The sequence below is a fragment of the Ochotona princeps genome, chromosome 2 (genome assembly GCF_030435755.1).
Source record: "Ochotona princeps isolate mOchPri1 chromosome 2, mOchPri1.hap1, whole genome shotgun sequence".
In the NCBI taxonomy this organism is placed as follows: Eukaryota; Metazoa; Chordata; class Mammalia; order Lagomorpha; family Ochotonidae; genus Ochotona; species Ochotona princeps.
In genome coordinates, this window is record NC_080833.1 from 102,092,491 (window position 1) to 102,233,555 (window position 141,065).

The 141,065-nt window shown below is 47.9% G+C and overlaps 5 protein-coding genes and 1 non-coding gene across 6 annotated transcripts; 4 read left to right on the forward strand and 2 right to left on the reverse strand.

Moving 5' to 3' along the window:
• The first annotated feature begins 17,006 nt into the window (after positions 1 to 17,006).
• PHGDH (phosphoglycerate dehydrogenase) lies at positions 17,007 to 44,505 on the forward strand. The gene is made up of 12 exons (XM_004581856.4): positions 17,007 to 17,251; positions 23,576 to 23,727; positions 25,069 to 25,134; positions 28,881 to 28,935; positions 29,031 to 29,129; positions 36,665 to 36,797; positions 37,243 to 37,391; positions 39,256 to 39,408; positions 40,992 to 41,124; positions 42,498 to 42,628; positions 43,367 to 43,601; positions 44,254 to 44,505. Exons 1-12 carry the CDS (start codon positions 17,114 to 17,116, stop codon positions 44,406 to 44,408), a joined length of 1,599 nt encoding a protein of 532 aa, XP_004581913.2. The 5' UTR covers positions 17,007 to 17,113; the 3' UTR covers positions 44,409 to 44,505.
• Positions 44,506 to 51,489: 6,984 nt separating this feature from the next.
• HMGCS2 (3-hydroxy-3-methylglutaryl-CoA synthase 2) lies at positions 51,490 to 71,788 on the reverse strand. The gene is made up of 10 exons (XM_004581854.3): positions 71,625 to 71,788; positions 66,671 to 67,125; positions 61,599 to 61,724; positions 60,907 to 61,071; positions 59,026 to 59,191; positions 57,279 to 57,449; positions 56,151 to 56,257; positions 55,147 to 55,272; positions 53,847 to 53,958; positions 51,490 to 51,816 (listed from the first exon to the last, which is right to left on the reverse strand). Exons 1-9 carry the CDS (start codon positions 71,726 to 71,728, stop codon positions 53,852 to 53,854), a joined length of 1,527 nt encoding a protein of 508 aa, XP_004581911.2. The 5' UTR covers positions 71,729 to 71,788; the 3' UTR covers positions 51,490 to 51,816; positions 53,847 to 53,851.
• A 9,027-nt stretch (positions 71,789 to 80,815) lies between these two features.
• On the forward strand, positions 80,816 to 80,881 carry LOC118758747 (small nucleolar RNA SNORD104). The gene has a single exon (XR_004995829.2). It is a non-coding gene; the product is annotated as a small nucleolar RNA SNORD104 (small nucleolar RNA).
• Positions 80,882 to 96,811: 15,930 nt separating this feature from the next.
• ASMTL (acetylserotonin O-methyltransferase like) lies at positions 96,812 to 100,785 on the forward strand. Its single transcript, XM_004582127.2, has 13 exons — positions 96,812 to 97,094; positions 97,373 to 97,504; positions 97,814 to 97,861; positions 97,967 to 98,031; positions 98,195 to 98,256; positions 98,363 to 98,471; positions 98,671 to 98,953; positions 99,297 to 99,459; positions 99,542 to 99,723; positions 99,946 to 100,048; positions 100,136 to 100,213; positions 100,293 to 100,415; positions 100,533 to 100,785. Exons 1-13 carry the CDS (start codon positions 97,002 to 97,004, stop codon positions 100,781 to 100,783), a joined length of 1,692 nt encoding a protein of 563 aa, XP_004582184.2. The 5' UTR covers positions 96,812 to 97,001; the 3' UTR covers positions 100,784 to 100,785.
• Positions 100,786 to 101,218: 433 nt separating this feature from the next.
• Positions 101,219 to 107,728, forward strand: LOC101521052 (serine/threonine-protein phosphatase 2A regulatory subunit B'' subunit beta). Its single transcript, XM_058660123.1, has 14 exons — positions 101,219 to 101,564; positions 101,801 to 101,947; positions 102,965 to 103,138; positions 103,471 to 103,574; positions 103,824 to 103,926; positions 104,056 to 104,130; positions 104,296 to 104,382; positions 104,828 to 104,969; positions 105,071 to 105,119; positions 105,200 to 105,304; positions 105,602 to 105,777; positions 106,515 to 106,630; positions 107,142 to 107,239; positions 107,571 to 107,728. Exons 1-14 carry the CDS (start codon positions 101,382 to 101,384, stop codon positions 107,665 to 107,667), a joined length of 1,656 nt encoding a protein of 551 aa, XP_058516106.1. The 5' UTR covers positions 101,219 to 101,381; the 3' UTR covers positions 107,668 to 107,728.
• A 2,902-nt stretch (positions 107,729 to 110,630) lies between these two features.
• On the reverse strand, positions 110,631 to 122,969 carry REG4 (regenerating family member 4). Its single transcript, XM_058660911.1, has 6 exons — positions 122,859 to 122,969; positions 122,543 to 122,714; positions 118,033 to 118,121; positions 116,741 to 116,878; positions 114,562 to 114,667; positions 110,631 to 110,836 (listed from the first exon to the last, which is right to left on the reverse strand). Exons 2-6 carry the CDS (start codon positions 122,607 to 122,609, stop codon positions 110,769 to 110,771), a joined length of 468 nt encoding a protein of 155 aa, XP_058516894.1. The 5' UTR covers positions 122,610 to 122,714; positions 122,859 to 122,969; the 3' UTR covers positions 110,631 to 110,768.
• Between the last annotated feature and the right edge of the window lie 18,096 nt (positions 122,970 to 141,065).

Consider the following 141,065-nt stretch of genomic DNA (forward strand, 5'->3'; position numbering starts at 1 on the left):
ATTAAATGATATTAATAGTGGACTAGACATTATAGGATGTGTGATACCTAATGAATACATGAAAAGCCATGACATATCCAGGAAACTGCAATGAGATTGGTATTTCATGGGGTGGGGTGTAAGAGCGTTGTGAGGGTAATAACACAAAAGAAAGGACATTGGCTGGGCCAGGGAGAACTGTCAGTCATAGGATTGCACACGTCATCAAGAAAGCAATAGGGCAGCATGGAAGGCTAGAGGGATAAGGGGGTGGGATTTTGTTTGGAAGAGAATAGGCCTTAGGTATTGGGAGATTGATAGCAATTCTGTTATAAGATGCTGAGTTTCCTTGGAGTCTCCCTAAACTGTCCTGCTTCCTTACTGATCATGCCTACATGATCAGTAAGTTTTTAGGTATTGGGAGATTGATAGCAATTCTGTTATAAGATGCTGAGTTTCCTTGGGGTCTTCCTAAACTGTCCTGCTTCCTTACTGATCATGCCTACATGATCAGTACAGTGTTTTCTGGCCATTTCAGGGTTGATTACCTTTGTAACAAGAGTAAGATAAAGGGGTGGAGACAGAGTAAAAGCTGTTATTCTGTCTCTAGCAAACATGTGACCAGGTGTCTGGCTGCTTTGAACAGAGAAATGGTAACCTAGGCAGCACTTCTAATCTGCTTGGGCAATCAAAGGACTGTCACAGATCCATCTGGCAACCGCATGTGGGGTGGCAGGAGATTCACGGCAGGATCAGAAACATTGGTCTGTGGACAGCTCCAGCATGGAATGCTGTGGACAGTGAGAAGTTTGGTGTAGACACAGCGGAGAACAAAGAGAGCTCACAAACTGGAGATTTCCCGAGTCCCTGAGATAAATGAGAACCCATGAATAATTACCCAGAGAGTAGAAAAACTGGATTGTTGAAATTTGGGGACATTAGTAATGCTCTACTTCTCCACGGATACTCTCCCTCAGGGTAACGGAGAGAACTTGGCGAGCAGCCTGATAACTCACACCCACGCTGCTGCTGGAGCTGGAAGGACTGAGAGCATTCATACCACCCTACATCCAAGAGCAGCCACCAGTGTGTGCAGTGCTCCCCAGGAAATGATCTAAAAATGGATTTGCCACATCTCTGGCCAGAATTTCTACAACTCCATGCTTCTTTCAGGTCCCTGTCACAGATGCTGCCAGCTTATCATCAACCTGCTCATTCCCAGGACACAGACAGCATGTCCCAGCCCTTTCTTGGAGTTAGATGTTGTCGCCTGATTGAATTCCAACCAGCAGAATGTAAATAGAATTTTTCAAGTTTAAATGCATTACTGTAGTTCATTCAAAAAGCAAAAGAGAGAGAGAGGAGAGTAACGAAGACAGAGATTCTCCATCTTCCAGTTCACTCCCACAAATGTCCACAACAGCCAGGATTGGGCCAGGCTGGGGCCAGGATCCTGGAACTCAGTTTGGGTCTCTCCCATGTATGACAGGGACCCACGTACCTGAGCTGCCTCCCAGGGTCCTCATTATCTGGAAAATGGAATCACAAGCAGAGTTAGGACTCAAACTCTCAACAGAGAGGAGAGACACGGAGAAAGATCTTCCATCCACTGGTTCAGTTCCCAAATGGCTGCAAAAGCTTGATCCAAAGCCAGGAGTCAAGAGCCTCCTCCAGGTCTCCCTTCAGAGTGCAGAGTCCTAAGGCTTAGAGCCATCCTCTAGTGCTTTCCCAAGCCACAGAGAGCTGAAAGGGAAGCGGAGCATCTGTGACACGAATCAGTGCCCATATAGGATCCCAGTGCTTGCAAGATGAAGATTTAGCCACTAAGCCATTGCATGAGGCCCACAAGATTAACTTTTTAAAGTTTTACAGTAATAAACTTTATCTAAAATTTGCAGCTTAAAAAATCTATGGCAGGGGCCTAGCGCCATAGTCTAGTGGCTGGCGTCCTTGCATAGCATGTGCTAGGGTCCTGTATGGGCACCAGTTCATGTCTCGGCCACTCCACCTCCCTTCCAGCTCCCTGCCTGTGCCTGGGAGAGCAGTCAAAGGTGGCCCAAAGCCTTGAGACCCTGCACCTGCGTGGGAGACCTGGAAGAAACTCCTGGCTCCTGACTTCTGGTAGGTGCAGCATCAGCCATTGTGGCCACTTAGGGAGTGAACTGGCAGACAGACAATCTCTCTATGTATCTCCTTCTCTCTGTAAATCTGACATCCGAGTTTCCAAAAACTTTTTTTGGAAAAAAGTAATCTATGGCATGCAGGTCACACAGCTGATTTCAAATGTAGAGTAGGTGTTTGGTGAAGCTATTGAAGTCCCACTTGGGAAGCCCCCGTATCATATCTATGTGCTTGGGCTCGAGTCTCAGCTACTTCACTTTTGGTCTAGTTTTCTTCCAATGGGCATTCCAGGGGTAGCAGATGACGGCTCAGATTCTTGTATCTTTGCCATTCATGTGAGAGACCCAGATGGAGCTCCGAGCCTCTGGCTTCAGCCTGGCCCAGCTCCAGCTGTTGCAGGCATTTGAGAGTAAAACCAGCAAATACAAGAACTTTCTGTATATAAATCTGTCTCTGCATGTGTGTCTTTTAAGCAAAGAGGGAAGTTTTTTAAAATATAGTAGGTAAATTATAATAGACTTACATTTTCATAATTTTTTAAAAGATTTATTTTATTTTTTTTTATTGGAGAGGCAGATCACAGAGAGGATGAGAAACAGAGAGGAAGATCTTCTGTCCAATGATTCACTCCCCAAGTGACTGCAATGACCGGTGCTGCACCAATCCAAAGCCAGGATTCTTCCAGGTCTCCCACGCGGGTGCATCCAGGGTCCTGTTATGGGGCACAGGTGTTTCTACTGATGTCTCAAACACTCAGCCTCCACTAGTAGATATTTTAAAGCAAATCTCAGATCTGATTCTAAATGTATTATGATTGAAATATTCAAAAAGGAGTTGATGTGTGGTCTAGTAGTTAAGACAGTAATTAAGTAGTCTGTGTGCCTGAATTCAAGTCCTCATTCTGCTCCTGCTAATGCACACCTTGAGTGGCAGCAAATGACAGCTGAAGTGATCGGGTCTCTGACATCAATGGGGGAGACTAGGTTGACTTTCTGCTCTTGGCCTTGGCTAGGCCACACTCTAACAGCTGTAGACATTTGGAGGGTGAACCAGCAATGGAAGTCTCTCTCTCTCTCTCTCTCTCTCTCTCTCTCTCTCTCTAGATGTATATGTCATCTAATTCCATCTCTTAAATAAGTTTAAAAGAAATATTCAACCAATATTTATTAAATATTTATTATTATGTATCAAAAGAGAAGCATAAGAAAAATCAGACATGGCCCAATTTCAAAGCCACACACATCTAGTGAGAACCCAGTAATCTCTGTATTGTCAAATGATACACAATGGTTACAGTTCACAACCCTGACAAGTGCATGCGTTGATGCTGGTGGTGAGTAATTTGAACCCTCAATCATTGCTGGTAATAACAACGTGGCACAGCAACATTGGTAAACAGCATGACAGGGTCTCACAAAGGTGGACTTCCACTTACTATAGGACCTAGTCATCCCAATCCCACATATTAACACAAGAGAAGGTGTGTATCAAAATTACCCACAAAATGAAATACTAGCTAAGGCAATGAACCTAGATTATTGCAACGATCCCCACAGATTATTCTGAATAAGAGGAGCATAGCACAGACAAGCTGTGTTCCATTCCTCTGAAACTCAAAAGCAGGCAAACTTTTCTCTATTAATAGGCTAAGGTATCAGATACAAAAAAAAGGTAACAGAAAAATTTTAGGGTGTTATGAATCTATATTTTAATTTTTATGGTAGTTATACTCTTGCACACAATTACCAGAGTTCATCAAACTCTGCCATTACTTTGGGTCAAGTTTATTTTAAGAAACCCACCCCCAGTTGTAGGCAATTGCATAGGTTGCCTTGTACCTAGGGAAGTGTTACAGTGCTGGGAGAAAAGCAACCAGTTGCTGATGGGTGTTCTGGGTCTGGTTAATGCTAACTTTGTGTTAACTATACCAACTTGCCAGCATATAGCCTATTCTATTTTCTTTTTTGTTTTAAGATATGTGGCAAATGTTGCAGGAAGCAGGCTGCAGATTGCCCCAGAGAAGGGGATCTGGGTTTATGTCAGAGGAGGGACCTCTGAGGGCATGTTTGTCAGTGGAGGAATGACTTCTGATGGCTTCCATAGATGGGGCTACTGCACTGTAGGTGAGGAAGGTGAGACCAGGAGTATAGAGGGAAGAAACTAGATGACATGACTGGGTCAGACCAAGGTACCCACCCAATGTGGGAGACCAGGGCTGGCCCAAGTAGCTTCACCCGTCACTTGTTAGCACACACGGAAGTGGAGTAGTGAGTGGGTGGAGGATGATAAACTTTTTGAAGATTTTGTAGCTGAAGACCTCTGTCCTTCACAGAGCTTTCTTGTTCATTCTTGAGACTAAAAGGAGATGAAATGGTAAGAAGGTTTATGTCAGGAATCTTCTTAGAGATGCTCTTTTTGGCTTGAATTCCACATTCTTTGACCCTGATGATCACCAACAGAAGTCTTCTCCTGACCCAGTCCTGCCTCACGCTCTGGTGGCAGGAAGCGGCACCTTCTCTGGGACTATTAACTGTGACTGAATCTTTAAAGGTGTGACAAGGGACTGCACCACAAGCCACAGATCCCTTTTTTTGGTTGCAACTTCCATGTTCTTACAAGATAAGAACAAGAGAAATCTGAACTTCCTGGTTCTTGCCCTACTTACTGTCGTAGCTTGTGTGAATGACTGCATCAGTGACACGGCGATCTCTGCCACTGGTCTGGGTGGTACGAGAATCACTTCTGTGCCCTGGACTCTGGCTACAGGGGCCTTCCTGGAGTGTCACAGAAACTCCATGCTTACTCCCCAGCCTCCACCCCATCCTCCATCCACCCGGATCTGCACTCACTCCGTTTCCTTTGCCTGGAACATTCTTTCCCTACCATCCATTCTTGCTCCTGGAAGGTTCAAAGGGCCTAATTAACATCTGTGATTTCTTCATGATCAGGAAGATTATTCACCACTTCCAAGGAACCTCATATCTCTCCTTCCTCCTCCTATAGGCTCTCCAGGTCTCCCTTAGCCTTAGTGTCATCTTCTTGGAAATCTCCATACGATGAGGTCCAAGTAGAGGAGAAAGCAAACCCTTGGCTGCAGTGCCCAAAAAGATGAGACAAAGGTCCAAGCACCCAGGGAGACAAAAGGAGCAGAACTGGAGAATGCTAGAGGCCAGGGATGCTGGTGTGGTTGCTAGACTGCTTGTTACTGTCTGAACTTATTTCTCAATGGATCCAAAAGTTCATTAGCCCTCTGATCTCCCAGACTGCCTCTGAGAAACTCACCCTGCTTATTCTTTTACTCTGGATCTGTGACATTCTGGGCTGGTCCTGTTCTCAGGATAACACATGAGGGTAACACATGCACACGCCTCTGTGGTTGTCTTAGCAGAGAATGATAATAAAAGCTCCCTCCTCCCCCTACAGTTTCTGTAATACATGTATGCAGGGTTATAATGATACCTCACTTCTCTGTGACTATTTGATGCGTGCTTGTCACATCAGTTCCACAGATGCAAAGTTCCCCCATTTCCTCCTGGCCTACCCTTGTTATTCAGTTATATAGCATCGATGGAAAGAATGAGGAATGGAGATGGTGTGCCCTTCCCTAAGTGCACCAAAGCACTATTTCTCCTATCACTTAAGTAACACCTATAGATTTTGCCAATAGGTTATAAAGACTCCTCTAAACAGCTCTGAAGTGGCTGGGAGATAGATAATGTTGCCCAGCCCACCTCTGGCTTCAGGTATCCTCAATCAGCCACTGGCTCCAGGACACCTGTGGGATCTGAGGGAAGGCAGAGAGAGCGCTTGTCCTGCCCATCAGCCTGTAGGCCTAGCTAGCTGGGACTATTCAGGGTTTGCTTTTTGTTAACTTGTTTTCTTTTATTTTCAATGAATTTGAAAGGCAGTGAAGCAAATATAAAGTCAGAGAGGAGAGAGATCTGCTTAACACTGGTCCACTTCCCAAATGCTTACAGATTAGTCCACAGACAGGAGCCCCAACCTCCCTCCAGATTTCTCTGCCGATAACTGAAATGCAAGATCTTGAGCTGTCTCCCAGGATGCACATTAATGGGAAGCTGGATTGCAAGTGAAGTAGTTGGTAAGGGAACCCAGGCACTCTATTATAAGCATCCCAAACAGTGACCTAAATACTGTGTCAAGTACCTGCCCTTGTACACCAGTTTCAGTTGTTGTTTTAAAATTCTTATCTACTTTTTTTGGTGGTGGTGGGGAGGGGGAGACAGAGAGAGAAAAAGAAAAAGACACAGAGAGAGGCTCCATTCTACTGATTCACGACTCAAATGCCCAAGATGGCCAGGGCTGGGTCAGGCCTGAAGCAAAGCTAAGAATCTTTTCCAGGTCCCCCAGACCAATGGCAGAGATCCAAGTGCTTGATCCATCATCTGTCGCCTCGCAGGATCTATTAGCATGAAGCTAGAACCAAGAGTGCCAGAGAGTGGCTGGTATTACAACAGAGCTGGCTAAGCAACTACTTGCAACACACCATCCTGTGTAAGCGCTCATTTGAGTTCTGGCTACTCCACTTCCAACCCAACTTTCTGCTATAGTACCTGGAAAGCAGTGAAAAACGGCTGAAGTTTTTGGGCTCCTGCCACCCACACAGAAGACCCAGAAGCTCTTGGTTTCTGCCTTCATCATGGCTCAGATCCAGCCATTGCAGCTGTTCGGGGAGTGAACAAGCAGAGGATGGAATCAATCTCTCTCTTCTCTCTCTCTCTCTCCCTCCCTTTAAAATAAATAAGGTAAAATAAAAGAAAAATAGAGTGCACAACGACTTGAAACCAGGTACTAGGATATGAGATATTGGCATCTCACTTGCTACACCAAATGTCTGTCTTTGCTTTTGTTTTTCATTAATATAAATCCTTTGGTTTAATTAGAAGGAATGTGAAAAGGTCCCATTCACTTTTTTAAAACTTTCTGTCTTCTAAAATCTCTTTGAATTTGTGCAGCTGTTTAATCTCTCTGCTCTTGATGACATGTGGTCATGTTGCTGGCCTCTGAGTACCTTCATTTCCTATTGCTAATTCTGGAATAAATTTTTGGTGGCTTGAAACACTTCATGCCCACACTCTTCCACTCCCAGAGTCCAGTGGTCTCACTGGACCGCAGTCAGGTGCCAGTAGGGCTGGTTCCTTCTAGAATTTCGGGTTGAAAACTGTTTCCTTGCCCTTTCCTATTCCCAAAGCCATTTGTATCCCTCTCCGGCTTTGTGGTTCCTTCCTCCATTTTCACAGCAGCCCTTCCCATCTCATCATATGGCCTTCTCTGACTCTGATTTCCCCGGAAGGATTCCTGATTTCCATCAGATACACGTAGATAATCCAGGAGGATTTCTGTGTCTCAAAACCCCTAATATAATCACCTGCAAGGTTTCTTTGGCCCATGTGGTTCCATTCACAAACCTTAGATGTCTTTAGGGGCCCTTATTCTACCTGCACACAAAGACTCATATGGATCAGTAAATACCCATGTGTTGGATAACTTCCCTGGCAATAAAAACACCTAGTTTCTAACTTTCACCAATACTGAAATATTCAAGACTTTTGTATTGTGTTTTCTTTTAATTCTAAATTGGACATAATACTTTGAAGATAAAAGGGCCTTAGATTTTACTTTGAAAATTTCAAAAGACAGTACAATTAGAAGCTCACCAGACACTTAAAGAAATACTAAAACTCAGCTTCTTTTGAATATATATATATTCTTTTTAATATATGTATGTGTGTATAATATATTACTTATTTGTTTGAAAGGTAAATGAAATAGGGAAAGGGAGAAAGCAATTTCTTCCATCTTCTCAACACTCCACAAATTGCCATAATGCCCAGGTAGGCCAAAGTCAGGATCCAAGAACTCCAACCTATTCTCCTACCTGTGGTAGCAGTCATTAAGTGCAAGAACCATCTTCCACTGCATTCCCAGATGCGTTAACAGATATATGGATTGGAAATGGAGCAACTGGGGCCTAAACTGATACTCTAATACAGGATGTTGATGTCAGAAGTGGCATCTTAACCACTATGCCACAATATCACCCCCTAATTGCCATGTAACTAAACTGGAATGAATATCATACGCCTGTAAAATGAGCATAGTGATTCCTACCTCTCTGGTTATTGCAAAAGATTCATTAAATTATACTCTCTAGCAGTTCAAAATTGCCAACTATTATAGACCCTTGACATTTTGTTACCATGTTCACTTTTTGGGCAACATGAGCCTCCAAGCAGAGGATCCTGGGATTGAGGAGGTTTATGAATGGGCTGCAGGAGGTGTATGTGTACATGACCTAGGAGGTGATAAGGTTTCTCTTATCAGTGCTGTCGTGACTTTCCTGGGTCCGTGCTGCATGATAGAATGCCTGAGCACCACTCCCAGGTCAGCTAGTGGAAAAACGGATCCTCTTAGCTGTTACTAACTGGCACCTAGCATCTGGAAATAAAACAATGACGCAAATGGTAAAGAAGGGGGCCGGCATTGTGGTGTTGTTGATAAAGCCAACACTTGTGATACCAGCATTTCATAAAGGCTCTAGTTTCTGTCCCAGCTGCTCCATTTCTCATCCAGCTGCCTGCAAATGCCCTGGGGAAAGCAATGGGAGATGGCCCAAGTGCTTGTTGGACCCCTAATACCCATGTGGGAGACCCAGAAGAAGCTCCTGGTTTTGCCCTGTCTCAGCACTGGTGGTTGAAGCCATCTGAAGAATAAACCAGTGATGGAGGATCTCTCTCTCTCTCTCTCTCTCTCTCTCTCTCTCTCTCTCTCTCTGTCTCTTCTGTCTCTCTCTCCTCTGTGTAAACACTGGCTTTCAAATAAATAAATCTTAAAAAACAAGACATGGTAAAGAAAGAATGTTGCAGGATCATTTTCATTCAGATTAAGATGAAAGGGGATGACGCCTCCCAGCCCACATCAGAGCATACCTCACTGCCACGTGAAGTGTGAAGTCTTCCTTTCTTCCTCTTGAAATACCTGTGGCCCAGGCTAAAGCTTACTGGGGATCATCTGTTTGAACTTGCAAACCAGCCCTTCCCATTAATGGAAAAAAATTTTCCAGGATTTTTTCTTTTTCTTTTTCTTCCTTCCTTCCTTCCTTTCTTCCTTCCTTCCTTCCTTCTTTCCTTCCTTTTTTCTCCAGAGACCCTCTTCAGGCAATGGCCTTGTCAGGCTGAGATACTTTCTCAGGTGGCTGCCTTCATCCATTATTCATTGATTTTTATCAGGGCTCACTATCAGAGAGCTGCCTTTACAAGTTCTGGGTGTAAACTACCAGGTCACTTCATGTGCCAACCAAGGGGATCACCTAGTAATCATTGCCATCTTCTAGTCATTGTCAGCATCATCATGATGATAAACAAAACAAAACAAAAAAACCCTGTAAAATGGAGCTTTTTCTTGGTGCATTCATACAGACATTTTTATAGATTTAGCTAATATTATTCACTTCTTTATAACTAAGCCTGCAATTGTTTCTATTCCTAATTACAATGCCATCCAAACTATTTTTCTTTTTACCACAGATGGGAAGTTAGCTATAGGTGTTGTTAGCCTGTCCTCCAATCTCTATTCCCTGCCTATTCACACCTTGACTTTTTCTTTGGAGACTCATTTTTATCACTCTTTTAGTAAATACTTTATTATCATTATTTTATTTGAGAAGCAAAGACGGAAGGAGACAGAGAGGACTTTATCTATTGGTTCACTCCCCAAATGCTTTCAATGGCTGGGGGTTAAGCTACGGCCAAAGCCAGAACCCCAGACTGTAGTCCAGGTCTCCTACTCAAGTGGTAGGAACCCAGTAACTTGAGCCATCACAGCTGCCTCCCAGAAAAAAAAAAAAAATTCCTCCCTGGTCTGATCCCTGCAGGACACGTCCTTTCTTTCTCTGCATCTTACAGTGTTTGGCCTTCTGTCACTTCCTGGAAAGCTCCATCCTCCTTACCTGGAGACCTTGTTCTTCCTGTTCTTCCTCGGAGAGTTCGGAGAGTTCGTCACTGGCTGTTCTCCACCTTTGGATCTCTGCTTAGGTGTTGTTGCCTTTTCCCACAGGTCTCCCTGCCCATCAAGTACAGACCACATGCTGAGCATACAGTGGCCCAACCACTAGACTGCAGGTTTCCCAAAGGTAGGGGCCACATGTGATTTGTTTGTTATCATTACACCAAAGCCTCATTGTACCTAGCACACACTGAATGCTGCAGAAGCATTGACAGGCAGGTTCACTGACCGTGCCACACACTTGCTCTGCTTTTTCCCTCTGCCTAGATTCTCTGTGCTTAGTTTTTTGCATAGTTGACTTTATATTTCATCTTAATCCAAATAGTTTCTCAGGAATGCCTTTCCTGGTTTAAATAAAATACAAGCAAACAAACACCCCTTCCTATCTGCTTCTTCTTATCATTCAGTTTTAGTTCTTTCATGAACCTTATCATACCCCGAGACTACCCAGTTCATTTTTAAGATTTATTAATTTATTTGACAATCAGAGTTTATGGGTAAGGGAGGGGTGACGAAGAGAGAGAGAGAGAGAGAGAGAGAGACCTTCCCTCCTCTGGTTCACTTATGAAATTGCCACAATTGCCACAGCTGGGCCATACTAACGGAGTTCAGAACTCCATTTGGGGCTCCTATATGGGAGGCAGGTCCCCAAGTATCTACAACGTTTTGTACTGCCTTCCCAGGTACATTAATTGGGACCTAGATCAGAAGTAGCCAGGACTCTTATTGATGTTTCAATATGGGAGGCCAGTGTTGGAAGTGGCAGTTTATCCCACTGTGCCACAGCATTGGGTGCTTATCTTGTTCCATTTTTCATTAGTACTTCCTTTAATTTCTATATACAACCAGAATGTAAGCTCCGTTGAAAACATAACATTCTTAGAAACCTCAGCAGTGCCTGGCCTTTGACAAAGAGTTAATAAATGTGCATGGGTTGATTAGAAGAACGAAACTCAAGGAATACACTCACTTGTAGTTTCTGTGTTCAATCTTCAAAACAATATTAGGAGGTAAGCAAGTAGGTAATATCATACTGTTAGCTTCAGAATACGGAGAAGATAACTAAGTCTTAGAGAGGCAATGCAATTTTCCTGGTCATGTTATTCATAATTTGGGAAAGTGTATTCAATTCCAGATTGTTTCCAGAAAAGCTTCCCCATTGGTGGTCTCTTAACTAGTTAAGAAACAACTGGACAATTCTTGTGCCACCCACTTGAAGTAAAGGTGTGACCAAGATTTCAGTGTGCTTGGATGGTCTCACAGATATTCTGGCTTTATGAATGATCACTTATTTTCTGTATCTTAAAGTACTTGCTTTATTTCCCATAATGCAAGTTTGGAAATCACAGGAGGGCACTAAGCAGAAAAATAGGGTTATCCTCCACACACACCCTCACTATAACCTGGACCCTGATGAGATCAGGCTGGGGATACCTGAACCAGGTTGGACTCAACGCTTGGGACTCTGGCCATGGCCACCACTGTCATGCAGTGAATGAGTCCTGGGCTTTGGGTGGCCAGCAGGTGGAGTCTGGCGCCACTTGCTGCACTGGCCACCAGGAAACGAGTTCTAGGGTTTTTGGGGTATATAACATCCCTAGGAACATCCATGGATAAGGCCAATGTACATGTAGATAAGGAATGAATCCTGTGTGACTCCCAGCAATGGGGTCATTGAATTTGCAGGCAAGCGTGGGGACTGAGACCTGGTGGTTTGGAGTGGGGAGTGTGTAAGATCTGTTTGGGTCAGACTGATTCACCAGTCCACATGGGAATACTGAGATGGACTGTCGGCGCAAAACATAGCTGACTGCCACATGCCAGCCCACATGGGGCTTGTCTAGCAGAGCTAGATCCAAGTACCTGACTGTCAGAACAGGGAATGGGTCACATTAGGCAAGGTCATGACACTGACCAGCACATGAAAGAACCAGGTCTGGGGGTAGATTCTGTGGGAAATAAGTGGGCCCAATGCTGTGGAAATACAAGTCCTGTTGGTTAGCTTAAGAGTTGAGGTGGTGATGGGCTGAGCTAGGAGTGACCATGGAATCCACTGACACTCATGGGTGCTGGGGCTGGAAACAGGCTGGGCAGGTCCAGGCTACAGCACCCACACGTGCATCCTGAAACAGTGTGAGGCAGGCCAGGCCACAACATCCTCCAGCTCACACAAAGGCCAAAATGGAGTAGCAGGCTATGCCGGGCAAGGGTCTAGCACCTGCTGGAGCATGTGATATCTGGGTCAGGGAGTGGACCAAGTGGGGGAACCTGGGAAACTCCCCTATTCGGGTAACAGTTCCCGCTGGTGAGCACAAGTTCCAGGCCTGGGTATTGGGCAGCCTGAGTAGGGTAACTCCAGTTGTTAGCTAATGTGTGGGTTGGTTTTGGAGGGGGACAGACTTGACAGGACTGAGCCAGCCTTACCTCACCAGCAAGAGCAGAAACCAGGCTGGAGCACAGTTAAGCTCAGGTAGGCTGTCACATCTGCCAGATTGCATGAGCCTGGGATGGGAGCAGATGGAGCAGAGCCAGATTTCAGCACATACCAGCAGGTGGTGGAACTTGGGGCAGACTGGGTGAGGCCAGGAGACAGCATCCAAAGGCAAAGGTCATGACAGGTGAGGGATTAGACCAAGTTAGGTCAGAGCAACCATTGCCACGTGCAAGATCTACAGCTGGGAACAGACCTGGTTGGGGAGCTAAGGGGATGACCTGGCTGGGTTGTGGTTCCCACTGGTAAGCATGGAACTGGAATGAGAACTGCGTTCTGGCCTGTACACAGCTGCCTCCTACCTTGGCTGAGTGCGCCGGACTGAGCTATACCCCAGCACCCACTGGTGCTCGTGAGGACCAGGTGTAGGATAGGCCAGGCTAGGTTTTTGCTCATGCTGAGCCAGGTGTCAGCAGTATCTGCATGTGGCTCAGTCTAAACTGTGCTGTAATATCCATCAATAATAATCGGAAAAGGTTGAAGGCTGGTCAGGAAAGGCTATTATTCCTGCCAGGTCAAGAGGTGAACTGAATAGAGCTGGCCCATGGGTTCTTTGAATTGCTGCTTAGGTAGCTCCATGTTGAGCCCACTGTGCTTGTGGGATGTGAATCAATCCTAAAGATTCCCAACAACAGAGTAACTTTTCCTTTGAAGGCAAGCTAGGGTAATGAGACCTGTTAGGTTAGAGGAGAGGGACCAGATGATCTCTATGGATAAGACTGATACACCAAACTTTTTAAAATCCTGTGTAGAACCTGTAATCACTGAACAATGCTGACCACCGAACACTAGCTCATGCAAAAGCTAAGGCTTGGGGCTTGTCTAGCAGGATCATATCCTATTACCTGACATGACGATGGATCAGGAGACGGGTCACATTAGGCAGGTCCATGACATCACCTAGCACACAAGAGAACCATATCCGGGGGCAGATTCTGTGGGGGATGTATGGGCCAAACCCCGTGGAAATACTAGCCCCACTGGTTAGCTCACAAGTTGGGGTGGTGATGGACTAAGCTAGTTGTGGCCAAGGAGCCTGCCATCACTCACAGGTAAAGGAACCTGCAACAGTCTGGACTGGCCAAGGCACCCAAATGTGCATTCTGAATAGTGTATGGGGTGGGCCGGGCTACAACGTTCACCAGCTCATACAAGGCCAAATGGAAGGCTAGACTATGCCAGGCACTGGCCTAAAACCCATTGGCATTATGAGAACTGGGTCTGGGAGTGGGTCAAGTATGGGAACTTGGGAAACTCCCCTGGTGAGTCATAGCTTCTGCTGGTGAACACATGGTCCAGACCTGGGGGTCAGACAAGCTGGGCAAAGTAGCTCCAATGGCTGGCTAATGTGTCAATTGGTAATGGAACGGGGTGGACCAGGCAGGGCTGAGCAAACCTTAGCCTACAAACAAAATTAGAAATCAGGTCGGAGCACAGGTCATGCCGAGCTAGGCTTTTGAACCTACTGGTCTGCGTGAGCCAGGGATGCTAAGCCACAGTGTGTAAGGCAAGGGCCGAGACAAGTGAGGGGCTATGCCAAGCTGAGTCAGGGCAACCACTGGCATGTGTGCAATCTATGGATGGGAACAGGTCTGGTTGGCAAGTTAAGAAGACATCCTAGCTTGGTTGAGGTTCCCACCAAGGAGCGCGTGGGCTAGAATGGGGGCTGTGTTCTGATCAGGATATGGTTATAGTCTCCCTTTACACAAGTGTGGACTGGGACTGGACGCACCAAGGCGGGCCAGACTCCAACACCTTCTGGTGTTATGGAGGCCCAGGGTAAATGTGGGATGGACTAGGTGAGGTCTCAACCCCCACTGAGCTGTGTGTGAGCTGTATGTGGGTATGGACAAGCCGTGGCTGGGCTGAAACATCCAACAGTAAGAACCAGAGTGGGTCGAAGACCAGTCAGGAAAGGCCACTTTTTCTACTAGGATAGGAGGTGAACTGAGTATGGCTGGCTCATGGACCCCCTGGTATGTGCAAATTATGACACTGGGAGAGGTTCTGATGGAGGAGTCTGGGCAATTGCTCTGGCAGGACACAGTCACTGCAGGAAAGCACAAGAAGCATGGTAGGAAATAGCCCAGAACAGGCCAGAGAAAGTTACCCACTGGCATAATTTGGCATAGGTCGGGGGCAGACCAGGCTGAATCAGTTCACTCAGCTGCTGGTGAATCCGAGCACCAGAACAGAGTGTGGGTCGAGCCAGGTTTGGTTGCAACAAAAACCAGTGCACATTATGAAATGCCAAGGTGAGGTTACCTGTACCGGATCAGGCACAGCGCCCAACCAGCACACGTGAGAACCAGGAAGGGAGGGGATGGAGACGGAAGGGGGAATATGGGAGGGCTCCCCTGCTGTACGGCCACTCCCACTGGAGAGCGTGAGTTGGGATGGGTGCAGACCAGACTAGACAAGGCTACAACACCTGTGGACCTCATGTGAGCTAGATCAGGGAAAAGCCAGGCTGGGCTAACTGTTCTTCCTGGTGCAAGCATAACATAGAGTGGGTGAGGGTTGGTTGGGCTTAGCTGCAGCATCAACAGGCAGAAGTTGGCACTGGGGGCTAATTCTATCAAGTTAATCCGCAGAACCACCTGGAGAGTGCATAATCCAGGAGTGGGAGTGGGAGTGGCCTAGAAGGGAAATAGTGGGCTCCCCCCTCTTGGTTTATCACTTCTACTGAAGAGCATGAAAACCAGGACTGGGGCAGACCTGGCTGGACAGAAGGACACCCAACAGCATGTATGCAGGCTGGATAGTGGAGCTGGTTGGGTTGAACTAGGCTTCAATGTCCATTGACATGTAGGAGAGCTGAATGGGATGTGGGACAGACTGGACAAGTCCGCGGTACATACTGGCAAGCATGGGAACCAGGATAGGGGGCAGGCTGGTGGGGGTTATTGTGGCTCACTCTGCAATAACTAGGCTGCAGCTCCCACTGGTTTATGTGAGGGCCAAGTGTGTGCTGGGCAGAACCAGGCTGGACTGCAACACCCATTGGTTGCAGTGGAAGACAGGGCTGGAAACAGAACTGACCCAGCAATTTTAACTACCAGCTGATTGAGGCAATGGACTGTGCCAGGCCCCTGTACCAGCAAGCACACACAAGAATCTGGTCTGGATTCACCTCAGACAAAGTTTCTTTAGGGATCCCCTCAATAGAACTCCCGGACTCAGATCCCTAACCATGAAAAGACAGAGGACAGAACAAATCAATCAACTACCCTAACCAAATGTTGACAGTGAAAAACAGGGCAAATGGAGACTCTAAGACAGACTACGTCAACCAGTGGAGTCTGCAGTGATTTCTTCGTGCTTGGAATGGTGAGATTGGCAGCAATTCATAACTGTTGAACTATCAAAACCACTTGAGCAAGACTCTCTGACCTGGGATGGGTGGGAGGGAGACTGGGTGGGGCTTCTCCCTTTACCTCCCCTTTACCCCAGATATAGAAAAAAAATGTGTGGAAATGATAGTCTTACCCACTTTCTTGTAGCCCTTAAACCTTTATGCCCTAATTAACTATGTAAAGTTTGTAAAAAAAAAAAAAAAAAAACACTTCACACACACAAAAAAGAAGTCGAGCCAATCCAAATGTTTGATTCCCTAGTTCTCCATGCATCCTTCATTTAGAACAAATCAAACTGTGTGACGTCTCAAGTAGTTTCATCTTGCAACTCTTTGATCTCCCATGTCTCTGTGCTGGTGACTCCCACCTCGGGTCCTCAGAGGTTCACACCCCAGCAACGTCTAATCCAACACTGGTTTCTGGGTCTCCCCTGTTTTAGGAGTTTGTACTGGCAGTATTTTCAAGGTTTGGTTTTGGTAGATTGTTTAAGTATGTGTGTGTCTTGCTGTTTAGTTACAATGCCGTCCTCTTCATTGTGTACTGCCGGGAGAGACGTAAAGAGTGTCCCTCGGCGCCTAGCTGTAATCACATCGGATAGAAGACCTTCCTTCCTCTTTCTCCTCCTTTCTGTATATCTGATTTTCCAATATAAATAAATAAATAAGAAATGAATTCCTTGTTAAGAAATGAATGAAGTTGCCGTCTACGGCCATACCACCCTGATCTAGGAATGAATGAGTCCTTCGCGGGGAAGAGAAGTGACGATGAAACTTAACTTCTCTCGCCTCAAGAACGTATGTTTCTCCGTTCACTTCAGATATGAATCAGCCAGTCAGCGTAAACCGTGCTTGTGTTCGCTCACCAGGTGCCAGAAAGCGACCTGGCTGCGCTTGGGAAATACATCTCCGGCGGGATAAGCAAGTTGGGCGAGGACCTGGCAGACTGGAAACTGCGAGGTGGAGGAGGCGGAGAGTTTGTGCGCGCTTCGCGCCAATCGAAAGGAGCGACGGGGCAGATGGGGGAGATAGGAGAGGGCGGAGCGGGAGGTCTTGGATCCTGCCCAGTTCTGCGAGCGCTCCAGCCGCCGCCACAGCTCCTCTGCTTTCGGAGAGCCGCAGAGTCCGAAGCCTTAACTCCAGCGATGGCCTTTGCCAATCTGCGGAAAGTGCTTATCAGTGACAGCCTGGACCCTTGCTGTCGCAAGATCCTGCAAGATGGAGGTCTACAGGTGGTAGAGAAGCAGAATCTGAGCAAAGAGGAGCTAATAGCCGAGCTGCAGGTGAGGAGAGCGGGACAAAAAAACAGGGCTCCTGGGGATATCATCCACCGAAGCGGGATGGTGGCGTCGGGCCAGCGTGCCCCCTTCTGCGGCCCCGGGATCTGCCAGACCTGGGAACTCCAGCGACTGCGTGGGCGGGAGCACGCGGTGCGAGAGGGCGCAAAGAATGCGGCTAGATGTAAAGGCAGCAAGCAAGCTGCAAGATGCAAACTTTTTGCTTACTTTGCAACTGCGTGTTTCAGAACCGTTCATCTGCGGCACGCACTGCAGAGTGCAGGCTGTTCCAGTTGGCTCAGCAAGCTGCCTGCTGGAAGCCAGCTTGGCACCTCGCGCCCTCCCCACACCGAGGCCCCAGCAGCCAGGCGCTGCCTCCCTTCCTGACCCCCAAGACAGCCTGCGAACGAACTGGACCGGCGACTCTTGCCGGGATCCGGAGTGCTAACATGCCTGGCCGACTCGCGAGGGGGAATGAAAGGGGTCCTGGTGGGGCCCTAGCCTGTTGCGTGGCTGCTGGAGAAACAGCAGAGCGCAGAGCCTTTTGTCTGACGCAAGATCGCACGGAGCTTTCACCGCCCCTCGGCTGCTCCCAGCGTTCAGAGGAGGGGCGAAGGGGGTGGGGTGGGCGAGGCGAGTTGCTCCCGCCAAAGCTGTGCCTGAGGTCTGGCGATGGCCTTAAGCTCGGCCTCATAGCTGTCCAGGAGTAACCAGACAGGACTGGTGTCGGAGCCCAGACACCCCCAGGAAATAGATACACTTAGCAATCTTAAAATGGGTTATAGTGATACTTCCCTAGGTCCTGCAAGGTTGGGCGACTTGTTCAGTCTTAGGGCATCTGTGAACTCTTACTTCATTTCCTGCACTTCCTACCTTTACAATCTGTCCTGCTGCTAGGTCACCCCCTATTCCCCAAAGTGCACACCCTGCGCCATGCTGCCTGCTGCCAACCTTCCCTTGAGCCTGCCGGCTGCTACAATTGTACCAGCTGTGCCTCAGTTGTGTGGTCCTGAGGGCTGCCTGCGCCCTCGACTGTCTGTGGCCCTCCTGCCCCATCCCACTAACGCCCATCCCCCCACCACACACACACACACACCATGGTGTCGTATCCAGTGTCTAGACCCTGTCCTGTACCCAGAGAAATATCTAACTGGCTCCAGCCTTTAGGAAACTTGTAGCCTGTTGGGGAACACCACACACACATGGGAGATGCTGACAGGGCCAGCAGGCAGAGCCCAGGCCCTGTTTCTCAAGGGCTCCTCTTTTCCTGTGTGAATGCAATTGGTGGCCTTGGCTCTGAGCAGTGACCAGGAAGGCAGCGGGCATGGCTTTCAGATCAACTTGCTGGCTCTCCAACCTGGAGGGTAGTGGGGGTTGCTCAGTCAGGGCTTTGCATCTGGCACAAAGGAAAAGGGTGACCTTTGAGGCCTGGGAGGGCCCCTGCAGAATGGTGGGGGCAGACCTGAGGGAAATGGGAGGCCTCACTTCATAGTGGGATTGCTTGGGGGATGGGAAGGCAGTTGGCTGGAAGGTAGCATGTCAGGGGTTCTGACATGACACCTGTGAGGGCACTGCTTGGCTGCTAGGCAGTTTGGGAGGGTTCAGCTTTCTTGTCGTTTTTAAATGAGACACTCAGTTCAGAATACCAATTCATGTCCTCGGGCAGCTGCTCCAGGGCCTTGTTCCCACGCTGTGCCTCTCATTCTCTTGCAGAGATGCTGCCAGTGCCTCCCTCCCCCACTTCCATCTCTTTGGCATTGCAGAACACTCTAACACTCTCGCTGGGACTGGTCCTCCTGCCTCCGTTCTGGGCAGGCACACTTTGCTCTTTTTCACTCCTTGGGCCTGAGAGATAATCATTCCCTCCAACTTCCAGACTTGTGTTTTGGAATTGGAAGCATGCACAGCTCATTAGTGGGGAACCAAGTCAACAGTTTAATGGGTCGTAATCAGCATTTTAAGAATCAACATAGGAAATACCAGAGTAATGCTGATTTAAAATATGTGTGTAGGTTTATCTGTGGGATGTGAGTATGCAATCACAACTTAAGATTGTGTTTCTTTCTTTAGATCTCAGTCAAAGGAGTTTGGAAAACAGTGGCTTAGGAAAAAAAGCATCTTGCTTGGAACTCACATTTTAAATCAGCCTAACATGCAGGAAGTCATTTAAAGACTCTTATGTATCAGTAGCATTTAAACCTGGACCATGACTCCCACTAACAAATTAATTTTCGATCATAATTCAGCATGCTGATAGAATACATATGTGTACATGTGCTTATAAACATACATCTTATGAAGCAATACATCATACAATGCAGTCTGATAGTTTCTTCTGTTTTATTAAATGGCAATGCTGGTCAGGACTACTCAATTAGACATCAGTACTGTGTTTAATTTATTGAAGCACATTTATATCTACTCTTTCCTTTTTCTCCTAACATTTGTCGTTTGAAACCAGCACTTCATTAGGCCTTCATTAGATGATGGTGATGAAAACAGCAGCTTCACAAATTGTGCCATAACACCAGCCCTGCATTGTCTATAACTTAACCCTGGAGGTTTGAGAAAGATTAGGGAGGAATAAATGTCTCCATGCAAGACTTCAGCATTCCAAAGCGTTTTAAATTAGCAGGTTCCTGCAGCATTCATATGAGAATATAGTTGACAAACAAACAAAAAAATAACCACCAAGTTAGGATTGCACAAAATGTACAAAATCAGATCCAGTTGCATTTGCTGCAGCCTGGCAAGTGTTCATTGACTTGTCCCCCATTGAAGTTAGAATAGGAACAACTTAGAATGGTCTGCGACACCAAGCCTGACCTGAGAAAGGAAGCATGTGGGGGCTTGAGGCGCAGGCATGGGCATGGATTTCCATGGTTGAGTCAGCATGGTGTGTCTGGAACGGCCGTAAATCAAGCGGATCAGAATTGTGTGCTGCCCTGCTCTGAGGCAGCTGAGGGTGTAAGGACGGGGAGTGGGAGGAGACCACAGCACGCAAGCAGGGACGCATGCTGAGTGCCTGTTCCAGCACAGTGCAGTAAGCAGCAGTGTTGAGAGATTCTTGTCCAGGACTCTGGAGAAGAACTACTCAGAGGCTGTTAGAGGATGTGGGCACTTGGGTAGGACATGATTTGCATAAGTAGAATAGCAGACTAGGTAGCTCGGGCAGTCGCTGAGGGATGAGTCCTGGCCTGGGCGGGGGTGGTGTCTTGCAGTGTCTGAGGAGGTTCAGGGCCTCAGCAGGAGCTAGGTGGCCATACAGATTCACAACGCATACAGTGCTGAATCAGTGAATACAGGCAGGTGGTGTTGAGGTTGTAAGACGTCTTGGAAGCGAGTTAACACTGATAAGTCTGTGACGCCCACTTCTGAGGTAAGACCAGATTTCCTGAGTGGGAGACTCCATGGTCAGATCCCGCTGCTGAGAGAAGCAGAGACACTCCTGCCCCTGGCAATGCAGACGGATGATCTGAGGAGAAATGAGAGACTACAGGCCACATCTCCATGTAGGCGAGCCATCTAGAGGTGTGACTGTGTGCTTGTGACTGCAAAACTGCCTACACAGTCCTTGGTCTGCAGCCTCCAGCACATTCGGAAGGCTCAGAGATCATGGTGGCCCAAGCGAATGTTGAGTGGAGTCTCTGGAGCAGAGCTGGGCCTGAGATGGGGGCTGTGGAACTTGGTAAGGGAGACAGGGTGATAGGATTGTGACTCGTTGGGAGGTCACTGCTCTCCTTCCTCCTTACTCTCCTCTTGTCTGTTGAGCTGTGAACCTTGGTCTTGGACTCATAAAGGAGATTGATTTGTTTTCTCAGTGGATTTCCAGTTACCTAGAAGGTCATTGTTTACAAAGGAATCAAACTAAAAATGTGCTAATGTGTTACCCAGTTGACTTCCAAAAACATGGAGAATGTACATTCCTATTTTCCTACATTATCACCAACACTGAATATTATTAACTTTCTCTTTGCCAATATGATGTTCAAGATGCCTGTTTTACAATTTGAAAGACAGAGAGAAAGGGAGTTCCCATTCACTGACATTTTCCAAATGCCCACGATGTGGGTGGGAGAATGAGGAACCCAATCCAAGCCTCTTACTTAGGCCATTGCCTGCCGCCTCCTAGGACATTAGCAGGAAGCTAGAGCTGGAATCAGTAGCAGAGCCAGGGCTAGAACCCAGGCACTTCAGTATGACATGTGAGTATCCCGAATAGTGTCTTCTCTGTTAGATCAGATGCTCACCCCAAGAGAGTTGTACCTTGAAAAGCTAATAGATTTGGGCTGGGTAGCAGCATCCTTTTCTGAGGAGTCAGTGTGGTAGACTCAAATGTAGGACAGATGGCAGTGTTCCCTTTCTGCCTGGGCGTTAACTGATATCCAACTAGGTTGCAGTCGGGGACCAGGGCACCCTCCAGATGCTGTTGGGTACAGGCCTCAGTATCAGGCCAGATACCCCAGAGGTGGCATCTGGTTAAGACTTCTTATCCCACTGTGTTCTTGAGAGCTGCCCACTGTAAGATCACAGCACTCAACTCCAATAGTGAATATTGATGTTTCCAACACTGAGCTGTTTGAGGGTTGGGATTGTGTCTCACTCACCCCGTTAGTCTAGCATTATGCCAGGTACATACATTGCAGACACTCAACCGATGGGAAGAAATTGAGGGCACAGGCAGCCTTAACTTTGGGCTTGAGTTTTGTATTCACTATATGAGGTTGGACCAGGTGCTTGACTCTGGCTTAAGAGCATTTCTGCGCGTTGCTCTCTGTCAGCAGATGCCACCACCTCAAGCAGTGGATGTGCATGAAACATAAACATCTCCAGAAAAGTAATCCTGCAACTGCTGGAATTTTGCAACCTTTCTTGTGTCTAGAAGCCGTCAGGACCTTTATCTTCAGGGGCTGGCATTGTGGCATACTGTCTCCACTGGAGACACTGGCATCCCATTTGGGTGCTGGTTTCTGTCTGGAGTATACCCTTTCCAGTCCAGTTGCTTGTTAATAGCCTGGGAAAGCAGCAGGAGATGGCCCAAGTGCTTGGGCCCCTGCCATGCGTATGGGAGATCTGGATAAAGTTTCTGGTTCCAGACTTTAGTCTATTCCAGTCCCAGCTGCTGCAACCATCTGGGAAGTGAACCAGCAAATAGAAGGTCTCTTCCTTTCTCTCTGTAAGCTCTGACTTACAAATAAGTAATCTTTTTAAAAGATGTTTCCCTTTCCTTAGCTGTGTTTCATTGACTTCGTTTGTTCATTCAGCCAACCAGAATTTACTGAGTATCTTCCATGTGTCAGGCAGAGGGGTGGGCCAAGTGGAAGCAGATGCTGCCTCTGCCCTCCCTGAGCTCCGTGTTTGACAGAGGAAATGGTGCTCTGACTCAGGAGGGCCAAGTGCTGCACCCGTCTTTCCTCATTTCCCCCTCCCAAGCTTGAGGCCAAGGCTCAAATTGAGAGCTGGTGAGGGACAGAGCTCGTATTGGAACCCAGGCCTGATCGATGGCAAAACCTTTCAGAGTGTGCACAAGCGACACTGAGCACTTTGCTCTGAATCTCTAGTCAGCCACTAGGTAGAAATGCTCATGTTGAACACAGCAGTGCACAAGGGTGATGTTGTTTACAGAGACTGCTAGAAAATTGTCCCTGGGACTAGTGTGGCAGCATATCGGGCTAATCTGGTGCCTGAAATGTTGGCATTCCATATGGGCATTGATTGGAGTCCAGACTGCTCCATTTCCAGTTCTGCTCCCTGCTAATGATCTGAAAAAACAGTGGAAGATGGCTCAAGTACTTGGGACCCTGTACTCACATGGGAGACCCAGAAGACACTCCTGACTCCTGGCTTTGGACTAGCCCATCTCTGACTGTTGCTGGCATTTGGGGGAGTCAATCAGCAGATGGAAGCTCTCTTTCTTTGTCTCTAACTGACTTTCAAGTAAAACATAAATCTGTAAAAGAAAATGGCCCTGGTTTCCAGCATATGTCCAAACACATGGCCAGCATGCCCCAGCGGGGCAGGCCTACAGCTGGTCCTGGGCGTGCTTCAGGTTTCAGATGTGGTGGTGCCATCTGGAGAGAGATGAGCTGGATACCCAGAAACCAAAGACTGGACCTCTCCTTGCTGGGCAAAATGCTTGTTGTTTTAGGACCACACTCTGCCCAGTGCTAAGTAGAAGTTGGCACAAAATTTAATCCACATTACCCTGTGGAAAGCAGTGAGCTGCCAGTGCCATAAGGGCAGCCATTGCTGGCCTTCCCTGGGTCTGGGAGGGAGTAAGCAATTGTGTGGCTGAACTTCAGGGAGTCACGCAAAATACTTCTGCTTTAGGACTGTGAAGGCCTCATCGTCCGCTCTGCCACCAAGGTGACTGCAGAGGTCATCAACGCAGCTGAAAAGCTCCAGGTGGTAGGCAGAGCTGGCACCGGGGTGGACAACGTGGATCTGGAGGCTGCCACTAGGAAAGGAGTGCTGGTCATGAAGTAAGTCGTGGAGGCTGCGGGGATGGGGCGAGTTGTGGTGGATAGGGGTGAATTGGATGCCAGAGGAGCCCCAGTGAGTCCCAGGAGCTGCAAGGTCCAGGTTCCTAGTCCAGACAGATGGTGCTTTATGGCTTAGTGGTCCTCAGAGAGGCCAAAACTTTCTGTATAGTCCCAATGTTTGCAGCCTGGTTTGGGCAAGAGCAGAGGGTCAATGACTTTATCTCTCTTCTTGGCTCCGGCTGTCCTGCCCCGACCCCCTCCACGGTTCTGTTTGTGGCAGTTCCCTGGTTAGCTCCATGTAACACAGCCTCAAGTGCAGTGGTTCGACATTACCTTCCTCACTTTTCCAAACCCTGATGGAACCAAGACCCTAGTTTCTCTTGGTGCACTCTGGGGTCAGGAGGAGAAGGATCCTATTGCGGCAAAGATCATGGTCAGCATGCCGGTCCTGCAGGTATCTGTTCTGGCACCGGATGGTGTGCAAGGCCATCTCCAGTCCTCTTCTCTGACCTCAGGTCTTTTTCCCTTCACTGGAGGGTGGAGTTAATGACCAGTCACCTGACAGAGGTTATGATCTGACAGCAGAGATGTTAAACGATAACTGTCTTCTGCTTACCCTGCACCTATAGGGAGCCAAGTGGTGTTGTGGAAAGACAACCTCTGGGGACTTCTTTAATCTTATGCAGGGTCTTTTGCCTTTTCCTCTGATGACCTTTATTTCCAGAGTTGGAATGACCTTGGAGACATAGAAGGAGGGTGGATATATGTGTTTCATTCTCCCAAAAATGCACACGCAAGTCTTTTGAGAAGAGAAAAACAGTTTTGTGGGACTCCATATCCACTTTCATTTTTGTAAAATCGACAGAGGCAACATTGCCCCATGCATGAGCAAGTTAGGTCCAGAATTCGTTCAGTTCGGAACTTGCGGGGGTGGGACAAGTTGAATGAGTGAAGACAAAAATATTAGCTTTGTTCTTGATAAAAAGCAAGCTTGGAAGGGGGAGGACGCATGATGAAGGTCTGTGGCCCGGGGCTGTCCTCTGGGTCCCACAGACTGGCTCAGCCGTAGGCTGACAGGATGGAGCATTGGAAAGTGTGCATTTGCAGAGAGAGACTATGGAGGTCCTGCTGCATGGAATGATGAAGCCAGGCGGGGGGATTCCTTGCAGGAATCCCACAGAGGATTCAGGATAAGGACCTGGGGTTGAGATCTTGTCCTCAGAACCTATACAAGCTCAAGGGGCAGCAGAGGACACAGTCTGCCCTCCAAGCTTTCTCTGGGGATAGGTGTGTGAATCTGGTCTGGGTCCACTAATGTTCCCTCTTTTCTTGCATCACTAGCACCCCCAATGGGAACAGCCTCAGCGCCGCAGAACTGACCTGTGGCATGATCATGTGCCTGGCCAGGTAAGTGCCCAACTTAGCTCAGCTAAGCTCGTCGAGTGTGTCGAGCCTTTCTACTTGCCAAGCCAAGTGACCCAGGGAAGCGTTAGAACATTTGAATCAGGCTACGTGCCCAAGATAAGCGTCGCCAAGGCCACCTGTCCTTCACTGGTTCCCAGAACACGAAGACCTGCTTGCTACTCGGGTCCTTAGTGACTTTGTGTGGAGGATGGTGGATGCATGGTCACTGCTCACAGCCCAGGAGCAGGCTCTTTGACAAAGTGAGTGTGTGCAGCATTTCCTTCCCTCTGCCTCCCCTTAGTTTTCACTCTTTATACACCATCTTCTCCAACCTCCAAGCCTCATCAAGCTCTCCATCCTCAGCTGCCTGCAGTATCCTTCCCATCTTCTTTGTCCTGGTACCCCTGGCTTGCTTCCTAGAGTTAAGGTCAAATGTCCTTCATGGATTCCTGTGATTGCCAGGGCTTTCCTTTGTAACCATCTGCACCAATCTATATTGGCCCAGAATCCCTGAGCCTTCTTACAGATTCATAACATGATAGAACTTGTGGTCAAGTCACTTGCTCTTAACCTCCTCTTGGTCTCTTGAGTAGAGGGGACAGTGTGACAATTACATGGGCAGCACACATCACGTACACAGTCTCACCATGCTGGGTTGTCCTGAACAGAGGTGTAAACACCTCTTTGGCCAACAGAAAGAGCAAGCTCTGCAGGAATCTGGGTTAGGTCTTCCTGAAGCTCCTCAGATCCTTAAGCAAACTAATCCAAGCAGACAAAACTTCTTACTGCTCTTCTTCGAGCTGGAATTTCTGGGACTAAGAAATTTACCTTTTTTCATCCTAACACTTGTCTTCTTTACTGTGGAGTTAACCATAGCTCTGATTGCTCCCCAAGAGTTTGACCTGCAGTTTCGCTGATACTGAGTATTCCTTGAGTATTCATTCATTCATGGAGTAGTCTCTGATTCTCAGTGGTCAATGTGGGGAAGGGAGGGGACAGCTTACACAGCGGGCTCTCTAGATCTCCTAGAACATCTGACTGATTGTCTCACTCTGTGGATAAATCCACAAGCCTGCTGTCCTGATTTCATTTGTGCTATTAAATTCAGGATTACTTTACTTTTTTGAATTTTTAATTCATTTTTTACAATACCTATTTTTTGAAAGGTAGAGTTACAAAGAGAGGGTTAGATAATAACACATGGAGATCTTCTGTCTGCTGGTTTACTCTCCAAATGGCTAGATCAAGCTGAAAGCCACAAGTCAAGAACTTTATCTGGGTCTCCTACAAAGGTGGCAAGGATCCAAGCACTTGACCCATCATCTACTTTGTTCCTATATGCATTAACAGGAAGCTGGGTCAGAAGCACGATGGCTATGAGATACCACTCTGATGTGAGAAAGGCAACGTAACTTGCTATACCACCACACTGGTCCCGATTCTGTTGACTTGAGAAGCAGAGAGAGAGCTTTCATTTACCAGTTCATTACCCAAATGCCCACAACAACCAGAGCTGAGGCAACCAAAGGCAAAAACAAGGAATTCAATCCAAGCCTCTGATATGGGTGGCAGGGACCCAGCTCCTTGAACCATCACCACCGCCTCCCAGGGTATGCATTAGCAGGAAGATGAAATTGGGAGTGGAGCCAGGTCTACAGTCAAACCAATGTGGATGTGAATGTTCCAAGCAGTGGCTTAACCACTACACCAAAGGCCTCTTCTCTTCTACTACTACTATTACTATTATTACAGGAGAAATGGAAAGATCTCAGTGCAGCTTTCTAACAATTTCACTCACTTTTCCTGGCAATGAAAGCAAAGACTAGAGCGCCAAAAATAACCTTTCTCCTGGTCGAGAACCAACTCTGTGTAAAGGGCTATGATTTCTGAAGGGTGCTTCCCACTTCCAGACACTCAGGCATGCCCTCACTCAGCTAAGATGGCTCAAAACTCAGAGAGGGCACCCTTTGTGGGGGAGCATCATTCAACCATCTTAACTTAATGAACATGAGCCCCAGCAGGGTCTTTGCCTGCAGAAGGTACTGGGTGAGGGGCACACCTCCAGGACCCCCATCATGCAGTTTTTCTGAGAACTCAGTAAGTATTTATTGCCGCCTGTGCCCAATGGAAGAGGTGTTGCTTCTACAGCGCTCCCCATCTCTTCCTCCTTTGTGTCTGGGAGTCCTTGGATGACCATGTACTGAATTTTTACTTTTAACACTGCCCTGACTGCCACTTCCTCTGTTACCCAGAAAACACACAGACTCAATCTTCTCTATGAACCCTCTCACACTGTGGGTGTGTCATGTGTGTGGTTGGGGGAAAGGGTTTGTAGGACTTCAAGCATTGGGAACAGGTACTAGGGACAATGTGGAAGTATCTGGACTAGGGCACCCATGTATCTCTTTCTTAGCAGTACAAGCCTTTGCAGGTTGTGATTTTGACTGAGATGGGAACTTCTGATGCCTTCGGAGATTCCCAATATCCCATTTGGGTTTCCTGCAAACCCAGGCAATGATGGTAGCTTAAATGAGAAACCTACCAAGCATCACTCTCAAGGTTTTTTTCTTTTTTTTTAATTTATTTATTTGTTTGAAAGTCGGTTATAGAAAGACAGAAAGAGACAGAGGAATCTTCTAGCTGCTGTTGTTTTTAAAGTTTTTTTTTTTATTATTGAAAAGGCAGATTACAGAGAGAAGGTGAGAGAGAAAGATCTTCTGTCTGCTAGTTCACTTCCCAAAGTGGCCACAACAACCATAGTTGAGCCAATCCAAAGCCAGAAACTAGGAGCTTCTTCCAGATCTCCCACATGAGTGCAAGGACCCAAGACCTTGGGTCCATCCTCTACTGCTTTCCTGGGCCACAAGCAGGAAGGTGAATGAGAAGTGAAACAGCTGGAACATGAACTGGCACCCATATAGAACCCTGGTGCATGCAAGGTGAGAATTTAGCCACTGAGGCATCAGTAGCCACAGTAGCTTGAGCTGGGCCATTCAAATCTCCCATGTGGGTGGCAGTGACCCAAGTACTTGTGTCAATTTCTGTTGCCTTCCCAGGTCCACTAGCAGGGAGCTGGAATTGAAAGTGGAGCAACCAGAACTCCACTGGCACTCATGTGGGCTGCTAGGATGGCAGGAGTCTGCTTAACTCACTACACAATGCCAGCTTCAATATCACTCTTAAAAAAAAAAAACAACTTTATTTATTATTTTTATTGGAAAGTCAGATTTACAGAGTGGACAAGAGGAGAGAAAGATCTTCCACCCACTGGTTCACTCTCCAAGTAGCCACAACAGTCAGAGCTGAGCCTATCCGAAGCCAGGAGCTTTTTCCAGGTCTCCCATGCAAGTGCAGGATCCCAAGACTTTGGGCATTCTCCACTGCTTTCCCAGGCCCCAAGCAGGGAGCTGGAAGGGAAGTGGAGCAGCCGGGACACAAACCAGTGTCAATATGGGATCCCAGGCATGCAAAGTGAAGACTTTAGCCACTAGGTTACCTCGCAGGGCCCTCAATATCACTCTCAAACTCCTGGTTGGTGCTCTCCCAAGTTGTGTCTTGCCAGGAGCTTCCCTCTTTCAACGTCCTTTTGCCCCAGGGTTGTTTCTGGGCCTGAGCTTTAGCTTGGTTCTGTCTTAGTTCCCAGGGAGTTGCTGTCACAGGCAGGAGCTCGGCATGACTGACCTTACGCCTCTTCGCTGAGTTGGTAGAGGGCCTGAGTGGGCCTGCTGATACTATGTCTGTCTTTGCAGGCAGATTCCCCAGGCGACAGCTTCCATGAAGGGCGGCAAATGGGAGCGGAAGAAGGTGAGCGGCCAGCCTTTCATCCTGACCCAGCTCACCTGACAGTCCACTATTCCTGTTCACATCAGCTTCCTTGCCTTTTGCCTGTTTGGTTGCAGTTCATGGGAACAGAGCTGAATGGGAAGACGCTGGGGATTCTAGGCCTGGGAAGGATCGGACGGGAGGTGGCCACTCGGATGCAAGCCTTTGGGATGAAGGTAAGAGATCATGGGATGCCTTGAAAGTGGGGCTTTCCATAGGAATTGTAGGGGATGCATCTTGACTTGGGAGAGGCCAAAGATTTTGTTGGGGAGTGAGAAATCTGACCTTCCTTCAGAACTGCCAGGTAAAATAGTGGCAAAGCCAGAGAGGGACGGAACTCTAACCTGCAGGTTTGGACACCTGAGCTGCTGGGAGGAAGGGTGTATCCAGCTTAGGGTAAGCCAGTATCCCTGTATTGCAGGGAGCCAGACGGGTTCTATATCCTGACCTTCCCATCCTCCCTTGCCTCCAGGGCTGCTTAGTGTGCTGTGGCTGTTTTGTGATGGTTCAGAAAACAGGCGCTGAACCGTTGCCAGTCCATCCATCCTGCTGCCTTCCATGTCACAGGGAAGAATGGGGGTGCTTCAATACACACTGGTAGGATTGTAGAGCCTGTGGTGGCTGGAAGGCTTGCTTGTGTTCCAAGGAGTCTTGCCCGTCTGCCTCAGGCACTGCATTTTTCTACTCAAGGAAAATCCCAGTAGGCTTCTGGCAGAGGAATGGGTGTGAAACATAGCAGTGCTTCCTCCTGGGTCAATCCAGGGAATGTGGCACAGCCTAAAGAGGACTGCCCAGATAAGCGCTGGGGACAGGCAGTTAGGAGTGCCAATGGGCCACCCATGTTCACCATGGGTGCTGAGGGACCTACCAGGCTGGAGAGTTCAAGCTGCAGCCTGGAAGTTTTTAGTTAAACATTAAGGAAACTTGTTTTGACAATCAGCTGACTCCCAGGCCCAGAGACATCCACACAGAGACACCATGGAGTTTCCCTTTCTCTCTCCCTTGCTCTTTCTCATTCTTTCTATTCCTCACTCCCTTCTTAGAGGTGGAAATGGCCTTGTAGGTGAACCCTCCAATCTATATTGATGTTGGGAAACTGCAAGTCTGTGCTTGAGGACTCACAGCAATTTGGTGGTAGCCTAGAATCCTAGGTGGCCACTCCACTGCCCACCTTGACCTTTAGCCCCACCTCTCCAGTCACCCCACACCATGTTTTCTTTTTTTTTTTTCTAAAGATTTATTCATTTTATTACAGCCAGATATACACAGAGGAGGAGAGACAGAGAGGAAGATCTTCCGTCCGATGATTCACTCCCCAAGTGAGACGCAACGGGCCAATGCGAGCCGATCCGAAGCCGGGAACCTGGAACCTCTTCCCGGTCTCCCACACGGGTGCAGGGTCCCAATGCATTGGGCCGTCCTCGACTGCTTTCCCAGGCCACAAGCAGGGAGCTGGATGGGAAGTGGAGCTGCCGGGATTAGAACCGGTGCCCATATGGGATCCCGGGGCTTTCAAGGCGAGGACTTAAGCCGCTAGGCCACGCCGCCGGGCCCCACACCATGTTTTCTAAGTCAGCCAGACTGCTTTCCCAAGCCTCAGCAGCAAGCAGGGGAGGTGTGTTTTTCTGGATCCCTGCATGTGGCAGGGCAGGACCTACTGATCATGAAAACCAATGCCAGCCTTGCCTTGTGTGCAGGGGTGGCTGGATGCCATTGGGCGCCAAGCTCACTTGCTCCTCCTTCCTCTCTAAGAATTAAGGAGAAAGTTCAGTGCATGGAAAATTTTGATTTCAAACAGGGGCCAGTTGTTGGGCAAAGCAAGAGTTCAGCCAACTGGGTGAGTGTATCATTGATGAGTGGCTTGAGGCTGGTGGCCAGGCCAGCACAACTCCACAAGTCCCTCACCCTCTCCCCAAGATAACAGCAGGAGGAAGTGGTGGAGTCCACCTCAGTCTCTGGGTCTGATGGCCTCCAGCCTGGTGCCCTTTGCCTGCACTGCTCTGCCATCTGCAGCCATGGCCCATAGTGAGTTAAGTAGACCCTGTGCCATGTCACTGGGTTCAGCAGTCCAGGCCCAAATGCTCTGCAAGAATGGCAGCACCCACTTCAGCTGACACCTGCAGTTAATATTGCCTGAGAGCAGTGATCGGTTGGCTCTTGCTGGAGCCTCAGCCTCTGGAATCGTGCCTTAGGGGAGACAGGTGGAAGTGAGAAGAGTGCACAGGTGGACAGCACATGATGGAGCTTCTGACCCTGTGTTTCTACTAGGTGTCTGTTTTAAGAATTCGTTGCAGCAGACAGGAGCGTCCTGATGCTAAGCTGAAATACTGGGCTGTGGGTTGGGCATAGTCTTAAGATTCTCCCACCTTGCTCTCCTGTCGAGCCTTCCGGTGCTCCTGGAGCTGGCATGGTCAACTCTCTGTGGCTGCCGTCAGTGATACCAGTGAGGAACAGCCCCTTCCTCTGCTCAGTTTGCTTCAGGAGTCTGTCCCAGGGCTGGGCTGTAGCAGGGGAAGCCCCCCTGCTTTTCCTGGAGGCATCTCCTGGGATAATCTTTGGACAGGGTACATGTGGAGGCGCTCCAGGTTCTGTCCACAGGATATCTGACCCCTTCCAGGACACATGGGGCCTTGGGGGAGTCATGTGACTCCTGAACCCTATGTCCTCTTGTTTGTGTCCTTCAGCCTGGACTCTGGGTGCACGGAACCCCAACCCCTGGCTGCGCGCAGCTCTGTTCCTTGCTATTGTGCTTATCTCCGATGCAAAGTCAAACTTTTTTTCTCAGTAAAGTTTGATCTCTGCTGTCATCAGCAGATAAATGAACTGCTATCTCCTTGGCAGAAAAAAGGCTGAGAGAGGACCACTCTGACCACCACCTGGAAGATGCCTGAAACTGGATGCCACATCTCCCCTCTCTGCTCTTGGAACAATGTTTATCCATCCTTCTCCCCCAGCCAGTCTCCCTCCAACTCCAGGCACATGCCAGCTTGTTGATCCCTCCCTTTGCTTAGCCCTGAGGCATTCCTTGGCTCCAGATCACGTTGCAGGTCATGGGGTTCCTATGCTGGCTCCGTAGGGCTCAGCTTTGAGAGCCCCATGACTGTTGTCCTCTGTCCCCACCATGCCCAGAAAGAGAATGCAGCAGGGTTGAAGATGAGCAGTCATGGTTGTAAACAGCCTCAGAGCCGGTGGACAAAACTCACAAGGACATGGGAGTTTCCTTCTTCCTGAATCCTCATAAGGCTTTATAGCAAAGGAATGATAGTGTCTGGAAAACACTCTCTGAGCCCAGAAGCCCCTGCTGTCCTGAGCTGGGGGACCTCATGGGGTGCAGAGGGAAACAGTATCTCTCCCCCAAACCCCACTGCACCTACTGAATGTGAAACCAACCCAAGGGTACTTGAAAGGAAATTTGAATTAGAAGAGAGTTAATGTTGACCTAAAAGGTTTTGAAATCCATGCATAGGTTTTTCATGCATTTTTCAGAAAGTGTTTGAAAAATCACTCATCAAAGTCTTCTTTTCTATTTCTTCTTAAGATTTATTTATTTTTATTAGAAAGGCAGATCATATTTACAGAGAGAAAGCTCTTCCTTCTGCTGGTTCACTCTTCAAATGGCTGCAATAATCCAAAGCCAGGAGCCAGAAGCCAGAAGCTTCTTCTGGGTTTCCCAAGTGAGTGCAGGATCCCAAGATTTTGGACCATCCTCAACTGCTTTCCCCAGCCATAAGCAGGGAGCCAGATAGGAAGTGGAGCAGCTGGAACACGAACCAGCATCCATATGGGATCCCAGAACTTTCAAGATGAGGATTTAGTCCTTAAACCATCACACTAGGCCCATGATTTTTTTTTAATGTTTGTATTTATTTATAAGGATAAGAAAAAGAGAAAGAAAGAGACAGAAACGAGAGTAAGAGCTTCCACTCACCGATTCTCTCTGCCAAATACCTGAAAAAGCCAGAACTGTGCCAGGCCATAGCCACAGGAACTTGGAACTCCATCCAGGTCTCCCAACGTACTAGCGCAGGAACCCAAGCACATGAACCACTATCCAGGGCCCCTGGGTGCACCAGCAAGAAACTCTGGCAAATCTGGCATCAGATGTGAGTGTCCTAAGCAATGGCTTACCTCACGAGATCACAGCATCCAATGCTTATTTTCTAAAATAATCATATTTCTCTAGTTTCAAAGGCGATGCCTAGAGATTATTGTAGAGAGCTTAAAACAGACGGGAAAGGATAAGGAAGAGAAAGAATCTCACCAACTGAGAGCAGCAGTCACTACCCCTTGTGCTCTTCGCTTGTTTGTTTCTGTTGACTCTGGGGACAACTCTGAGACCCCTCCTCATGTTAGGGGATGTTGCTCTTCAAAATCGTTGTGAATGAGTGAATGTCAGAGGAGAGGATGAAGTTACCCCAACCTCTTTCGTACAGGGTTGAGGACCTGGGTTTGGAGGAGCCTGGCACAAGCTTTGGCATGCCATTGGCAGCAACGGAGGCAGGATTCTGGTCTCACAGTGCACCCCTTGGACCTCACAGGCCCATCTGTCTCTGCCAGCTGTCCTATCCACTTTTTTTTTTAATTTTTAATTCATTAATTACATTGTATTATGTGACACAGTTTCATAGGTACTTGGATTCTCCCCACCCCTCCCCAAACCCTCCCACCATGGTGGATTCTTCCACCTTGTTGCATAACCACAGTTCAAGTTCAGTTGAAATTCCCCCATTGCAAGCGTATACCAAACATAGAGTCCAGCATCTTATTGTCCAGTCAAGTTCAACGGCTTCTTAGGTATACCCTCTCTGGTCTGAAGACAGAGCCAGCAGAGTATCATATCCACTTTTGATTTTTAAAAATTCTTGTTTGAAAAAGAAGCAGGGACAGGCACACAGTCAAAAGGAGATCTTCCATCCTCTGGATCTTTCTCTCTAATCACTCACAAAGACCCTAATCACTCACAAAAGCTGGGCCAGACTGAAGTCATGAGCCAGGAATTCCATCCGGGTCTCTCACATGAGTGGAGCGGGTTCGGGCACTTGTTGCCTTGCAAGGTCTGCATTAGCAGGAAGCTGGTATTGAATGTGGAGCTGGGACCTGAGCCCAAGTGTGTTGATGTGGGATGCGGCCAACCAGAGCCATGTCTTAATCAGCACCCCACACAAGCCTCTGTCCTGCCTTCTTGGGCACACAGGTGCCATTGAGATACTTACGACTCCTTCACCTCTTTTCTCCAGCCAGTGTGGCTGTCGTAGAGAGAACCCTGGAAAGGCTTCCTGGGTAGGCCAGGAAGACGACGGGTAGGTCTTTGCCATTGGATGAGCAAGAATCTACTTTAGCCTGATGCAGACTTGCCTGGCTGTGGAAGCTGGCATGGTAACCTGGCAAACATGGCTCTTGCTGAGACCTGTATATGGCTGGCACCCAGATTATCTGCCGCTGGGGGGGTCTGCTTTCATGCTTCTGCCTCTGTTTCCTCAGGAGGAACTCAGGTCCCATTCTACCTCTGAAGGCCCAGATTCAGGGCACTGGCTAGACCAGGTTCGTGTGAATATGCTGCTCTGTCTGGTCAGTCGTGGTGCCCCTGGGGGAAGAAGTCATTGTGCTGACTGTTCCCTCACCCTACCTCTTTCTTTAAATGTCTGTTTTATCTATTATCCATTATTAATTTGTATTTGGAGATTTAATTTGGAAGTCAGTGCTACTAAGAGGAGGGGGAAGATAAAGATCTTCCATGTGCTGGTTCACGCCCCTTGTGGGCCAGGCTGAAGCTTCATCCCACTCTCCCATGTGGGCACCAAGGCCCAGGTACTTGAGCCATTTCTGTCACTCTTCCCAGACCTTCAGCAAGGAGCCGAATTGGAACTGGAGCAGCCAGGGTTCAAAACAATGCCTATATGGGATACTGTCATTGTAGGTGGTGACTTAACTCACTACTCCACAGTGCTGGTCCCTGCCCCACCTCTTCTGTCGCCCAGGCTTCAGCCACTTTGCAAAGAGAAGGCACAAGCTTGGCAGACTCATGAATCAGAAGGTCTGATTTGTGTCCCATCCCATCCCTTCTACTTGATCTCTCTACCTCTGTTTCCTCTCCTCTGAAATGGGGGAATGGGCCCGGCATGATAGCGTAGCGGTTAAGGTCCTCCCCTTGAATGTGCCGGGATCCCATATGGGCTCCAGTTCTAATCCCAGCAGCTCCACTTCCCATCCAGCTCCCTGCTTGTGACCTGGGAAAAGCAGTCGAGGACGGCCCAAAGCCTTGGGACCCTGCAACCATGTGAGAGACCCGAAAGAAGTTCCTGGCTCCTGGCTTTGGATCGGCGCAGCACTGGCTGTTGCGACCACTTGGGGAGTGAATCATCAGACAGAAGATCTTTCTCTCTGTCTCTCCTCCTCTCTGTACATCTGCCTTTCCAATGAAATAAATAAATCTTAAAAAAAAAAAAGAAATAGGGGAATAATTGTACTTAACTGTTAATCATGTGGAAGCTCCTGACACATGGCAGATGCTAGTTATAGGTTTGTCATTATTGGCTGTGACCCTACGTCCTTTCTTCCTTCTTCCAGTGGCCCCTCATTCCCTACTGATTTCTGTTGACCTTTGGCCAGTTTCCAGGGGTTGGTGTTGTTGACACTCCTAGAGTTCCTTGCCTGTCGCATCTCCTTTCTCCTGTGAGCCAATCTTTCCTTCTCAGCAGCCTAGAGCAAGGTCCTCCTTCATTTCAGGTTCCTTGTGTCTCACTTTTCTCTCCTAGGTGTCCTTGGTCCCTATTCCAGTCAAACTTGCCATATTTTGTTTTGTCTACTTAGCTAATTATTTGAAAGGCAAAGTGACAGCAATTGAGGGAGAAATAAGGGGAGAGCGAGAGGAGGGGGTGGGGGAGAGAGAGAGAGAGAGAAAAAAAAAAGAAAAAATGCAAGATCTTTTATTCCCAGGCCACTCCCCAGATGCCTACAACAGCCAGGACTGGGACCAGGCCAAAAACCAGGAATTCCAACCTTGTTTCCCATGTGTGTGGCAGGAGCCCAAGTACTTGGGCCATTATCCACTGTCTTCCAAGGTACATTAGCAAGGAGCTGGATTGGATATGGAGCAGCTGGATGCAAACCAGTGCTTGGACAAAGGATGTAGGGTTCCAAGTGCCAGCTGAACCCACTGTAGCACATGGTCCACCCCTAGGCTGGCATGTTGAAGAGACCTACCTTTAGCTCTTTGTCCTTCTATGATCTTAGCCTTCATGAGCAGGTCTTGTTCCTGCTCTCCACCACTGCTGACCCCCCTCCCAGTCTTCTTCCTGCCTCCTTTTGATGCCCTTGTCTGTCTCTGGACCTCAAGGCAATTGAGGCACCTCAAGGCAATCTCCTCCCTGTCTGATTGTGCCTGTGATGCTGCCATGCCTCCCATAGGATGGTGCCCCATCACCAAGGGCTCCTGCTTTCTCAAGGCTTCCAAGCTCCACCTTGTGGGGCAGGAGGACACAATCTGCTGTTGCATCTGCTTGGGGTTAATGCCAAGAGGCAGACACATCTCCCTGACAAGCCTGGTTGTGCCCCTCCTGGCTGTGTGAGTCCTGTGCATTCACCTGGAGCTTCAAGTCAGGCTTAGCATGGTGCTTGGGTCATGGCCAATTCTTGATAAGTAGTTGCCACTGCTAACGACAATAACAACAATGAATAATAATTACTTTTCCTTTCTCTTTTTGCTGGACAGACTATAGGATATGACCCCATCATTTCTCCAGATGTCTCAGCCTCCTTCGGTGTTCAGCAGCTGTCCCTTGAAGAGATCTGGCCTCTGTGTGACTTCATCACGGTGCACACCCCTCTCTTGCCCTCTACCATAGGTTGGTGTGTCAACAGCCTTGTGGACTAACTACAGAAGCCACAGACCACATAATGAGAGGCTGAGCCTGCTGCAGACGCTGGGTCTAACCCTGGTCTTGCAGGATTTCTCAGATGGAGAGGGGGAGGCAGCCAGAAGTTTATAGATGTCATGGACCCCTTTGGGTACTTCCTGGAGCCCTCACAGGGCATTGTGGTTCCCAGACCCAGTTGGAGCATAATATGCCAAGGATACATAGGATACTTTAAATTAAGTCTCACCTAGACCCAGAGCTGGGGCTACTGTCCTGGAGCATCTGTAAGGGAAGAGGGAGAGAATAAGGGAGCTGCTACAAGAAGCAGCAAGAAGGAGGCTGTGAGAAAGGAGCTGGTTCAAGGGGAGGGTAGACCTGGGGTCTGGTCATCATCAGAGCAGGAAGATGATTTAGATGCTCTGCTCTCTTCCAGGCTTGCTGAATGACAGCACCTTTGCCCGGTGCAAGAAAGGGGTGCGGGTGGTGAACTGCGCCCGGGGAGGGATCATAGATGAAGGCGCTCTGCTCCGGGCCCTGCAGTCTGGTCAATGTGCTGGTGCAGCACTGGACGTGTTCACGGAGGTAAGTGTACCGGCTTGGTGCCAACACAAGCTCAGCACATTACCAAGGCCTCCTTCGGGTGTCACAGTAAAGGGGGCAGTGAGTCCTTGGAGGAGCTCTCACAGAGCTTGACATGGAGGCAGCCATGCTGCCATGCTGCCATCTGCAAAACTCAGGTTGGTTTTCCTTCGTCTTTTAATTTATTTTCATGGCAGTGAGAGATCTTCCATCTGCTGGTTCACACCACAGATGGCCACGATATTCAGGGCTGGACTGGGCCAAGGTAAGATCCTGGAACTTAGACTGAGTCTTTCATGTGGGTGGCAGTTAAACCATCATCTGCTGCCCCATAGGTTGTCCTTTAGCAGTAAGCTGAAGTCAAAAGCAGAGCTGGGAATCAAACTCGGGCATTCCAAATGGGGCACAGGCTTATTTCTTTCTAATGTTTATTTCTTTTATTTTTCATCTACTTGAAGGGCAGAGAAAGAGAGCTTCTATCTACTGGTTCACTCTGCAAATGTCCACAACAACCAGAACTGGGACAGACCTAAGCCAGGAGCCTTGAACTCCATCGGGATCTCCCAAATGGGTGGTAGGGGCCCAAGCTCTCAGACTGTCTTCTGTTGCCTCATAGAATGCATTAGCAGAAAGCTGAGACTTGAACTGGCACTCTGATATGGGATGCGGGCATCCCAGACAGTGGCTTAACCAGGCTACTCTGCAGTGCCTTCTCCAACCTCAGGGTGTTGATGTGACTTAATACCTGTGTCAGGTTTCCCAGACATCTGTCATATTCATAAAGTGAGGGAAGAAAGCAGCTGATCAGCTTTAAGCTTGAGGATTTAGGGAATGGAGAGAGAAGCGCTTAACGTATTGTCTTTGACGTTTAACTGGCATTGCCAAACCATACCTGCCAGTGTGCATCGGCATCACTCCTTTTCCCTCCCTCATTCAACGAAAGGACACAAGCCTGGGGATAAAGGACTGTGTGCCCTCTGGTCCCTGTGCACCACTCTTTTTCCCAGGGCAGGGGCTCAGACTCACCCCAGATCCTATGGGGAGGAGTGTGTATATGCATGTCCACTTGAATCCTATTAGCCACTCTCCCTCAAAAGTTTGCCTCCTAACCCTACTACCCCCAGGGCTTGCCCTCATTGTATAGGGTGAAGGAGTGGACTCTGGGTTAGGAGCTTGGGCTGTGCAGGTGACTAGCTGTGTGACCTGGGCACATCACTGGGCCCTCCAAGCTACAAGAGTGCTCACTGCTCCCAGGCAGAGAGCACAGGGAGTACAGCACAGCACTCGTCAGGGTCCTGTCCTCCCAGTAAGTAGTCACAGGTCAGGACCCACAGGGTCATGTGGGTTGTGAGGTTGTAGGGCCAACAGGGAGAGACCTGGGGAGACAGCAGAGAGAGGACACTCAAGTCCCTTTCCCAAAAACAATGTTCCATTTAGCAAGCAGAACAGGGGCAGGGACAGGGCGGAGGCATGGGGAGGAGCTGCTGTGCAGAGTAGGAGCTGCTAGGGTATGGGTGAGGTAGTCCTTACAGTATTATCATGTAGATGGCATTGACACATCTCATGGATAAGGAAATCAATGCGGAGAGGGATTGATGTGTGTGAGAGAGCATATGTGTGATGTGTGTGATGGTCCCAGGTGTTAGAGGGGGAACTGTAGGGAGGTCCACCATCTCTGTCCACTCTGTGTGACCCAGTATTCGTGAGGAAGCAGCTTACTGAGTCTGGTGACCACCTTGACTCAGTTCAAGTAGCAGGTGGCATGGCTCCTGCCTCCTTCCCATCTAGTCTCCCCTCATCCCTGGCAGTCCCAAGGCGGTGTGGTCAGTTCACAGCAGCTGACCTGTATGCGTTCCTGTCTGAGCAGGAACCACCACGAGACCGAGCCTTGGTGGACCATGAGAACGTCATCAGCTGCCCGCACCTGGGTGCTAGCACCCAAGAGGCCCAGAGCCGCTGTGGGGAGGAAATCGCCATCCAGTTTGTGGACATGGTGAAGGGAAAGTCTCTAGCGGGGGTGGTAAGTATCGCAGTGTGGGGCAGAGGGAGGAGAGGGACAAGGCCATCTTGATAGAGAGGATGTTGACCATGACAGTGAATGGATACAGCCCTGGAAGCTAAAGCCAGCAGAGTCAGCCTCCGGGGAGGGGGTGGGCGGCCCTGCTGCACATACTAGAGAAAGGCTGCTTTGTTCTGCTGGAGCCTTGGGCCTGGAGCAGTGTTGCCAGGGTGACCGCTAGACCTGGCCTGAGATGGCCCATGCCCAAAGCCCCTGCAGGCAGGGTGCACCCAGTGAACTCAGTGAACTCCTTTCATCACACCCAGGGCTTTTCTTTTTCTTTTTTCTTTTTTTTTTTTTTTTTTAAGATTAAAAGATGAATAATTTATTTGGGAGCAAAAAGTTCTGAAATCCGTGCAAGTTTTCATGTTGTGTATTTTCTATGTTCTTTGAATATGTCTCATATGTGTGTGTTTCAAAGTCCACAAATGTTTTTCTTCTTTAATTTAATTTTAGCTTTGACAGATTCAAAATTCTTTGTAGAGATACAATTCTAAGAACCTAACGATATTCCCTTCCTCCATCCATCCCACTTTGATTCTTTCTCCCTTTCTGTTTATTCTTAGTTTTTGAGATAACATTGGTTTTTACAAATTTATTTTTCTGTGTTTAATGCTCCATTAGGTAGCTATCAACATACAGCAAACAGAAAATGCTAATAATAACAAATAGCAGAGAAAACATGAATAAATAATCAAAAGCCTACTAGTCCTTGGGAGTATAAACAAAGGCTGTAAAGCGTAATCAAATCCCAGAGCACCACTCTTGTACCAAAGATTACATTTTTTGTACTCTGGGTATTATTATCACAGATTAGGGAAAAAGACAGTTGTCTTTCTGGAACTGGCTCATTTCATTAAGCATGAAACTTTCTAGCTGTATTTAGTTGTAAAACACAAAATTTTATTTTTTATGGAGTAGAATTTCATAGTGTCTGTATACCACATTTTCAGTATTGTAAGATCTATTGGTATACCACATTTTCTTTATCCAGTCGTCCATTAATGGGTATCTGGGTTGAGGGAATCTAGCTTTCTACACTGTGGTATTTGCTTGCGGTGTTCTGCTGTGATGTGAACATGATTCTGTTCAATTCTAAAGTCATCAAAATAGGAGATGAGAAATGAAGTCAGGCTAGGAATGCTGTCTCAGCAAGACCCACCACCCTCAGTGCAAATCACCTGGTGTCAAAACCCAGCTTCACTGCGCTGCACAAACCTTAAGCCAGCAGAGGTCAACCCAAGTCTTCTGGAGGGCGAGGCTGACACAGGTCCGCCATGGAGGAAGTGTGCATATTCCCCTCCCCCTCTACTAATTTTGAGTGGCCTTGGCCTTCTGTGTCCATTTTGGGTTCTACAGCTCCCCTGCAGGAACAAGTCTTGGTCTTTTTGTGGCTGAGGGGAATTGTTGCCACCAGGCACTCAGAACAAGGCAGGCCCTTTGCATGTGGTGCAGGAGGAACTGGCTCTTGGTTACTGAGTTGGGCAGAGGAGCCCCTGGTCCATCTCTTCCTGACCTCAGTGCTGCTCCCCCATTCTCCACAGGTAAATGCACAGGCCCTTACCAGCGCCTTCTCTCCACACACCAAGCCTTGGATTGGCCTGGCAGAAGCTCTGGGGACCCTAATGCGTGCCTGGGCTGGATCCCCAAAAGGGACCATCCAGGTGATAACACAGGGTGAGTATGGATTTTTCAACTGGCCCTCTGCATGCGGTCATAGCCCGGGTCACAGGAAAGGGGGAGTGGGTCAGACTTTCTCGGGGGCTTGCTGCAGGGCACAGAGCTGGTAAGAGCCTTGGAGGAGACTGGACCCTGTTGCAGTGTGGGGATGGAGAACAGGGGGACAAAATATGTCCAGGAAAAAGCATGGAATTCTCCTAAACATATTTCAGTGCAAGATAGACCTCTACAAGCGGTGCAAGAGGTGGTAGGATAGATGGAGGGAGACCCAAATTAAGTACCACGGAATTTCATTCTGATCTTGACCTTGCTGAACACCTGCTGTTTTTCTTTCCCTTTTCTGAACCTTGGGATCCCTCCCATGGCAAGTGAGAGCCAGAGGATGGCTGTACCCGATGTAGCCATGGGGCTGTTTTGTGCTCTGTGACTTGCTAAGAGCGTCAGCCTGCAGTCCTGGGATGTCTGCTTGACCATGGAGGTGGATGTCCAGCCATGAGGCTGCTATGCAGATGTGGTTGGTGACTAAGGAAAACCATGGTTCCCTTAACCCTGCAGTGCATCCTCCCCGGCTGACTGCTGGACAGCTGCATGCTAGAGGGACTAAGACTATGGGAAGTACACTGTTGACCATTGACACTGACAGGGAAGGGCAGATCCTGGGGATCCCTACCTGCTGGGGGACCAGATCCAGGAGAGAAAAAAGCAGAGGACTGGGCAGCAGTATTGCAGCTGCTCCTTTAAGTGTCCTGCAGGGTCTGAGCACCAAGGACAGTGCAGGAGGAAATTTTCTTAGCAGCCCCTAGGAGAAGAGCAGACAGGCCAAGTCATAGGTGGTGGGCAGCAGAGCTGGGCTGAGCTTGTTGAATTTCTCAGGCTGCTTAAATAGCCTGGATGTCTCCCATGATTGCCCCTGAGCCCCCTGGGGAGTGGGGGGAGTGGGACAGCCCAGGGCTTGCTGGAACCTGAAGTCGAGAGCGAGGGGTAGTGGCCTCCATCTTATTTTTTACTTTTTGTTAATTTTTTTAAAAAAGATTATTTATTGAAATGGCAGAGCAACAGGGAGAGAAGTAGTGGGAGAGAAAGAGAACTTCCATCTGCTGGTTTATTTCCCCTAATGACTGCATTAACCAGCTGTAGATCAGGCTGAAGCCAGGAGCCAGGAACTCCATCCTGGTCTCCCATGTGGTTAACAGAGACCCAAACATTGGGGGCCATCTTCCTTTGCCTTCTCAAGAAGTTAAAGTAAAGTAGCCGGGACTCCAACCAACACTTCCAAAGGGGATGCAAGTGGCGGCTTAACCTGCTGTACTCCCTTCTGCTCCCTCTGTGGAGCTACACAGGGACTCGAGGCAGCATCTCTCTGTCCCCAGGAACACCCCTGAAGAATGCCGGGAACTGCCTAAGCCCCGCCGTCATTGTCGGTCTCCTGAAAGAAGCTTCCAAGCAGACGGACGTGAACTTGGTCAACGCCAAGCTGTTGGTCAATGAGGCTGGCCTCACGGTGTGTCCCGCATGCCCCCCATCCACACTGCTGGTCCCCCACACATCCAGAGCCCCCTTGAACCCTGTCCTCTGATGGATGTCCTGGGTGCATGTGGGAACTCCCTGTGACAGGGGTCTCCTTCCTGCTGCAGAGTGGGCATCCCTGCCGAGTGTGCCGGGCCTCAGGAGCATGTCCGCCAACAGGCCATGCCTGCAGTGCCCGCATTGCCCAGCTGAGGAACCTCAGGGCTGGGCTGCATCTGAACTGAGGCCTGGACAAGGCCCAGCTCACTTGGCCCTGGCTCCCCAACCAGGCTCTTTATTCCACAGCACCCAGCTCCTTTGCCTGTCTTAAACTCTGGGAACCAGCAGTAAGGCCCTGTAGTTTCCCATTGGCATTTCCCCCTCTGGCTGTCCTCTCTATCCTGTGTCTCAGCCAGATGAAGCTGGCAGAAGCTATGGGCGCTACTGCACCCTGCAGGCCAGCGGTGCTTGTAGGAAGCAGCAGAAGGGGTCACCAACAGCGGAGTCCTCAATTCCCAGCCTTCCCCTGCAAGCTTCTACCTGCCCCTCACAGGCAGAGGGGTTGTGTTTGTCCCAGAAGGCGAATGTTCAGACTTAGCTCACTTGCACCCCTCACACTGATCTCAGCCCAGTCCAGGCTGGAGCCTTGTACAGGAACGAGTGGGCATGGGTGGGAGGAAGGTGGCTGGGATGCAACTGGAAGCAGTCACAGACTCCTGGTTTCTCTCCACAGGTCACCAACTCCCACAGCTCCTCTACTGCAGGGGAGCAAGGCAGTGAATGCATCTTGACTGTGGCCCTGGTAGGTGCCCCCTACCAGGCTGTGGGCTCTGTCCAGGGCACCACACCTGTGCTGCAGGCACTCAATGGAGCTGTCTTCCGGCCAGAAGTGCCTCTCCGCCGGGGCTTGCCCCTGCTCATGTTCCAGACCCGGCCCTCCACCCCAGCCCTGCTGCCTACCATGATCGGTGAGGAGGGCCCTGGGGAGCTGGCTGGCTGAGGTGGGGAGTGTCTGTGCTGGGATTGGGTCCCAAGGACCTTCTGCCTCCTCCATCGCTCTACATGCCTTGTTGTCTCTAAGTCCGCAGTCACACAGAGCGTTCTAGAGTAGATAGTTAATCCAAAAAAAGAAGGAGCTCCTATTTACTGTCTTGACTGTGGGTTGTAAGCTGGCCATGTTGGGCAGTGAGTGCCCTTGTGTGCCTGGCTACAGTAAGTCCTGTAGAGGCATCTCCTCCAGCCATCATGAGTGTCCTGCCCCTGCTCCAGGCCCCGGAGCCTTGGCTGCTGGGGGTTTGGCAGAGCATGTTCAAAAACCACACTCTGAAGGACTTGATTTGGCCACCCTTGGCAGCCTGGAGGTGCTATCAATCTGTGACTAGAACTTCCCTAGCCTGCCTGGTGGTCTGGGTGTTCCTGAAGGGTCTCTGGGGTTTGGGGAGCAGCAGGCCAGATATCCTGTTAATTCATCCATCTCAACTCTTTGAATTTCTAAGGTCACTGCCCCTTGCACTCCCACCATGACTTAGACCAGACACCTGACTTCTGACTCTGCTGTCAGTCTCCATCCCCTCCTCCCTTCATGCCCTGTGCCAATCTGGGACTTCTTTCCATTTCCAGGACTCCTGGCGGAAGCCGGCGTACAGCTGCTGTCCTACCAGACCTCGATGGTGTCGGATGGCGAGACCTGGCATGTCATGGGCATCTCCTCCCTGCTTCCCAGCCTGGAGGTGTGGAAGCAGCATGTGACCCAGGCCTTCCAGCTCCTCTTCTAGACCTGGGCGCATGGTCCCCGCCTCTCTGCTGACCCTGCAGGACCCCAGTAACCAACCAGCTAATAAAAAGCCTGCTCCCAGCTCCAGGTGCCACTCATGTTGCTATTGTCCTGAAAAGCCACCAGAGGGCATCCTCTGGCAGCCACAGGCTCTGTCTGGGCTGGGTTAGGGGTGTGAAGGGAGGCTGGGATGGGTGTGTGGACACCCTGAAGATGATCCCTGTAGAATCAGCTCTCCAAGGCTATGCAGATATTTTTACAGAAATGAAATTCAGATTCCTGTGGTATTTCATGCCCTGGGGAATGGATGTGCACATCCATAAGTAAGAAAAATCCTCCAAGCACACAAGCCAAGTGCTGCTAGGCTAGGTGCCTTGCCTGGAATTCAAATCGGGCTCCTCTCCCATAAAAATTGTGTAGTGGAAGGGACAGCATGTCAAGGTCCCTGGATGCCTGAGTGAGGCGCTGCAACCAAGGGCTGCACAGGATTCTCTCTGGCTGCACAGGAAGAGATGCTTTGTGTTGAGGATAAGGAAAAGATTTTGTGAGAAGAGGAGAGCTTGTATAAAGACATGGGACATGAGAATACCTGCAGGCTTACAAGCAAGCTCAGTGTGGGTTGCACACTACGTTCCTTTTTTGAAAAGGGATAACTTTCATCGAAGACAGCAAAATGTCACCCATTTACCCAAAAGGTTATGCATTTTGAGAAAAATCTTCCAGTCAGTGGGTCACTTCTTAAATGCACACAGCAGCTAAGACTGGGCCAGACAGAAACCAGAACCAAAGTCTCAATCCAGGTCTCGCATAGGGAGCCATCATCTGCTGCCTCTCAGGGTGCTGGGAAGCTGGATTAGAAGCTGTGGTGGGATCTGATCCCAGACACTGCAGTGTGGGATGCCAGCATGGCAGGTGGTTCCTTAACCCGCTATGCCACAACGTCTACCTCTATACCCATCCTTCTTAAGAAAGCCTGGCTCAGGGCAGCTGCTTCGCACTGGCTGGGACAAATCCACCTTTAGCTTCAGTGCTGTGACTGACCTAAAACTCAGCAGGGGCTCCAATAGTAAAGGTGATGTGGGCATTTCCGGTGAGCTCTTAGGACTTGGAGTTGACTTGAAAGAGGATGGCTCCAACATGGACACCAAGAACAGCCTGGCTGCTCTACCACCTGACACTTCAGTCCCGCCAAAACTTTGCTCCTCATCTGATGAGGACAGCTCCCAGAGCTGCAGTGAGGGAGTCATGGATTAGAAAGTCATGCATGGAAAGCTCCCTGGGCATGTGATGAACATAGGTTTCCTCCTTCCCACCCAAGCCCTTCTGGGACTAGAGGAATAGAACTTGCATGAATCAGAGCCTTCCCTGGGCCCACACTGCCATGGCATCCAGTCAGACCGGGACACCGTGAGTTCACATCGGATAATCCACTTCTTCCTGTAGGTGAGAATAGCAAAGCCTTGCATGACACCTGCTAAGGAGGCCACTGGAGTTCTCTGCTTGCCAGAAAAACAAGCTGAGGTAGATCAATTTAACAGTCCATCTAACAGGTGACCTTGGGGTCTGGGGAGAAGAACTTCCAGCAGCCTGTTGGCTGCTGGGAGGTCCCGGACCAGGTTGGACTCCATGCTTGAGGCCCTGGCTCCAGCCATCGAGAAAACGCAGTGAGCTGGACCCAGGCGGCCAGAGTGCCATTTAGCGCCAGGCTCCGCCTACTGACTGCCCAGCAGTGAGCTCTGTGGTCTTGTGGGTATGGAATTGCTGCCTAGGTTTGTCCATGTTGAGCCCACTGTGCCTGTGAGTTGCGAATCAATCCTGAAGGACTCCCAACAACAGAGTAGCTTTCCCTTGAGGTAAGCGAGAGTACTGAAACCTGGTGGTTTGGAGTAGAAAGACCGGATGATCTTTATGGTTCAGACTGATATGCCAGCCTACTCTAGAGTCCTATGTAGAACTTGTTATCACCAAACAATACTGGCCACCACACACCAGTCCATGCAAAAGCTAAGACTTGGGGCTTGTCTGGCAGGCCCAGATCCTAGTACCTGACACAATGGTGGGTCAGGGGACGGGTCACATTAGACAGAGTCATGACACTAACCAGCATAGGAGAGAACCATTTCTGGGGGTAGATTCTGTGGGGGATGTGTGGGCCAAACCCTGTGGAAATACTAGCCCCACTGGTTAGCTCACGAGTTGGGGTGGTGATGGACTAAGCTAGGTGTGACCACGAAACCTGCCATCAATCACAGGTAAAGGAACCCACAACAGTCTGGGCTGGTCAAGGCAGCAGCACCCAAATGTGCATCCTGAATAGTGTGTGGGGTGGGCTGGGCTGCAATGTTCACCAACTCATACAAGGCCAAAATGGAAGGCCAGACTATGCCAGGCACTGGCCTAAAACCCACTGGCATGTATGAGATCTGGGTCTGGGAGTGGGTCAAGTATGGGAACTTGGGAAACTCCCATAGTGGGTTACAACTCTCACTGATGCTCACATGGTGCAGGCCTGGGGGTCAGACAAGTTGGGCAAAGTAGCTCCAATGGCTGGCTAATGTGTGGGTTGGTAATGGAATGGGACGGAGCGGGCAGGGTCGAGCAAACCTTAACTCACAAGCAAGAATAGAAATCAGGATGGCCTGAGCACAGGTCATGCTGAGCTAGGCTCTTGCACCTACTGGTCTGCATGAGCCAGGGATACTAGGCCACAGCATCTAAGGCAAAGGCCAAGACAGGTGAGGGGCTATGCCAAGCTGGGTTAGAGCAAACATTGGCATGTGCGTGATCTGTTGCTGGAAACAGGCCCAGTTGGGGAGTTAAGAAGACACCCTTGCTGGGTTGAGATTCCCACTGGTGAGTGCAGGGACCAGAGTGGGGACTGCATTCTGGTCTGGATAGGACTGCAGTCTCCCTTGGCACAAGTGTGGACTGGGACTGGACACACCAAACCTGGCAGACTCCAGCACCATCTGGTGCTCTGGAGGACCAGGGTAGATGTAGGATGGACTAGGCTAGGTCTCTGCCCCTACTGAGCTATGTGTGAGCTGTATCTGGGTATGGATGAGCCTTGGCTGGGCTAAAACATCTGACAGTAAGAACCACAATGGGTCGAAGACCAGTCAGGAAAAGCCACTGTTCCTGCCAGGACAGGAGGTAGACTAGGTAGGGCTGGCTCATGGACCCACTGGTATGCGCAGGATCTGTCAATGGGAGAGGCTCTGATGGAGGAACCTTGGCAACAGCTCTGGCAGGACACAGTCCCTGCAGGTGAGCACAAGAACCACAATAGGGAACAGCACAGACCAGGTCAGGGAAAGGTACCCACCAGCATACACATGACACAGGTTGGGGGGCAGACCAAGCTGAACCAGTTCACATCAACTCACTGGTGAATCTGAGTACCAGAACAGTGTGGGTTGGGCCAGGTTTGATCGCAACACATACCAGTACACATTACAGGTGGGATTGGGTCCCTGCTGCGCTGGGCTAGGCTGTAACCCTCACCAACATCAGCTGGAATTGCGGTGGGCCAAGATGGGCCAGGCTACAACACTGCTGGCAAATGCCATACCAGATTGGGCCACAGAACCCAACCAGTACACGTGAGAACCACGGAGCGAGGGGGTAAAGCTGGGAGGGGTAATATGGAGGCTCTCCCTGCTGGAACACCACTCCCACTGGAGAGCATGAGTTGGGATGGATACAGACCAGACTGGGCAGGGCTACAACACCTGTGGGCTTCATATGAGTCAGAGCAGGGAAGAGCCAGGCACCATACTGGTGCAAGCATAAATCAGAACAGGTGAGGGTTGGTTGGGCTTTGCCGCAGCATCAGCTGGCAGAAGTTGGCACTGGGTGTTAACTCTGTCAAGATAAACTGCAGAACCACCTGGAAAGTGCATGATCCGGGAGTGGGCCCAGGAAGAAAATAATGGGCACCTCCCTCTTGTGTTATCAGTTCCACTGAAGAGCATGAAAACCAGGACTGGGGCAGATTTGGCTGGACAGAACAGCACCTGCCAGTATGTGTGCAGGTTGGATAGTGGAGCTGGTTGGGTTGAACTAGGCTTCAATGCCCAGTGACATGTAGAAGAGCTGAATGGGATGTGGGACAGACTAGACAAGTCCGCAGTACATACTGGCAAGCATGGGAACCAGGATAGGGGGCAGGCTGGTGGGGGTTATTGTGGCTCACTCTGCAATAACTAGACTGCAGCTCCCACTGGTTTATGTGAGGGCCGAGTGTGTGCTGGGCAGAACCAGGCTGGACTGCAACACCCATTGGTTTGTGTGGAAGACAGGGCTCGAGACAGAACTGACCCAATAATTGCAACCACCAGCTGATTGTGGTGACAGACTGTGCCGGACCCTGTATTAGCAAGCACACACAGGAATCTGGTCTGGAATCACCTCAGACAAAGTTTCTTTGGGTATCTCCCCAATCGAACTGCCAGACTCAGATCCCCAACCATGAAGAGAAGTGCAGGTTCCATGGTCTGACCATGGAGTACAAGTGTCAAAGCTGAGTCTCCTCAGAGGCTCAAACGAAGCAGTGGACAGCATACCCAGGTCCACATGGAGGATATGGCAGTCTATCAGAACCTGCAGAGGACACCTGGTTGGAGGGAGTCATTGCCTTCCTCATGTTGCTCTGTGGCTTGTGGCGTCTCTGCATGCTAACATTCTGGTCTACACTGGAGTATAGTCCTGTGAGTGCTGCATGCATGCTGAAGCTTAGTGTTGGAGGCAGGACAAATGCTGGGCCTGCATTCCATCCCGACTTCTGTGCTCTGAGATTAAACAGTGTTAGTGTGTTTGTGAGAGTGTGCATGTGACAGAGAGAGTGTGAGTGTGAGAAAGTGTGTGTGAGTTTGGTGAGCAAGAGAACCAGGAATGATGGCAGGCCTTGCTAGACATTCCCACTGGCATGAGTGAGGCCTGGAGGGTGGAATCGGTTGGGTTGCATTAGGCTTCAACACCCACTGATGTGTCTGAATGAGATGTGGGACAGATGGGACCAGTCCACTGCACAAGTTGGCAGGCACAGAAACCAGAGCTGGAGGCCGGCTCAGGTGGGGGTTACTGGGGTTCTCTCTGACTGGGCCGCAGCTCCCATTGGTGTACATGGAGGCCAAGTGTATGGTGAGCTAGACTGGGCAGGGTGGTAGCACCCATTGCTCTGTGTAAGAGATGGGGCTGGAGACAGATCTGATCTAGCAATTGTAATTATCAGTGTGTTTAGGCTGATGTGGGTGACAGAATGAGCTGGTGGGAGCACATGGGAGTCAGGTCTGGAATCACCTCAGATGAGATTTCTATGAGGGTCCCCCAAACTAAACCACTGGACTCAGAATTCTAACCACAGGGAGAGTGGCAGAACCTGAAATCTGACATAGCAGTGCATGTGTCTAAATCTTCCATTACTGAAGATGGTGCAGTGGACAGCATACCCAGTTACACATGGAGGATTAAGCAGTCCATTGGAATCTGTGGAGAATATCTGGTACCATAGCAGAGGAAGGAGGGCAGAACAAATTCGTCAACCACCCCAGAGAAGCATGATAGCAAGTTTCTGGGCAAATGGTGACTCTGGGGTGGACTAAGTCAGTCAATGGAGCTTGGAAGGATTTCCTCATCCTTGGATCTGCAAGAGTGACAGCATGTCAAAGCTATTGAAATCACTTGAACAGAACCTTCAGAACATAGTCCCCATGGGGGACCCTGGAATGACATCAGGTGGCCGTTCCCCATCCCTGGGTACTGGAGCGGTTGGGAGGCTGGGTGTGGCTTCTCCCCTTGTCTCTCCCCTCCCTCAGATATAGAAGCAGATAAGGCAAGTGTGAAAATAGTGGTCTCACCAGCTTTCCTCTAGTCCTTGACCCTTCCCCCCTAATCAACTATGTAAACTTTATCAAAAATAAAATTTTAAAAAAAGAAAGTGTGTGAGAGTGTATACATATGAGAGGATGTGTGTATAAGAGGGTGTATGTGAGTATGTATGTGTGAGAGTTTCTGTGTATGTATGTGTATGTGTGTTAGTGTTAGAGAGTGTGTGTGTGTGTATGTTTCCAATGTATCCTCTAGGGTCCTGAAGTAGTCTTGTGCTTCATGGGCTGGACCATTATAAACATCCATCTTCCTAGAGCGTGCTGCACATTCTCATTTGAGACAAAGGAAAAACAACTAAGTGCTTGTCTGACACCCACTCCATCTTCATTCTTGCTCTAGGTCCACTGTGGGTGATTCTTCACTCTCACATGGGCATTTTTCATTTGTGTGACATTGCAATGGTGAAAATGGTGGCAGGGTCACTGGACGTTCATTTGCTCATGTTCTGATAGTGACTCATGGAGAGGGATTTGATCAGAGCAGGTGGGTGCCAGATTTTATGCAGTTGCTTGGGCTCAGCACAAAGCTTGGTGGAGAGGAATGGAGGTGGATGGGTAGGTCCTGGACAGGTGCAATGGTAGCAGTGAGCAATGCCATTCCCAGTGCAGGTAAAACAACAGGGGTACAGATAATGTCCATTCCCATTGGTCAGCGTCCTGATAACCTGCCTTTAAAATATCTTTAAGAACAACCCTGGATGTGTCCAAATGCTTTCCCACCCCACAATGGAAGCAGACCTGGCACCAGTATTGTATGATGGGGAAGGTCCTGGTTGCCGAGATGGCCACCAGAGGCAATTTCAACATTTGCAACCCCACTGTGAGCTCCAGCATCTCCCACAGATACCAGCACTGCTCCAGAACTTTGAGATGCATGTCCCCCTGCCAGGGCTATCTGCCAGGGCTAAGAGCCCGTGGATACCTGCTGAAGTAGCTTAACTGCTGTGTCAAATACCCATCCTGTGTGCAAGAATTTTGAAATCCATGTGTGTAAGGGATCTCCAAAAAGTTCAGGGAAAATGTCTATGATGGAAAAATTGCATAGGTTTCCAATTTTTTGCACTAAAATAAGTTTGTCTTTTAATTCCACTTTCCCATGAACTCTCTGAAGTAGCCTTACTACCCAGGACATCATAGAAAATGAATGAAGCTATAACAGTACAGACAAGTAATAATAACAATAAAACCATGACATATGACTGGAAATTTTGTGGATCTTGAAGGAAACAATTGACCCATCACAGTGCCCAAGGCCAGTATTTTAGAGACAGCCTCATCTTCGTTCCTCCAACTGCATTTTCACAGGAGACCCTGACCCTTGGCACCATGATGAGCCCACAACAGTGACTGCAGCAAGGAGAAACATTGAAGAATCCACTGAAGATGGCTCCCCACCACAGGGACCATGAGTATGCGGGTTACTGATTTTGTCACCGGCTACCAGCAGCATTTGTGAATAGGATTTGCGGACAGAAACTGTTGGCACACCCTTCCCTGGAGCCACTGTGTACATCTGTGGAGCTGAAACAAGCAAAAGATGATCAGTCCTTCAAGTGTCTCAGTCTGTCCCTGCCCCCAGCACCTGCCCCGTGCCAGGGGATGTGCTGAGCATCCTGCCACCTACACTCTGAGATCTGAATGCTCCCATGTCGAGCCAGGCCTCAACCTGGATGCCAGATCAACCTGTGTCCAGCAGCAGTAGCCCAGGCTAGTCACAGGATCTGTCTACATAGACCACTGAGCGCTGTACTCGCAGGAAGCCTCCATTTTCACTGCCATCTCTCTGGTGTAGGTTCACTGCTTGTGTGAATGATTAGAAAGAAACAAGAGCAAGAACCCACCTGTTTTCTTTGTAGGTACAAACTACCTGAGTCCTTGGGAGAAGCTGTCAGACCCGAGAGGATGGGTGGGAGCTGATGTGGAAATTCTGCGAAAACCCCAATCTCTCTCTGCTTGGGACTGAATCAGCTTGAGACATGTAAGAGCCCCCTCCTTGCCACTGATCTGCCCTTATGATGGAAATTTAAAACAATTCCCTGAGCCTTTCGCAGCCATATTCTGCAGCCTTGGCCCCTCAGCTGCACCTCGCCCAGCCCCTGACAGCTCAGCTGCAGCCCTCCAGCAGCCTTTCAGAGAGACAAGCAAGTCTCAGATGCCAACTGGAATCAGCCCTCATGCTGTACCTTCCCTCTTCCTCTTGTACAGGGACTCTTCTGCACCCGTGGACTGCCTGATTGCTTCCCCTGGCCCAGGGCCTGCCTGGCAAACCCTTTGTTTCTTCTCTAAAAACTTGCAGATGGAGACTACATTCCCCAAGACTGATGCACTGTGAAAGAAGTCACTTCTCACTCTTTAATTCTGTGGATCTCTCCAGTTTGTTGGGCAAACTGAAGACCGAGTTCATGAAGATCCCAATTCTGAATACAGGTTAAGTATCACTCACCCACAAATTTGAAATGCTCCAAAATCAGAAACTCTCCAACATGGCATGACATTCATAACGTTTTGCATTTTGGAACATTTTTTTAAATCTCAGGCTGTTGGAGTGGGAAGACTCAGCTAATAAAGTATGCAGCTTGTCCAAAATCTGAACCACTTGCCCCAAACATTTTGGGTAATTGGATATTTGATTTGTGCTTGCTTTTCCTTTTCAAAATGTTATAAAGAAAATACCACAGGTTCTCCCTTCTATGTGAGACATAAAGGTTTAATAAAAAGATAGAAAGAACTGCCTATATGTATCAATATTGCTACAAGACCAGTGGTGAAAAATGTTATACTACTCTAGTTTCAGCGGTATGTGATTACTTTAAAATACACTGCATGTGAGTAAAATGGTCATTTTTCCATTCAAATATTGTTTATAACATTGTCTTCATTTCCACTAAGCTACAGTGTTTTGCTTTTTATTAGATAAAATCTTGTTTGGTGAATTTTTAAGCCTTTTTATAGTAATGTAAATTTAAAATATGTTATTTTGAGAACTAAGAAGAAAGAGAGAAAAGAGGATAAGAGGAAGGAAGGAGGGAATACTTACGTCCTTAGAATTGTATCTACAAGCCATATTTAATCTGTTAAAAACTATTAGTTTCCTCTCCCTGCGTGTTTTCCTACTGATTTCCCAAGCCTCACCGTTTCTTTCCAGAAGGAGCCACTTCACATGAGAAGAACTGTCAGAAGGCCCCTAGTCCACAGCCCCTGCAGCTATCCCTAACAGAACCCTTGGTGCCCTGTTTCCGAATAAACAGGCCCCCAACACGTTGGATGCACCTGTTTGGAACCTAGTCACCTTTTGGCAATCTTATTTATTTATTTTTTGGAGCAATATATTTCACACCCTGTTTCCTCTTAAGGATACTCATCTTGTTCCAGTCAAGCTTTCCAGGGGAGTTTCTTATCTTGAGCAGATCCAAAAAATACACCTGATTCACTTGGTGCTAATGATACAAACTCCCTTCCTTTTTTGGCCTGGGTGCAGCATCAGAACAGTATCTGTTTCCTCAAGAAAGACAACAAGGTCTCCTATCACTGGTGCTGCCAGCTCCACTCACCACATTTAAATGGGACGCCTGGCATACTTCCGGCGATGGAGTTCATCCACTCGCTCCAGGTACCAAGTGCCTGGGAAGAGGTTCTTTGTGTCACCAGGTGGTGAGAAATTCACTGTGGAATGAGAAAAAGAGGTAACATTCACCAGGAGCTACATGAATTGGGGGAAGAGTAAGCAGTGATGGGGACATCCCCAGATTCACAAGAAGCTTTTCTGACTGTGCTGCCGGGGCTGCTGGGGCATCCACAGCACAACAGACAGAAACCTGCACCAGCAGAACCTTGGATCCAATGATCTGACCACAGGACACGCCACCTGCCTACAGTAAACATGCCCTCACCCACTGAGTTCACTGTCACATCCTTCTGTCAAGTTGGAGATGTATCCCAGAACTTCCTGCCTCCTAATACATACTTCCTTGCTCCTCCTACATAGTGTGGCTCTCATCCCTTGCAATGCTTCAATGCTTTGTCCATGTGTCCATCACATGGAGCACATCTTTTATTGCCATTGATTGTGTTTGCTACAATAGGTTCCCATTCCATAGCAGACTAAGGGCCATTTAGCTCATCAGGGTCATCCTTGGACACTCTCAATTCCTAGCAGTCTTTCTCCTTTAACATCATGGTGTAAACCATGCACCCTAAGTTTAGCTTGAGGATATGCAATTGTAATGCTTTAAAAAATAATATCTAAAAAATAATTTCCTTTTCCTTTCCTTTTTGAGTGGGGGGTGCAATTTTTATGAATGTTTGATGGGGGAAAGGGAGTCATTCAAAGAAGACAGTAACATTTATGTGCTAAGTTATTTGTGATAAGTTGTACGTAAATCCACTTGTTTGGAAATCTTCCAAGTGAGTATAGTTTTAGAAATGAGAAGCTGAAAAAATTTTGATAACTTTCCCAAAGATAACACAACTAGCACATGGAACAGCTTGGGTTTGGATTTGGGCATTGAGCCCTACACTCCAGAAGCTCAACTTTGTGCTGGCAGCACTGTCAAGAACTATGCAAGTACTTCTAGTTTCCATGGGACATTATTGTCTGGGTCAAGTCTTGGTGATTTTTTGATTTTTGGCAGTCCACACTCCGTGCTGCCTCCTACCCCTTCCCAACTCTGCCTGCTGCTTCTCCTTCCTATCCTCTCTTGACAACACTCCTAGCGGATCTCACAATCGTTTCCCATCACAGTCTTGACCCTGGGCTTACTGACCCTGCTAGGTCCCTGATGTCTCCCTGGCTCCCTCCTACTGGCTTTGAATCTGAGTTGAATTACTTTATCTTCCTGCTTCTTTCCTTACCTTTGTGGTAGAAATGCTCCCTTTCATTCATGATTTCTGTGAACTGCTCAGGAGACATTTTCTTCCGGGAGGCCAGGCGTTTCGGCAAGTCTGATACACTAGATACCAGCTTATCCAGAGGGGAGCCTGAGAAGCAGAAGCAAGATTGTGAAACCTACTTCATTGTCATTGTCCTCAGTGTCAGTCACAAGTCCAAATGACAGCAAGTTCAGTGGGAACTGGCTTGCACCCTGGGAAAAAGTGCTCCGGGTGTTGCTTAGCAGACCAAAAATCATAAGCAAACCCACATCCTCACAAAACATATAAGTAGGCATGCTCATTCAATCAAGATGTATCTCATGTAGAGCCTGTATCTCATGTAGTATCTTTATTTGTAAGATATATTTTCATTTATTTGAACAGAAGAGCAACAGGGCAGGGTGGGGAGAGAGACAGATTTTCTGTCCACTGATTACTTTGCCAAATGCCTGCAACAACCAGGCTGGGCCAATCAAGAGCAAAGAACTCCCTCCTGACATGAGTACCAGGCACCAAGGAACTTGAGCTATCATCTGCCATGTTTCTGGGCACCATACAGGTTGCTGGATCAGAAACATGTGGCTTGGTTTCAAACCACTGCTCTGATTTGGGATGCCAGCAACACAGGAAGCCACTTAACCGACTGCACCGCAACACTGGCCCCTACATGTTCCTCCTTGATGTTTTATGTCAGTCATAAAACAATCACTAAATACTTCTAGGATCTCTCAAATCTACCAGCTTCTCTTCAACCATGAAATCATCATCACCTTCTGCCTCTTTGCTAAAATCATCTAACTTCTCCCCCAAGTGTGCCTTGGTTTCCCTTCAAGCTGGTCTCTAAGGAGTAGCCAGGAAAGCACTGAGATGCACAAAGCACCATTCACCGCTTTCATGATGGCTGCCTCAGGAGGGGCCAGGCAGAAGGTGGTTTCTTTTGCCAGGGGAATCTTGTCAGGAGCGCCTGACAGGAAGATGAGACTCACCTGGAGAAGCATCCTGGGACACTCGAAGTGAGAAAAGGCTTGCTGCTAAGCCTGAGCCGTAGGAAAAGGCACCAATCCGGGAGCCAGCCAGCTCCTGAGCAGAGTGACTGCAAGGAAAGAAGCCGAAACCAAAACGCATCAGCATCTCATTTGGCACTTCTAGTAAAGTACTCCCCTCCCAGCCCAAATGCCTCTGGTCTACCTCCTGTCACCAGAATGGGGTTCCAGGCACTCCGCACAGAGTAAACCCCAGGCGCACCCTAAGGACAGGCCCAGGAGTAGGAACCTTCCCAACAAAACAAACAAACAAACAAACAAACAAAAAACAGCTAAAACCCAAAACATGTAAGGCATAGGGAGTACTGTGGAATTTGGGGGTGTAAACAGAGCTTGCCCCTCTTGTGAGAAGATGAATTCGGAGGAATCTGAAGCCACTTTTAGCTGGAGGTCAGCCCACAGCACCCCTCGTCAAGCCTCCCATATTAACCGCATGTGGTTCAGCAGTCACATGCTGTATGAATTTGGCAGGTCAAATGACTACCAGCAGAACATCCTCTGCCAGTAAGCGTTTGATCAATTTCACTGATGAGCATTTTTCCTTATAAACCTCACAAAAATAATAAATTAGTAGGAATAGCACACTTTTGAACACCTGCTAAACACTACAGGTGTAATTGCTTTGGACACTTGGTATTTGTTGAAACTCTAGATAGCAGGTATGGTTATTACACATAATTTACAGGTGAAAAAATTGAGGCACATAGGTGTTGAGTAGTTTTCTGAGGTCAGCGCTGCTAGGTGGTTTGGAGGTGTGGCTTCCATCTGAGGACCATGAAGCTAGATCCTCTTAGGTACCATTCTCCACTAAGTGTATAGGTTTTACAAAGATGAGACAAAATGGATCTCTCACATCCCCTTTCATATGTGTGCTCATTTTAGAGACCACTGTTTAATAATGAATCCACTTACACAGCCACCTTGAAAACAAGTTTCTTATCTGCCTTCATATCCCACACCCCTCTTTTTTTTCTTTTCTTTTAAAATTCTAAACCAGAGGGAACTAAACTCAGTTGCCCTCCCAGACCAGGTGGTAGGGGACATGGAGGAGGGATGGGACAGCACACTCACTGGGACAGAAGTGAGGCCAGGCACCCATACAGGGACGAGGTGTACATGTTCCCGTTGTGTGTGGAGAGGTACAGCGAGGCCTTGGTCTTCTTGTTGTATGTGTCCAGAGAAGCCTTCAGGATTGCTTTGTCCACTTCCTTGTTGGTGTAGGTGTCTTCCAACTTCAGTCCCCTGTGAGAAGCCGGGGAGTGGAGGAAGCAAGGGGAAAAGTTAAAGCTTCAGGGGAGAGGGACTTTGGGTACTTGCTGTATTACAGTATTTGGAAATGCACAGAGGCACACACACACCACATCAAAAGTGGTGTTGCCACTCAGAGTTAGCACTTACAGCATGTTTTTCTTATGAAATCCAAGTCTACTTGCACATGATCTATTAGCAAATTAGAAATAAAATTATACTGTGCATTCCGTTTTTGCATGCTTAGTATGTGCGTTTTTTCCATGACAATAAATAATCTGTAAAGTAATTTTAAAGGCTGAAGAATGGTCCATGAAGAGATGTGCCCTACCTTAAACATTTTTACTCTTATTCCTTATTAGTTAAAATACTTATACTGCATCACTGCTTGTTCTTGTATTGATTATTTTTTAAAATTTGATTTAAGGGGCCAGGGCCATGGCATAGTAGGTTTAGCTTCTGCTTGTGGTGCCAGCACACACCCTCCCCCCCATATAGGTGATGGTTTGTGTCCTGGCTGCTCCATTTCCAATCCAGCTCTCTGTTTATCTGCCTGGGAGCAGCAAAAGATGGCCCAATTCCTTGGTTCCCTGCATCCACATGGGAGACCCAAAATAAGCTCTAGGCTCCTGGCTTCATGTGGATCCAGCTCCAGTTGGGGCTTTTGGGGAATGAAACCAGTAGATGAGATGGAAGATCTCACTGTCTCTCCTTTCTCTCTCTAATATGCCTTCCAAATAAATAAGTGCATAATTAAAACATAGTATTTGAAGGGCATATAGACAGGGAGAGGGAAAGAGAGAGACAGAGAAAGAACAAAGAGAGATATGGACAGAAACAGAGAAAACAAGATCTTCCATCCTCTGGTTCATTTTCCAAATGTTCACAACATCTGGTGCTAGACCAGGATGAAGCCAGGAATCTATGACTGAGTTTGAGTCTTCCTCATGATTGGCTGGAACCCAAGCGCTTGAACTGCCACTGTTTGCCTCCCAGGATGCACATTAGCAGGGAGCTGGATTGGAAGCGGTGCTGGGTCACCTGCCCAGGGCACTCTCCTATAGGATGCAGGTAGCTCAAGCAGCACAGCCATTCACACCTTTCTTCCTGCCTTTTGGCATCTAAGAGAGTGAGCCAGACTAGCTCCTTTTTATAAATAGAGAAAATTGTGGCAACAAACAAAACATTCATTAAGACAAGGACACTCCCCAAGGTCTCCCCCTGCCATGTGATTATTTACACCTCCTGCTTGGGTCACCACTGACTGAGATCTCCTAGGGCAGGGATCATGGACTCACACACATCTTTGTATCTGTAGATGGTGTCTGGTGCAGCAGGGGTTCAGAAAGCATTTACATAGTGTTGCCCCCCCCCAACTTCTGTGTTTTCTCACAGTCACGGGATCCAGGGGTGCTGGCAAATGGCCCCTGTTCCCCTAAGGTAGTCCATGACTGCACATAAGGACTTGGCAGCCTTCCTGTTACTGTGCAGACTCCAGACACAAAGGAATCACCCCCATCCTCCTCCCTATCACTGCTCCAGCCATCAGGCCCTCTGGAAGGGAACTCACTTGAAGGCCTCCAGCCCCTTGTATAAGCTGGCTTGGGTGTCATCACTGGCTGACAGGAAGTCGTTGAACACCAGGCGAGCCAGAGACTTCTGGACCAGCTTACAAAAGGGGGTGTGAAAGATCATGTACTGGAAGTCGTTGAGGGTGAACGGCCTGTCGATGCCATCTGGAAGAACAAGGGTGGAGGCAAAGAGGCAGGGTGACAGGTGAGCCATTTGGCCACAATTTACCAGAGCTGGAGCTTGGGACCCCTATGAGAACTACTCTCGGCAAACACAATCCAACTTTGTTCATCCATTTCACCTGCAGCTGCTATACACCCTCTGTGTGTGAGAAAGGTGGAAGATAAATAAATGTCTTTCCATCTACTTTTGCCAGCCTCTGCTTTCTCTATACCAGCTTGTATTGTATCATTTTCTCCATTTTCTGAAGGAGGAAATGGGGTCTCCTAAATGTCACCCAACTCAAATCACACCAGCCTTGGATTTGGGCTCTGATGCCTCCGTCCCTACACGACAGACTGAGTGCCCCACCCTAAAGAGGAGTGAAACAATAGTCTCTGCCTATGGGAAAGTTTAAGATTCAGTGCTCTGAGCCAAAGTAACAGTGATCAAGGGCCACAAGAGGAAAGAGGAAGAACTGTAAATGCTATTCGGATTCAGAAGGCAGCAGGAGCAAATCAGTTAACAGTAAACTATACAATGCACAGAGGCCAAAATGACTTCATTCCCACATGCACCACCTCTGCCGGGCAGCACAGCACAACAGAAAGGGGCCGGAAGTCATCTTCATGCATCCCCCTGAGCATATGTGCTGTAATGTTCCTGCTTATGACTTTCCCACAGTGAATGCTGTCTTTCGCAGGTGCTCCCCTGGGTATGGCCATGCAGATAAGCATATTTTTCTCTGTGTTTTTAGAAATTGGTCTCCTTGTATTTTTAAAGAAGGTTTATTTGCTTCTTTTTATTATGAAAGCAATGTTTGCTTTAGATCAGAGAAAATTATAAATTGGAGGTAAAAATAAAATCCCACCATCCAGAAAAAAATTGCTCATAACGCTTTAGTTTGCCAAAAATACATGTAGGAGTTTTCAACATCAGTCAGACCAAGAGTCTAATCATGCCCAACTTAGAAACATATTCCAGCTCCAGTAGAATGTGTCTACTCAGCCTGACAATAGAATCTCCCCCGGTGGTTGACATCATTGGTTTCATACTATTGGTGTGACACCACTGGTTTGGGCCCTGTACTTATTTTAACTTAACACAAGTTAAAGGCAATTTTATAGGTTATACTTGAGTTGGAATAACATCCAAATAGGTTTTAGCATAAACCTTAGAAAGATTGCATGAGAGGGATGTGATGAAATTGTTTTGACATTTTTTTCAATGAAGAAATAGAGGTATTGTATTATAGGTGGAACAGGATTGGTTCCCCAAATTCATGCAGACATCTAAGCCCCAAAGTCTGATGTCCCTGAGTGATGAACTAGTGTAGAATCTATCCAACTGTGGTTTCTAAATGTGGGCCTAGCATTAGTTTGCTAGGTTGGAGGCCCACAGTTGAATCCTGAGCTCTCAGAAGGCGCGAGCAGGTAGAGGAAAGGATCAGAGTGTACTCCTCATTTCTCTCTGATTATGGTTCCCTGGGGCCCAGCCTCCCTCCACTCTGTGCAGCCCCGCAGGATGCCTAAATGAATGGGGATGCCCAACCTAACACTGAGAACCCCCTCAAATGGCAAGCCAAAACAAGCTTTCTTTCTTTGTGGTTAGTACTTCTCAGACGTCTTAGTTTATTGTATCAACAAACTGAGCAGTACTTCTTGACTCAAACTATGAAGTACAAATGGAGCCACCTCTTTCTGCCACCTGGATCCCATACCTTGCTTCCACTGCTTCTGGATTTTTTGGCGGTATGCTGTGTAACATCGATCCAAAGCCCGAAAGTAGCATTGAATGGAGAGTTTCCCATCTACCAGTGGGTACTCCGAGGCCAGGTTTGGCTTATAGAAGTCATATGCATTCTCCATGTGGGTTCCCCGAAGTCCTGCAAAAACAGAGTGTTTAAAGGACTCCACAGTATGGCCCTCCTCCAGTAGAAGTAGCCTCCCATGCCACACCAGGCCATAATCAATAGTCCTCACATATTGAAAGAAGTTGAATAGATTGTTAGTATTACAAAAGTGAAATCTGTATTTCCCATTCCACACTTAGGTGTACTTACCAAAATCTGTACTAGAAACCAAAAGTCTCAGAGATTTCACATTATACCAAGACAGCTTCTATCATCTGTAAATTGCCAGTTTAGCTTTCTAAGGTCCCTCCGCAGAATCAGCACCTGTCATTCCCCACCATCCTTGTTCCAATGCATTCATGATGCAGATGAGAAAACCTCATCGAATGTCCTGGTAATTTCACTCTACTCTCTGCACCCCCGACCTGTCTTTTGGTGGCAATTAGTACTACCCTCAAATTCATATCTCAGCTCTGAGTAGTGGGAATGCCAGTTTGGAATTAAGATCAATATATTCAGCTAGGTTGTACACAGCCCTTTGGTAACCGTGTGCTACAAACCTTGCTCCAGGGCCAGAGGGGCATGGGGTCCAATCAGCATTGCCACAGCTCCAGCCCCACCTGTAGGTCGGGCATTCCCATCAGGATAGACTGCAATGTCCCCACAGACCACCAATGCGTAGCGACCTGCAAAGAGAAATAAAATGTAACTATCACTACCAGTCAAACCTGGAGTAAACAGAGTGCCTGCTATATGCCAGCTGCAAGCATATGTACTGGAAACACAGCTGTGAGCAAATTTCAAACCCTGGCTCTGTGCTGTTTATGTTCACTGAAGCTCATGGTCTATATGAAGTGCAAAGTCATTCATTCAGAATTCTATCTAAGGATCCGATGAAGAGCTTGCCAACTGGCACTTGTAAAGATAATTTAGATTTTCACGAATCACCATATAGTATTTCAAGGACCTATAATTTCTTCCAAATTATGAAAGGCCAAGAAATGAAGAAACAGAAATTTATACTACAAGCAGGATACTAATTATCTTCAAATAACATTTAAAGCAATCCAAGGAGGTATGTGATGCACATATTTGCAGATGAAGACACTATCCTCCAGAAATATTAAGCAGCTTGTGTAAGCTTACTTGCCTAGTAAATATAAAATGTGGCATTCATGCCAAGTTCTGACTGTGTTTTAAGGTCCACGCCTTGAACTGTTCGATACTATTTGCATTGAGAAAAGATTTAAATTGAGTCACCACGTCTAATGTAAATGATTCATATTGACTAACCTGATGACAGAATATTCAACAAGTATTTGAAATCTCGGATATTATTTGTTCCACTTTTACCTATTTGAAGCACTAATCTCCAAGATTAAGTCTGTGGAAGAGATACAGTGGTAATTTTAGCATCTTATCTAACCTGTGAGTTTTCACAGGTGAATATCCTGAGTTCATTCATAACATCATGTTGGGATCCAGGTTGTGGTTTAGTTAATCCTCATGACAAGTCTAAATAATGAATACATGTATCCTGTCTTTACAGATGAAGAAACTGAAGTGCAATGAATTGAAGGTACTTGCCGAAACCACATGGATAATAAGATTCAGTCAGGACTCCAACTCAAATGCATTAAAAATCTAACACCTTGGGCCCGGAGGCGTGGCCTAGCAGCTAAAGTCCTCGCCTTGAAAGCCCCGGGATCCCATATGGGCGCCGGTTCTAATCCCAGCAGCTCCACTTCCCATCCAGCTCCCTGCTTGTGGCCTGGGAAAGCAGTCGAGCACAGCCCAAAGCTTTGGGACCCTGCACCCACGTGGGAGACCCGGAAGAGGTTCCAGGTTCCCGGCTTCGGATCGGCACGCACCGGCCCGTTGCGGCTCACTTGGGCAGTGAAACATCGGACGGAAGATCTTTCTCTCTGTCTCTCCTCCTCTCTGTATAGCCGGCTTTCCAATAATAATAAAAAAATCAAAAAAAAAAAAAAAAAACTAACACCTTTTCTTGAAAGTTATCTCAATGCTAATTACAACCCCAAAAAAACATTATTGAGTTTTTATCACCCAGTGAGGTATGTGTGTGTATATAAACTTTGGGGAAAGTAATACTTTATATGTGTGTGCATACATTATTTTTTCATGCAGATTATGAAAAATTTAGAAACTAAAGAAGAGTTTCTTTTTCTCACTTTCTCTGTTAATTCCACCTTTCTAATGAATAAACAAATCTTAAAAAAATAAAAGTACTTATAAGCCATTTAGAAAAATATCAATAAATTTGCTTACCTCAAAATCAAAATCAAAACTTTCTATTACAAAGTCAAAAGACGAACTGGGAAAGTGTTTACAATACTTATAATCAATAAAAAACTATTTTCCTTGCTTTATGAAAGTGTCATAAAAAACAAGCTATGTAACAGAAAAAAGAGCAATAAGCAATAGACACACACTATCAAAGATATTCAAACTCTTATAATAAAACAGGCAAATCAAAACTACTATGATTTTCCTTATTAAATAAAAAATATCAGAAGCTAATAAATAAATAAAATTAAAACAACAAAAAAAACAGAAGCTTAGGAGTATATGTTGTAGAAATACAATTTTAACACTAAAGAGTACAACTGGCATATTTTATCACTTTTAAATTAACATACCCTGTAATTTTACTTCTATGAATCTATTCTCTTTTTTAAGATTTATTAATTTTTATTTGAAAGGCTAATTTACAAGGAGAAGGAGAGAAAGAGAGAAAGATCTCCTGCTTGCTGGTTCACTCCCCAAGTGGCTACAACAACCGGAGCTGAGCCAATCTGAAGCCAGGAGCCAGGAACTTCTTCTGGGTCTTCTATGTGAGTGCAGGGACCCAAGGCTTTGGGTCATCCTCGACTGTTTTCTCAGAAACAGAAAGGATGGGAAGTGGAGCAGCTGGGAAACGAGGCAGCACCCATATGGGATCGTGGTGCTGGCAGGCAGATGATTAGCCTAATATGCCACCATTTCCACCCCAAATTTTTAAAAATGTTTAAAATATTATTTATGGAAAGGGCATTTAGAACAACAGTGAAAAGACTGCTTGGGACATTCTAATAATTTCAATAAAATTTGAAAGCAATCCTATTACTTGTAATAACTAAAAACATAACAATCTAAATATTCATCAATATGAGATTGGTTAAATAAAATTTGACATATAAAGCAGTAACAAATTCCAAATGGCTTTTAAAAAGAACGTTTATACATGCTGATCTAGAATGATCAGAGATGAGGAACAGTATTGCAATACTTAAAACTGAGTAGTTTTCACATACATAGGACAATTTTGGAAGTATACATAGAAAACTACTAGTAGTGAATCTGGGAAGTGGTGGTAGGGTTTCTTTCACTTCAAAGTCATGCATATGTTTGTGTGTGTGTTTGTGTGTATGTGTTTCTGACTTTGTTTCAATTACTTTTAGAAAGAAGGAAGGAAAATAAGAAACTATGGGGTCCTCTCTGCATTCTGAGCCAGTACCGCTCCTTTCTTTACGCTGTCTTCTTCAGAGCAGTTCCCAACCTGCTCCCTTTCATGGAGGACTCCCAGCAGATGATTGGCTGGGTCAGAAGTAGAGATCTTATTCATACTAGCCCCAGCTGGTCTTGGTTTTTGCTATCATCTGCAAGGGGCACAGTCCAGTTTAGCCTATATTTTGCTTTCAATGCAAACTAAATATTCATGTTTTTTAAGTTTCTTTTCAGCTTTAATTTTTCTGCCAATACATTTTACTACAGAAAGTTGTATTTGCAACCCTCATTTGTGGGCCACCCAGCCATCTGCCACTGCCACTCAGTGGAATCTGCTTGTTTGGAAAGATGTACTTCAAGCTGCTCATGTTCCACAGAACAGGTTCTTTAATTTTTGGCTAAAAGCTGGTGGATGATGCTGTCTTTCATGTCTACTTTTCAATTACATCTCAGTGCCGATAATGATGGTAGCAATTGTTGGAGAGGTAGTAGCAGGTGTTAAGCAGGACAGAATCTGTGGGGACAGAGTCAGCTACACAGAGACAGGAACATCAAATAGTAATGGAAGCATTAATGGCAAGGCCAGCGAAGGCCATTTAAAAAGCATTGAATGGGCTTAAAGAATTGCACTGTCTCACTGTAGGAACAGCCTCAAATCTCCCTTGACCTATATTTTAAAGCAAAAAATATTGGATTAGATAACCTCTAAGATCTCTGTTAACATCAAGACCTCATGATTAATTTTAGGATTAAAACCTTAGGATCTAAGGTTCTTAATCATACTTCAGATTTGGTGCATGTAGAGTACCTTGATTGACAAGGAACTATTCTTCCATATCTCCATAGATTATTTTATTCAGCCCTTGTTATAAGCCCTACAAAATCAGACAGGTATATCAGAATCCTGAGCCTCAAGGCAGTTAAGGTGTTTATCAGAAATTATTAACAAACCTAGGATTTCTAAATCTTGTACTGTTTCACTTGGGCCTTTTTCTTGCACTGAGGAAAGATAATAAGGAAAATAAAGAATATATGTTACAATGTTCATGGAAAATTAGTAACCAAGGAATTAGGCAAGAGGGAAAGGTTAGAGATACTTTGTGTCATTCTCTATCCTGCGGTTCTTTAGGCACACTTCTTCCAGGATATTCGCGTAATAATGCATACATTTCTGTAAACCTTTCTTTAAAGAGAAATAAAAAATATTTGAGAGAGAGAGACAGAAACAGAGATCTTCCATCCACAGGTTCTTTCCAAATGGCCACAACAGTCAAGCCTGGGGAGATTAGCAGGAAGCTGGATCAGAATAACAGCACCAGGGACTTCAACTAGTGTTCATATGGGACGCTGGTGTCTTAGGCAGTGGCTTAAACCATTGCACCACACCACTGACCCCTGCCTTTTAATTCCATCTATCAGGGTGAACAGTTGGTACAGTGGTTAAGATGTCCCTGTCCCATGTTGGAGTGCTTGAATTCAAGTCCTAGATTCACTTTTGATTCCAGTTTTCTGCTGACAAGCACTCTGAGAGGCATGGCGATGGCTCAGGTACTTACATCCCTGACACGCACATGGGAGACCCAGGTTGAATTCCCATCTCCTGTCTACGGCCATACCACCCTGAACGCACCCGATCTCGTCTGAATTCCCATCTCCTGACTTTGGCCTGACCTAAGCCTGACCGTTGAAAGCATTTGGGTAGTAAACCAGTGGGTGGAAAATTTCTACCTGTCTATGTTCCTTTGTATTTCAAATAAGTATTTTTCAAAAAATTTAAAAGTCAGTATCATCAATGTGTCTCTCAGATTCGGAGAAGATGTTTAAGAGCAACAGGTACAGTAAAGTGGGAAATGTGTTGGGTTGAATTTGGTGTCCTGTCTCCGTCCTCACCATGAGAAAATGATCAGATTATCCACTTCCTAGGCTGTTGTCAGGACTAAATGAATGGCCATGTACACATGCATCCTAACTAAGCATATTTCCTGCTCAGTGTTCATTGTTGTTGTTCCTAAGTGTTGGATGACAGCAGCTATTGTGTGAGTAAGCTAGGGACCTGAGAAGCAACACTGAGAGCATCTGCCTCTAACCCCACTCCATCCCTACATAGGACTCTTGCTGCACATACCATCCCAGTAGCTGGACTCCATCCAGTTGGCGGCGTTGAAAAGGGAGGCCGTGCCACCATAGCAGGCATTGGTGGTGTCTATGCCTTCGATGTCCGTGTTGCCTGAGTCCTTGAAGAGTTCCATGAGCACTGTTTTGACAGCCTTGGACTTGTCAATGATGGTCTCAGTGCCCACTTCCAGCCGGCCCACAGAGTCCCATGGGACCTGTGTGCGCTCCATCAGCCGTTGCACCACTGTCAGGCACAGGGAATTGATGTCCTCCTGGACTGAGCAGAAGCCCATCTGGGTCTGACCCAAGCCCACTGTATACTTTCCTGCTTCTACATTGTTGAACTTCTCCAGGTCCGTTTGGTCCACATACTGGGCGGGGAAGTAGACCTCCAGGGCTAGGATGCCTACATCCTTTGGCCAAGTGGCTGTTTTGGCCAGTGGGGCAGGAGAAACTGTGGAAAACCTACCAGGGAGACAATAATCACAATTCCATTAGAGTGCTCTAACAGTTTCCTCAAAAGACAGGCACACAGCAAATGTTTAAGCTATGTTGTCACATGCCTATGCATTTATGTTGTTCTACAATCAAGTTGAATTGGCTCGGTTACCCTTATTAAATATCCTTTTTTTGACTTTTGAGATATTCTCATAAAGTCTGCTTTTCATGAAGTCAGTGTAGCTATGTTAACTGTTTGACCATTGTGCGTATGACTTGTTCTGACCATTTGCATTTTCACCCTCTTAGATTCTTTATGTTTTACAGGTATTACTGGTAAAAACTATTTAGTTGAGTCTTTTTTAAAGGCTGAACAAATTTTATAATAGTGACAGCTTATCAGCATTATTTAGTCTATTTTTTATTTAATTGTTCATAGAGTTAGAATATGTTCTTGATTCTTTTATTCTCCCTTTTCTACATTATTCTTAATTAGACAAATATTTATTTTTTAAAAATATATCCTCTTTTCCTTTTACTGGTAACCCTAGAGGTTATAGCATGCATATGTGGCATATTAAGATTTAACAGTACATCTACTACTTTATAATCAATGCAGTAGTTTATTTCAGGTTGACTTCAATTATCATCCCTATCCCTTTGAGCCAATAATGTCATATATTTTATATCTATGTCTGTTATAAAGCTTTATGGGACAGGATTGTTAAATCTCTCACTCATGTAGAAAGTTTATGACCCACTGTCTTTCTCCATTTTATCCACATAAAAACATACCCTGTTTTTCTGCTTTTAAGTGGCTTTTTTTTTTTTTATTGCTTGTTTCCTTTCTGCATGCCTTTTCTGACAGGGCCTTTCACTGTTTATGGAACACAACCCATACATGGCAGTGCAGGCACACAACAGGGAACAAGATCCACTTTGTGCCCCGCAAAAAGAGAGCACAGCCTAAAGGAGGAAGACCATCTTAGAGCCCATTTCACGGCATGCAAACCTCTGGGAAGACAGGGGTCAAACAGCAAGTCTGAATGAGGTCAGAGAGCAGATGGGGAGGGGTCTGTAAAAGACAAGGAAGTTCATCCGATTCTTTTCTGGATCCCTCCCAAAAATCTCGGTTTTCTGCCAGTTGTCAACACAGAGTTCACGAAGTTCCTGTCTCACATGTTCCCAGACGAAAATATCTGTAATGTGATCACTTTGATGACCTTCTTTATTTTCTGGGTGGTGAGAGTACAGCTTGGTGAAACGATGGGCTCCATGTAACTGCTTTGTTTTTATGTGTCAGAAACATTCTGTTCCTTCCCGGAGGCCTTGCATGCAAGGCTTATCTTAAAGCTATAGGAGCTGTAATTCGGCCTGAATGCATCTTCCAGTCATTGTTAGAATTCTGGATCTCTGGGAACCCCATTGCTCCCACCAGGAGGGTCATGCTGAAGGATTGCTCTGAGCAAAAGTGGGTTACATCCCAAGAAAGTGAGACAAGGGGATAAATGTCAACAACAGCCCAGGAGGGATGCTAGATGTTTCTTTATCTGTCCTGTTTATTCTGTGCCCTCCAAATAACTGGAGTTTGTACTCACAAATATTTGAGGAGGAGCTTCCCCTAGGATCTCAGAGCTAATGGTTAGCCAGGGCCGGTCCTGCTTCCTCCAGCCCCATTCTCACTCAGCCTTCTCTGGGCTGAACTCTTGCCCCTCTCTCTGGTTGGTATGTAAGAATGCACAGAGAAATGTTAACTGTTTGAGATGTTGGAATTGCCTACTAATCTCAACTGAAAACTACAAATTATACATGGCCAGTGTGGACACGTCCCACTGTACATCATAAATACCTATAACAATGTTTATGCGTCAATTAAAAGCAAAAGTGTATTAAGCAGTTCATCAAATTTGTAGTACTTTACTAAACACTATAATCCACTGTATCAACATAATAAACAATGTTTCCTTAAAGGAACATTCTTAATGTCCTATTTTCAACAATTATTAAGAACACCCATACTATACCAACTCCTTGAAATAATACTATTTACAAGTCATCAGTTTGCTTTGAAATAAGACATAGTTTAGAAGAAGTGTTGTTAAGCACTTCCTTACACACAAAGTAGCTTAACCACTTAAGCCCACTGAATTTTCCATCTTTTCAGCAGCACTATTTTCTGCATGTGCCTGTGGGCACTTCACTATATGCATTAGATCCACAAACTGGAATAGCAGTATTTGCAACTATGCCTGTAGCCCACATGGTAAGAAATATATTGAAGTAAGTGTGTTTAAAATACTTCATTACATTAAAAAAAATCCTAAGAAAGAAAATACCTCTAGGCTTACAATCAGAGGTTCCAAGAACAGTCACTTTGTAATGGCTCTAACTCGGGGTGGAAGGCTATTTCTGTAAACAGATTACAGAACCTAGAAGAAAGGTAACAGGGAAAACTTCCAGAAGCACCAGATCATTGTAGTTAAGGCAATCCTCAGGGGGCAGCCAGTAGTGGGGTGGGGACAATTAAGATGAATTGGGACTTTCACACCCCAGTACTGGAGTACCTGGGTTTGAGTTCCTGGCATCAAGGTCAATAACAACTTCCTGCTAGTGTGTGTGCTAGGAGGCAGCAGGTAATGGCTCAAGTACTGGGGTCCCTGATGCCAGGCATGGAGACTGAGACTGAGTTCCCAGCTTCCGGCTGCTGAGGGCATTTGGGAAGTGCATCAAAGGATAGAGGTCTCTCTCTGTGTGTCTCCATCTCCCTTTCAAATAAACAACAAATAAAATCTGCTGCTGCCTAGTTTGAGACTAAGCATCAAACTGCTCTGGGAAGAGCTGTGGGTGTGAAGGGTTGGGCAAGCAGAGACAAGGATGGGATTCTGGAGGTCTTCTTTGGCCCGTGTGAGCAATGAGGCAAGCACACAGACATACAGGAAACCCAACTGTGAGGCAGAGCGTGATGAGGCCACAGAGGCAGATGGAACTTCAGCGGACATGGAGACATCACATCGGTGGGCGGGAGAATCAGGGAAGGACCAGACTTGAGGTCAACCTCTCTCATCTGACGAAGGGTAGTAGCCACTGCAGAGGGTGATTGGATAGACAAAGAGACCTGGCAATGAGGGTGTCAGTGTAGGGAGACCACTCAGGGGGGGTCTTTCAGAAGTTGTGGAAAATATGCATTCTTAAAAAAAAACTATGGGTGGATTCAGGCATCATTATCACCAAAATTAATGTTTTTAATTCCATCTCTGAACAAATTTTGGAACTACTTTCACACGTGAGAATAAAAGGAGTTGGAGGGCACACTTTCTACTCAATTCTGTGGAGAGCAAAATAGATGCTATGGTGAGCCAGTGCTGAGCTTGGGCTTAGAGCTGGAGCAGATGAACTGAAAGGCCTGGACAGGAAGTAAGAGGGTCACTGGTAAAGGACACTCTTGGCATTCACTCATGCCCAGGGAAGTGGGATCTGCTGTGAACTCACTACAAAAGAAACATGAATAACAAGCCCATGAGTCTGAACCAGAGAATATGGAATGTTGCTGGGGAATGGGATTTGTCAAGCAAATTTGTGCCAATCTTTCTCAGAAGTGCAGAAACAGACTGAAGTCTGAGTTAGGACTTTAATCTACATGCAGCAGTTTGGAGGGGGTGGGGGATGATGAGAGTATAGTCGACAGGAGAATCATGAGAAGCTAATAATTGCCAACCCTCCCCCCTTCCATCTACACACCTGGTTTCCTGTATCCTGTACAAAATAAGGCAGTGGATCAAAATGATTTTTCTAAAGATCGAGTCTTTGTGGAATGTAGAAAGCAATGTGGAAAGAAAGAACAGGCTAGTCCCAAAGGGTGGTGGGTGGTTCAAGGGTCAGACAATGACACATAGGGGCTGGGAGCCTGGGGCCCCACTTATCTGTGCTGCCAGCACAGCTTGGAGACTACCAGTCCAGGGAACAGACTGGGGTGGAAGTGTGGGAAGTCTTTACAAAGAAAAGCCGTGTGTTCTTGCACAAGTGTGTGCACACACATACACGCATGAGCACACACACACAGGCACCCTCTAGCTCATCTTTATGTTTCATTTCTCCCTTTCCTGCAATGAGAACATTCAGGAGAAACAGCTCTTATCCTTAGCCCCTTTCACATTTTATGAACACTTCAGTTAGCATCGTCCCCGAGGGTCTTGGCAGAGGCCAAGGCAGGGGTGGTGGAGAAATGGAAGTTGCAGGCCCAGGTGCTGACAATGCCACTGCGTCGTGCAGCTGGCCAAGTCAAGGATGCCATTATTCATGAAAACACAGCCTGTGTTGGAGGTCCGAGTTCCTTCTAATTCTGCCTTGAAAGGGACCGACTGTTCAGGGACAAGCAAAACCGAGAAGCTACCCTGCTTGTCCATTGCTGTGCATGCCTTGCCAACTTATGACTGGTGTTCTATCCCCAAGGCAGCCCACCCCCGCCTGTCCTTCACTTGCCCTAGGAAGCTTCCCAGTGCAGCCCCTGGGATGAAGGCCAAACTCACCTTTGCTGGGTTGCCGGGAGCAGGCGAGCAGGTGTGAGGGAGGCTTCCCGCAGGGCTCTTTTGACTTGCAGTACCTGCCTCAGAGGAGCCGCCAGACGCTGCATTTTTGAGGAGCTACCAGGAAACCTGGGAGTTCACAGCCACCGACAGAGATGCCCAGCGATGCCCGCAAGGGCTTTATAAAGAGTCCTGTGACTCCAGACTGTAGAACCCCGCCCCTGCTTATCCAGGCTCTGTCCGCTTCGAAAATTGGGCCAAAGGTCTCCCTCGAAACACTGGAGAGGGAAGAAAACATTGGCTCTTGGGCATGTGCCCTGCCTTAGGCATGTGTGGAGCCCGCTGGCTGTGCTTGCTCCCGGCTCAGGTTCCTGTGGCTGTTTGGCTTGGGCACAGCCACCTAAGGAGGAAGATGAGAATGCTCCTTTTGGCATATCCCAGGGTGAGCCCATCTGACCTGTGTCAGCCCCTGATCCTCAACTGAGCGACTGCATCGGGTGCTCATTAACCCGTGTGTAGTATTGGCTGTTATGAACGCATTGTGGTGTACAAGAAAAATCCATTTGAAGCCAAGAGGAATGAATGTTTTTACAGTAGCTCCTCAACTAGCTGTTTGGAGTGGCTGTTGGCACAGGGCAAAGAAATGAGTGTGAGTGCACGCGGCCTGCTGTGCTCCTCCTGTCCTTGTAGTCTGCCTTTGCACTGGCGCTGCTCGACATGGCTTCCAAGCGGGGATACTCCTGGTGCTGCAGCAGAGTTACAGGAGCCCCACAGAGCTGCCATCTGAAGCTCTAGTTTACCTAAGGAGAAGGGTTTATTTTACACAAAAGGTCACAGAGAAGCAGAAAGGAGTGATTCCCAAGAAACCCATTGAGTTGTGTAGACTGGGGACACAGCCAGGTCTTTTGACTTCAGATTCTCATGTTTCCCCTTTGCTCTTTTTTCCTCTTGCTTTGTTTTTTCTTGGTGTTAATGTACTATTAACACAATGAGAAGAGATTCAGTGTAGTTCATCGGTTACATTTCTAAGAATATAATGATATTCCCTTTCTCCCTCTATCCACCATCACTCTTCCTTTCTTTTTCCTTCCTTCTTTCTTTCTTTCTTTTCAGTTTTATTTTTAATCAGCATTACAGTTAAGCGCTTAAGTCTCCACTCAATAGCGAGATCAACAAATAAAAAGACCCTAGTTCAGTGGTAATATAGTTAAGGGCTGTATACAATAATCAAACAAAAAGATAACCATTTCACCCATATATAATAAACTTTAAAATAATCACAGATCATTAAAACTAAAATAGTATAACATTCTTAACTCACTGAGTTGAGAAACATATAAAACAAAGCTTGGAAAAAATACATTTGCAGTGATGCATGATGTATACATAGACATTTCTCTGTTTTTTTTTAATTCTGGTTAGAACTTACAAGGGAGAGCTTGTGGTATTTGCCTTTCTGCATCCGGCTTACTTCATTCAAAATGTTGTCCTCCAGGTGCATCCACTTTGATGCAAATGGTAGAATTCCATTTTTTATGACTGAATTCATACACACACACATATACACACACACACACACACACACACACACACTGCATTTTCTTTACTCATGCATACAATGATGGACACCATGACTGATTCCGTATGTTGGCTAGTGGGAACAGGGATGCTGTAAACATGTTGATGCAGTTATCTCTTTCATACAGCGTGTGCATTTGTTTTGGGTAGACACTCAGTAGTGGGTCCACTTTGCTCTTCTCCCCTCGATAAAAAGACTCCTGCTTTCTGATCTTCCCAGTGAATCACTCTGACCCTCTCTTGGGTGGCACTGATCTCTGTCTTTCTGAGGACCACGTGTTCACTTGTTATCGACAGAGTTAACACGCCTGTGGCTCTGGAGAACACATAGAAAGGAATGAGTTAACTTCATTTTCCTGCAACAGCCAGGAACCCCCAGAAGTTCAGGAGTCCTGGGTCTTTGTGCTCTTCAGCTTCTTATCTACATGTTTCTCAATACTTTCCTGTTCTATTTGCAGCTTCCACCTGCTCTGTCACTCCATGTCCTCCCACCCAGCCTTCTGCAAAGTTTCTGTCATCAATAAAATGCCTCATTTCCAATGTCTTCTCTGAAATGCCCTTTGCTCCCTACGTGAAGCTGCAGTACTTACTAGTGGTGTTTGCTTTCTTCGCGTCCTCTAGCCTTCCCACCCGTTAGTTACCAGTACTCGGGGCACCACAGTGCTTAGAATAAGCTTTATGTCCTCTCTGCTCTTCATTGACACTTCTACACCATTTTCCTGCTCTTTCTCATCTCAGAAAACCCTACGTCTGCCACCCAGTGCTCTTTTATTCTTAAAGTGAAATAACCTCCTTGTGCCTTTCAACCATTGCCTATGGTTCATGAAGACATAAGCAGGTCTTGTCTTCTACCTAACTTCAGTCTTCTACTCCACAGTCATATTTGTCCTTGCTATTTTAAAAATCTGTTTATTTGAAAAGAAAGGAGAGAGAGAGAGAGAGAGAGAGAGAGAGAGAGAGAGAGAGAGAGAAAGAGAGAACCCTCTATCTGATGGTTCACTCTTCAAATGGCCACAATAGCTGAGGCTGGGGCAGGCCAAAGGTAGGAAATCAGAATTTTATGTGGGTCTCCCACATGGATGGAAAGGTCCCAAGTATGTGGTCATCTTCTGCTGCCTTCCCAGGCCAACTAAAAGGAAGATGGATCAGAAGCAGAGCAGTCAGGACTCCAATCAAAGCTCCAATGTGGGATGCTGATGTCATAGGCTACAGCTTAAGGTGCTCCACCGCAACACTGGCCCCTCCAGCTTTTATTACAGTTATCTATACACCTCAAAATTTCTTTCTTTTTTTTAAAGATTTATTCATTTTATTACAGCCAGATATACACAGAGGAGGAGAGACAGAGAGGAAGATCTTCCGTCCGATGATTCACTCCCCAAGTGAGCCACAATGGGCCGATGTGCGCCGATCCGAAACCGGGAACCAGGAACCTCTTCCGGGCCTCCCACGCGGGCGCAGTGTCCCAATGCATTGGGCCATCCTCGACTGCTTTCCCAGGCCACAAGCAGGGAGCTGGATGGGAAGTGGAGCTGCCGGGATTAGAACCGGCGCCCATATGGGATCCCGGGGCTTTCAAGGCGAGGACTTTAGCTGCTAGGCCACGCCGCCAGGCCCTACACCTCAAAATTTCAACTTCATGCATACCAATTCCTTTTGTAAATACATTTTATCTCTAAATGTCACTTTTCACAAAGTTCAAAGAATTCATGTTTTCATTTGAGAGGCAGGGGTAAGAAGAGAAAGCTCCCATCTGTGTCTTCCTGGCCCTAGGGCTCTTCACAAACAAGCCTTGTTTAGATTCTCAGTTGATCACCTTGACCACTTTTTCACTGAAAAGCAATGACACTCTGAAAGGAACCTCTCCTTTTTCCACTAGCAAATTTGGCAAACCACCCACCTTAATGAGCTCAAGCTCTGTCTGGTCACTGGGACTCCTGTTTTTGCTTCAGCCATGGTTCCCCTGCTTTTCTGTATGAACCCTGGGCTTTGGCAGTTACCCTCCTTCCTGGTGATCAACTTTCTCCTTAACTTGACTGCGTGTCACCTATTGCTCTCGCACAGCTCATCTTACAAGCACCTCTCAGATCTGCTTGTCTTAATGAATGTGCCAGCTCATCTAGCTCCCCTCACAGCAAAATAGCAATATCAGTATCTATTATCAAATATTACTTCTCATTCTCTTCATCTGACCAGCTGAAGAGTTTGTTTGTTCCCAGAGCTCCTTCAAAATCCCTCTTCTCCAAGGCACCAGAAGACTTCTTCACTGTCAGTCCCGGGGTTGGTCCTGAACCATCAGCCTCCTGGCTCTCTCAGGAGTGAATGGCAAAGCTAACTTATCTGCCTCTCAAAACTGTTCTCTCTTTTCTCCAAGGACCTCACAATCTCTGCCCACTCCTCACAATTGCCCCCATCTCTCTGAACTCTAAATTCTGGAGTGTTCAAAGTACTCCCCCATATAATCCTTATTTCATGAAAAAATGGATGGAGCCAAATAGGAACATTAAACTCTTTTTTAAAAAATCATGTTTTGATTAATTTGCTCATTTATTGAGTGTAGAAAATATTTTTTCTTAAGAAAAATTATCTTGGGCCTGGCGGCGTGGCCTAGCAGCTAAAGTCCTCACCTTGAACGCACCAGGATCCCACATGGGCACTGGTTCTAATCCCAGCAGCTCCACTTCCCATCCAGCTCCCTGCTTGTGGCCTGGGAAAGCAGTCGAGGACGGCCCAATGCATTGGGACCCTACACCCGTGTGGGAGACCTGGAGGAGGTTCCTGGTTCCCGGCTTCGGATCGGTGCAGCACCAGCTGTTGCGCTCACTTGGGGAGTGAATCACCGGACGGAAGATCTTCCTCTCTGTCTCTCCTCCTCTCTGTATACCTGACTTTGTGATAAAAATAAAATAAATCTTAAAAAAAAAAGAAAGAAAAATTATCTTAAGAGAGATCCCAAATCCTAATGAAACAGTCCTTAAAATTAGTCTATGGAAAGTTCGTATTATGAAATTCTATTTTCCAGGAACTTTTTTTCAACTCACTATACTTTGAATATATACATAGGTACATAGACTTAATGTACCCTAATTTCTTATTAGAACATTAAGTTCTTACATAAATACTCAGACAAGATTATGGACACATATGGATCCTTTGGGTAAAACTGAAGATCCAAGCCACCCAACTGAATACAAACTTGAGGGCATGTAACACATTAAGCACTATGAGAAACACTGAGCTGCTGGGGATGAAGCAACTTCAGTGCCTTCTCTCTCTTTTTCAAAATCCATTGTTAATTGTTTTATTTATGTAAAGAGAATACACTTCATATAACCTTCTCTCTGTGAAGCCAGCATGTGTTAGGTACTTCCCAGGCACCAGGCACTATGGAAAGCACCCTGTGTGCATGATCTCATTTAGTTCACAAAACTCTCCAAAGTTGGCACCCTGTCATTGTCTATTTTGTAGGAGAGGAAACAGGTCTCTAAAAGCTTGTAGCAATCTGTGGCTTTAAATCTACCAGGCGGTTGAAATGAAACCAAGGAATCGGACTCTATACATAACCTGAGCTCATAATGAACCATTTTTTTGACCCAAGAAATGGCAGTTGCACATGCTTCAGCCTTACATTGAGTTATTCTTTGGGAATAAGGGAAATTTAAAGATTAATAAAGTACCAGGAATGCCTTATGCAAAGTGAAAATTGAGGGAAACAGTATTAAAACACCACTGGGGATAGTTTTTCAAAGTGAAGGAATTTAGTTGGCATAGTCGAATAATTGTACCTAAATACAATCAAGTAATTTGTTCGTCTATTAGCTGCCTAAAGAACTGAAGGAAATGGATCACATTTAGTTTTTAAATTATTTGTTTATTTTCACTTAATTAAAAGAGAGGTAGACTCAGAGAGATTTTTTTCATCCTGTTCATTCCCCAAATATCCTCAATAGCTGGAGCTGGGCCAGGTCAAGGACAACATCCCAGCACTCAACACAGGATTCCCACACAGGAGGCAGGAACCCAAGCATTGAGCCAGTACCTGCTGCCCCCCAAGGCCTGTATTCTGATCCAAGAAACTGGATCAGCAGCAGAATGTGGACTTGAACCCGGGCACTCATATACCAAATGTGGGCATCCCAAGTGGCTTCTTAACGTCATTTGTATTTTAAAAAGTCACCACTTCCCAAATATTAAATGAACCCACATTTTGATATTTCTTAATCAAAGATAATCATTTTTTCTTTGAGATTTTTGGGCCCTTCGAGTGATGGACTACAACTTGTCAGCAGGAGTGTAAATGAAAGGCAAGATTAATTTTAAACTGTGTGTTAAGGACTAGATAAACATGCAGAATCAAAGAAATCGATTTATAGGTAATAAAACAGTTTAGACATCTAGGATGATTTCTTGCAAAAGCAGTATTTGTTTTTAAGCAGCTCTGCCAAGAGAGCTGCTTGAGAGAGGGAAAGCATAAACAAATCTAGATTCGCCCCGTTTTAGCCCACATCAGGTCTAATTCTCTTCACTTCAGAAGCCCTTGGTCTCACTTTGCATGAACACTCCAATAAAGCATTTACCCAAGCCGTCTATGACAAATGAACTAAAGCGTGATCCTTCCCAGGCAGATCTGCAATTTATGTCTCAACCTATGAGAAAAGAGCCTTTGGAATTCTAGCACCAGATGCTGGAAAGAGAACCAGTTACGGGGAAAATCTAGGCAGAGGCAGAGGTCTTCACAGTTTTAAAAAAGAAACCTTGTTTATTTTCTAAAAATATGCAGATTGTACAAGCCCAGAGGTGCTCTGTCCATGTCTCAGTGCTCTTACACGCAATTTGTACTCAGAGCTGTTCTATGAAGTTGACTGGAAGGTAGACACACTGAAGCCTTGAGAGGGAAAGTGGCCTGGCTTGTGAGTATGTGAGTATTAAGTGACAATAGCTGGGACGGTGGTGCTGTGGACAGTCCAGTCGGGGCCCTTCCACTGTGTGGATTACACAACGGGAGCCGGTGCAGCGATGTTGCCTGTGATTTTGTTGTTGATTAGCCCAGGCTCTTCCTTGCCAAGTCTTGCCTTTTGTGATTGCCCAGGGATGACGTTCAGACCTTTGACTCCAACATCTGTGGTCTGGTGAGGGAGGAGCTGTGATCCCTGTGATTAGTGCGTGTATAGATGCCAAACTAATTAGGTGAGAGGTGCTCGGGAGAGTAGGGGAAAGGGCTCAGCCCAATGAGGTTTCTCACAAGAAAAACATCTAGCACTGGTGTTTGGTGTTTCTTACTATTCCAGTATTTCTTTAGATATGTTGCACAGCTTCTGGGGTGGAACAACCTAGAAATGACTGGGGAGACCTAGTCCGGGAGTCCGCTGCCATGACCCGAGTGTGCAGACAGAGGGCATTGCCCTGTGCCACCCTTTTCTGGTGTCTACTGCCAAGCCTTCCTCTTCACACATACTTAGGTATTTTGAAACAAATTCTGTCCTCACATGTACATCAATGACAAACAACATGTCACCAAATACACAGTTTGCCTTTTCTTATCTTGAGCTCTCAGAGTTTTATTGCTAGATCTCAAGTATGTGTCCTTGAAATTCTCATGATTCATCTTTATACTCCGTGTTGACAAACTCTTCTACGACCATGTGGTGAACAGACTCTTGAGTACTTCCTGCTAAAATTATCTGGAAAGCCCTAGGAATAAAACAAGAAGTGTGAATGTGAAGAGCAAATTTTTACAAAGCCCGGATCAGGAATTTCTGAGGAGTTGGACAGTGAGTACAGCACAACGGAGGTTCCCAGGGCAGGGTCAGGGCTGGGCCTGGTGGAGGATGAGAGAACAGAGGTAACAGTGGGGCCCTGCTGAAAGAAGCTGCAGATCCAGCACCCTGCTCTTCCAGGGACTCTGCCAAACCTTCATTTGCAGCCCCAGGATTGGCAGGCTCAGTGTTTTCCCCTGGAATTACAGCGTTGTGAAGCCTGGGTCAGGGCTCTCTTGGGGGAGTCTAGCAGTACCATTGGAGATCAACACAGCTTTTGAGGAGCCCCAGCTCACCACCCACCACTATGGGGCTTCTCCTGGTCCGTCACCTTTAGAAACAACATGAGGGACACCTGGGACTGAAGCAAAATAGCCATCTGCTTGAGCACCAGAAAGAAGAGGGCAAACCCCACACCTGCTAGCCCTGCCATGAATGTTTGAAACAAGAAAAGTCTCAGCTCTTACAATGAGTGTGCTTGGGGAAACACAGTGGCCAGCACACGGCCCAGCAGCTTAACCCATGGCTCAGGAGCTTGCGTCTCAAGTTCAAGCGCTGCTTCCAGTCCAAGCTGCTCCACTTCTCATCCAGCTACTTGTTCATCCATCCTAGGAAGACTGCATGATGATCCAAGTCTATGGCTCCCTATCACTCCCATGGGAAGCCCAGATGGAGTTCCTGAGACTGCCAGCTTTGGCTTGGCCCAGTCCTGACTCTTGTAGCCATCTGAGAAGTGAACCAGCAGATGAAAGGTATCTCTCACTCTCTCTGACATTTTTTTTCTCAGTGTCACTCTGTTATTTTAAATGGAAGATAAGTTTTCAAAACAAGAAAAACTGATGCTGTAAGCCATCAATAGACAATTATAACTAAGAAGTACATATAAAATTAATTATGTATATTGTTGAAATAAACTGTTCTGGACAAAGCAATATTACAGGATGGACACAACTAAAAGCGGAGAATAGAAATATTTGGAGTACGGGGCCCGGTGGCGTGGCCTAGCAGCTAAAGTCCTCGCCTTGAACGCCCCGGGATCCCATATGGGCGCCGGTTCTAATCCCAGCAGCTCCACTTCCCATCCAGCTCCCTGCTTGTGGCCTGGGAAAGCAGTCGAGGATGGCCCAAAGCTTTGGGACCCTGCACCCGCGTGGGAGACCCGGAGGAGGTTCCGGGTTCCCGGCTTCAGATCGGCACATACCGGCCATTGCGGCTCATTTGGGGAGTGAATCATCGGACAGAAGATCTTCCTCTCTGTCTCTCCTCCTCTCTGTATACCTGACTTTGTAATAAAATAAATAAATCTTTAAAAAAAAGAAATATTTGGAGTTAGATATTAAAGAGTTAGAAAAAATAATTTCAAAAATTACTTACTTATTCATTTGCTACAGAAAAAAGGAAGAAGTTTGCAAAACATCCTCCAAAGGCCTTAATGTCCTATTTCAGTCTCTAAATGCCTGCAACAGCTGGACCCAGCCAAAGCTGGGGGCTCAGAACAGCATCTGAATCTCTCACATGGGTACCAAGAATCCGACTACTTTGAGCTTTCATTTGCATTTTAATATATTTTAATTTTAATATATGGGAAGATTCAGTGTAAAAGTATTAACATTAGCTAAATAATGTGAATTTCCAAAGGAGAACTGTTGGAAAAATTAATACAGATCACATTTTCCACTGTTAAGAAAGATGGCACCTCTCAGTTTGAGGAAAAAACAAAAACTTGTCCAGGAACATGCAACCGAGTTGAACAGAAACTAGGGCTACAGCACATAAAAAAGGGAGTATTATAAAAGCACTTTGGTTCCGGCCCCAGAGGTGCTTGGCTGGGGAGCAGGGTGGCAAGTAGGCGGGAGGCCAGCAGTGATGACATCCCATCTCGAGCATGCGTTAGACTGCTGATGTGGGTGATGAGCCAAACATGGCGAGGGCAGAGGAATCAGGCAGGCAAGTGGACTGCAGTTTTTGCAGGTCCCAGCCAAGTACTTCGGATTTCCTTCAGTCTCAGTATGGCTTCAAGTACTGCCACCAAAACCCCGTACCTCCCTGACCCAGCTACCAGACTCTTCCATACAATCTTTGGACCACAACAAAACAAAACAAAACAAAACAAAACAAAACAAAAAGCATCATTGTACCATAGCCACTAAAGCTGCTACCTATGATGCCAGCATCTCATAAGGATTCCAATTCTAATCCCAGCTGCTCCACTCACTCAGCTCATTGTTAATGTGCCTGGGAAAGCAGAGGTCCAAGCCCTTGAGCTCCTACACCTGCGGGGGAGACACCGAAGGATCTCTGGGCTTCTGGCTTTGACGTAGAAAACCTTGGCAGTTGGGGTCATTTGGAGAGGGAACCAATAGATAGAAAAACTCTCTCACTCTGTCTCTCCCTCTCTTTCTCTCTGTAACTTTACCTTTTGAATAAAAACAAAATACAGCATTTCCAGAGAAAAAGATTACTGCTGCACTACTCAACAGCAACTTAATTCACTTAGATAATGAGGCCATTGATTTTAAAAATGAAAGGAATGATACATTGCATTGTTGTTCAAACTGTCATTCAAAAGGAGGGATATGACAAGTACGAACAGAGCTTAAAAAATCAGTGAGAGAGCCCAGCACAGTAACCTAGCGGCTAAAGTCCTCGCCTTGCATGCTCCTGGATCTCATATGGGCACCAGTTCTAATCCCGGCTACCCTACTTCCCATCCAGCTCCCTGCTTGTGGCATGAGAAAGCAGCTGAGGATGGCCCAAAGTCCTGGGACCCTGCACCCACATAGGAGCCCCAGAAGAGGCTCCTGGCTCCTGGCTTCAGATCGGCGTAACTCCAGCCATTGTGGCCAGTTGGGGAGCAAATCAGCAAACAGTAGATCTTCCTCTCTGTCTCTCCTCCTCTCTGTATATTATCTGACTTTTCAATAAAAATAAATAAATCTTTAAAACAAAGTTGATGAGAAATGGAACCATGACCATAAATTTAGATTCTTCTGCAAAAAAATTAAAAATATGTTTTTTTCATAATAAACATTTTTTGTGTGAGCATTTTTAGGACCCCTCATGTACTATTAGGTACATAAAAATCCATGATGGAAACAGAATGGAAGGAAGCAGCCAAATACAAAAAGAAGCAAATTCAGAAGACCGGAGCACTAAGCACAGATAAAATAGGGGTGACCATATATTTTCCTAAATATATTGCTGATTCAGCAAAAGTTGCCACCAATTACACCGGTGTCTAAAAATTCATAATATTTTCAACATTAGTAATAACTGTATAACTGAAAAGCTACAATGAGAAGAGTTGATGATGACAATTAACAATAGCAATAAAACTGGATTGTGTCTGGAAATTAACTACAAGTAAACAAATCCCTATAAAATTTTTGAAATTTTTCACAGCTTTCTCCCCTTTCCTTTTGAAATATGTTCTTGTTTGGCAGGATCTGGAGGAAAACCAGGTGCTTAAGCCTTTGAACTGAGTACACAGGCTCAGAAAAATGAAATGCTTTGCTGCTGTGTACACAAATGGCAAAGCAGTAGCACCAGGACTTTGGACTCCACTGCTGTGAAAACTGTGGGGCCTGCAAAGTATTATTCAGTATCTGGAATTCTGAGTTAAAACATCCAGAGCATGGATGTTTAACCTAGTAATTAAGATATGAGTTAAGACACCCACATTCTACCCAGAGTGCTTGGGTTGGGGTTTGGCCCTGTGCCCCATTCCAGTTCCCTGCTGGTGTGCACTGTGAGAAGCAGCAGATGATGGCTAAGTACTTGGGTCCCTGACACCCACATTGAGTACATGATTGAGTTCCTGACTCCTGCTGCTGGCTCTTCAATGTCTGTCTGTCTCTCTCTCTCTCTCTCTGCCCTCCCTTCCTTGCTGCTTCTCAAACAATCTACAACATACGAATAGCAAATGCAAAAGTTTTGCTCAAAGGAAGTTTCCTTGGTTGTTCTCCTTTCACTCTGAAGACAGGAGCTGGTGCTGTAGTGTGGAGGATTGACCCACTGCTTGGAATACTGGCGTCCTTTGCTCCATTTCCCATCCAGCTTCATGCTGGTGCACCTGAAGAGATGGTGCATGATGGCACAAGTACTCACCCTCCTGCTACCCTTGTGGGGGCCATGGGTGCAGTATCTGGCTCCTAGCTTTGGTCTGGCCTAGGCCTAGCTCCTTCAACCATTGAGGAATAACCAACATATTTAGGATCTCTCTCTCTCCCTCTCTGTTTCCCTCCCTCCCTCTATTGCTCTGAATTTCATATGAATAACTAAATAAATTTCTTTAAAAATCTGAAGACAGCAAAAACAGGGCCCGGCACAGCAGCCTAGGGGCTAAAGTCCTCACCTTGTACGTGCCAAAATCCCATATGGATGCCGGTTCTAATCCAGGCAGCTCCACTTCCCATCCAGCTCCCTGCCTGAGGCCTGGGAAAGCAGTCGAGGACGGCCCAAAGCCTTGGGACCCTACACCTGTGTGGGAGACCCGGAGGAAGTTCCTGGTTCCTGACTTCGGATCAGCTCAGCTCCAACCGTTGCAGTAACTTGGGGAGAGAATAAGAGGATGGAAGATCTTCCTCTCTGTCTCTCCTCCTCTCTGTATACCTGACTTTTCAATAAAAATAAATAAATCTTTAAAAAAAAAAAACTGAAGACAACTCATTTCAGAAAAAAAATGAGCAAAAAAAAAAAAGTAGTATGTCATTACTCTGTCACAACCACGATTAATATCTATGGCTCCTGAGCAGATACATCAGCCTTTTTCACCTTAGGACACAGACTAAAACAGTGGCTCCTCCGAGAACTTGAGCCTGCCAGCCATTGGACCAGAAGCCCCCAGCAGCCTGTGGTTCTCAGCCTTCAGGTTTGATAGGACCCTGGGCCTCCAACTGGCCAGCTGCAGATGTGGGACTCTCCAGCCAGCACAAACATGTGAGCCAATTCCTTGTACACACACGCACACACACACACACACACACACACACACACCCTAGTGCCCTTGGTGCTCCCAAAAGCCTTTACAAATACAGTGCTCATATTATCATTTGAAAATTGTACTTTATATACCTTTCCACAATATTCAGGATAAATGCATTCCTTTGTCTAATTCAGTCCTCTGGAAAACTGTTTTATTTTCAACACGTGAATTATGGGTCAGTCTAAGGAGAGTTTCCTGATCATGGATCCTGAAACCTATTCTGGGGGGTGGCCGTTTCAGAAAAGCGGTTGTTCATTTGGTGATAACGTTTTCAAGTGTGTGTGTGTGTGTGTGTGTTAGCTTAGCATCTGCTGAGTTAAACAGTGACCAGAAAGTCAGGCAACTTCAGAGGTGTGTGAAGCAAGCAAAGGTTCATCAAGTTCCAAGGGGAAGCCACAGGGCCCCACAGGACTAGAAGCTAAGAAGTGTTTTCCATCAGAGTGTCACTGAAGAACAGGTGATTCCCAACTTTGACTCCAAGTAGGACTTCAGGGAACTCATGAGAGGCCAGCAACAGCTCTAGGTCAATCTCCCTGTGTCCTAAAAGAATTTTCCGTAATTTGATCCCAGTTTTCAGTAAATGAACCCAGGAAACCTCATAATTGTAATAAAACTTGGAAGTCACCCAACTCACAGATTGCTGGGGAAATGGTGATGTCATTATTTTCAAATCTCTCAATCTCCAGGTAAGAAAGAGAGGAAACCAAAACCCCATGAATGTTTACAAGAAAACCAAGTGTTCAGTGTTTAGTGATCCTCAAAACATGAGTGAACCAGGGACCTGGACTGTGGCATAGTGCATTAATCTGCTGCCTACAATACCAGCATCCCAGATTGGAGCACTGGTTTGAGTCCTGGCTGCTTTCATTCCCAGTCCTGCTCCCTATTAATGCATCTGGGAAAGTAGCCGCTGATGGTCCAAGTCCTTTAGCCCCTGCTACTCACATGAGAGACCAGGTTGGAGTTCTGGATCCTAGCTATTGCAGCCATTTTGAGAAGTAAGCCAGCCAATGCAAGATCTCCCTCCATCTCTCTCCCTGTCATTCTGCCTTCCAAATAAATAAATAAACAGATAATACATCTTTTTAAAAATGAGTGATCTAGCATAAGTCAATAATCATAAAACCTGAGGTGGCACCTACAAGAACAAAAAGATTCTGAGGACAAGAGGGCCTCTAAACGAGCTAAGAGAATGCAGAGGAGAGCAGGCTGAGCAATTCTGGAGCAGTAGCTCACATGGGAGTAGTTTTGTTCATCCAGTGCTGATGAGTGCAAGTGCCACTCCCCCAACCCAGTGAGGTCCCCAAGCTGGAAGAGCATAGCCAGGGGTGAGCCGGTGACTCTTCAACTGCCTGACTTGCAGGGTGTGCTGCTTTCTACAGCACAATTACTCTCATTGCAGTCAACTGCAAGCTGCCCAGGCAAACAAGCCGTTGGGAAGAGTGGAACACAATTACCTCTTGTAAGGTGGAGCTGGTTGTAAACAGTGGTAAGAGCTGGGGCTCTAATCCAGGACAGGCTCTGTGTCCTGAGGGGAACCTGCTGGCAGTGAGATGAAAAGCCAGCAGGATAAGCATGGCATGTGAAGGGAAAAGAGATTAGAATGAGAAAAAATAGGAGAGAGCTGGGAAGTTACAGAGAACAGTTTCTAAATATTTCACAGAAACAAGAGGGAACTCTGTCAAGGTAGAATTACCTGGAGCAACATGGCCTTCTAAAAATCCAAGACAGTTAATGTTACATGAAAACGAATGACACAGAAATACTGAGCCAAAAGCTCAGGCAAAGTCACTGCAGAGGTCATTTAACTCCATGGTTCCCAATCCTGGCAAACAGGAGAATCTTTAGAAACAAAATTCAAAATAGAAAATCCTCTCCCTGGGCTATTCATCCTGGGTTGAGAGCCACAGTCCCAACTGCCCAAAGTTGTGACATTGACAGTGGCGTGTTCAGCAGCTCCTTACAGGTACCAAATCCCTGTATCTCATAACTCGCTCTCTTACCCAGAACTTCTCACTTGTAGGAGCATCTTGGACCAGACTGCCTCACCCAAACCAAAACTGTCCCATTCTCTCTTCTGATTCTTTCTTAGATCTAAACAAGAGCTGACAATTAAGAAGAAAAATTTTTTTGTTTTTAAGGAAGAGACAAAGGATGCTATAGATGGATCTTCTATAAGCTGTTTCACTTTCCAAATGCTCACAACAGCTGTGGCTGGGCCAGGACAAAGCCAGGGGCCCAGCACTACAACCATGTGGTGGGCCAGGATCCAAGTACTTGGACTGTCACCAGCTGTCCCCTATGGAATGCATTAGCACGAAGCTGAAATTGGCAGCAAAGCCAGGACCTGAACCCCAGCCCTTTGATTCCCATATCCAAAGAGATGTTCTGATTGCTGAGCCAAACACAACCTTTGGTAAATCTATGACATTTAAGCCATTAATTTCATCTTCCCTGATACTTTATTTTCTTCCCTGATAACTGCCAGACAGCAGCCATAGTATTACTCTTGCTTTCGTTGCATGATTTTCTTAAGCAAGTGAATCCCATGACTACATAGAACTCCAAAACTTTTGGTCAGAAGAGCTCTGAACAGACTGTAAGGGAGTGCTGTTCATGGTAGCAGGAAGGACAAGAACTAGGAACATTTTGGAAACTGCAGAAGTCAGGATTTAAGAGTAACCTGTCGCAGGTATGTATTTGCTAGCTCAGTTTCCACACATCTTGATTCTCAATGGTGGAATTTCTGACACTGGAATCTTTTTTATTTGTCTATGTTGGGTCACATGCCTATTGCTGTGATTAGTAAATAGATTTTATAATCAGCGGCTCTGGACTATGTGGAATTTCTCAAGAAGGGAAGCGAAGAAAAACTACAAGAGTCACCCATTAGGAATTGTTCTGGGAGCCAGGAATCTGTGAGGTTTCTGTTGATCTGAGCAGGTGACTTAACATGCTTTTATTGAGCATAATCTGATGAGCAACTCAAGGTACTACAAAACTGACAACTTGACACATCTGGCTAACACATGGAACTTCTTTGCATTCATCTTTCAGAGTCCTCTCACTGACACATTGCTGCCCCAAGACTTGCTGTTGAGACAGATAATGCAGCTGTGTAACTGATACCAAACTAACGCAAATCCTATTAAACCACCCCGATGCCGTCTTCAGTGGCATGAACAAAATATGTATGCTTGCAGAATGGAATACTGCTAACATGAGGATGAACAATCTACAACTGTGCAAAACCATGTTTGGTCTCAACAAGACAGTGAGTGAAAGAAACCAGACAAAAACGAATTTAGGGGTTGATGTTGAGGCACAGTGAGCTACGCTGTGGGAGCGTATTGGAGCCTTAGCCACTCTGCTTCTGATCCGGCTCTGTGTTAGCGTGCATGGGAAGGCAGCAGAGGATGGCCCCAGTGCTTGGGCCCATGAACCCATGTTGGAGATCCAGCTGGAGTTTCAGCTTAGCTTTGGCCTGTACCAGCTCTTGTGCAGCCATGTGAGGAGAGAACCAGGAGATAAAAGATTCTCTCTCTCTCTTCCTACCTTTCCCTTTCTGTCTCCATCCCTCTCTACCATTTTACTTTTAAAATAACTAACTTTTTCTAAAAAGTTAAAACTCAGACATGTTATTCGAGTTATTCTCATACTGATTACCTTGAGGGAGGGTCTACAACTGGGAAAAATCAGCCTTGAGGATACTAGTCGCCTTCTGCTTCTCAATCTCCTTACTGGTCATGGGGCCAGATTCTGCTGAGGAAATTCATTAAGATATGTACTGTGCTTCCAGCTACAGGCAACTACCAAAGTTGTCGTGTAGCTAGGCAAGTGTTACATTGCTGGGGGAAAAGCAGCTGGTGGGCATTTGGAGCCTGGTTAATGCCAAATTTGTGTTAACTATGCCACTGTGTCAGCATAGTTGCCTATTCTATATTTTCAAAAAATGGTATGTTGAAAATGCAGGGAACACAGGGCCAGGACATGCCACCCTGGCCACCAGGTGAAAGACTGATGCTGCAGATTGACCAGGGAAGGAAACCTGGGGACATATTGGAGGGGGGCTAACTGAGGGCATGTTTGACAGGACAGGAGTGATTTCTGGAGTCTTCTGTAGACCAGGCCACTGTACTCGCAGGTAGGCGAAGGAGCTGAGATGGAATGGTTTAGAGAGGGGAAATCAGAGGGCATGTTTAGGTCAGACCAAGGCACTCACCCACATGGGAGACCTGGGCTGGGCTAAAGAGCATGACCTGCCACTCATGGACACTTGCAAAAGCTGGAGCTGAGGACAGGCTTGGCTGGGCTGACCTGCAGAACCTGCCCATGAGTGCTGAAGCAGGGGTGGGCCATATCAGGGTGGGCCTTATCAGCCTGGGCTGCAGCATCCACCAGAATGTAAGAGAACCAGATCTGTGGACAAATTCAGTAGAGGATGCATGGTCTCACCTCTGGGGCCTGTAACACCTGTCTGTTTACATGGTGAGATGGGGTGGTGATGGGTCAAGGCAGGCTGGACCACAGAACTCATCTGACAGGAACCCACCTGACCCTCATGGAAGCTGGGACTGACAGAAGATCAAGGGGGACCCGTCTGTAGCAACCACCAGTGCATGCAAAGGCCAGGACTGAGGGCAGACTGTGCCAAGCAGGGTCACTGCCCCCAGTAGCACACATGAGATCGAGGTCTGGGAGCAGGTCTGGTAGGAGAATTTGGGGAACACCCCTGCTACCCGGATTGGGAGCAAGCCTAGTAGGGGAACTTTGGGGACCCCCTTGCTGCTTCCACTGGTGAGTGTGAGAGCTGGGATGAAGGGCAGGCCATTCTGGGGGGTGGGCCAGACTTTGTTAGGCTGGCTGTATCTGTTCGCATGCACAAGAATCAGAATGGATGTAGGCCATCCAGACTCACCACCAAGTGCCAGGACTGGGTGTGAATCATATTGACACAGGAGAAAACAAAAAACTGAAAACATTTGTCCCACCCATCTTCCTTCATATCTGACCCTTCCCACTTTAATCAGAGGTGGGCATTTTTAGTTCAATATTATATGCCTCAATACAAATTTAAGTGAACTTTATTAGACATTGTCCCTCTTCGAGTTTTATTTCATTTACTTGAAAGTTGATTGAGAGAGAGAGACAGAGAAAACAAGATCTTCCATTCGCTAGTTCACTTCCCAGATGACTGTAAGGCTGGTCCAGGCCAAAACCAGGAGCTACGAATTTCACCTAGATCTCCCATGTGAGCCAATCCGAAGCCAGGAGCCTGGAGCTTCTTCCGGGTTTCCCATGTGGGTGCAGGGTCCCAAGGTTTGGACCATCCTCCACTGCTTTCCCAGGCCACAAGCAGTGGAGCTGGATGGGAAGCGAGGCTGCCAGGATTAGAACCGGCATCCATATGGGATCCCAGGCTGATCCAAAGCCAGGAGCCAGGAGCTTACTTCGGGTCTCACATGTGGGTGCAGAGTCACAAGGACTTGGGTCATCTTTTATTGTCCTCCCAGGCATATTAACAGGGAGCTGGATTGGAAGTGGAGCATCTGGCACTCAGAAGGGGGGCAGCCTTTGAGATGCTGGCACCTTGTGGAGGCTTAACCCACTGCATCACTGTGCCAGCCCCAACAATCTTGTTTTTACAGTCAAAAAGGAGTTCTGGCAATTACCTGAGTGAGTATAGAAGTAGATCTTTCACATGACAAGCTTCAAGATGAGAACACAGCCCTGCTGACACCATGACTGTAACTTGTGACACACTGAAGAAGAGGTCCCAGGTAAGACATGTGCAGACCCTGGACCCATTGAAATTCTGAGATACTAATGTGTGCAGCTTGAAGCCACAGAGTTTGTAGCAATAGAGAAGAAAATGCATTGCCTGCCAAACCTTCACACCAGGGGTGGAGATTTTTTTCTTCCCACGCCCTAGGACCTGGCCTTGTGGTGCCTTCAGTCCCACTTTGTTCTTTGATTTAATCATTGGGGAATGCCTAGCATTGTCACCCTCTTTCATTCCTCCTGAACTGTTATCACAAAGTGAATTATCATGATGGCCCAACAATACTTGGTGGACACAGATTTCTTCAATAAGTCTTTCCTACAGACTCCTACTGCAGGACTTAATCCACCAGAGCCTAACATTTCTGATGGCAGGACCTTGTTCGGAGACTCATTTCAAAGGTCTGTTGGGTTGTACACAACACATCATGTACTTTGCTTCCTAGGCACGCATGGCAGAGATTTCATTTGTGAGTTTGAACAATGCTGGAACATGCTGGCAAATGGCATGCTTTTGTAACCCAGCTCACTACTTCTGGGTTTATCTGTTCTGTGCCCGCAAGAGTAAGTGTGCAAATTGCTTTATATTTTCCATCATGTTCAAAAAATTTTCAAGTAGAAAACTTCCTCTTTTTTTTAATGGTTGCAACAGCCTTTGCCAGGCCAGGCCAAAGCCAGGAGCCCAGAACTCCATCTGAGTCTTCCAAGCTCTTGAGCCAACAGCTGCTGCTTTCTGAGGTGCATTAACATGGAGCTGGATGGGAAGTGGAATAGCTGAGGCTTGAATTCACGCTCTGTTATGGGACTGCCAGCATTACAAGCAGCAGTTCAACCAGCTACACTACAGCTCTGGCCCCAAGTAGAATTCTTTCAAACTCAGCTCCCTCCCAATCCCTGGATATTCCAAAATCAGTACCCATCTGGGGTGACCACCTACGCACACACAAGTTCTTCCCTGGGGCAAGCTGTGCTTACCCACACTGCACTGAGGTTAATGTGATCACCCTCAGGCACCTTCCATTCGTGCATTTGTCCCTTGCTACAGAAGAGCACTTGTGCTCAGGATATTGTGGGCTCTACCTCACCATGCCCGGCTCCCTTCTGTGCTCAGGAAGTGCTCCCCAGGCACAGCCACAGTGTGGGAGTCTGGGTCCTGGCAGTCTGAGAACCAGCATGTGCTATGTTGCTGCCAGCCTCTTTGCTCAAAGCACAGTATGCTCCATGCTGTGGGACTCTTGGGAATTTTAATAGGATCTCAAAGCTCTCTGCCAAACCTTTATGCCAGGACCATGGCTGCCCAAGACAACACAAGGTGCAACATACTTGGAGCGGCCATTCAGATGTGTTCTTACAGCAAAAACAGCAACAACAACAAAGAACCCCAACTTGCTGATTTTAGAGGCAATGGGACAGAGAAATCTTCCATCTTCTAGTTTACATCCAAATACATTAGGCTTTAGACCAAATGCCTTCCCTGTACTCTTTCATGAAATGGTAGAAGGTTTTGGGGACACAGGTCACAGTTTACTGATGACTTTGACAAAACTGCAATAAATTTATTTAAATGGCCCTAAAAATTGTCATTTCCCCTCCTATTTTGTGCATGAGTAAATTGCCTCAGAGAGATTAAATGAGCTACTCAGAGTCACAGAGCTGGAGCAGGAGTTTGGCACAGCAGTTAAGCTACCCCATGGTTGTCTACCTCCGGTATCAGAATGCCTGGGCTGGATTACCAGTTCAGGGTCCATTCCAATTGCCTGCTAATGCATACCCTGGGAGTCAGCAGATATCAATCCTTGCCACCCCTGAGCAAAACCCAGATTTTATTCCAGGCTTCTGGATTTACCCTGGCTGTTGTAGGAAATGGACCATCAGATAGAAGCTTTCATCTGTCTATTCCAAAATCAAATAATTGAATAAATAATTCCAACTTGCCCAGCTGGAAGACCTGGGATTGGAACCTGTTTGACAAAAAAAAAAAAAAAAAAGAACCCCTGGTCTGTCTTTTGACATGACACAACATACACATTTGCCTTATGAGCCCAAACACAAAGGCATTTCCCAAACCGGGGCTTGAGTAACTTTGGGCTCAGTAGGAATGCTTTTCGGAGTTCACTGATGATTCTTTGAAGACTTTTCCTAAAATATAATCTCATCTTTAAAAAACCCAATTCACATGGGTATTACTGATATAAAAAAGATACAGCCTTTAATGCATCCAACCTGACGTGCTTGGAGAAAACTATCTAGCCATGAAATTAAAACTATGATCCATGCCATGTTCTTATTCATCACCTCCACAAGTTTCTTCCTACTGCCTTAATTCTCCTTAAAAGAGTACTTTCAGTTTCCAATAATGTGGGGGAAAGAGACGATTTCCAAGATGCTTGGTTACTTTCTAATGATGCCTTGAGACTTGCATGCTGCATTTTGCATTTATGATAGAATTCTCTGGCACCAAGTGTACTGCCTTAGGAGTGGGACACAACACAGGCTAACTTCACAGGAAACATGGTATGCAGTAGAGAGAGACCAAGTACTCAAAGAGCAAAGGCCTCATAGTGGACTGAATGGAGAGAAGTAGTGGTATTAGAGCCACAAACTACTGAACTACTACTGAAGTCCAAAAGCACCTGAACCATAGTAAAACATTTCTAGCTACAGCTGGAAGCCATGTTTAGTCGCAGTAAATCAGTTCTCTGTTCAATTGTTTTGGGCATCATAACACCTCATGTTTAAGAGATACATATCTAGTTTGATGTTTATACACATTCAAATAAGGAACATAACTTTCTTATACGCTAGGGAACCACATGGGAGACCTGGATGGAGTTCCTAGGTCCTCATCCAGCACCAGCTGCTGTGAGCACTTGGGGAAAGAACTCATAGATGTAAGCTCACTCTCTCCTGTCATTTCTTCCTGACTTTAAAAAAAAAAAAGTATGCCATTCTAATACCATCATTCACTTATTGTGGTTATTCAGCTGTATTTTAGTTAGGTTCAATGACCACCAAGTTTTAATACTAATTTCAGTTAATTTTTTTCACTGTTATTTTTTCTAATTTTTTTATCTTTTGATTGTTTAGACTTCATCACTGGAGAGGTTTCTCAGGAGAGGTTCGTCTGTGCTGGGAATCTTCAATTCTCAAATGTTTTGAGTGTTTATTTAATGTCCTTATGCTCAGCTGAGTATAAAATGGCCATACTTTTCTCCCTCAGAAGTTCATAAATATCACCTGTCTTCTGACACTGTCGCTGCCAAGAAGACCAAAAAGATTATTTGTTTGACTTTATTTTGCCTTCACTTGTTTGCTCACATGTACACTGAATACTTCAATCTTGATATTCAGAAAATAAGTACATGTCCTCATGTTTTCCATTTTGCATCACTATTTCCAGGAACATATGTGCCTTTCCAGTGAACAGCTTCTGGTGTTTAGTTCAGGGACGTTTTCTTCTTTTTTGTATGTGAATCTTTTCCTTTTCCTTCATGTTCTGTTATCTTTCTCAGGAACAACATTGACATTTTTTTGGGCTGGGGAAGGAGGCAGGGAGAGGACAAGGTGTCTTCCTTACCAGTCATTTCTCTCCAGCCACTTCTTTGTAATTTTTCTGAGCCAATTCACCAGGATGCATGCTTTTCTTTGCAATTTTTTCTCTTTATTATTTCTACTCTAATTCCCATTCCAGCTCTTTCCAGTTTCACTTTAAATTGATATACGACATTTGTAGTGCTACACAGGTCTACATGTTTATAACTTGATAAACGTGCATATGTAGTGTTCAAATTGGAGGAATTAAGACATTCTTTCTCTCTACAAGTCTGGCAGATTCTCCGAGTCTTTTTAGGGAATGAGGCATGGAGTGTTTATCTGCATCTGTAATCTATTTTAATTGATGCAGAATCAGTTTTCTGATTTTGCTGATGTTATTTCCTTAATTGATTCCTCTTGGGATGTTTCTCTTTTGTGTGTCTCTGTGTGTTTTTTCTGTGACGCCCCCCCCCCTTTATTTTTGCAAGACCTACTCATAACTTTGTGATAATTCCATTTCAACTAGTAACATGAAAATGTTGTGACTCAATGAAAATCTAGGCATTGCCTACAGTGCACCTTTGGGTTTCTCAGTCCAATGTATCATCTTAATTTCAGGCTCAGAACTTCTGTTTTGAAGAAGTAACACTTTTTGAACTAGATCAGGTATTTACTATAGTGGGGTACTATATACAAGAACCTTAAAACAGCTTACATTCAAAGTTATATTCCCAAATCCAGGTTCCACCCTCAGAGTCCTTTTTACCTGACCTTTGCACTGAAATCTTCCTCTGCAGCTGCCTTCATGGAGCCCTCCAGCTGCAGGGCAGGGCCTTGAAGTTGGCTGTAAACTTCAACTTCCAAAGCCTGATTGTATGCCTACGTTGGCAGTTTCTTGGTTACAACATAGCCTGGAATCACTGTCCACCAGTACAACATATCTGATTCCTCACTGTTGCACATAATCTTCCATTTTATGTTCATTGTTATCTCATAAAAGTAAGTAGTGACCCCTGGCTTAGAATACTGTATGATCCAGATACGAACAGAACAAGAGCCAGAGGAGGTTATTCATTCGAGGGTTGCCAACTGGGCCCCACTGGGCAAAGGGCAACAGCCCTGTTTTGTTTGATTCACACAAAGTTTAAAGAGATTCATCTGAATGCAAGTTCCTTGGTCCTAACCATCTTGTAGCACACCAGATCACTTCATTAATTCAGATCTACTAGACCCTATCAACACTAGGGTTCAGGGAAAGCTCCTGTTTTATAGACAAAGGGATGGAGGCTTGGGATAGAGACCTCCACTCAAGATCACAAAGATTCAAGCTGGCAATGAACGTCCAGGACAGGTGCCTGGGGGAGGGAGGATGCTTCATCTGAGACCTTCCTAACCATTGATGGAATACTAAGGTACTGTCCCAAGTAAATCTCCACGTATTTGAAGAGAAGGAAAGGGATGAAGTCATGATCCTCATCTTCCTGAGGTCCTCTGAAGCCAAGGCAGGGTTAAGTATCCTGGTATCCTGGCTGAGATGATTAAAATAAATAAATGCGGCCTGGGATAGTGCAGGGCAGAGTTGGAAAAATCATTCTGGTAAGAAGTGATGTTGAGGCACTGAACATGAACAGGACAGATTTTCGTAAATAGATTTAGGTTCAAAGATTGTTCCTTTATTAACCAAAATCCTTTATCAAATATACACTGCAAAAACATATTCTTTCTGTAGTGTGTCATTTAACTTTCCAACAGTGCTTCAAAATTTTTGAAATTTAAAGAAATGTTTCTCTTTTTTTTCTCCCTTTCAGAGATTTTGCTCTCTGTGCACTAAGAAATCAGCCCAAGACCACAGGTTTCCATTCTTATTTAAAGTAAATGGTTTCTGCTGAATTGTCATGCTCTCAAATTATTCCTGTCTGGCTTTATGTCTCCTATGATTCCAAAGCCTTGGCTGTTACAAAGTCAGATGGAAAGGCACACTGTCTGACTCAGGGCTGGGTATGCACCTGCTTCACTCACTCACATCTGTCCTGCTTCTTACTTGACAGCCGGACACATCCAGTTTTTTGGCCCAAGGTTTCTTCTAAGTCGTGTACTCCTAATAAGAACAGATCTCAGGGATGTCAGGAATGAGGTGGTGGTGTAGCCAGCTAAGCCTCCACCTGCAGCACCAGCATCCCATATGGGTGCCGGTTCTAATCCCGGCAGCTCCACTTCCCATCCAGCTCCCTGCTTGTGATCTGGGAAAGCAGTGGAGGATGGCCCAAACCTTGGGACCTTGCACCCATGTAGGAGACCTGGAAGAAGCTCCTGGCTCCTAGCTTCGGATCTGCTCAGGTCTGATCATTGTGGCCATTTGGGGAATGAACCAATGGATGGAAGATATCTCTGTCTCTTCTTCTTAAACTCTTTCAAACAAAAATAAATATTTTTAAAGAATAGGTGTGTCACAGTTGTTAAATAGCTACAGATAGCTCACGAGACTTTCATGGAAGACTTCTTGGCCCATGGCTGCGAAGCTGTTCTTGCAGCATCCGGGCAGCATAGTGGCCTCATGAAAGGAGACATAACCCTCGTGATGCTGGTGTCACGCAGGGCAAAAGCTGCCGAGCAGAGGGCCTGCCGTGCACCTGGTCCTCCAAACACAGTCTCGCATGCTGCAGGTGCCGAGAAGGGGTGTGTCTGCACCCGCACCAGCACCGTGAGTTGCTCTGTCACCTCTTGGCTGGATAAGGCATAGGCTCAGTGTATGCACAGCTGCCTCCCATGTGTGGGGCACGATGGTGACCACAGACATTGGACAGCAGGGTGGGCGAAGGCAGCGCCGCAACCAGAGATGCATCAAAGATCACATCACAACACAAGAAAACGGGGAAAAGGTGCTTCCAACACGTCCCGAACTGGAAAAGATATGAATTCCTGAGAGACGACAACAACCTTCAGGGCGTGGGAAGGGATAGTGAGGGGGCGCGGGCTCAGCGACCCCCATGCACCCAGGGTACGAGAGGACACACACACGTATACTTAACAGGAAACCAGTATTTCAGATAGGAAGCCAGCACGCTCCAAGTTGGAAAGACATGGTGAACTTTCCTTGATGGCAACCACAGGAAAGGCCTGCTCAAACACACCACCAGACTGTCGCTGCTCTGGCTGGACCCATGGTGAAGGTTCCGAGCCAGGCCAGGACTCAAAAAAACCACAAAGCCCCCAATGATATCCGCCCCAGGACCAGGCAGGAACCCGGACGACCAGCAAAACCAGCCCCTGGGTGGACCCGAGATTCCACACATACCTCAGGAACCTCTCCCACCACTCCCCGTCCTCATTCCCGATCCCCATCACAAGCCCCTCGCCTGCCCCAGGCCCCCTGACAGCGCCTCCCGCACCACCGCTACACCCCACCACATTCCCGGGGCGTTGCCGCCACCGCTCCGCGCACTCCCAAGGTCCCCGCCGCCCACTCCCAGACTCTCAACGCAAGGGCATCCGGTTGCACCACCAGTGATGCTGGCACACTTCCGCTTCCGGCAAGAGGAACGAGGCGGTTCCCGGCTGTGCCCAGGGCAGCGCTACATCCGGAAGTCTGGCACGTGTTCTGGTGGATTGGGTCCGGGGAAACGTGTTCACAAACGGACTGTTTCCGGGCAACCGGACTCGGGGCACAAACACATCCGGGCAGAGCTCTGAGGCTGAGGCACTGCCCCTATCGGGCCGGCCGAGTCCGCTCTGGGGTCCGCGGCCACCATGGTGCTGTCCGCGGTTATCGGGAAGCTGCAGCACAAGCGCGTGGTCCTGGCCAGCGCGTCCCCGCGCCGCCGGGAGATCCTCAACAATGCGGTGAATTGGCCCCGGCCGGGTCGCACCCCCGGGAACGCGGGAGGGCGGCGGAGGGTCTGCGGCCCCAAGAACGGGGCGCGTGGCGGAAGGGAACTAGACGGGGGCGGGGCCTGAGGGTGGTTGATGGGAACGTGACAGGGGCGGTACCAGAGGGTGATTGACGGGCGTGGCTGGGCCAGAGAGGCTGTTAATGCCAAAGTGGCTGGTGGCGAGTCTCCTGCTGGTGGGGACCGGGCTGTGACGTCACTGCCCTGTGTCTCTTCCCACCCCCCCCGCAGGGTCTCCAGTTCGAGGTCGTGCCCTCCAGGTTCAGGGAGACGCTGGACAAGACTGCGTTCCCCAGCGCAGCTGCCTACGCCGAGGAAACAGCAAAGCACAAGGCCCTGGAAGTGGCCACGCGCATGCACCAGGCATGAAGTCCCCCGGGTGGTCACGGGACACAGCAGCATGCAGACGTCACGCATGTGATGTCATGGTAGCGTTACGGGTGTGATTTTAAGGTTGTAGCATCATGGGTATGATGTCTTGAAGGTCATGGTTATGGTAACACTTCACTTGTAAAGTAGAAAGTGGACGTCATACATGTAATAGCTTAGGGTGGCCATGACAGGACACGGGTGCGATGTCACATACGATAAGACTATGGTTTGGGATGCGCAGTGGATGTCACATGTGTGATGTCATGTCTGACGTCGTGCATATGATGTCATCTGGTACAGAAGGACCAGCGGGCACCGGACGTGGTCATCGGGGCAGACACTGTGGTGGTGAGTGTCCCGATGCAGGGCCTGACCCCACCCCATCAGAGAGAACCCTGGTTAGAGCCCGGACTGCCTAGTAACGTCACCCTCTTTCCCCACGTGTCCCCGCAGGCGGTGTCGGGGCTAATCCTGGAAAAGCCTGTGGACAAGCAGGACGCCTACCGCATGCTGACTAGGTGCGGGCAAAGGCTGCATGGGGTGATGTCAGCACCCCACTTCCTGTTATCTCCCTCCCAGACCAATGACATTATACAGTAGGGCTGCTTTGGCCCCCAAAGTTCCACCCCCGATGTCGTTAGGATGACATCATCACACAGCCCCAGCTTTCCTGTTTTGTAGGCTGAGTGGCCGGGAACACAGCGTGTTCACCGGAGTGGCCGTAGTACTCTGCACCTCCGCAGGTACAAGGAGTGGGGAGGAGTGGGGTGTGGATGTCCCCAGCCCAGCCCCCCTCTTCTTCTTCCTCCTCCTCCCCTTCCTCTTCCTTATCTTCCCCCGCCACCACAGAGGGTCGCCTGCACACACATGCCTCCGCCTTCTCCGAGGAGACTCGCGTGCGGTTCTCCGAGCTGTCAGAGGAGCTAGTGTGGGAGCACGTGCTCAGTGGGGAGCCCATGTGAGCCAGGCTGGGCTTGGGGGACGGGCCTTTGGGGGACCCGGCCAAGGAAACCCTAGGAACTGCATTGGGATTCCCGCAGTAGAGGGTGGGTGTAGTGCTGGGAGATGTATCTAGGTCTCTATCCCCTTGTGGGCATGGCCGGGAACATGGCCATTCCATCTCGTCTCACTCCCTATGAACCCGGTGTGCCACTTAGGGACAAGGCCGGAGGCTATGGACTGCAGGCGCGGGGCGGGATGCTGGTTGAGTCCGTGCTTGGTGATGCACTCAACGTGATTGGCTTCCCACTGAACCGCTTCTGCCGGGAGCTCCCCGCGCTGCTGGGGCCAGAAGATCCCAAACCCCAAAACACACAGGAGGACTCCAAGCCCCTCCAGGACCCCACAGGGGATGCCGCCATCCACTCTGAGCCCCAGGACCCATTTACTGGATACCCCGCCAAACTAGTGGACCTCATGGAGGGGTTCAAGGCCTCCAAGGTAATATGCCCACTATGCTCAAAGTCCTGCTGTGATTTGGCCAATGTCATGACAGTAGGTGACATCATAATGGTTGGTGATGTCACCATCATGGATGGCATCATCACCAAGGATGACATCATCCCCACAGTGGCACCATCTTCATGGATGGCGTCACCCGAGTCTCCCAATGGTCTCATGAGGGTTGGTGGTGTCACCATGGTGGGTGACATCCTCAGTGTTCTTGTGATGTAATGAGGATGGATGGGGGCACTGTGATGGATGACATCGTGGCTGTAGTTGCTGATGATGTCATAGCAGGTGTGCAGTTATGTTTCTGTGTGTCTCTACTCTCCACACACAGGTCCTGTTTACTGCCTGCCAGCTCCGTGTGTTTGACCTCCTGCAGGAAATGTCGCCCCTGACGGCCAGGGAGCTGGCAGGGCGGGTGGAGGCCTCTGTGCTGGGGACGGAGCGGCTGCTGGAGGCCTGCGTGGGACTGGGGCTGCTGGAGAAGACGGCGCTTGGTGAGGCGGGGTGGTGATGGGTGACTGACAGGCGGTAGGTGACTGACAGGTGAGTGAGTGACCCTTTGTGTCCCCTGCCCAGGCTACAGCAACTCAGCACTGGCAGCTGCACACCTGCTGTCAGGTGGAGAACTATCGCTGCACGACCTCGCACTGCACCTGGAAGCTGAGTCCTGGCCTCTCTTCTCGCACCTGGAGGCTGCTGTGCGCAAGGGGACGGTTCCCTGGACCCAGTCACTGAAGGAAGAGGCAGTGGTGAAGCAGGTGCAGTCCACAGGGAAGTACCGGGGGCAGGGGATTATACCCCCTGAGCACTAAACGCATCCCAGGCCCTGCGGGTAAGCTAGGGATAAGGAGTCCTAGCAGCAGGGGGCAGGACTCAGGCCCTGGGATTCCCAGCACTGCCCACACCATTAGCCCCACCCCCATTCTCTCACCGCTGCCCCATCCATGGCCCCACCCCTAAAGACCCCTGTTCTCTTCCAGGCCCTTGGTGTACCCCTGCCTGGACTGGCTTGTCCCCGCACTGCTCGCCGGGTGGCCGGAGCTCTCGACCTGTCCTGCTTTGCCTCGGCCTGCTGCATGGGAGGTGCGTGCCGGGAGCCCACAGGGAGGGTGTGGCCCAGACTAGGCCTGCCCCTGTCCCATATACCTTTCCCACACTATCCTCTTGCAGGAGGCACCGATGTGCTGGCCAGTGCCTTGGCCCTGGAGTATCCGCGGATGCGTGTGACTGCGTGGGCCGGCTCGGCAGGTAGGTGGGGCTGTGTATGCATCAGATGCACATCACCTGTGCATCACGTGTGCTCATGTATGACGTGTGCCCCCTCCAGGTCCCACTCCCACGCACGACCTCCCTGTGGCTGACCTCTACGTGGCCAGTGGCCTCCTGCAGGCTCCACCTGACGCCCGCACGGAGGACGCGTTGCGGGCGCTCGTGGGGTGCTGCCCACCAGGTGAGACTACCCCACCCCTCCGGTACTGACCCACCCGGGTCCCCTTTTGTCAGTCACCTGCCACTTACCCATCCCGTCCATCCCGCCCACTCTGATGTCCTGCTGTTCACCATGCAGGGGGCGGGCTTCTGCTGGTGGAAGCCACCACCGAGGAGGAAGAGAAGGAGGCGACCCCGAGGACACGGATGCTGGCGCTGGAGCTGCTGCTGCGTGCTGGGGCGCAGCCCCGGACCCTGGCCCGATGCCGGGAGCTTCTGGCAGGGCTCGAACTCGGGACTGTACGCACGGCCCCCGCGGGCCCTGGGCTGGGCGTGCTGTTGTGCACGCGGACCCCCGACCACCCCGGACGCAATAAAGACAGCGAGTGACCACCGACAGGCGTGCGTGGCCGTGCGCGCAGTCGGGGATGGGGAACCACCGCGCGGACCCCGACCCGCCTGTCACGTCGCCGCCGTCTCCCTGCGGGCCCGAGAATAAGTTGGGACGGGGAGCTTACCTGAGCGCATGCGTCAACGAGCGCCCTTTTGCGGGCCTGGCTTCACCACCGCGCTCTGCGCATGCTCCCGCTCCAGGTACCCTCAACCCGCGAGAACACGTTACAAATGCTCTCGGCTAGCTGCTGCTCCTCGGATACCGTGTAACCCCTGGTTACACTTTCCGCAACTGAGGGTCGTCATCCCCTCGGGCGCAAGGCGCCGGGGACTGAGAGACCGGAAACTAGAACCAGTCATCGCCGCCGTGTTAGCTTGGACGGCCGCGCCGGTCCCGTCGCTGCTTGATGACGTCGGAGCAGCCGGCCGCCGCGAAGCCAGCGGCCTGCGGCCGCCTTGGCAACGTCAGGACGCGTTGACGCCATTCTCGGGCGCCGTGGTCGCTCTGTGGGAGCGCGCCCGTTTCGAGCTCCTGACTGAGTTGCCGCTGTTTGTGCGCGTGAGGGCGCGCGGTTCGAACCCGCGCCCGGAGGCGATGCCCCCGGGAAAGCAGCTGCGGCCGGTGCTGAAGCTGAAGGTGGACGAACTGTTCCTACGCTGGCTCAGCGAGGCCGCCACGCAGCGCGCGCTCCGCGAGTGTCTCCGCCAGGCCCGCACGCCCGCCGCCGCCCCCCGCCCCGGGCCGTGCGGAGGCGGCGAGGACGAAGGCCGCCCCCTCGTGAGTGCTGACGGGTCCCGGGGGGCGCTTCCTGACGGGCCGGGCGTGCCCTCGGGGGTGTCCGGTGTGGCGTACCCCGAGGCTGACGGCTGGAGGGGCGTCAAGGAAGAACGAAGCCGGTTTTGAGGGGACTGAAACCGTCCTGTCAAGAGAGCCCGCGCTCCGTGGTTGACAGCTGCTCTTTTGTTATTTCTGATGCCAGGATGCTCACGGTTTCCTGTTTTCCTCTGGTTTAGCCGCGGCCGTCTCCCGCCGCCTGCGCACCGGCGGGTAGCTGCATCCCGGCCTCCCAGGGAGAGCGAAGGGAGCACGCCCCGGGCCAGAACCCTCGGCGATGCCCCCAGAGTCTCAGGAGTCTTCAGGGACACCGCTGGGGCGCTGAGGTACCGGGAGGTGGAAGTGGTCAGTCAGTCATTCAGTCAGTGTCTCACTCAGTGAGTCAGTCCAGCACTTAGTCCTGTCATTCAGTGAGTCAGTCACTCAATCTGTGAGTGTCACTCATTCAGTCACTGAGCACTTCAGTCATTCACTCAGTCACCAGTCAGGACCCCCTGACCCCAGCTTCCCCCTGCCTGTACCCTGGGTGAAGTCTGATCCTTGCATGCCCTTCTCCATTGTGGGTGTCTGACTAGATTCTGCCCCAGTTTCCCAGGGACCAAGGCCACCTGTCCATGCCCTGTCCTGGTGCTTCCAAGGGAGGAGCCAGGGTGCCTGGGCGGGGGTCGGGGTCTGGAGTTCCCTAAGGGTCTGCCTCTTCCTGTGTGTTGGCAGGCTGTCTCTTTGTCTCCTTGTCTTGCTGTTCTCTGCCCACATCAGTGACAGCACGATGGGCAGCTGGGTGGTTTGCTGTTCACCCACTTTCCGCTCTCCACCTACTCCCCTTTCCTTCCTGCCTCTCTGGGTGACTGACCTACTTTATAAGCCAAGTCAACTGGGTGTAGCTGAGAATAGAGGGTCTGGCCTGCTGTTATGTGATGCAGATGTGGGTGGGGCTTAGTGCATGGGAGTGGTCTGTAGTGTCCCAGCTGCTCATGACCATGGGCTGTGAGTGACAGTGTCCTGTGGGTGGGTCTTAGCATTGTGGGAGTAGCTTCCTGTGACCTCAAGGTATGGAGTGACATTTGGGGTGGCCCTAAAGGAGGGGGCATGGTCTCCTGGGAATCCCAAGTGGCCAATGGGCAAGGCTTAGTGAAGGAGCGTGGCCTCTTTGCCGTCTCCACCACACAGTATCTCATCTTGACCCATCCCCAGGCGAGGCTGTCCCTGCAGATGCCCTCCTCCAGCACCATTGCCAACTTCCACTTCCTGCTAGGGCAGTCCTTGCTATTTCAAGCATCCTGTGGACACAGCTTAGTGGAGGGGGTGTGGTCTGCTCTCATGACGCCTTGTCCCGTCCCCAGGCCCGGCTGTCCCCATCACTGCCCCCTGCTCACGCCATCCCTGCCTTCCACTTCCCGTTCGGGCGGCCCTCTGGGACCACTGACCTGGATGCTGCTGTCACACGTGTGAAGACTGCCTTCTCTGCCTTCCCCTGGCAGCGAGCCTTCCTGGCTGACATGGGTGTTGTGGCCAAGGTGGGTGGGACATGAACCTGTCACCTGAGGGTGGGGCTTCCACCTGTCATTCATCTGGAGATGGGGCTTCCACATGTCATTCACCTGGAAATGGTCCTTTGACCACAGCCACTGGCATGGGACTTTGACTTGTCACTCAGTGCCCCCTGTCAGTAAGAATGATGGACAGGAAATGTGTGTATCAGTCATGGACAGAAAGTACATCTGTCAGGAGTGGTATCTGTCACATGGACAAGAAGTGTGTCTGCCACTCAAGAGTGATGAACAGGAGGTCTGACAGTGATGGACAGCTAGCTGTCTGTCCCACTGACCTGCATGTTATCCACGTCCAGGCCTGCGGCTGCCCGCTCTACTGGAAGGCTGCCCTTTTCTATGGCGCCGGTGGCCAGCATAAGGGTTCTGTGTCTGTCCACAGCTTTGTGGCCGTTTGGAGGAGGTAAGCCTGGAGGATGTGCTGAGGGTGGTAGGCAGGACCTGGAATGCAATATGTGGGGCTTTGAGTCCTGGGGGCAGGGCCTTGAGGCTTGTGGTGGGGTCAGGGTGATGGGTGGGGCCCTAAGTCCAAGGGTTAGGACAGGGTGGTAAGCATGGCCTGAAGTAGGCATGAGGCCAGTGGGTGGGGCCTGTAGTCCTGGGAGTGAGGTGCTGGGTATGGCAGCTCACCCCTAGACACATCCCACTGAAGGCTACTCCAGAGCTGCCATGACCCCGCTGCCCGGTTCCTACGCCTCCTTGCCCGCCCTGGGGCTGACTGTCTGGAGCCAGACGACCTGCTGCCCTTTCTGCAGGTCAGTGACTCCACTCCAAGTGATCGACAGCTGCCCACCTCCTGCCCGTCCCTAATGGAGAGCAGCCTTCTGTGATGGGCAGCTGTCTGCTCTCTGTGTGCCCCCATTAACTCACCCCACACCATCCAGGACGTGGTTGACACCCACCCAGGCCTGGCTGCACTAAGGGAGGTACCAGAGCACCAGTCACCCTACATCTCCACGGTGAGCCCACCCCCACCCCATACTGACATCAGTTCCTGTAACCCTGGGCTCCAGCCCCTGCCCCAGGTGTCCGTCTTCTTGGGGTCTATGTTGCTGGAGCAGCAAGTACCATGCCCTCTCCTGGATGATGTGTTGTGTGCTCATGTGACAGTCCTTCCTGCCCAGGTGGTGCAACGCATCTTTTATTCTGTGAACCGCTCCTGGTCTGGACGCATCACATGCTCTGAGCTGCGCAGGAGTGACTTCCTGCAGGTGGGCCCTGCCCCCGGCCCTGCAGACCTGTCCTTGCCTGGCCACGCCCAGTTGAGTCCAAGCCACGCCCCTTCCCAGCTGGCTACATCCACAGCCTACCAGTCCTGCCTCCGGTATGGCCCTGCCTACCCAGCCCTGCCCCATCCCTTCTTAACCCTTCCTCATTGTTCCTATACCTACACTCTAGCCATGGCCCTGCCTGACCATGCCTTCAGTTTCCAAGCCAAACCCACATCCCTTCCCTGCTGGCCCTATCTTCTACCTGGCCTTGCCCTCAGTTCTCAAGAATTGCCTCTTTCTGCGTGGCCACACCCCTTCCTCCCTGCCCCACCTTTTTGGCTTTGACCACATTCAGGCCATGCCCGCCAGCCAGTCTTGCTCATGGTGGGCATGCTCACATTTGCTGGCCCCTCCTGAGCCTGGCTGACCCTGCCCTGGGCCACAGCATGTGTCGCAGCTGGAAACGGAGCTCGGTGGCTGCTTCTCCTACAAGGACTTCCGGGTTGTCCACGCCAAGTTCCAAGAGCTGGACACAGATGGTGATCTGCGGCTGCGACCCCAGGACTTGGCACGCCATGCAGACCACGGTGGGGGCGGGGCCTCAGGGTGGAGATTCTGCGCAGATGGAGCTCTGGGAGGGTCTGGCCTCATGGTGGAGACTGAGAGGACTTCCCCCATCCTCCTGCAGCCATCTCTAGCCGGATGATTGACAGGCTCTTCTCTGGCGCTGTGACTCGGTATGGGGGAGGGGCCAGCTGGCACCCCAGGACCCTCCTCCTCCCCCGTGCTCCCCCAACTGACCTGCCCATGACCCCAGGAGCACGAGGACACGATTGCCACAGGAAGCTGGGGAGCGGACAATGAGCTACGGGGATTTTGTGTGGTTTCTGCTGTCTGAGGAGGACAAGACCACGCCCACCAGGTGACGGGTGGTTGCATGGGGTCACTCAGTGGGAGGGGCGGGGCCTACCCATGTAGTCGTGGCCAATAGGAGGGGTTGATGATCTTCATGACCACCATTCTTCAAGCAGGACAGGGGCAGGGGTGTGAGTCCTTGTCACTCAACAGGTGGTGGGAGTGGCCGGCCCAGTGGGCGGGGTTACCCTTTATACCTGCCTGCAGTATGGAGTACTGGTTCCTGACTGGATGGGGCATGATAGATCCTCTCCTGCAGTAGAGAGGGGTTGGGTTGACAATGGGCATATCCTGCTCACCATAGCGTGGAGTACTGGTTCCGCTGCCTGGACCTGGACGGGGACGGGGTGCTGTCATGTTGGGAGCTTGAGTTCTTCTACACCGAGCAATGCCAGCGCCTGCTCGACCTAGGCGTGGAGCCACTGCCCTTTCCAGACTGCCTCTGTCAGATGCTGGACCTTGTGCGGCCGCGCCACCCTGGTACTGCCTGTGGCCCCGCTCACCCACCTGTCACCCAATCCTCTCTGTCCTGTCCATCAGCCCTCTGCCCCACCCACTAGGTACCTTTTGCCAGCCCCACCACCTAGGTGATGCCCTTGCTCCTGTCAGCCCATGGCCCTGTCTGTCACTCCTGCTTGTCCGTCTTCCCCAACACCAATCATGCCTGCTTAGCCTTCTTTCCCTGTGCCCAAGGTCCTGTCCCTTTCCCCTATTGCCAGTCACGTCTGGCCATCCCCCTCTACTTTCTGTTAGTCACGTGTCGTCCCTGGTGGTCCTGCCCTCTTCCTATTATCTCGGCCCCACCCCTTCCTCCTCAGTGCCCCAACTCAGCCTATCAATCCTAATTGTCCACTCTTTGCCTTCCCCTCTCGGGCCATTATGTCTGGCCCTGCCCCATCACTTCCTCAAGTCCTTATAGCCCTGCCCTCTGTGTTAATGCCAGTTATTCCTGCTTGTCCCTTCCCTTCCCTTTTCTTCCATGCCTATCACTTCTGGACCTACCCCTGCTTTCCCTTCCTCCATGATTTCCATAGGTCCTAATGGCCCTGCCCCAACTTTCCTACCCCACGTCCATCATCCCTGGTAGTCCAGCCCCCCATAGACCTAGTGGTCCTGCCTTTTCCCATTCAGGCCTACCACATCCAGCCCGCACTCACCTTCCATCACTACCTGCATCCCTTATAGTCCTGCCCCCTCCCTCCTGACTGTCCCTGCAGGCCTCGTGACCCTTGGTGACCTGAAGCGCTGTGGCTCTGCTCCCACTTTCCTAGACACCTTCTTCAACCTTGACAAATACCTAGAGCGGGAGCAGCAGGAACCAGCTGGGCCCAGGGTGCGAACTGGAGATGGGGCTGAATCAAGAGACTGGGCCAGGCCTGTCACGGGTGGGGTAGGGAGACAGGACTAGGGTGCAGGGGGATACTGCCTGGGAGGAGGGTGAAACTAGGAGAGGGCCAGGGTTACCAACAGGGCTATGCAGGGTGGGACCAAAGAATCGTGGATGTGGTCACAGCCAGTGGGGTGTGGCTTTGAGGCTGGGAGCTTGGGAGAGGGTAACTAGAAAGGGTGGGACTTCAGAAGTGGGTGTGACCACAGTGCAGGCCAGGGGCTATAGTGGGTGTGGCTTAAATGGTGTGGGCATGGCCTTGCAGGAGGGATGGGGCTACCAACAGGGGTGTGACTACTAGGAGGCAGGGTTGAGGGAGAGGGCAGGTCTGCATAGTGGGGGCAGGACCAAGGAGAGGGGCTACAGTGGTGTGGGTGTGGTTTTAAGCCTGTTGGTATGGCCTGCTTGAGGGGCCTTGCTCTGCAGACCACCCAGTCTCAGCCATGCCCCCCATTAGGAAGGCGAGGATCCTGTGCTGACCGCCTGGGAGCGCTATGCAGCTGCTGAGTTTGCACTGTTGGAGGCCGAGGAGGAGCAGCTGGAGGAAGAGGAAGAGTGAGTGCCAGTGGGATGGGGCTGTGGGAAGGCAGTGAAGGCGGGGTCTAAGAATGACAGGTTGGGTGGATCCAGCCGCCATGTGAGGTTAGAGGAGCAGGGCTGTCTTTAGTGTGCAGGACAGGAAGTAGAGGGACAGGGTTAGGAGCTATGTTGAATTTGATGGACAGGCCAATGCCAGATGGGCAAGATGGGAAGTAGATGGGCAGAGCCAGTGCTCATGTCAAATCTCATTGAGGCACAGGAAGTAGAGGGGCAGATCAGCGGCCACATCAGCTGGGCAGTGCACTGGGAAGCCTTGTCCCTCATCCACACCTCCCTCCCTTGGCAGGTCGGAAGTGGAGCTCAGCCCTCAGACCCGGCCCCACTTCTTCCCTCCACCTGCTGCACTTGGCCTGTTTGAGGAAGAAGAGGATGTGACTTACTAAAGGCTGGCGGGTGTGGGGTCATGTGTGTTTATATATTTGATAAATTTTTTCAAGCAAGCAACTGTTGTGACGTCTCCAACCTGCCTCTGGCCCTGCCTATTCTGCCCAGACACACACACATGTACCTAGGCACTGCCCCCCCCCCCCCGCCCCGTCACTCATCACAAGATACCCTCATGCTCAGGCTCCGTCCAGATGGTTTGTCAATTTATGTGGGACACACCTGCAAAGCCTGGCTCCACTCACAAGAGACCACAGATCGAACTAGAGCCAGGGTTGGGTTAGGATTGATTTTGTGATTAGGGCTGGAGCTTAGGGTTGGATTAGGAGTTAGGGTTAAGGGACAGGGTTTAGGAGTTTGGGTTGGGTTAGGGGTTAGGGCCCGAGAGTGGCTGTGGCTCCAGCTGGCCGGGGAGGGGCTGAGGTGGTCACACATGGTCTCCTGGGGTCCCGGCCCATCTGTCATGCTTGTGGCCCAAGCACCCCGAACCTGCTGCCATATTGCTGGGAGCAGGGCCAGCAGCTGGCTTTGGCTGCATTTCATGAGTTAGAATGGTCCTGTCTTTTGGGTGAAGCTTAGCAAACCCCTGGATTCCAACGGGATTGTGGGAGGTAGGTGTTAAGCTAAGTTAACTATTATGTTTTACCCGCTAGAACAGGGGACTGGTTGGGAAATGGGCACGAGCCAGGCTGACTTGATGGTTTTTGATTGAGAACTGGCAACCCATTTTCTGGTAGGAGTAAGCCACTTTAAAGCTGATGAAGGTTTGGTAATGAATCAAATTCTTAATAAAGAAATCCAAGAAGGAGGGAGAAAAATGTTATCCTGGTGGGCCATGGATGAAATTATTCAGAAGTTCAAATCAGCTCGGTTAACTGATATAATGTAAAGCAAGAAATACCCTGTTTTGCTTGAAACAGTCTGTTAGTGGTGACAAAAAACAAAGACCGGCACATCTACTACTCCATCTTCTGTGGCTCCTTACACGCCTGTATGCGCTCACCTTCTACAACGTGGCAAAGAGTTTTCTCTGCTTTGTTCTCTGGTGGTTCCCAGCCCTAACATGAATTCTCTGTACACAGTATGTGTTCAACAGAAATTAGTTGAATGATTTACTTTCCTAGTGAATCATTAAGATTACTAAAATCTAAGGTGAATATAAGACAATCATCACAGCTGTAGATCCTAGCCTTGTGATAAGACTAGTGTGTGTCCATGTTTAAATGTCATGAAGCTCCTACTGCGCATGTGCACCTGTATGTTCCTGGCACTTCGGAGGTTCCAGGGAGGGCACTTGGGATTTATTACTGTCACATTGCCGAAATAATCTTAGGGGAGGAATGTTTCTCCTCTGGTGGTTAGATTGTACTGCATGGTAAGTGTGCTCTCTGGCACTTTTCAGCTTTTCCTTTTGTTCAACTCTGCTGTCGGGAGGTTTCCTCTCTTGAAAGTGTAGGTGGATTAGCAGATGAAAGTGACCTATAGTGCCTTTTATCTGTCACAGGTACCTAGTCAGGAAAAAGGGGGAAATTCTGTGTTTGGGGCATGCATGGTCTCTCCCCTGATTGCCTCATGTTTAGTTTCGCCTGAGTACAGATGGGTACCTAGTCCTGTTGGTTCCCACATGGCTGCTGTGAAGCCAGTCTTCCCAATGTGCCTGTCACCTCTGTCTTGGAATCTGACTTGCCCAACCCTCTTAGCGATCGATGGTAACTGTTTTGCTGAGGCTAACAAAATGCTTTGAAAGAATGATTCTTTTCCTCTGCCTCTTACTGGGTCTGAAATCTCCCAATTAAAGAGATTTGCATTCTGGGTCAGTATGACCTTTTTAATGCTTGGGAGGAGCAACCCGTGGGTCTGATGTTTTCCTTGTTTACGAGGGCATCCTGAGAGGGAAAAGGAGTCAGGGAGAGAGTGGTTGGAACTCATGCTCCGCCTGTCCCACCCCTCCTTTCTTTCTGATACCCTTCTCTCAGCCACTACTCATCATTGCCCCTAGCATGGTGAACTGACATGGGACTGTTCTCAGATGATGGTGGAAGACTATATGTGAATCATAGCTGGCTGAGCACCATGGAGCAAGCAGGCAGCCACCCACTTGATGTGAACAGCACAACCGAGCCACAGGCCTCCTGTCCTGGGTTCTGTGAAATGTCCCTGTGGTTGTGCCTGAGAGACGCTTTCTGCAACTGCTGAGTCCACCTGGTTTCTCCCTTAAAGAGATTCATGAGCTAAGGGATTGTGTGCTCGAGAACAGAACTGCATTCTCACTGTCAGAGTAACCATCCCTTAAGAAACCCTAAACCTCACAGGCAAAGCGAATGGAGCACGACCCCAGAGGTTGGTCACAGCAGGAGAGAGATGAGCCTCCAGGCCCAGGTCAGCCTCCCTGCACAGACTGTCACCTCCACATGGCAGCTGAGAAGGCATCTCTGTGCCCCTACTCAAGGGTTGGCAGGCCTATTGCCTCCATCTTGTCTCTTCCCCAAACTTGGACTGCTGCTAGGAGCTGGAGGCAGATGCCATGAAGGAGATAAGGAGGTACTTGAGCATATTTTAAGTCTTATTTGACCTTTCCACTCACATTACTACTGGACTGGAACACAGCAACCTCCTGTGTATAGAGCCATTTATTGAAAGGATGTATGGTCTCTACCAATGTCATAGTGACTGTTCTTATGAGTACTGTTATGGTCACAGTGAAAACAGAAGCAGATGGCTGACGGAAAAATGGGACAAAGAAGAAGGCAGGAGGTTCAGAAGCCGAAGAGGGCCGACTTCCCTCCTCCTGTCTTCATACTTTCAGTCCTTACAGTCAAGGACCCCATTGGGGCCACACAGCCCTCGGCTGTTTGAGACAGCCAGGAAAAGTGGAGGAAGCACAACAGTATGGTGAGGGATTGTGGTGTGAACATTTGGAGATGGAAGCCACTGCTGTCCCAGTGCTGTGGCCGCTGTCTAAGCCTAAGGAAGTCAGTGCAACAGAGCCTTCTTTGATCTTAGTTGCAACGTTTACTCTCAGAGATAGAGATCAGGTTATCCAGCGTGGCAGAGAAGGAAGCAGGAAAGGGCCTGTGCAAGAGGTGGCAGCATTCTTGCTCTATGGTTGGCTCTTGCACAGGAAGTGTTGGCGCAGGTTGCATTCATTGCTGCTCCAAGTTAAAAAGTCTGTAAGAAAATAAGCAGAAATTTCAGTCCATCCAATTCTGTATTGAGCTTGCCAGAGTTAGACTGTTTGGCTTGGTATTGTGGATGTTTCTCCTGTCAGCCTGTCCAGGAGATGATGCCTAGTTGTTTGGACAAAGACTAGTTTAGGTATTTGTACAGGTATTTGTATATGTCATTTTTATTTATTTGAGAGGCACCCATGCAGAGACACAGAGACAAGGACAGAGAATGAGTTCTTGACTCGTGGTTCATTTCTCACATCCCAAAATGGCTGGGACTGGGCGAGTATGAACCCAGGAGCCAAGCACTCAGTCCTGGTCACCTACTTGGGTATCAGGGACACAGTGATTGAGCCATGAAATTCTATCTCCCCGGGTGTAGATTAGCGGGAACTTGGAGTCAGGAGAAGAACAGGACTTGAACCTAAGCATTTGATAGGGGACCTAAGATCTCCATCAGTGTTTTAACTAATAGGCCAAATACCTGCCCTTGAACATATTTTTAAAAGATACCCATATCTTTTAACATTTACATTGGTAGACTTTGAATAAAGCAAATTATCTGTTGTAGTGTGGGTGGGTCTTATGCAACCAATTGAATGCCTTAAAAACAAAAGACTGTTTCCCTTAAGAAGGAGCAATTCTGTCTGCAGATTGCAGCATCAACTCTTCTAGGAGTTTCCAGTCTGCATCCATGCCTTATAGAGCGCCTAGCCTACAAAAATGAAGGTAGGGAGGACCCTGCACAGTAGCCTAATGGCTTAAGTCCCTGCCTTGCTTTCTTAGGGATCCCATATGGGTGCCAATTTGTATTCCAGCTGCTCCACTAGCAGTTGAGGGCGGCCCAAAGCCTTGGGACCCTGCACCCACATGGGAGATCCTGGCTCTTAGCTTCAGATCAGCTCAGTTCCGGCCATTGCGGACACCTGGGGAGTGAACCAGTGGACAGATCTTCCTCTCTGTCTCTCCTCTTTGTAAATCTCTGTAATAATAAAATCTCTCTAGCAAGAAAGTCTGTAAATAAAAATAAATCTCAAGACAAAACAAACAAAAAAAAGAGGTCTGCCCAGGTTCATACAGCTCATTTAAATTAAATGCGGACGGAGTGGCATTCTACCTTGGGCATTCAGGATGCAGAACCTGTGCCCTGAGCACAAACTTAGACGGAGTATGAAATCTCTTTACACTGCAGAGCCCTCATACTTATTAGTAAATGTCTCACAGTGAATTGGTAGAGAAGTCAACAAGGCCTGGCAACTGCGGTTTTTTTAGTCACCAGCATTGCATTGTCATGTAAATGAGAGAGAGACCTTGTGAGCCTGAGTGGTTGTGTCATAGGGCATTAATTTTTACAGACTTCCAGAGACAAAAAAAAAATTCATTCCACAAACATAAAATGACATTGATGGGGTCAAGGGAAATGTCCCCCTCCAAGTCCATGTCCCACCAGTTTCTCTCTAATCCTTTCACTCCTGCTTTTCTGTCATGAGAGCCTGCAGTAGCATTGTGATGGTCGCGAGCCAGCTGATCCACCACAGACAAGGAGAGACGATGTTCTTAAGGGCTTGTATGCCAGTGTTCTGGCTTTCTACTGCATTCTGCTGACATCATTGAGGACCACAGGACAAGAAGGATTTTGTCCAGTGGCAGAGACTTTGGGGGGTGTCTGGATCAGATCTGCTTCCCCAGAGCTGATCTGGTTCCCAGCCTGAGTCACCAGTGCTGCAAGTCTGAACCACACACCTGTGTTTTACACGCTGTATTTTTAACATGCTCCTTGGTCAGAGCTTCTGTGCCACTGGTGCTCCCATCCAGCTTCTCTAGTGTTTTTCAATTATAACGAAAATGGCAGGGTCCACATTTTGCTTTTGTAATTCTAGTCATAAGTGTCTCACTACTTCCTGGCGTAGCCCCCTCTTGATATGGACAGTCCTAAATGTCCACACTTGCTTCCTTCATTTGGCTAGAAATTCAATTCACTAGGTTCTACCTGTGGTTTTGACTGTGCACTTTCTGGTTTTTGATGACTTGGGCTTTTGGTTTGGGATTTGTACTCTGTCATCTCTCCATTTAAAAAATTAATATATTCGGGCCCAGCGGCATGGCCTAGCGGCTAAAGTCCTTGCCTTGAAAAGCCCCGGGATCCCATATGGGCGCCAGTTCTTATCCCAGCAGCTCTGCTTCCCATCCAGCTCCCTGCTTGTGGCCTGGGAAAGCAGTTGAGGACGGCCCAATGCATTGGGACCCTGCACCCGCGTGGGAGACCTGGAAGAGGTTCCAGGTTCCCGGCTTCGGATCGGTGCGCATCGGCCGTTGAGGCTCACTTGGGGAGTGAAACATTGGACGGAAGATCTTCCTCTCTGTCTCTCCTCCTCTGTATATATCTGGCTGTAATAAAAAAATGAATAAATCTTTAAAAAAATTAATATATTCAGTTATTTTCATTTTTGTTGAAATGCAGACCCAAAAAGACAGAGACTAAGATCTTCCATCTATTGATTCACTTCCCCAAACACCTATAACAGCTGGATCTGGACCAGGCCAACACCAGGACCTCCCACAAGAGTAGCAGGGACCTACCTACCTGTGTCGTTACCCACCGCCTCCCTAGGTGCATGTTAGCTGGAAGTTGGAAGTGGAGCAGAGATTCGAGCCCAGGTACTCTGGGATGGGCTGCAGGCATCCCAAGCGGCACCTTGACCACTGTGCCCACTCCTCCAGCTTCTTAATCCCTGGGATTTTCTCAGAGTTGGTTTTCCCCATGTCTGCCATCACCTTTTGCTATTAGAAACTTTCCTTGATTTCCTTTTTTGCCCTTAAGAGGATGAACCAGAGACATCAGAAAACCTTGACCCTGTTCTACTGGGACTTCTCCTTCACCCCAGGCTGCCCCAGCCTGAGGGGAGTGCTGTTGCCACTGTGATGGCCATTGAGGTCCACTGGAAAGTGCATCAACTTTGGCATTGGTGTCCTTCCATGGTCTAGTTTTACAGTGAAATCTTTCATGTCACTTATCTGATCTTCTTGCAGATAGCGGGTATTTCTCCAACACTCCACTCCCTGAGACTTTGGGCAATGTCTGTCACAGCCCTAGGAATAGAGCTAGGGCACTGGTATTTACTGACCAGGAACCAAGGATACTACTAAACCTCGCACAATGTACACCCCTACCCCCTTCTACTTCCCAAAGAACCATATCCTGCAATGTCATTGGTACCTAGGTTGCACACTTCCATAAAGAGCCAATAATTAAATCAGGCCAGGGAAAAGAGGAAGCGTAAATGACCAGCCGCAACCACAAGGTTCTGGTCACCACATTCTGGGGACAAACTGGGGAACATGAGGAGAAGCCAGGCAGAGACTGGATTTCCAGAGCCCTTGAAGAAACCCCATTTTAAAGAGGTCAGAAACAATTATATCTACGATTACATATATCTACTCCAAGAGGCCCAGGTCTCTCACAGTGAGCCTGATGTTCCCCTCATGGTTTTACGTCTGTGTTCAAGGAAGCAATGTGTGGATTTAAGGAAAATGTGTAGTCAGCAACCATACAGCTGGAGTGTTGACAAAGCCAGAGATTAAAGGTAAGGCCATTGTCCTGGTAAGGGCAGAGCTGTTGTGTTAAAGGTGACAGGCGAGGAAGAGGGGCACAGACATTTGTCTGTTAGTAGGATCAGGGAAAGAGCTGTGATTTGGGAAGGCCGAGGGGCAGGGAATGGAACTCACTGTCTGTGTGGCTGAGCTGTGCACAATGCTTGTTCCCGTCCACTGACGGGCTGCTCCGGAGTCTGTTAGTGTACGTGGCTCCATCGATCCACTGCCAGTACTGCTTCTGCAGTAAAGGAAATGGGAAAATGTGCTGTGAACCAGCCCACCTGCCCGCAGTCAAGGTGTTCCCCTCAAGGGGCCTTTAAAGCAAGAGTGTGTACATTTCAAACCTTGGGAAAGTACAGAAAAGCCCAAGGAGAAGAAAAAAAAGTCACTCTGTGTAATCCCTACATCAGTGATACTATAGCGTATTTGCTACCAGGGTAGATATTTTTATGCAACACTGCACTTACAAGTATTACAAAATGTTATGACCTTTAAAATACATGTTAGTTTTGTATCCTGTTTCTTCTACATGGTTTTAAATGTTAAGAATGTACCATAATATGCCTTCATATTCTTCTGTTGGCTGATAGATGGCATAGATAAGTGGCATAAGGAATCCCACCAGGAACAACTTTATTAATAATGTTATTTTGGTACCTACAGTTGTTTCCTTATGATTGAATCCAAGAAATAGAATTGACGGGTGAAAGAGCATACATATTCAAGGTTATTGATACTCATGGCCAAAGAGCTTTCCAAAAGCTGCTCGTTCAGCCGTGGGAACAAAGAGCCTCATCAACCGGCACAAAGGCAATCTCCATTTTCGTAAAAATCCAACTCGCTAAGACACATCCAAGTTTGATAATCTAATAAACTAAATTATATTGTTATCTTAACTCCATTCCTTTGATCAATGGAGATCTGGCATGAATTGAGGAATGTCTGTTTGCCACTCATTTTCTTCAGTTCTCACGTGGTTTGACTGTGTCCCCAACAGTTCATGTAGTGCAAACTTGTTCCTTCACACAACAGTGCTGGTGGGACCTGGAGGGAGCTGTCTGAAATACGGAGGAGGAATGTTTTGGAAATGATTAAGGCTTTGCTCCAGAGACTGAGTTAGCTTCAGCCAGGCCTCCTTTTCCCTGCCGCATCCCCCCAGATACACACTTGTCTTTTCACTTTATGATGTGAGTTGAAGCAGGGTTCGGCACTTCCCTGATGTAGCCGCCCAATCCTGGACTTCCCAGCTTTGAGCACTGAGAGTCAAAATAATTCACTAAGGTACTCTGCTGTGAGGGCGTGAGTGCAAACATTCCTCACAGAAGCAGATGTAAATACTTCTCTTGTCTTTGAATGATTTCTTTTTTTCTGCTTGTTGGCAATGTGAGTACAAAGTGTAAACTTTCTCATCATCAGATAAATAGCATTGAAAGTTAAACATGTGCATGAAATATTCACAACTATGGCAAAGAATTGATAGCTTTCCTACAACATGTTCAAGAGGAGAAAAAACATGGAGATATTCACAGGTAGACACATATTCAGACAAGTAGATGTACGACTCTGAGGTGTCTTCAGCTTTTTACCAAGAAGCAGGGAAAATGGGTACTCTCTGCATTTGCTGTGTCCATTTAGCCAACTCTAGAAGCTTCACAGTGAATCTCCAACTGTGGGCCTCACAAAGACACCTCAGCACCAGCCATTCTTCATGAAGGCCTACCGGAACATTCCTCACAATAAGGTATTGGGCAGTGATGAAATTAAGGTCAACATAGAAAAGTAACAGCATCTAAGGAAAAGGATATCTAAAAGTTCCCAACTTTACCCTGAGATTTAACAGGCATTTGATCCATCTGAATCTCATTGCGGGCATGCGCACACATACACACACACATACACGAGTTAGTTTTTTGTGAAAAACATGGAAAATGCTTATTGGAAAAAGCACCAAGGCTGAATTTCAAAATTATTTTGTATGAAAATATACTTCTCTTTTCCATTTTTCCAAGAACTTTTGGGAGCACTCTTGTGTATAAACCTTTTCATTGTGATTGCTTTGAACACTCTGAAAAGCTGGTAATTGTGTATTCTAAGATCAGGGAGACCTTGATTAAACAGAAAATCTATAAAATAGTGTCACCCAAATTACAGCTTCCCCTGTGGTCCAGAACTGGGCCCTGACCTTGAGGCTTTGCCTCTGCCAGCCAGCAGCCCTTCAGTGAAGGTCTGCACCATGCCCCTTATAGGGGACCACTGGCGATTTCTCAGAAAGGGGGTCTTGACAGGGAACTGGGTCTCACTCGAAAGTTACCTTCTGCAGATCACGCAGGCCAATCCAGACAGGCTGGTTTCTTTGATAGCCACGTATGTATTTGGCTATGATCCTGAACTCCTTTTCATTCAGGATGGATGCCAAGTGGGTCCCATTGCCGTATGATTGACAGTCGAGCTGTGTGCAAAGCAGAGGTCATGTTAGTGAATCCTAGCTCTTTCTACAGTGCTGGTGTGTCAAGACAGACAGACTCAGGCAGACCCTACCTTTTGCAGAAGCCGGGGTTCAAAACCCACACAGGACTTGCCACCATGGATGCCGGCACAACTGTCACAGTGTCAGATCTCAGGAAGAGGCATCTCCAACCAAGGGCCAGAGATTGAGGATCTGAGCAGGTGCCTGGGAGCCTGTCTACTTGATGGCATGCTGCTCCTCCCCTACCCACTCCCCCAGGTCCAGCTTCCTCACAATTACAGCCACAGAAACTCTTTGCTTATCTGTCTATCAGTCAGTCATCAATCAGTCATCAATCTGTCTAATTATCCAGGACTCAGAAGAGCATTGTGTTGGGAAAGCCTTCCCTGGGTTGGCCCCGCTAGTCACTGTCTCTAGTCTTTCAAACTTACTTATTTTCACTCTGCATTGAAGTGTTCTGCTTTAAGTATCAAACTGCTGCATTCATCTTGGCACGATTTTAAGGACATTTCTTTTTCTTGTTGCTGTTGTGTTTCTTTTCCCTGTGGCTGAGTTACAGATAGGGATTCCCAAGACCATTCTGGGTTCTGACTGTGCTGCAGTGTTGCCATGGGGCTTCCCCATCAGCTGCTGTACCCCAGGAGCCGTAGTTGAGGGCCCTGCAGCCCTGACTGCCTGCATCTGTTGGAGTAACTTGCTCAGAGCGTCTCTTACACCAGGGCTCCATGAAATATAAACCATATGTCTGTGGGTCCTCACAACACAGAAACCTACCAGGGGTTCACATGGCTTAACAGGCTCCCCTGGGGCCTCTGGGGCAGGCATGTCTGTGCCCTACTCTCTCCTGGTAAATCTTGTACAGGAATTCAGCAATGGCTCTTGCAAATCCCTCATCTCCTTTCATATCCACATTTCTCTTTCCTGACCAAGAGCTGACAGAGGGCCAGAGGCATTTCTCACTATCCTTCTGTCCTGGTAGCACCTGTCCATTCATGTAGTTACAATGTCGAGGAAGCTGAATGCACAGCCTCTTCTTTCCCATCCCTTGGCCAGGCAGCTGCCCCTGTCACTGCCAAGGGCAGAGCCGGGACTCTGAGTTAAGGGAGATAGGGACTCAACCTGGCCACCGTTCTTACCTCAGCATCAGACCAGCTCCTCGACTTCCGGAAGTATCCATAGCAACTGGAGCCATGGTAAAACCATCCAGCGGCACAGTTGCTGATGCCTACGTGGAACAGAAAACAATTACAGGTGAGGCTGGCAGCAACTGCCAATCCCAGGTTTGACCACCTTTAGAACCAGAACCCTGTGCGTGAAGGGCAGGAAGGACCGTCACACATATGTGGCTGGAAGTTTACAATAGTAAGTGCTCTCTCTGACTTCCCCAAAGAGAGCAGTGGCCTTTGACCAGTGACTGTGTATTGGGGAAAAAGAAATCATAGCTGTCTCGAACTACCAGCACTGACTCTGAACTGACAGCCCATTGGATCTCAGACATCACAGTGGCCCACAGAGGAGGACTCATGGCAATCGGGTGGTCAGTGAGTTGAGCCCTGATGTGTCACATGATGAGATCCTGTGGACCCTGAATCCATGCTGCAGTTACTCCAGATGCCATTCTAGAAGGCATCATTGACACAGGCATGCCCAGCAACAGGCAAAATCCCACTGTGGTAGTGGGGGACACACAGCTTTGTTGGAAGACAGCACCAGAGTGGACAAAGGATGAAATTAAAAAAGAAGAAGAGCCACATCATATTTGGAAAAAGGAACGAATTTGAAAGACAAACACAAACTAAATCCAAGACTTCTTATTGGTTGTAATAATCAAGTCAGACTCATACTGGAATAAAGATAGAGATCAAGGTAATAGAACTGTTAAGATGGCCTACAATTACAACTTGACCTATACCTTTTGTCTGTAAAAACACAGATAAACCAGTTGATTATCCACTCAAAAAAAAAAAAAAAAAGGTGGATAAAGGACACATAGGCAGTACTTTAAGCATTACCAATAGGAAGCAGTCCTTTTGGCCTGGGGGCCATGGGATGGTTACATGGCAAATTGACTGGAATTTGAGCACAGCAGGGAGGGTACGTTTTCAGCAAACAGGCTGACTGCACAGGAGCAGCAACACCCGCACTTGCTTGAAGGACAGCACGTGCATCCAGGAGAGGAACAGGGGAGCCCCCGGGCTTAGAGGCAAAGGAAGCTGTGGCTCCAGGAAGCTCTAGCTCCTCTGGCTAAGGAGTGGTGAATGGATCCGCTGAAGCCCAAAGATTTGAGAAGGAGAGATGGTTGGAAGTATAGCAAGGCCAGGGGATGCCACGCCGTCAAGGCCGGGCTGACAACGTGGCCGCCTCGGGGGGCACACCAGTCTTGTCTTCCGCTTGGGTTTTCCTCTCTCCTGACTCAGGACACTGCTGTCACTTGTTGGCCCAGCTCTTCTGCTCTGTTCCATCCCTTGCCTAACAATCTCCTGGGCATCTTCTTGCTCTCTGAGAACTTCCCTGCTTATCAGCTTTCTCATTCTGGTTCTCTGACTCAGTACACAATGCTTAAGTTAGATCTTTTGCATGCTCTGTTCCTTCTGCCTACAGAGGATGAGCAGCGACCAACCCAGCCAAAGCATGGCAGAAAAAAGCAGTGAAGGATTCCATAAATAAACCCAGGCAGCACAGAAATGCCTCACCTTCTGCAACATCTAGAAATCTGAGCATAATTTTATGCTAAGTAAGAAATCACAATGATTGCTGCTACTTCTGTCATCAGTTACCACTTACCAAGCATTTACTTGGTGCCAAGTCATGCAGGCACACCAGACATGTTTTTATTGTAATAACAGGAATGTCGGGAAACCTTTGCTAAGGTGGCCACCTGCCCAGAATTGCAAAGTAAGAGGGGAAAGCTGCTTAGGTGGTTGCAAATACAGAAAGACATGTTTGTTTATTTGCATCTACTGAGAAGCAGAATGATGGGGACAGTGAGGGAGAGGGGGATTGTTTGGTCCATGGGATCGTCCCCCCCAGTGTCCACAGCAGCCAGGCCTGGGGCAGACTAAAACCAGGACCCAAAACTCCAGCAGGGTCTCCCCCATGGGCATCATCTGCCGTCCCCCAGGGTCTCATTAGCAGGAAGTTGGATCAGAAGCAGACCAGTGGGGACTTGAAGCCTGCTTTTATAAGGGATGCCTGAGTCCCGCTGCTTCAAGGTCCTCCACAAGATCTTTGACTAAGTAAAAACTAAATCTTCTTAAGAAGTAGGGCTGACCGCAGAGTACCACTTCCGTGTGGAATGGGCTTGAAGGTCCGGGGGCAGGGGCAGGCTGGACAGCCGGGTGAGGAGACGGAGCAGGGACCTCCGACAGGAAGTCAGAGCGGCCCTGGTGGTATCTCGGGGACTTGTCACTGTAGCCCGGCATTCCATGGACTAGTGTTACCTCAGGTTGGCCCACACCGCAGCCTTTATTTCCCAAAAATTCAGACACAACGGGACCTAGAGGGCATCATGAGCTCGCTCAGCCGATTGTCTGTCCCTCAGAGGATCTCTATCTCTAGCTCGCTCGCTCGCGCTCTCTCTCATCAGTCTCATCTTTCTGCTTTGACTGTCTCTTTTTCCGTTCCTGTTTCTGCGTGTGTCTGCCGGGTCCCTGCGTCTGCCTCCCATTCCGTCTGTTCGGTTCTCCATCTTTCCTCTCCCGTACTTCTCTCCGGGCATCGCTGTGGCTGTGGCCCTGCGCCTCCTAGTGGACACTTTTAGTGGTACGTCCACGTAAGTCAGAGTTTTTCCTAGAGTGAAGAGGGGAGTTTGGGATTAATTGTGAGTCATTCATGTAGAATGGCCAGTCCAGAGCCCAACACAGAGTAACGGTTTAATATATGATAACCAGTTAAAAGTGTAACCATTGGGCCCGGCGGCGTGGCCTAGCGGCTAAAGTCCTCGCCTTGAAAGCCCCGGGATCCCATATGGGCACCGGTTCTAATCCCGGCAGCTCCACTTCCCATCCAGCTCCCTGCTTGTGGCCTGGGAAAGCAGTTGAGGACGGTCCAAAGCTTTGGGACCCTGCACCCATGTGGGAGACCCGGAAGAGGTTCCTGGTTCCTGGCTTCGGATCGGCGCGCATCGGCCCGTTGCGGCTCACTTGGGGAGTGAAACATCGGACGGAAGATCTTCCTCTCTGTCTCTCCTCCTCTCTGTATATCTGACTTTGTAATAAAAATAAAATCTTTAAAAAAATTATAACCATTAACGGTCATCACCACCATTGTTATAACTAGTGCACTGCTTTTTGAAAAAACTAGCTGGATTGAAGCACTAAGTCATAGCAGTGTTGGTGCCAGGTACCAGGACAAAAAACGATGAAAAATAAGAAAGTAATATTAGCCAAATGGAGTTTCCAATCTTCATAAATCATGTTGACCCTCTGTCTCTCCGAGAATTGAGTCAACGGCCTGCCTTGCATCTGTTGCTGGACAATCACAGAGTTACCATGTTGACCACTAGATGTCGTTCAGGGAGAACGACCTAATTTCCGAATACCCAGCACTTCGCCAAGTGCTGGATTTGACGCCCGCCCCCCTCCCAGCCATGGTGCACATTGGTTAGGCCATGTCATAAGGGAGGTTCTGTTAAGGAAGTAAGGACCCCTGGTGAATGTTCAGATCCCGCCTCCTCTGAGGAGAGAACCCGAGGGTCGGTGTGATCCCAACTCGGCCTGAGACGCAGATAGGGAAAATGTGCAGCCTCCTTCAGGAAGCCTGAGGGCCCGCGCCAGAGCTGGGCTGACCGCAGAAGGCGGCTCCGTGGGAGACACTGCAGGGCAGCCTACCAGCGCCTCCCACACCCCTGCCTGCCTGGAGCAGAAGGCCTAGTTGCCCATGCAGCGCTAAGCGGACAGAGGACTGCTGGCTGGGTGTGGGCGTGCGAGGCCACATGGGTCGTCATAAGGCTCAGGTAACCTCCTTCTCGTAGTGTTTCCTCCCGTAGACACCCTGCTTCTTCTTGATACAAGTATCAACTTAGCTCTCACTGGGTCTCTCAGCAGACACTCTTCTCAGTAGATGTTTTCTCCGAGTGAGGTGGAGACAGCTTTTTCAAGTCAGCATAATCGAATTAAGTTATCGCAGCGTCTCCCAGATAACGCCCTGCTGTGTGACCTTGGGCAGGCATGACCCTTCTCGTTGGCCTCCTCATGAAACAAAGGCATTCCACAGATGAGCCCAGATCTTGCGCTCTTGCTCTTCATCACTTCCTGACATGTGTTCCTTAGTACCCTCAGGGGAGGAGTTCAGCAAATCAGGGATTCCACTTGGCAAGGGATCCCAGCCTAGTTGGAGAGGCACATGGACAGCACGCTGGGTGGCAGGAGTTGCGGCATCTCTGTCCTTCACAATACAGCTGCACAGTTAATACAATTTACACTTAATTGATGCTCTATTGTGGCTTACAACTACATAGAGTTGGGTATGTCTGATTCCAGAGCCTTTGGACTTTTTACACACCGTGTTGTCTTTCATTCTCGTCTTTAAAATCTGCTCTCTGGTGTGCCTGTCTTTGAGGGGAGAGGAGGCAAGCTGAGGGCTGCGTAGAGCTGAATGTGTGAACACTGACCCTGACCTTGAGCCAGCTAAGTGACCGGTACTCACCGCCCAGCACCTCAGTGCTGGCCACCCAGCTCAACAGGAGAAGCAACCACATGCTTCTGGAAGCCATCTTCGTCTTCCTCCCCTGGGCACAGGAGTGCTTGGAACACCTCCACAGCAAGCAGCACGGGAGTGCTGGCTCACCTTCCTCTGACACTCCTCAAGTCCCGTAGATCTGCAAGCCAAACACATACGCATCGGTGAGAGGGGTCTGGGAATTTAAAAGAGCATGTTTCTGTCTAGCTTCAGGTTTGACAATGACAAGAACCTCAGGCGAACTGTATAAATTAGGAAATTTTGGCTTATGATATTGTCTCACCTACAAGGCCTGCTGGAACAATGCCAGAGACCCCATGGCAGCAAGCCACGCTCTAAAGGGCACCTGCCCCTGTTATGTTCAGAAAAGCCAGCAGAGGGCATTGAAGGCAAGATTTCTCAAAGTGAGGTGGGGACAGTTTTTACATGTCTGCAAAATCAGATTAAGCTGTCCCCACATGAAACGTTTACATGTTAAGAGTTAAAAATGAGCATTCAGTCCAATACCTACATTTTGCACACGAGAAAGCAGGGAAGGGACAGAGGGTGACATGCGGAGCACTGCCGCCCATCCCTAGACCTAACTTGGATTTTGTCATTCATGACCCTTATACTCCTCGGCCGCTTTTTCCTCCCGTAAGTAAGTTTGGGGTATTTTCAATGTCCCGATGTACCTTTAAAGTCGAATTGTTAGAACTTGTCTGTCAAGCCTAGGATAAAGAAGGAACAGCATGTTTAGAATCCATCTAGACATGGATTTTCAGTGTTCGTGGGATGCCTGCATGTCCTTTAACCCCCACCACCTGGCGCTGCCTGCGTCGTTAAGTAAAATGTGCAGATGAAGCAGCTGAGGGTGCCTGAGATTCAGTCTCACAGCGCCTAGACTGCGGGCTGTGATGAAACCCAACACTGAAACCAAGCCTGGTGCACTCTAAGGTGAGGGAGGTGAGGAGCGAAGTCATCCTCATCCGATAACACAGCACCAAAATGCCTGGCCTTGTCATTTCTGGCCCAGGTACTAGATGACAGAGGAGAAAAGGGACTGTGAGCAAGCCCTTGGCCCTGGCTGCAGAGGGGGTTACCTGGCACCGCGAGGCTCGGGCACCCTGCCTTCTTCAGCGCCTCGAGTAGTCCCTGCCAGAGTTTCTGGAGCTTTTATATGTTCTAGCCCCAGGAATTAACCACCTTTGTTTTAATAATAGAGCAATAATGTTGGTTATGAATAATATTCCTTTCATAAAAGTCTTATCTGTAGACCAAAGCGGGGGAAGCGATGGCTTGAGAACACATACAAGTGGTGCTCGGAGGACCAGGAAGACAGCCTCTCCCTGTGGGCAAACAGAATCCTTGCTTCACATCCCTGTTGTCAGGACCAACAATGTCCTGTGAGCTGTGATGAGATAATATTCTCCTCCCTGTATTTTTCTTTCTTGGTGGGGAAGGGATCCTCCTTTATATTTATGTCTTCATTTCATTTGAAAGACGGAAAGACACAGAGACATAGTGACCTCCCGTCCTCATGTTCACACCCGCAAGTGCCTGCAACAGCCAAAGTCAGGAGCCTGAAACTCAGTCCGGGTCTCCCACGTGGCAGAAACCCAGGAACTTGAGCGTTCATCTGTTGCCTCATAGGGTGTGTGTTATAATGCAGCAAGTTGTAATCAGAAGTGGAGCTGGACTTTGAACCCTGCTGTCCAGAGTAGGATGTGAGCATCCCAAGCCCCGTCTTAACCTCTGCACCATACGCCCACCCCAGGATCTCTTTTATTGCTGCATACTGTTTTTCCTTCACTCCTTTCTTCCCAGAAAGGTGCCCAGTTCAACTGAAGAGTCCTGTTTCCACCCCTGCAGAAAGGATGTGCCACTGGGACTGGTGTGGGTGTGACTTGAGGGCCACAAGGGGATCTTCCTTCCTAAAGGACCAGGGCAAACCCTCCACCCAGCATGTCTCAGATTCCTCAGATACCTGCTGCTTGCAATGGACCCTCGCCCCGGGGTGGGACAGTTACAAGGGAGCAGCTTACACTGATAGGCTCTTAGAATGTCAACAAATGAGATCCTAACAAAGTTTCAGTGGGCAATGTTGGCCAGGCCTCCTATTCTATGCTCAAGAAACCTGTGTTAGGAGAAAACTCAGAAACAGAAGACTCACAATACCTTCTGGCCCACACTCAGCTGTTTGCTAAACCGCAACCTCTTGGAGAAATGAGCTCTCTGTAGGAATGAGTGATATCCCGGCACAGATCTCCACTTCTGTACTTGGGTCTGTTTCTAGGAATGCTAACCTCTGGCCCTTGCTACCTCAAACAGCCCCCTTTCCAACTGATGTTTCAGTTCTCAGGCTTTCTTGGGAGTGATGCTGTAATCTGACCATTTGCAATGATTATCTACTTTTACAGTAAAATCTCACAAATTCCTCCTGGAACTTGAAATAATGGGAAAAGCTGAAGGGTTTGCAGAATGTGAGGAAACATGTTAAACCTGCATGAACAATTTGAAGGCATTCTTTGCAAAACCACCACTGACCCTTTCAAACGCTGGGCAGCAAACCCCCCTTTTCATTTACATCCCACACAGTCTCTGCACTGAGGGTCTTGAAGAGGGCACACTTTTTTTCCTTTTTTTAGAAAGGCAGAGTTACAGAAAGTGGAGAGACAGAGATTTTTCACTTGCTGATTCACTCCCAAAATGGCCCCAAACAGCGGAAGCTGAGTCAACCCAAAGCCAGGAGCTTCTTCCAGGTATTCCACACAGGTTCAGGTCCTAAGGCTTTGGCTCACTCTTTACTGCTATTCTAGGCCATGAGCAGGGAGCTAGATGGGAAGTGGAGTAGCCAGGAAACAAACCTGGATGCTGGCACTGTAGGCAGAACTTTAGCCTACTACACCATGGTGCCGGCCCCAAGCGCACATCTTTTATTCAGGATGGGACTGTGCCGAAACCAGGAGGTAGGAACTCCACCTGGGTCTCTTAAGTACTGGTGTCATCAGCTGTGCTTCTCGGGTGCATTCGCAGGAAGCTGCATTCGCAGTGGAGGAGTGGAACAGGAACTGGCGTCCCTGTGAGATGTCAGCCCCAGAGCAGCAGATTAACACACTGCATTACAAGGCATTTGTCCTCTAGAAACTCTTCACAATGCCCTGTCTCTAAAGCAGGAGGTTGAATTTCTTGCTTCCGTCGCTTCTCCATCGAGTGATGTGCCACGGAAGATGCCTGAAATGTCCTCCACAGCTTCACGTTCCAGTCCAACAGTGAGAAGGAAAGTGTCTCTAAATACATATACTCCTGCAAAGACTCTCCCAACACCGCCAGCTCCCTTAAAGACCACTAAAGCGAGCAGCAAACCGGGTTAGGGGTATGTGTGTAAGAGTGTGTGAATTTGGCATAACAACTAGAGAAATAAAGATAGCTTGTTTTTTAAAATGTGATGTCAACATTTTAAATGTGCAGTGTTTTTAAGTAAGATCGTTATGCTTCCGAAAGCTTTCTAAAATAACAGTCCTAAGAATTAGAAATATAGTTTGTTGATACAAATTTTTTATCTGGATGTCTCCCCCCGCCAGTGCATCTATTAATAAAATATATTATCATGTGAAAATTATTTATATACTTTTATTACAAAAATAAAATTTTATTTATTTTAAAGATTTAATTTTATTTATTTGAAAGCAGAGTGACACAGAAAGAGAAATCTTTCATCCATTTGGGTTCATGCTGCCAAATGGACACAATGGCTGGGGCTGGGCCAGGTCAGAGCCAGGAGTCAGGAGTTTCTCCTGGGTTTCCCACATGCAGGAGCCTAAACACTTAAACATTGCTGTTTTCTAGGCACATTAGCAGGACGCTGGATTGGAAGCAGAGCAGCCAGGACTCAAACTGGCACTTGGATATAGGATGCTGGTCTCACAGGTGGCATCTTCATTGGCTGGACCACACTGCCAGCCTCTATACGTCTTTTAGATGGATGCAGCTTTGGTACTGACCCTTGTGATAGTTACCTGCATATTACTATGGAACATCCAAAATGTTTTAAATTAATTTATACTTTTTGTTTAATCAAATTCCTGTTACCTCCAGTGAATTTTAGTTAATGGTGTTTTGCTGTAGCACATTTTTATCTCAGTGCATTTTAATACATAATGTACTTGTTCTCCTTTCGATTTTAATATCCCAGATCTCATTCATTTCCTCTGATAAGTCTGGAGAACCCTGTTCTGCTTTATGAAGACCCAAAGACTCCTAATAAAACACTGTACTTTAAGCAATTCTGGAAAGCAAAGTTTGACAAAAATACTTCCAAGTTTCCTTACTTTAGAAAAATAGGACAGGCTTTCTTTCTTCCTTTCTCTCTCTTTCTTCTTTCTCTCTTTCCTTCTTTCTTTCTTTGCTTATTTCTTTCTCTTTCTAAATTTCTCTTTCTTTCTTCCTGTTTATGTATGTATGTATATATGCATGTATGTATGTGTATATATGTATGTATGTATGTGTTTAGGCAGAGAGACACCTATACAAAGAGAAGGTTCTGCAGAGTTGGCTTTCTCGAGATCTTTGTTCCCACTCACTGTGTAGCATGAGTCCCCTTCCCGGTGGGCAGCTGGACAGCCATCATCATTGCTTCACAGCACAGTGAGAACGTACTGATGCCAAGTCTTCCAAGTCTCCTATGTTCCAAATCCCTGGTCCAGATCTGAGACATAAAACTCATTTTGGACCCAGTGTAGTAGCCTAGTAGCTAAAGTCCTTGCCTTGCACATGCCAGGATCCCATATGGGCACCAGTTCATGTCCCGGTGGCCTTGCTACCCATTCAGCTCCCTGTTTGTGGCCTGGGAAAGCAGTCAAGGATGGCCCAAAGCTTTGAGACTTTGAACCTGCGTGGGAGACCCAGAAGAGGCTCCAGGCTCCTGGCTTTGGACTGACACAGCTCCAGCTATTGCAGCCACTTGGGGAGTGAATCAACAGATGGAAGTTCTTCCTCTCTGTCTCTCCTTCTCTCTGTGTATCTGGCTTTCCAATTAAAAATATTTTTAAATGGTTTATTTATTTATTTATTTATTTATTTATTTATTTATTTAAAAAGCAAAGTGACAGAGAGACAGAGAGAGAGAGAGAGAGAGAGAGAGAGGGAGCAGGGAAGAGAAAGAAAGAAAAGATCTTCCATCCCCAGGTTTGCTCCACAAGTGGTCACAGTGACTGGTGCTGAGTCAGGCTGAAATCAGGAGCCAGGAACTTCATCCAGGTCTCACACGTGGGTGGCAGGGACCAAGGCACCTGCACTTTCTTCCTCTGCTTTCCTGGGTGCAATAACAGGGAGCTGCCTCCGAAGTGAGTAACTGGGATTTAGACCAGCACTCTGACAAGGGCTCCCACAAGTCCCAAGCAGAAGTCTGACCCGCTGCATCACAACTCCAGCCCTGAGGAAATGAGCTGTAAACTTTATGTAAGCTGAACGCATGCAGTTTGAATGCAGACCATATGTACTGGCAGCCACATTGGAAAGCATAGGCCGAGAAGATGGAAGCAATTTTCTAGTGAAAACAAGATGATTTGGAAAAAAGCAGAATTGCTCTTGTTCACAGGGAAGCCTGGAGACAGAAACTTGGAGAAGTTCTGGGGACTGGAAAGAATCGTGAGGAAAGCTGCAGAGCTTTGATGTAATCAGAGCTCTAAGCAGGAGGACACCTGGGGCACACGCTGGTCCAAAGTCTGCCGTTCCCTGATGTTCTGGAATTGGTCTGAGGTCTTTATTATCCACAGCATGTTCCATTTAAGAAGCTCTGCAGAGCTCTTTCACAACTCATTAGGGTGTAGTTTTTTTGGTTTTTTGTTTTGTTCTGTTTTATGATTTTGGACTTTGTCTTTCCTATTTACCAGACATGTTGACCATGAGCACGGATACAAGCAAGTCCTGCAATTCCTTGATACTGAAGTAAATCCAGCCAGCAGCTAGTGGGAGGGAGGAAGTGAGTCACTATGGAGGTGTTCATTAACTTTTGCAGTAGTTCTGGAGAATATTGGCTTGATAACAGCAGGATCCATCCCATTCACTCTGCCCCAGGTAGCAGGCAGGTGGCAGAACCACCTCCCTTCCCACCGTCCCATGGACCATCTATTATCTGTCTTCACAGAGGGCTCCACCTGCCAGAAGGTATCAACCAACCTGTTCTCCCACCACCGTGTAAACTGGAAAGTCTTCATCCTTCCAGATTTTCAGCTGAGGTTCAGTCTAGTCCATCAGCCTGCTTTAAACCAAGCCTGTCCTCTGCCACATTTCCCAGAATAGATGGAAGCTGTTGATTTATAGACCTAGTCTCTTCAATAGGGTGTCACTTCCAAGAAGAAAAATGTAGCTGCTCATTTTTATCTGTATGTCTGGCACTTAAGTGAGGTTCAAGCTGTGCCGCTCAAGCACGAAGTTTTCTTCCTGTCCAGGGCACTTGGGCAGCAGGTCCTCAGCAGCTACCGGCCGCCTTACCTGGGGCTTGGTGAGTACAGCTGCTCTCCAACAGGACACACAGGAAACAGGTCCTGTTTGTCTGTTTGCCCATCTCAGGGAGTTGCCATAAAGCTGGGTTAGGTGTGTGCAAACATCTCTAACAACCAGGACGATCTGAGAGCTGTGCAGTATCTGCTCATTCCTGGAGGGAGCTGTTTAATCAAGCAGCTGTCATTTTTGATTACTTGCGCTCTCTCTTTTCGCTTTGGACTCTGACGGGCTTTGAAGTCCCTTCTTTTATTTTCCTCCCAGTCTCCCTCTCGTCCCGTCTTCTCCTCTTGCTCTTTCAGGCATTTTCTTTTACTTGTTTGTTTGATTCTTGTTTACTGTCTTACATGTCAAGATCACGAGGTGAAAATGTGCTTTCCCTTATGCCAAATTCCTTTTTCAAATTTGTTGTTTTTCCTCTTCCAAGGTTTGTTTGTTTGTTTGTTTGTTTCTGGAAAGTCAGATATGCAGAGAGGAGAAGAGACAGATAGGAAGATCTTTTTTCTGCTCACTCACTCTCCAAGTGGCTACAATGGCTGAAACTGAGCCGACCCGAAGCCAGGAGCCAGGAACCTCCTCCTGCGTGGGTGCGTGCAAGGTCCCAAGGTTTGGGCCATCCTTGACTTCGACTGCTTTCCCATGCCACAAGCAGGGAGTGGAATGGGAAGCAGCGCCTCCAGGATTAGACCCAGTGCCCATACAGGATCCTGGCACTTGCAAGGCAAGGACTTTAGCCACTAGGCTACTGCGCCAGACCCTTACAAGGATTTTTTTTTATGGTGACCTTACTTTTATATAATTTCTATAAAGTAAGATACACACACTTAATACCTTAAGTATTAAACTTGAAAGATTTTGACCTCTGTAAGCCCAGATTAGACCCAGCACTGTAACCTAGCAGATCAAGTCCTCGCGTTGCACGCGCTGGGATCCCATATGGGTGCTGGTTTGTTTCCTGGCCGCCCCACTTCCCATTCAGCTCCCTGCTTGTGGCCTGGGAAGACAGTTAAGCATGGTCCAAAGCCTTGGGCCCCTGCACCTGCATGGGCGACCTGGAAGAGGCTCCAAGCTCCTGGCTTTGGATTGGCTCAGAGGGAGTAAATCATTGGCTGGATAATCTTCTCTGTCTCTCCTTCTCACTGTATATCTGAATTTCCAATAAAAATAAAATAAATCTTGAAAAACAATGGCCCAGATTGAGACAGAAGATACTTCCAATCACACAGGAAATCACAACTGCCCTGATCTCTTTTTCCATAGAGTCCTTTGCCTTTTTTGATTTGTAATTACATGAAACAACGTTGTATGTACACTTTTGTGTCTAATTTTTTTTCTCTCGAGTCTTTCATGATTCATCCTCATTGTTGCCTATATTATTTAGTAACTCTTTTCTAATGCTAAGTAGCATTTCATGACATGATGATAGCACAAGCTACTTGTTGTTCCTTTTATTGGAATATTTGTTACACATGTGAGGGTGTTGCAGTCCCTGTGGACCTCCCATCGGGATGCAGAGGGTTGGGGTAGGGGGAAGGTGGATGAGCACCCTGATTCAGTTTTCTTTGCTGTGTCCACCTGCTCATTGCTGTCACACTACATCAGTGTCCAGGGATGGAAATGCTTGTTGCCTTCGAGGCCCTGATGTGGGGAAGAATGTTCCAAGGCTGTTACTTGAGTGATCTTGATTGTCCTTAAAAGTTGTTGCTTCAGTGCACTAGAGGTAAGGAATTTCTTTTAAGGCCTGTTGGCTTTCCTTGTCTATTCATTGTGACCACAGACCTAGGTGCTGGCCTGGCACGTTGTCAAGCCTGTTCCTTCCATCTTTTGATGAGATACTCAGAAGTCTTCTGTTGCCTTAGATGAGCCGGCTATTTTGTCTTTCATATTCAACTGGATATGCTCTGCATTCTTACATGAGGATTGGCACCTGAGGTGGCCCAGTCCTGCAATATGTGCTCCCGGGTTGAATCACTTACCTATGTGATTTTCCCTGAGTTCAGAGATTTAGTTGGGAAGTCCCCTAAGAATCCTCACCCATGAGGACCTTGGACCTTCTTCTCATGTGAGTCAGTTGGTGCAGGTCTGCCCCCAGCTCTGGTGTCTGTGGACGGATGTTTTGACCTGACCCAGGGAGGCCTCCTCCCTTCCGATCCACTCTATCTCCACTCCTTGATTACCTGTGTGTGCAGTGGCCCAGTCCATGGAAGCCCCCAATAAATCATTTTATATGTGTTAAACAAGCCCTCACTGACCCTCATTCCAACCCATCTCCAGCCCCAATTCCCTAGCAATGCACAGCCCTCCACATGTGTGTGGTGGCAGTGATGGCAGTGGTGTGGCAACTCTGCTGCCACACTAGTGTAGTTAACACAGGGTTGGCATTAACCAGGCCCAGAATGCCCATCAGCTACTGGCTGATTTTCTCCCAGCTTGTTACTATTCTTGGTATTCATTTATAGTTGATTTCCGGAGGCCTGATCCGGCTGACTCGAGAGCTTGCAAAGGATGCGTTGATCGGCGAGACAATAAGAAGAGAAGAGGCAGAGGAGGCATGGGCCATTACAGCTTCATGCTCATAAAGGACAACTCAGAAAAGTTGCTTTCTTTATTTATGCACAAATCATCACAAGCTTTTGCATAACATCCAATTGTTTCATTTTTTCTTCATGGTTAAGAGAATACAAAAACAATCCTAAAAAAATATTATTTTACTTCAAAGAAAACATTTTCAACAAACCATTACTCATTCAAACCTGCAGTCACCCGGCTGAAGCCAGGAACTCCATGATTGGCAGCACATGCGGTTACATAGTGACTAGTGGTTTACTTATATTCAAAATCAATTTTTACTAAACACAAACTAATATTTCTTAAAATATTAAGAGTACAGAGTTAAAAGAAAAGATCGCAAATGAAAGGAATTTATAAAATCATATAACATAGATTCTTTGCTAAATCTTATAATTAAATCATGCATTAATTACCATCACCTTCACCTAGTGCTGATTCAATTGTTTTTTGTTCTTAGTGTTGATTTAATTGTTTGTTGTTGTTCTTTTGTTAAGGGCAGTGAAAGGGATCAAGGCAACTCAGTCAATCTACAAACAGAGGGCCTTTACAAGAAACTTCCTTTTATCTTTATAAACTGTTTTCTTTCCCTAAATATAAGTGCCAATATAAGGTTGAGATTTTAAGTCATTTTTGGGGGGGTTCACATTTGTTTCCCTTTAGAAGATGCCCCATATACTTTTTGCTTTCTCTGGTGGGAAACCAAAATGTGTCATATCATGTGATGTAACAGTTGGAGGCGCATGGTAAACAAACTCTTTGTACCTCCATGATTGCCATCTGTTTCAAGATATTATCAAGTCATTTCTTAAGGAAAACATTACTTATATTAGGGCAAGCTTCAGGACAAAGGTGGGTACATAACAGGATGTTTGGAGACATTGTGGGCTCAATTGTACTATAGTATACTTTTAGCTGTGTGTCATAGCCTTACGTCACTAAAGATATTTTTGTCATAACATGATTGATCAGTTTGAGGTGTTATACCAGGTATAGGGATCATTTCACATTAGCAGAAAAACAACAACACCCTCAGGAAAATTCTATGAAACATCAGAGAGGTGATTGAGTGTCCATACAATGGGGTGAGGCAGCAATGAGGTGACTAGAGACATTCCGCTGGGCCTTGCCACGCAGCCAGAAACTCCTCGTAGCCTTGCTAACCGAGGAGTGGTGCTCATCACACACCCATGCCATACGACTCAACTGCATGGCTCTCCACAGTTGATGGATACTCTCATTTCTAATTAAAGCTGTTGTGAACATTCTTTTACAATCTTGATAGATGTATGGTTTTATTTCATGTCAAGGAGCAGGATCTTTTTCATCATTGGTAAGCATATATTTATGTTTGTTGGAAACTGAGGATTTGTTTCACAGACATGGAGTTCCAAGTGCCCCATATCCTCAGTAATACTTCGCAGTGTCAGCCTTTTGAAACGTCATGTTTTAATTCAGAAAGTAAGATAATCATTTCATGTGCTATGACTTATCACAAAGGGATTAAAAACTTCCCAACTATCAACAAAGTGAAAAGGTAACCCACTGAATGGAGTAGGGGATTATTTGCAAATTATATATCTCATAAGGGATTAACATCCAGAACATATGGATAACCCTAAGAACTCAACAACAACAAAATAAACAATTCACTATGGAGCTAAACCCATACTCTCGTGTTTATTGCAGTGTTATTCACCACAGCTGAGATACGGAGCAAATCCACAGGTCCATGAGTGGATGGGTGGGTAAAGAAAATGTGGATATACACAGTGAACCTCTGTTCAGCCCCCCAAAAGAAGGAAATTCTGCCTTTTTAAACAACATGAATGAAAGCGAAAGACATTACATTGCATGAAACTGATCAGGCGCAGAAAGAAACCTATTGAATGATCTCATTCATACACATCTGTATCTATAATAAAGTTGATCTCATAGAAGTACGGGGCGGAATGCTGGTTACCAGGAGAAGGGGAGTCAGGATAGGATGATTGGGAAGATGTTAGTTAAAATGTGCAAAATCACAGTTGGGTTGGAGGAACAAGTTCACCTGCTATTGTATAGCAGGTGACTGCAGTTCATAATAAATTATGTTCTTGGAAAAAAAATATATTGACAATTTGCTCAACAGAGAAAGCTTCTTCTTGTCTCTTTGGAGGGTGATGTCACCTTTTCAATCATTCTCTGGTCATTCTTCAGGTAAGAATTTGATGGGATTGGTGCTTGTGGCATAGAGAGTTAAGTGGCTACCTGTAGTGTCGGTGTCCCATGTGGGCTGGTGCTGTCCCAACCCAAGTCCTGGCTGCTTTACTTCCAATCCAGTTTCCTGCACATGGTCTGGGAAAGTAGCAAAAGCTGGCGCAACTCCTTGGATCCGTGCGCTTACATGTGGGAGACCCTGAAGAAGCTCTTGTCTCTTGCTTTGGCCTGGCCCAACCATGGCTGTCATAGCCATCTGGAGACTGAACCAGTGGATGAAAAATCTCTCTTTTTTAAGCCCAGCGGTGTGGCCTAGCAGCTAAAGTCCTCGCCTTGAACGCCCCAGGATCCCATATGGGCGCTGGTTCTAATCCCAGCAGTTCCACTTCCCATCCAGCTCCCTGCTTGTGGCCTGGGAAAGCAGTTGAGGACGGCCCAAAGCTTTGGGACCCTACACCCACGTGGGAGACCTGAAGGAGATTCCTGGCTCCTGGCTTCGGATCGGCACAGCTCCAGCCATTGGACTCACTTGGGGAGTGAATCATCAGACGGAAGACCTTCCTCTCTATCTGCTCTCCTCTCTGTATATGTGACTTTCCAATAAAAATAAATGAATCTTTAAAAAAAACTATAAAAATCTCTCTCTCTCTCTCTCTGTCTTTCAAATAAATAACACGTATCTCTTTAAAAAAGAATTTTAAGACCTTTTTAAAATTGTTCTAGGTTTAAAATGAGCAAATCTTATGTCATTATTGAAAGGTTTTGCATTTGTGACCTTTTTCAGATGATATACTTTATAATATGCAAGTTTGTGAGCTGTCTCCTCCCTTTAGGTACACATCAGAAGAGCAAACATTAGGCCAGGAAACAGATGGTCATAATGTTGGTTTGATGCTTGCAAGCACAGATATCTGAGACCCTCTTATCTGAAACAGCCCCGTGAATGCAAACACAGAGCAGGCAAGGATTGTTCATCAGCTACTATAGGATATGCGCTTCCCACACTAAGGAGCTGAAAAGGAACCAGAGTTACAGAATGGGAGAGGGGAACCCAGAGACAGCCCAGTGCCTCTTCTAATACCACACGTGGGGAGTTGGTGGACCTGGAGCAGAGCTGGACCTGGCTGCTATGCTCATAGTTGACTCAAGATCATCACCATTAGACATCTGTTTGCAGTGCAAGAGAAATCCATCCTGGTCAAGTTCAAGCGAGCTTATTGAAAGAAGTGACTCTGGTCTGACCCTTGCGGGCCTTGACTGGAGAAGCAGAGCTGCTGGCAGCCGAGGCTGCCGCTGGCCTGGGGTCACATAGTGTGTGGCTCTGCACATTCATTCTCCCCCCTTGCTTCTTTACTTAGTCTGGCATTCTCCGTGTATTTTTTTTTAAGATTTATTCAGTTTATTACAAAGTCAGATATACAGAGAGAGGAGAGACAGAGAGGAAGATCTTCCATCTGATGATTCACTCCCCAAGTGAGCCGCAACGGCCAGTGCGCGCCAATCCGAAGCCGGGAACCAGGAACCTCTTCCGGGTCTCCCACGCGGGTGCAGGGTCCCAAGGCTTTGGGCCGTCCTTGACTGCTTTCCCAGGCCACAAGCAGGGAGCTGGATGGGAAGTGGAACTGCTGGGATTAGAACTGGAGCTCATATGGGATCCTGGGGCGTTCAAGGCGAGGACTTTAGCTGCTAGGCCACGCCGCCGGGCCCCGTGTATTTTTTTTGAAGATTTATTTATTTTTATTGGAAAGTCAGATTTACAGAGAGAAGGGACAGAAAGATCTTCTGTCCTCTGGTGCACTCCCCAAGTGGCTGCAATGGCCAGGAGCTTCGTCTGGGTCTCCCACATGTGTGCAGGGTCCCAGGGCTTTGGGCTGTCCTCTGCTTGTTTCCCAGGCTACAGGCAGGTAGCTGGATGGGAAGTAGAGCAGCCGGGACATGAACTTGTGCCCATATGGGATACCGGTGGATGCGAGGTGAAGATCTTAGCCACTAGACTACAATGCTGGGCCCTCTCCATGTATTTTTAAAGATCTATTTGTTTATTTGAAAGGCAGAGTTACAGAAAGGGGGGTCTTGGATTGGTGGCACAGAGACAGAGAGACCTTCTTTCTATTGGCTCACTCCCCCATGATGGCCAGAGCAGAGCCAGACTGAAGGTGGGAGCCAGGAGCTTCTCCCTGGTCTCACACATGGGAGCAGGGACCCAAGCTCTGTGGACCATCCTTCACTGCCTTTCTAGGCACATTAGCAGGGAGCTGGACCAGAAAGAGAGCCACCAGGACTCGAACTAGAGCCCATATGGGATGCTGGTGTCACAGGTAAAGCTTTACTCACTATACATCAACACTGACCCCTTTCTGTGTATTCAACATATTACTGTACATGGCTGCCCACCCTCACTGCTATCTGACACTCTAGGGCATATCGAAAAAGTGTAAAAACATGTTGAAATCGTATTTATTGGAATGATACCTCAAAATTCAGTGTCTTGACTAACTCTAGGCTTCGTGCATTATGCTGCACTTTCTTTTTTGAGCATGAACCCAGATTTTGGGAGAATTTCACCTCAGTCTCCTCTCTGCCCTGACAAGGCTAATGATAGATTTACTGGGTAGGATTCCTGTGCCTGACCACATACATTTAATACATGCAAAACAGGTACAAGAGCAGGAGACATGCTCTTCCCTCAGGCACTAAGCCATGTGGGGCACTGGGTACAGTGGTGAGGATGCCACCAGGCGGGGCCCAGGTTGCCTGGCCCGGGGTTCATGTTCCAGCCTGTAAGAACAAAAGAACTGGTCCTCCTCGGTGTAATGGATGGAGTACTGGATGGCAGACCACAGTGCACATAGAGGATATGGTAGCCCATTGAGGCCTGCAGAGGACATTGCTGCCAGAGCAGAGAATGGAGAACAGAGCACATGGTCAACCACCCCAGCCAAATGATGACAGCAAATATCTGGGTGAATAGAGACTCAAGGGTGACTGTGTCAGCCAATGGACATTGGAAGGGTTTCCTCATCCATGGATCGGCAAAATCGACAGCATTTCAGAACTATCATATCCACCTCGGCAGAACCCTCGGAGCGTGCACCACATTGGGACCCTGGGCTGATATCAGGTGGCCGTTCCCCATCCTTGGATACTGGGATGATTGGAAGGCTGGGTATGGCTTCTCCCGTTATCTTCCTCCTTCCCCTAGAAATGAGAAGAAATAGAAAGTTTGAAAAAATTATCATACTTACCTCTCCCTAATACTGGACACTTCCCACCCTGAAATATTATCTAAAATAAAAACAGGAAGCTGCCGCCAAGGCACCTGCATGCCATGCTGGAGTGCCTGGGTTTGAGCCTCAGTTCTGCTCTCTGTTCTGGTTTCCTGCTCAGGTGCACCCTGAGAGGCAGCAGGTCAAAGCTCACGTGCTTGGGTCCCTGCCACCCACACAGGGGACCTGGATTGGCTCTGAGGCAGTTGGGAACGAACCAGCAGATAAGAGTTCTCTCTGTCTCTCTGCGTCTAAAATACATAACTAGATAAAAAGAATGGCATGGGTAGGGACACACCAGCACCCATGACACGGTCCCATGGTGTCTCTCTCCTGCAGGCTGGAGGTAATGGTGGGAGATGCAGTCACACGCTTGCCTTCCCTGAGGCCAGGGTGACCAACAGGATTCTGGATGAGCAGGGGCCAGGTGGTGACACTTTCTTGTCTAGACACGAGGTGAGTATAATAGGGTGAGAGGCAGGGACAATGTTAGGTGATTTGCTAGTTGGAATGAAAATAGTGAGAAGTCGCTGTGTTTTAGCCATTGTAACTAAATACCCAAAACGAACTCATTACAAAGGAAAGGGAAGCTTAACTAGCTCACAGTTTTGGAGGCTAACTGTCCAAATGCCAAATACAGGTTCCTGTGCTGGATGGCAGAGTGTGAGTGCCAGGAGGATCACATGGTGAACCAGGAAGCCTGAAGAGCGAGTGCCTAGCTCAGACTGATACAACAGTGTATCTTGAAACTACCTTCTGGAGGACTTGCCAGCAGGCCCCATCTCCTGGAGCTTCCACCGTCTCTCAACTACATCACCCTAGGAGCCATACTTTTGATACACAGGCCTTTGGGACACATTCAACATCCAAACCATTACATAAACTGTCACGATCCTCCTCGAGTCCTCAAATGTCCTGTCCATATCACAATGCAGAACGCATTCATTCCATCCCCAGGAGTCCCAAAGTGCCCAAGTTCCAGCATTGCTCTAAAGTCCAAGTTCAAAGTCTCTGGGATTCAAGGCCAAGCCTCTTAGCTCCCCTGAAAAACCAAAAACGTGATACAATTCTAAGATATGATTGTGGGACAGACACTGGATAAATCTTCCTATTCCAAAGATAGGGACATTAGAAAGGAGGACGAGGGCCCAGGGCAGTAGCCTAGCGGCTAAAGTCCTTACCTTGAATGCACCAGGATCCCATATGGGCATCAGTTCTAATTCCAGCAGTCCTGCTTCCCATCCAGCTCCCTGCTTGTGGCCTGGGAAAGCAGTAGAGGACAACCCAAAGCCTTGGGACCCTGCACCTGTGTGGAAGACCTGGAAGATGTTCCTGGCTCCTGGCTTTGGATCAGAGCAGCTCCAGCTTGGAGAGTGAATCAACAGATGGAAGATCTTCCTCTCTGTCTCTTCTCCTCTCTGTGTATCTGACTTCGCAATAAAAATAAGTAAATCTAAAAAAAAAAAAAAAAAAAGAGGCTGAACATCCGCGAAAAAACCTGAAACTTCACAGGGTGAACATTAAATCCTCATCCTCTGTATTCTCCCTCCAGGCCACATGGTGTCAGGGCTGCCCCGGTTTACGGTTTCATTGGCTGTGGTCCCTGCAGCTGCTGTCTAGGGCTGCATCCGAGGCCCACGGCTCTCCATGTTTGGTATGGCATATTGCTGGCCATGTCAACTTCCCCTCTGTGCTCCACCGTCACAGCTCTCGGACCCCATGCAGCCCCATTGTTTGGCTGCACAGCCACGACCCCAGCTTCAGAAAAGAAATCTGTGAGAAACTTCTTCCCAAACAGACCTGTGCAATCAGAAAAACTCCAAGTCTAGGAAACAAAGACGACTGAGGCACCGGAGTGGGAATTTCTGATCTCTTCTCTAGTTCATAAACTTGGACATGCTCATCTGGAGGAAGGATGGCCCTCCAAATGCTTTCACGAACAGATGTTTTCCATCTTCCCCCAGGCCTCCACTGGAGGGCTTGCAGCATCTGTGCAGTGCCTGAGGGAGGGAAGCATCTGACATCAGCTTCTGAGAGTCCAACTCTAAGTATGCTACGACCTGGGCACTGTGGCAGCCATGAACACACAGCTGGCCAACGGCCCCCTACTGGGCTCCGATTCTGCATTTTCTGACTCTTCCCATGGTTCTATACTAGCTCAGGAGGAAGAAGTTCTCCAACAAAACAGCCTTGGTGGATCCTGAGGACTGTAGAAAATGTCACATTGGAAGCTGGCAGTGCGGTGGCCATCCCATATGGGCACGGGTTTGTCTTCAACAAAGCCTTAACGGAAAACTCGAAACACAAGCACACACCCCTTGAAACACAAACATACACTCCTTGATCAAAATTCATAATTTCAAAGCATAGCATAACACTAAAAAAAAAAGCGATTTCTACTCAAGGAAAGCTAAGAATTCACAAAAGTCATACACAAGGCAAATAACAAAATATTACATTGTAAATTGTGGATAATATTTTGAGTTTGAACGAAAGTTTTACAAGTAAGAGATCATAAAGAACAGAAAACATGAAGTAATAAGTGCTACTGATGATCTCTAAAATGGTAAAAGACAGAACAACAAAAATTGGAAGCTGGGAAATGTAAACAAGGACATCACTATGTTTCAAAGCTGGGTGTCCCAAGGGAATTTTCATGGTCCTAAAAACTTTCCAAAATGACAAAAGGAAACCTATGTTTTCAGAAGCTTGTTCTTTCCTTTCTTTTTAAAAACTTCGCTTATTTAAAAGGCACAATTGAAGAGGGAGAGTCAAGGAGAGCTCTTTCATCCATTGGTTCATTCACCGAATGACCCCAGTGGTTAAGGTTTGGCCAGGCAGAAGCCAGGAGCTTCCCAAATCTCCTGAGTGCAGGGTCCTAAACACTTGGACCATCCTCTACTGCTTTCCCAGGCACATCAGCAGGGAGCTGGATCAGAAATGGAGCAGCTGGGATTTGAACCATGCTCTTAATGGATGAAGGCATCATAGGTAGTGGCTTAACCAGTGCACTGCAAACACTAAAATTCAAATCCATAGTCTTTAGTATCTGAGGAATTACCACCCAGTACATTCATAGTTAATTTGTTTATGTTGCTGTTTTTAGGGCTAGGTTCTAAGACCTGACATGGTAATTGTCCTCAATGTGTGTAGGAGGACATACATAAAACTCTGAACTATTTGGAGAAAGTCTTCCTCTGTCATAGCCAGCACAGTTCACCTTTGGTCACCACAGAGTGTGAGGGGCTCTGTCCCCTCACACCGTCACAGTCAATTCTCTGCAGGCACTCCATGGCCTCTCACCCAGTCCCCACACTGTTTGTCCAGAGATGACACAGTTCCCAGGGAATAAGTGTTGCTTCTCATAGGACTGGCCCCGTGCCAGGTGCCTGCTAGGAGCTCCAGCTATGACTCACATTTCTGATCCACTGGTTATCCATTAGGGTCTCCATGACGTCCTCTGTGGATTTGATGAATTTGCTAGAGTGACTCATGCAACTCGGGAAAACCTTTTACTGATGGTTATCAACTTATTATCTTGTGTGTAAATGATATTACAAAGGAAGCATATGAGCAGACAGATGGGCAAGGTGTGGGGAGAGCGCTCCACCCTTCCCAGTGTCCACCCTCTGGAAATGTCCCGTGTCCAGCTCTGTGAAAGAGCCTCTGAACACAGACTTTCCAGAGTTCTGTGGTGTTGTGAGGAGTGCTTTGCTGCGGTATGGCTCTTGCGATCCATGTGATGATGCTTTGCCAATGCTATTTTCATTTTTAGCTTATTCTTATGAAACAGGCTATAACTGGGCCAGCTACCTAGCTGACAGTCCCCTTTAACATCTGGGCATTGACCACTGTGTGCTCATATGCAAATGAGAGTGTTGACAGCTGGAATAGTTCCCTCCAAAATTGATATCTGGAGACTGAGATGACCTACCTTCTGGTATCTTGCTGTGACTGTGACATGGTGTGAATAG

What these genes read in the sequence shown, in the direction of transcription:
- PHGDH (XM_004581856.4), top strand. Translation starts at nt 17,114, where the DNA reads ATGGCCTTTGCCAATCTGCGGAAAGTGCTTATCAGTGACAGCCTGGAC. An exon ending in ATGATCATGTGCCTGGCCAG is followed by an intron (nt 25,135 to 28,880) that starts GTAAGTGCCCAA and finishes CTGTCTTTGCAG; the next exon opens with GCAGATTCCCCAGGCGACAG. An exon ending in GCAAATGGGAGCGGAAGAAG is followed by an intron (nt 28,936 to 29,030) that starts GTGAGCGGCCAG and finishes GTTTGGTTGCAG; the next exon opens with TTCATGGGAACAGAGCTGAA.
- HMGCS2 (XM_004581854.3), bottom strand. Translation starts at nt 71,728, where the DNA reads ATGCAGCGTCTGGCGGCTCCTCTGAGGCAGGTACTGCAAGTCAAAAGA. An exon ending in CCAGAAGCAGTGGAAGCAAG is followed by an intron (nt 59,192 to 60,906) that starts GTATGGGATCCA and finishes TTGTTCTTCCAG; the next exon opens with ATGGCATCGACAGGCCGTTC. An exon ending in GTCCCAGGATGCTTCTCCAG is followed by an intron (nt 55,273 to 56,150) that starts GTGAGTCTCATC and finishes TCTGCTTCTCAG; the next exon opens with GCTCCCCTCTGGATAAGCTG.
- REG4 (XM_058660911.1), bottom strand. Translation starts at nt 122,609, where the DNA reads ATGGCTTCCAGAAGCATGTGGTTGCTTCTCCTGTTGAGCTGGGTGGCC. An exon ending in GGAGCTGGTCTGATGCTGAG is followed by an intron (nt 116,879 to 118,032) that starts GTAAGAACGGTG and finishes CTTTGCACACAG; the next exon opens with CTCGACTGTCAATCATACGG. An exon ending in ACAGCTCAGCCACACAGACA is followed by an intron (nt 110,837 to 114,561) that starts GTGAGTTCCATT and finishes ATTTTCTTACAG; the next exon opens with ACTTTTTAACTTGGAGCAGC.
- LOC101521052 (XM_058660123.1), top strand. Translation starts at nt 101,382, where the DNA reads ATGCCCCCGGGAAAGCAGCTGCGGCCGGTGCTGAAGCTGAAGGTGGAC. An exon ending in ACCTGCTGCCCTTTCTGCAG is followed by an intron (nt 103,927 to 104,055) that starts GTCAGTGACTCC and finishes CACACCATCCAG; the next exon opens with GACGTGGTTGACACCCACCC. An exon ending in GGCACGCCATGCAGACCACG is followed by an intron (nt 104,970 to 105,070) that starts GTGGGGGCGGGG and finishes ATCCTCCTGCAG; the next exon opens with CCATCTCTAGCCGGATGATT.
- ASMTL (XM_004582127.2), top strand. Translation starts at nt 97,002, where the DNA reads ATGGTGCTGTCCGCGGTTATCGGGAAGCTGCAGCACAAGCGCGTGGTC. An exon ending in GCCTACCGCATGCTGACTAG is followed by an intron (nt 98,032 to 98,194) that starts GTGCGGGCAAAG and finishes CCTGTTTTGTAG; the next exon opens with GCTGAGTGGCCGGGAACACA. An exon ending in CTCGGCCTGCTGCATGGGAG is followed by an intron (nt 100,049 to 100,135) that starts GTGCGTGCCGGG and finishes ATCCTCTTGCAG; the next exon opens with GAGGCACCGATGTGCTGGCC.